This window comes from Aotus nancymaae, unplaced genomic scaffold (genome assembly GCF_030222135.1).
Source record: "Aotus nancymaae isolate 86718 unplaced genomic scaffold, 86718_ANA_hifiasm-v0.15.2.pri h1tg000019l, whole genome shotgun sequence".
Taxonomy (NCBI): domain Eukaryota; kingdom Metazoa; phylum Chordata; class Mammalia; order Primates; family Aotidae; genus Aotus; species Aotus nancymaae.
Window position 1 is genome coordinate 61,249,193 of NW_026988431.1, and position 144,179 is coordinate 61,393,371.

General features: G+C 43.3%; 1 long non-coding RNA gene and 2 pseudogenes across 3 annotated transcripts; 1 reads left to right on the top strand and 2 right to left on the bottom strand.

Annotated features, from left to right (window-relative positions):
* Positions 1-27,891: 27,891 nt before the first annotated feature.
* Positions 27,892-86,674, bottom strand: LOC135275900 (uncharacterized). Of its 3 annotated transcripts, none has more exons than XR_010343499.1 (3): positions 86,484-86,674; positions 85,747-85,848; positions 27,892-33,621 (listed from the first exon to the last, which is right to left on the bottom strand). It is a non-coding gene; the product is annotated as an uncharacterized LOC135275900 (long non-coding RNA). The 3 variants fall into 3 exon arrangements; XR_010343500.1 differs by having other exon boundaries at positions 85,747-85,896; XR_010343498.1 differs by having other exon boundaries at positions 85,747-85,921.
* On the bottom strand, positions 35,335-36,760 carry LOC105733930 (large ribosomal subunit protein eL28-like; annotated as a pseudogene).
* LOC105733929 (SAP domain-containing ribonucleoprotein-like) lies at positions 57,970-76,408 on the top strand (annotated as a pseudogene).
* Positions 86,675-144,179: the final 57,505 nt, after the last annotated feature.

The window sequence follows — 144,179 nt, forward strand, 5'->3', positions numbered from 1 at the left end:
GTCTTTAAAAGATTTTATTTCTCCTTCACTTATTAAACTTAGTTTGGCTGGATAGGAAATTCTGGGTTGAAAAATTCTTTTCTTTAAGAAGATTGCATATCGGCCCCCACTCCCTTCTTGCTCTTAGGGTTTCTGCAGAGAGATCCGCTGTTAGTCTGATGGGCTTCCCTTTGTGGGTAACCCGACCTTTCTCTCTGGCTGCTCTTAGCATTTTTTCCTTCATTTCAACCTTGGTGAATCTGATGATCATGTGTCTTGGGGTTGCTGTTCTTGAGGAGTATCTTTGTGGTGTTCTCTGTGTTTCCTGAATTTGAATGTTGGCCTGTCTTGCTAGGTTGGGGAAGTTCTGCTGGATAATACCCTGAGCTGTGTTTTCCAACTTGGTTCCATTCTCCCTGTCACTTTCAGGTGCACCAGTCAATCATAGGTTTGGTCTTTTCACATAGTCCCATATTTCCTGGAGGCTTTGTTTGTTCCTTTTCCTTCTTTTTTCTCTAATCTCATCAGCATGGCTTATTTCAGCAAGATGGTCTTCAGTCTCTGATATCCTCTCTTCCACTTGATCAACTCAGCTATTGATACTTGTGTGTGCTTCATGAAGTTCTCGTGCTGTGTTTTTCAGCTCCATCAGGTCCTTTATAGTCTTCTCTAAACTGGTTATTCTAGTTAGCAGTTCCTGTAACCTTTTATCAAGGTTCTTAGCTTCCTTGCATTGGGTTAGAACATGCGCCTTTAGCTCGGAGGAGTTTGTTATTACCCACCTTCTGAAGCCTACTTCTGTCAATTCACCAATCTAATTCTCCACTGGGTTTTGTGCCCTTGCTGGAAAGGAGTTGCAATCATTTGGAAAAGAAGGGGCATTCTGGCTTTTGAAATTTTCAGAGTTTTGTACTGGTCTTTCCTCATCTTCCTGGATTTATCTACCTTTGGTCTTTGATGTTGGTGGCCTTCAGATGGGGATTTTGCACGGGGCTACTTTTTGCTGATGTTGATGCTATTGCTTTCTGTTTGTTAGTTTTCCTTCTGACAGGCCCCTGTGCTGCAGGTCTGCTGGAGTTTGCTGGGGGTCCCCTCCATACCCTGTTTGCCTGGGTATCACCAGCAGAGGCTGCAGGACAGCTAAGATTGCTGCCTGTTCCTTCCTCTGGAAGCTTTGTCCCAGAGGGGCACCTGCCAGATGCCAGTCGGAGCTCTCCTGTATGAGGTGTCTTTTGACTCCTGATGGGAGGTGTCTCCCCGTCAGGAGGCACGGGACCAGGGACCCACTGAAGGAGGCAGTCTGTCCCTTAGCAGAGCTCCAGTGCTGTGCTGGAGGATCCACTTCTCTCTTCAGAGTCGGTGGGCAGGAACGTTTAAGTCTGCTGAAGCTGTGCCCACAGCCGCCCCTTCTCCCAGGTGCTCTGTCCCAGGGAGATGGGAGTTTGATGGATAAGCCCCTGATTGAGGCTGCTGCCTCTCTTTGAGAGATGCCCTTCCCAGAGAGAAGGACTCTAGAGAGGCAGCCTGGCTTTAGCAGCTTTGCTGTGCTGTGGTGGGTTCCGCACCCGGTTAGAATTTCCTGTCAGCTTTGTTTATCCTGTGAGGAAAAAGCCGCCTACTCAAGTCTTCGTAGTGGTGGACACCCGTCCCCCACCGAGCTCCAGCGTCCCAGTTTGACTTCAGACTGCCGTGCTGGCAGTGAGAATTTCGAGCCAGTGGATCTTGGCTTGCTGGGCTCCGTGGGGGTGGGATCTGCTGAGCGAGACTACTCAGCTCCCTGGCTTCAGCCCGCTTTCCAGGAGAGTGAATAGTTCCGTCTCACTGGCATTCCAGGCACCACTGAGGTGTGAAAAAAACATCTCCTGCAGCTCGCTTGGTGTCTGCCCAAACAGCTGCCCAGTTTTGTGCTTAAAACCAGGGCCCTGGTGGTGCAGGAACCTGAAGGAATCTCCTGGTCTGTGGGTTGTGCAGACCGTGGGAAAAGTATGATATCTGGGTCGGAGGAATCAGTCCCTCACGGCTTTTCCTGGCTCGGGGAGCGGAATACTCTATTTTAAATCTGTATTTTATTTAATCATTCTATCGTCGTCTCCTTGGGAGTGGGTTAAACATCCCTGCTTTGTTGGGGTCAGGCTTGGCCACGTGATATGTTTGGCCCATAAAATATAAATGGAAGTGATGCAAACAGAAACTTTAAAAGCCAACATATGATTTCATTGTTTCTGCTTTTGTGTTACACAACATCAATTTCCCAGATGCCGGCTGCTCCTTTAGTCTGATTCTCTGGATAATGAGCGTGGAGGACAGATGAAGCTGATGTACAACTGATATGTAGCCTGAGTGAGAAATAAACCTTTGCTATTCCAAGCCACTGAGATTTGGGGTTGTTTGTCACCACATCATGCCCTAGCCTAAGCTGATTAATACGGTGGCAAAGACAGGGTTCTGACGCCAAAGCCCAGGCCTTTCCCCTCATGGCACACTAGCTTCCAGTGGGAAAGACACAGAGGTTTAAACACTGTCCGTGCAGCATGTGGCATCTCCTCCCTCCTGCCACCTTTTACGTATGCCAGTGAGAGCTTGAGAAAGTTTCAGGGAGCAGAGTCAGCCCGCAGGAGTCCTAACTAACCGTGAATGCCGGGTTTATGTAAACCGCACGGCAGATCTGACTCCCCAGGCTTCATGTCAGCCTCTCCCTTCTTAGGAGCACTGAAGCAGGGGAGGGAGAAGCAGTGATGACGGTGATGAGTTCCATGCGTCTCGAGTGCTTTCCAGGTGCGCCCTCTGGCTCAGCTTAGCAGGATCCGGTGCCATCTGGTAGACAAGCATGGAGACTGTGGGTAGTGGGCCGGCCTTCCAGACCTAGTGTCCTCCCCATGTCTGGAGTAACTGGGAGGTCCCTGATCCCAGATTGGAAGCGGGCATTTCCTTGTAGGAAGGGAAAAGGTCTAAGAGCTCCTCATTCAAAACCAGATAGATGGTCTTTGAGTCAAAAGCAAGCTGGACCTTGAGGCCACATAAAATTTTGCTATTTAGAATGACTGGTTAAGTTGGAAAAACAAACAAGCAAACAAAGCTGTGCAAAAAGCTCAATTAATCTGAAAAGTGGCCGATGTGGTTTTTGTTTAGAAAAAAAAGATAGCCAGGCATGGTGGTGAGCACCTGTAATTCCAGCTACTCAGGAGACTGAGGCAGGAAAATCGCTTGAACCTGGAAGGTGGAGGCTGCAGGGAGCCAAGATTGCACCGCTGCCCCTCAGCCTGGGCTACAGCGTGAAACTCTGTCTCCAAAAGAAAAAAAAAAGATCCGTGGTGTTTTTCCTCTGTGGTTTTAAGCTAAGAAAATGGAGCTGACAATCCCTTTCTTTATTTAGATTTTCCCCGAGGATTTTGTGTTGCAGGGGAGTACCAGTCTAGGTCAATGACTTGGGGAATTATGCTGGAGTCAGTCCTGGTATCTGTTGCTGGGCCTTAGGGAATCACGGAGCAGCTACAGCTGTGTCAGGCAGAGAGCAGCTGTAATGTGACTGTCACTCCATTTGGGGAAAGGGGATTTGTTGCAGTCGACCTGCAGGTCACTAGGTCCATATTTCGTTTAGCTTTTAAACTCTCTTTGAACCGTGACTTGAGTAGCTGATTGGCACTTGACTTTCTTGGGTATCTTTCTTGTGTTCTGGAATTCAGTACCATCTTGTTCTGTTTTATGATTAATCTTTTTGAGCGGCCTACAGAACAGATATATCACAAGTAGGAAAATTAAAAGTGAATGCTGATTTATAAACAGTTCACAAAAAAGCAAGAGGATATAGAAATTCCCTTTTTCCATGACATTTATTTGTTTATCTCATGACATGGCTCTGATTTTGCCATCAGAGGGTACAAACTCATCTTCTTAGCTCCAAGATACCTAACAGTTACAGTGGACTTGACCAACTGACCAGCTTCAATGGACCCTGCTTTCCTTTGAATTCTTCACTTTGTTTAGTTCTCCATTGTAGTAACAGCCAACATTTAAAGAGGTCTTTACTGCTCCAAAATGCTTTCACATACATTGACAATGAAGCCCTCACAACTCCCGTGGAGTAGGTCGAATACAATATTCCTAGGTGCCCCTGTAGAGAGTGGGTCATGGAATGGTTTCACCATCATTTTTCGTGGAAGCCGCTTTGGTGTGGTTGTAGATCATGGGTTCTTTTACAAATAAAATGAAGTACAGAAAGGGACAAAAGTGAGGGAAAAAAGAGGAGGAGGAGAAATTGGGAAAGAATAAGACAGGCCATTGTGTTAAAATAATAGGTAACACATTTAACAGCTGGAAGCTCCAATTGGCTGGACTGAGCATTTCAGGGGGCGGACAAGGTGGTTCCTTTTTTTTTTTTTTTAATCTATCTCAAGCCCACAGATGGCCCAAGCACATCATTGGAGCTCTCACTTCAAAATTTGCTGCATTAACTGATTAACAGAGATGACTTACAATGCTTCCTTCTGGATGGAGGAATTTTAGCGTTTTTATATGTATAGGTCCCACTCACCTGTCCTTTTCAAAAAATAATTGGTAACAAATAAAACATTCAAACAATCTAATTTTCTCTCACCTAGACAACTTCAAACAGCATTAGGAATAGGATTTTTCGCCAAATTGATTAATGGATTGCTTTAGTGTCATGTCTATCATATTATAATTTTCTGAACTAATTGTTTTCTCAAACCAAAAGCAGACAGGCCCCTTGCCCTATGGACAGTGACTATGGCAAAAACTAACTAGTGGTTTTGTCCTCATGAGCTCATTTTATTTTTTAATAGGAGATTGTGCCTGGGAAACTGCCACTGCCCTAGAAAGTCTCAGCTCATTACTTTCTGTATTATTATTCACTTTGACATTTGTTTGCTACCTTTAATGTTGCGGGGATTTTTTTTTACTCAAGAATATATGGCTTAACTCACGGACTAAACTGAAAATTCCCCAAGAATAATATGGACTGAATTGTGTCCTCGCCCCGATACCCCTTCCAAAATTTATATGTCGAAGCTTAAAATGGTTTGGATTTGTGTCCCCACCCAAATCTCATGTCAAACTGTAATCCCCAGTGTTGGAGGAGGGGCCTGGTGGGAGGTGATTGGATCGTGGGAGCAGATTTCCCCATTGCTGTTCTCATGATAATGAATGAGTTCTCACGAGATTTGGTTGTTTAAAAGTGTGTAGCACCTCCCCCTTCTCTCTCTTTCTTTGCTTCTGCCATGTAAGATGTGCCTGCTTCCCCTTCACCTTTTGCCATGATTGTAAGTTTCCTAAGAACTCCCCAGCCGTGCTACCTGTACAGTCTGTGGAACTGTGAGACAATTATTAAACCTCTTTTCTTTATAAATTACCCTGTCTCAGGTATTTCTTTATAGCAGTGCTGGAAGGGACTAATACAAAGCGCTAACCTCTGGTTCTTCAGAATGTGACTGTGTCTGGAGATTGGGCCTTTGGAGGCAATTGAGTTAAAATGAGACCACTGGGGTTGGCCATAATCCAATCTGACTGGTGTCTTCATAAGAAGAGGAAATCTTCACACACAGAGAAACACCAGGGATGCACACACACAGAGGAAAGACTAGGTGAGGACACAGCAGAAAGGCAGCCAACGCCAGACACGGTGGCTCACCCCTGCAATCCCAGCACTTCAGGAAGCTGAGGCGGCAGATCATGTGAGTTCAGGAGCTTGAGACCAGCCTGATCAACACAGTGAAACCCCATCTCTACTTAAAATACAAAAAACCTTAGCTGAGTGTGGTGGCACGTGCCTGTAGACCCAGGCAGGAGAATTGCTTGAACCTGGGAGGTGGAGGTTGCAGTGACCTGAGATTGCACCATTGCACTCCAGCCTGGGAGACAGGAAGACTCCATAAAAAAAACAAAAACAAAAAGCAAAAAACAAAACAAAAAAATAAGAAGGCGGCAGCTATCCACAAGCCAAGAAGAAAGCCCTCAGGAGAAACCTGCCAATGTCTTGATCTCAGACTTCTAGCTTTCAGAACTAGGAGGAAATAAAATTTATTGTGTAAGCCACCTGGTCTGTGGTATTTTTGTTATGGCAGCCCTAGCCAATGAATATAGATAATGACGTTTTATACTTCTCCAACATATCCTTGCCCCATCATGCTTTACAAAATGCTCAACACACAACTTAGACCACACTTGATATCAGTTGCATTTATTTATCTTTTATGTATTAAAAAAATCTATTCATGAGACAATAGTTAATGTAATTTACTTCTTTTTTTTTATGACAGAGTTTCTGTCGCCCAGGCTGGAGTGCAGTGGCATGATCTCAGCTCACTGCAACCTCTGCTTCCTGGGTTCAAGCAATTCTTGTGCCTCAGACTCCCGAGTAGCTGCAATTATAGGCACATACCACATGCCCAGCTGATTTTTGTATTTTTAGTCTCACCATGTTGGCCAGGCTGGTCTTGACCTCCTGACCTCAAGTTATCCACCTGCCTTGGCCTTCCACAATGCTGGGATTACAGTCATGAGCCACCCGGCTGACTGTAATTCACTTCATTGTATGTTTATTTTGGTTTGTTGGCAAATAGCTCTCTGTCTTTACTAATGATTTAATCGTTTGTTTGAATAGTAATACATGACCCTGGTAAATATTTTAGAGTTTTAGAGAGTAGGAAAGGTTATATGATGAAAGGCTAAGTGCCAGCCTCCCCCAGTTCCCTCTTTCCTTCCCTAGCGGTAACCGTGATTACCGGCGTATTGTCTATCTTTCCAGATACAGCTTTGCTTAAAAACAGATGTGTGTGTGTACATGTGTATAGTATATGCATCTATATTATAGCTATAGAACATATTTTGGCTGGGCACTGTGGGTCATGTCTGTAATCCCAGTGCTTTGAGAGGCCCTGGCAGGCAGATCACTTGAGGCCAGGAGTTCAAGACCAGCCTGGCCAAAACGGCAAAACCCCGTCTCTCCTAAAAATACAAAACTTAGCCAGGTGTGGTGGCGTGTGCCAGCTACTTGGGAGGCTGAGGCACAAGAATCTCTTGAACCTGGGAGGCAGAGGTTGCAGTGAGCTGAGATCATGCCGCTGTACTCCAGCCTGGGAGACAGAGCGAGACTCTGTCTAAAAAAGACAAAAAAAAAAAAAAAAAAGAATGTATTTCAATGCAAATATATAGTTTATGTAAATCTCTCTATAAATGCACCTATAAATATGCATCTCCTTCTCTGATCTTCTTTTTTTATTTTATTCTGTTTTTAAATTATGACAGCATAGTATGCACGTTTCTACTTTTTAAAGAGAGTTAAGTATGTATCTTGGGAATTATTCCATATGAGACATACAAACACATATCGCTCTTTGTAAATTTGGGGTTGCTTATTTTAAGTGCGTGGTCCTCCCTGCTTCCTCTACCCTAATACACACACTTTCACATAATGAGAATAAACCTCTTTATTGGTATTTGTATTTCCTGCTTGTTCTCCATAGACACCTCCGTGGAGAACAAGCAGGAAATACAAACACCAATAAAGAGGTTTATACTTGTGGCTACTTCTTGATAGAAATATTTGAGTGACAAATTTAACCAGATGATTAAACTGGAAACATTAAACAAGAGGGCACAACTTTTAGTCCAAATCAGCCGGAATATTGCAGTGAGACTTTCTCTGACTGACCCCGTATGTTTCTAGTCACTATACTAACGGCAGGCACACCAGCAATCATATTCACAGCCCAGTTCAGCTCTAAATTTATTGTGCAGTTACTATTGTACCGAGAAAATGGAAGTAACTAAAAAAGAAGCAGACATATAAATGTACCGCACTGGAAAACCAAGGTGTTTTTTCTTGTTCCCTATGAGTTATTGCTTGCTTGTATACATATTTTGATCATTTTAATTACAAATCAGAAGAATTCTGCTTTTGTCTCTTAAAGTGAATCATAAACATTGTTATTTGTTACTCTGTTTACGTAATAATTTTATGTGCTTGCATAATAGTTCATCTAGTCACTGGATTGTTTTCTGTAATTTTTAAAAAGAAAAACTGTATGATCTGAGCTGTAGTTAAAAATAATAACTTAAAAGAGGCTGGGTGCAGTGGCTCATGCTTATAATCCCAGCACTTTGGGAGGCTGAGGCGGGTGGATCACCTGAGGTCAGGAGTTCGAGACCAACCTGGACAACCTTGTGAAACCCCATCTCTACTTAAAATACAAAAATTAGCCAGGCTAATTATAAAGTGGTGGCATGCACTTTATAGTCCTCGCTACTCGGGAGGCTGAGGCAAGAGAATCACTTGAACCTGGGAGGCAGAGACTGCAGTGAGCCAAGACTATGTCACTGCACTCCAGCCTGGGTGACAGAGCAAAACTCCATCTCAAAAAAAAATTACAAGAAAATTAATCTGACATATATTTAATGATACATGATAATTAACTATAAAATGGAGAGCATTGCCTGTAAAAATTATAACTAATATTTTCTATGGTCTGTGAAATCCAAACTTTCTGGGGGAGATGCTATAAACAGGAAACCGTTCAGAAAATAGACTTTTCAATACCTTTAAGGGAATGAGCCTGCAAATTCTTTTTTTCCATTCCTGCAGCTGAGACTCTGCTTGCACAGAGGTAGAAGGAGCACAGCGGCATGCCTTAATCAGATTGGGTCAAGCAGGTCGATTTTTCTAACAACTAGCTGAAGGTATAAATAACTAAGGGCCTTCCTTAATTAATTAACTTAATCAACAAATATATATTGAGCACTTATTATATGCTGGATGTGACATACATTGGGAAAACATAACCAAGACCTCTGCTCCCTTAGAGTTTACAATCTAGGCAAGGTATAGCATAGGAACAAAATAAGCAATAAATAATTACAACTTTTAGTAAGTATTAAGCAAGAATCAGGGCACTATCACAGATAGAAATGAAGACGGGAAATTCTGTTTTTTTTTTTTTTGAGACGGAGTTTCGCTCTTGTTACCCAGGCTGGAGTGCAATGGCGCGATCTCGGCTCACCGCAACCTCCATCTCCTGGGTTCAAGCAATTCTCCTGCCTCGGCCTCCCGAGTAGCTGGGATTACAGGCATGTGCCACCGTGCCCAGCTAATTTTTGTATTTTCAGTAGAGACGGGGTTTCACCATGTTGACCGGGATGGTCTTGATCTCTTGACCTCGTGATCCACCCTCCTTGGCCTCCCAAAGTGCTGGGATTACAGGCGTTAGCCACCGCGCCCGGCCAGGAAATTCTTTACATAGCTAACGAGTGAAGGTTTCTCTGTAGGAGTAAGTCACGTTGACACTGAAACTTGCTGGAGAGGAAAGAGTCACTGTACAAAGAGAAGGGGAAATAGGGGCTAGCAGGAGCAAAGGCTCTGAGGCACGGCATGTGCTTGAGATGACTAAGGCCAGTGGGACTGCGGTGCGGGGGCAGCAGGAAGTGTGGCCTGGGTGAGGTGGAGAGGAGGGCACGGGTCTCATCATGCATGGCCCAGGACACCATGGTGGAAGCCTGAATTTCATTCAAGGTACAACGTAAAGCCAGGTAAAAGTCTTAAGCAGGAGAATGGCGTAATTCAAATCATGTTTTAAAAATAACTTTTGGTCACTGTGTGGATGGCAGATTGGAGGAGGGTGAAGGAATAATGAGAAAGTCACTGGTGTTGCTGCACGAGAAGGGACCATGGCTGGAACCTGAGTGGTGGCAGTGGAAGTAGACACTAATCACGGGTATGGAGGCCAGACCTGCTGGCTGAAAGGACTGTGAAGAAGGAGAGAAAAGCAAGCTGCCAATCATGACTCCGAGGTTTCCAGGCAAGCTCGACATTTAGAAGTGAGGGGCAGGAAAGCAAGAGGTCTCTCCTGGGTATTTAAGTTGGAGATGCCTTGTGGGACATCCGAGTGGAGCTATCCGCATGGCAGTGAGACACAGGAGTCTCAGTTGATATTGTCACCTGGCAATATTCAGAGCTCGAGGACTGGATGAGACTCAAGGAGAGTGAGTAGTTGGGGAAAAGAAGGAGCCCAAGACTGAGTCAGTAAGTTCCCAGAGATACGCAATCATGACCAGAAGTAAATCCCTAACTGCTGGGAAGTTGAGCTCTCTCAAGATTTGCAGTGTGTTTTTACTAATAAATAACTCCTCAGTGGTCAGAGAAACTATCCAGAGAAATTATTTCTTTCAGGTCTTTTAAGTTTCTCTCTGCCTACCTCTCCTGGTTCTGATATCACCTAACCCTTAGGAATCCTCCTACAGAGAAAAGAAGGGGAAATGTGGGTAAGGTTTTTCATGCTCTGTGACCATGTAGGCTGTCACCTTAAGTGGTTCTTTGATAAGAGAATCCCATCAGGTCTCATTCAATCCAAGAGATGACATGTTTGCTTTGGAAAAGAAAGCAAGCCAATGTTTAAAATCTCTCCAATTGGAAAAAGAAATGAATATTTTCGGCTCCCAAGCATGCATATGCCCAGAAATACACTACTAATGCTGCACGTTTTTCCGCTCTGAAGAAATTAGGTAGATTTGTTTCCCAGGATGACCGTTAGTTTGAGACGCTGCGTCTGTAAAGGCTCAGCACATGCTGTATTGTGAATGACCACGGAAAAGGCAGGAGGGCCCGTAAATTAGGGTTACAGGTTTTGTATCGGCACAGGAAACCCAAATTCTACATTTAAGGCACCGCGTCCCCATGGCCAAATAACAATAGTCTGAAGTATGTGTTAAATGATGGATAAAGCTTGCTCTTCTGTTAAGATCGATTTGAAGGACAAGAACTAGAGGATGCTGTGAATTCACTGGAAAAAGACACTTTTAATCTTTTCTGAAAAATGTCCGATGAGACAACTACACATGATTTTCTGATTATGCCTCCTCTCCGTCTGACGTTTTGTACCTGATTTATGTGAAGAAGTGTCTCAATGCACTGTTAGTGATTCCAGTGAATTGAGGCAAAAACTCTTTTTCCTAGAATGTCAAGATTCATAGATTTCAGGGTTAGGAAGAGCTTTTGAGAGAATTCAGGGTCTCTCTCTTATTTTCCGAAAATGAAAAGAGAGAGATAACAGACCTGGCCAAAATTACACCGTGATTAAAGAGATGAACCTGCCATCCAGGACTGAGGCAGGATTGACAATACTGCTTTTCCCACTGCTTGAATTCAAGGCTGTAGAAAACCGCTACTGATATGATGGAGTAGAATTTTAGTTTTTTGGTTAACTGTTCATTTCATACAATGTTGAACTTTATTCTAAAAATCTAATCATATTAAAAATGTTGGGGTCCAGAAACAATAGCTTATGCCTGTAATCCCAGGACTTTGGGAGGCTAAGTTATGAGGGTTGCTTGAGGCCAGGAGTTCAAGACCAGCCTGGGCAACATAAAGAAACCTTGACTCTACAAATAATAATAATAAAATAAATATGTTTGCAGCATAGGAAGAAGAAAAGATAACATGCATACAATCACTGTCAGCATTTTAATGTTTTTCTTTTTAGATTTTCTTTTCTGTGCATATTTAAACATGATGCTTATTTAGTGTATACTTCATTATCATGTTTTCTGTTAATATAAGCATTTCTTTCTCTTTGTTTTGTTCTTTTTTTTAAATTGTACTTTAAGTTCTGGGGTACATGTTCAGATCTTGCAAGATTATTGCCTAGGTATACACATGCCATGGTGGTTTGCTGTCTCCATCCCCCCGTCACCTACATCAGGCATTTCTTCCAATGTTATCCCTCCCCAACCTCCCCACCCCGTACTGTCCCTCCTCTAGGCCTCCACCCCGCAACAGACCCCAGTGTGTGATGTTCCCCTCCCTGTGCCCATGTGTTCTCATTGTTCAACACCCGCCTATGAGTGAGAACATGTGGTGTTTGGTTTTCTGTTCTTGTGTCAGTTTGTTGAGAACGATGGTTTCCAGGTTCATCCATGTCCCTGCAAAGGACGCGAACTCATCCTTTTTTATGACTGCATAATATTCCGTGGTGTACATGTGCCACATTTTCTTTGTCCAGTCTATCATTGATGGGCATTTGTATCGGTTCCAGGTCTTTGCTATTGTAAACAGTGCCACAATGAACATACGTATGCATGTGTCTTTATAATAGAATGATTGATAATCCTTTGGGTATATACCCAGTAATGGTATTGCTGGGTCAAATGGAATTTCTATCTCTAGATCCTTTGATGTTGAAGCTATTTCTTTTTGTTTTTTAGTTTTCCTTCTAACAGTCAGGCCCCTCTGCTGTAGGACTGCTGGAGGTCCATTCCAGACCTTGCTTGCCTGGGAATCACCCAGGGGGGCTGCAGAACAGCAAGGTTTGCTGCCTGATCTTTACTCTGGTAGCTTCGTCCCGGAAGGGTACCTGCCAGGTGTCAGCCAGAGCTCTCCTGTATGTGGCGTCTTTTTGGTTATGCCGGGGCCGGGGAGCCGCTTGAGGAGGCCGTGTGTCCCTTGTCTGCCTGCAGAGGCACTGCCGGGCTGCCCCGGACTCAGTCCAGCTGCCGTGTAGGCTTCCTCTGGCTTTTGTTTACACAGGTGAGATTAGAACACTCTCCGGAAGGGCAGATGCCCTTCCCCCCGTGAAGCTTGATTGTCCCGGGTTGAGCTTGAACCGATGTGCTGGGAGGGTTTCAGTTTGTTGGTCTTTGTAGGGGTGAGACCTGCCAAGCCGCATCACCTATCTCTCTGCTTTCTGCTCCCCCTCTTTCTGGGGAGCGGGTAGCTCCATCCTGCAGGCACTCATGGTGCTTGTCAAAACGTCTGCCCAGATCTGTGCCAAAAACCCGTGGCTCTGGCCGGAGGTGCTGCTCAAATCTGTGCTGGTAACTCGTGGCCCTTTTTAGCCTTGTGGGGATCTCCTGGTCTGTGGGTTGCAAAGGCCATGGGAGAGGCGCAGTGTCTGAACTGAGTGCTGGAGGGGGAAAAGTCCCCAGTCCTCTGGCCAGTTGTACCTGCCGGATGAGGCAGTGCCCCGCCCTGCCTCGGTTTGCCCTCCTTGGGCTACACCCACTGTCCAACCAGTCCCAATATAAGCATTTCTAATGGATGCAGAATATTCTTACAAATTAATATGCTATAATTTATTGAATCTGTGGTTGTTGGGCATTTAAGATGATTCTAATTATTTGCTATTATACATAACAACGTTGTATGATACCTAAACATCTTAGTACATATAGTTTTTTTGATAGATTTTACCCTTAATATGGAACTTCAGAAATAGAATTAGAGAGTCATGGTTTTTACTACTAAAATTGCCACATGGTCAGCTTAGTTCAATATATCTGCTGCCAAACAAGCCCTACAACATTAAACATTAACATTAAAAATGTGCTCCTCTCCTCATCGAAAATGGCACTTGTTTGAGTTCTTGTTTCATTTATGGCCAAGTTCTCTTGTGGCCATGTTCACTCTTCCTACCTTAACTGTTTTAGCTTTTTAAATTGCTTATCGTTCCCTAAGCACAACAGCCTAGTCCATAGATCTTGTTTACAGTTCTCTCTTGCTAAAATGGGAATCCTTTGAGGATGAGGTCTGTGTTGTACTAATCTATATTTCCAGGATCTTGTGTGGTGCTTGGCACGCAGTGGGTACTTAATAAGTCTTTAACAAATGAATGAATTAACGAGGGAGTAAATAAAGGTGAACATTCCCCCCACGTTTGTTTAGTAACTGTTTCTTTCTTTCTCTTTCTTTCTCTCTTTTTTCTTTCTTTCTTTATTCTTTCTTTCTCTCTCTCTCTTTCTCTCTCTCTCTCTTTCTCTTTTTTTTCAAGATGCAGTCTCACTCTGTTGCCCAGGCCAGGCTGGAGTGCAGTGCCAGGATCTTGGCTCACTGCAACCTCTGCCTCCCAGATTCAAGCGATTCTCCTGCTTCAGCTTCCCGAGTAACTGAGATTACAGGTGTGCACCATCACGCCTGGCTAATTTTGTATTTCTAGTAGAGATGGGGTTTCACCACGTTGGCCAGGCTGGTCTCAAACACCCGACCTTAGGTGATCCACCTGCCTTAGCCTCCCAATGCGCTGGGATTACACGCGTGAGCCATCGGGCCGGCCAGTAACTGTGATTTCTGAATGCATCATTTGGTTTATGTCTTCTGTTCATGTACTTGTTGGTATCAGAGTTGTATTGTTTTTTATTGGTGTTTGAATATAAGAGGATGTTTACGCTTCACTTGTCACATTTGGGCTAATAATTCTTTCCAGTCTGTGGTTTGCTTATTATTTTCTGTGGATCTGATATTAAAGGGGAAAAGAAAGGGCAGAAGTTAGGCTAATAAAAGTGTCATCTACTGCATTTTCTCTACCTCAGAAGGTGGGGGACAGTGAAGGTGCTCGTGCAGAGAGAAATGAGTTCTGGGGAAATTAGACAATTTGGTTACTCGATTTTAACAGCATGGGGTTGCTCATGTGAAAAGAAATGTGTTGACCACATTTCAGGCCCTCTAAAGCTGAAAAGGTCAACCAGCCACTGTATGCAGAGAATAACAAATTCCACTTATCCATTCAGAGAGGCAGGTTTCAATTAAAAACCACACCGGGTGTGGCTGAGTAATTTCTTAATGTATTCCATTTGTAAATGAGAAGTCAAAAAAACTCATTAGTAATTCTTGAATCCTTGGTGAATCAGCACTGTCCACAGAAAACAAACATATAGCACTCTGCCACTCTGCTTACATTGAAAGGAGAACAAAGACACACCTGTCTCTTTTTCCCCTTCGATTTTCAGAAATGTTTTTCATGTTTTGAAAAAATATATAAAAAACGGTATCATCACATTGCCCCTCCGGGTCTGTTGTTGTGCCGGCGAACTTTAATATTTTTCTGGTTAATATTTTATAAAGTGGATGCACTCATAAAACACAAGTTGTCGGGAGCCTTCAGGATAATATCAGCCCCCTCTGGCCACCTAGGGTGGAAGCTGAAGCCACGTGGCTGGAAATAAAGAAGTTCCATTCCCCGAGATTTGTGGATTTATTCTTTGGCAGGAGTTCACAGGCAAAAAGCCAAAACTAAAACCCCCAAACAATCATTTTCCCTACTGGAAAAAAGCTTCTTGAGGTTAGGGATTCATGGACACATTCATGTGCCCCCAGAACAGGTCCAGCACCAAGGAGGTGGTTCTCAACACACATTTGAAGGAAGAATAAATGACTGGGGCAGCCCTGTCATGAACTGTGAGCTGGATGTTTCCCGTGTGTGCCCCCAGATCCACTCTCTACCCTCAACCTGCTACTCTCTGCCCTGGGCTGACCCCATAGGCCACATCAATGGGATACCTTGACCTCTGGCTTATCAGGTAACTTTAGCCTATGAGGAGTCCTAGAGGAGTTTGGAGGGAAGGAGCAGAGTGAGGCTGGGGTATTCATTCTTTTGACTTCCTCCCTGTGGAATGGCCTCCTGTGGGGCTTTCTGGAGGTCACAGCTCCAGCCAAGAAAACACTCTCCTAGTGATCCTCTCTTTCCCGGTTTAGAAACACTCTGACCTCCATCCTAGGAGTCCTGCGCTACCCCATGCTCTGCCCACACCTTCATAAATGTCCCTTTATTGTGTTTGCTCTCCTTGAATTTCCCTAATTTCAATGTGCCATCTATTTTTTCCAGAACATGACCGACACAGACATTGATAGAGGCATTCGTGTTGGTTTAATGGCTGCACCCTAAAATTCAACCTGCAATCTGCTCAACAAGCTATGTACCCCAGAGGTTGAGGCGCCTTTTGCTAATGCCGACCCAGGAGAGTTTAGGCTGGTGCCACCTTGGCTGAATGTATGTATATGAGCCTCAACTTTAAGTTGAAAGAACTAAGTGAAAAAATCTGAGAGATTCGTTTTCTCTTCTTCGTTCCCGCTGAGTTGTGGCTTTTGCCTGCAGCCTGAGCGAGTCGTCTCTATCCAAGCTGCAGCCACAGAAGCGGTGACAAAGCGGGTGTCGGTTGCTCTCCAAGGACTGACCACTTCGGCTGATCCTACAGAAGCAGAAAGTCCACAAACCAAAGACAACAGTCCCCCTGGTCATTTGATGATTTGTGGCTGTTTTTACCTGTTCTTCTGGTTGTGTTTTCATGCAGATCTGCCCATCTTCAACTCACTTGGAGTGCTGTGTGATACAGGGCCAGCCGCGTATCTGCAGAACCTCATTTCATTTCTGTCTTTAGCTTAGATGATAGAACCAAATCTAAAGGACAAAGCATAAAACTATCGTCCCCATCTCATTCCTCCTCCCTTCAAGGTTGTGAGACCCAGTCCCGTGCAGTGTGTTTAGAGTCCCAGCTTCTTTATCGTTCATATTTTCTTCTGACCATTGCTGATGATCTTAACTGACTTCACGACTTCTGCCTCAGTACTCCTAACGCTCTCCAGTAAGGATGCTGCGAATTGCACATGGAAAATGCAATGTGTCACTGTTCAATTTTTATGTCTTCAATGACTGAGGGTGTGTTGCTTATGGTGAGTAAAGGAGACATTCATATTTACTCACCCACATGAAAAAATGGACAGTTACCTGGGTTACTAGACCAGGCTGAGGCCTCTAAATCTGACTTGATCGTTCAGTTCACGTATTGCTTCCCATATTTCTCTTCCCTGTGCACTCAGAAGCTCATCCAATCCTTACTGTTTAGCTCTTGGTACAGCATGAGTTTTCCCCTATAATGCTAAAGTCAAGCTGATTTTAAATCAGAATCCAACAGATCCTTTCAGCAGCACTCAATGAGATGAAATCTCCAGACAGTCCTTGCTGCTGAAAGAGACTGGCTAGATTTGAGCAGCAATGATTAATTCCAAATGAATCTCCCATTTCCAGGGGTCTGCATCTCACCAGTTATTTTCAAGGTGAACTGATTTTGCAGTACCTTCCGTCCCCACCCTGCAATAAGCAATTTAACGTGAAATTGCTGACCTATAACTGTTCTACCCAACCATGAATTCCTAATCCTTCTGTAATTTATAGTTACGTAGTCTTTGAGCTGCAACTGAGTTTTCCACCAGTGTAATAATAACTCCCTTTATTTTTACCTGTAACAAGCAGCTGGATTAGTGTAGTACATGGGAGAACTTGAGCTAGTCGGTGAAAATTACAGAATATCAACAGCCAGTGTCTAAACTATTGATGTGGGTGGTAGCATATTACAAAATGGAACTGTAGGTCATTTGGGGAATGTATTTTGATGAAATTCATCCAACTGGATGATGTGCTGAATCTTAAACCAGAAAGAACCAAACAAAAAGCGTCGTTTTTTCCTTTGAATGGACAGACAGCAACATCTTTAAATGCTACATACAGTAGCCCTGAGCTCCTGAGGCGCCCCTCAGGGACTATTGTCTGAATTGCCAATCAAGTCACTTGGATTTCTGCCCTCAGTGCCTCTTTCCTTTCCCAGCTTTCATTCAAATGTTCAGCAGTGGTAAATAGAGAGTTGTTTGTCTTTTATTTCAAACGCCTTCCTTATAATATCAGAGCTATGTTGGCATCATTTGCAAATCAATCTAGCAGGGTGGCTTAATATCATCACAACTGCATGGCAGCCAGTGATATCCAGACTATCTCTAGAGTTTTGACTTATTTCTGTTACACTCTGAATTAAGTCATTTCTCCTTAAAAGGTTATCTAATGCTTTAGAAATTGATGCCCTGATGCCCCTTACTCCCACGTGTGAGAGAAATGCCTCCGGGGTCAGGACGAAGAGTTCATCACCCAGCAGGAGAGAAAGCCAGCAAGTTAACCCGTGCCCAGCCCTTAAGAAGGGTCCCCCACTGTGAGGTTGCAGTTCTGAGGGAGGAGAGGGGAGAGCTCAGTTTGGCTAGACTCTTGAGTTCTCAACCAGGGGCAATTCTGTCCTCCAGGGAACTCTTGCCAATGTCTGGAGACATTTTTGGTTCTCACAACTTTGGGGAGGGAGCGCTAGGCGTGAAATGAGGGAGGCCACAGACTGGGAGTGTTCGGCAGGCGTTTAATTTCCTCCTTTACCAGCTCTCGCTCATGTCCCTGGGTGCAAATGTTCGTCCAAGGTCAGGGCCACACACGTCCTCCCCACACCCTCCTCTTCCATTCCCAGCCTCCTACCCTGTCTGTAACCTGGTGTTTCTCAGCTGGGCACTACTGACATTTTGGACTAAGTCTTAGTTGTAGGGGCTGAAGGGGGATTCTGTGCATCGTAGGATGTTTACAGCTCCCCTGACCTCTCTAAGCCAGTCCTCATCTTGAACCTCAGTTTCCTCATCTGTTAAATATTAAGTGTGCTCTGAATGAAGAGACCCCCTACACAGGCTTTGTGTGAGCAACATGGCTGTTTATTCACCTGGGTGCGGGCAGGCTGAGTCCAAAAGAAGAGTCAGCGGAGGGCGGTGGGATAGGAGTCGGTTTTATAGGTTTGGGGTGGGCAGTGGAAAGTTACAGAAGTTACAGTTCGGGGCGGTTTTTGCAAGCCAGGGGTATTGCCAGGGCTGGGCAAGGGTGGGGTGTGTCACAAGGTCGAGTTGTAGGTTAAGGCAGGAACAGTTGAGGCAGGAACAATGGTATAATGTCGCAAGGTTGGTTAATTGGGCTTTGCGGGAGCTAGCCATTCTTCGTACTTCATACTTCCTGGCTCGGGGAGGTCATCCAGAAATGTACCTGTGGGCCATGGGGGTCGCCATGGCTCGACTTAGGGTATGGCCCATGGTGCAGCCAGTTCAAACCTTGCATTGAGTTCATCATTCAGACAGCAAATATCTACTGAAACTCTAGTACGTCCTAGGTGCTGTCTTAGGCACTGGGGACACCAGAGTGAACAAGAAAATGTCTCCACTTACAGCGAGTTTACACTCAGCTGGGGGTTACAAATAATAAATGCATAAGAAAATGAAAAATTAGTATTTTATCAGGCAGAGAAAAGGTCTATGAGCAACAATAAAGCAAGTTTGAGATGAAGAGTCTCAGAACCTGCTCTTTTAGCCAGGAGCACTAGGGAGGCCCATTCTGAGAAGGTGACCTTTGAGTACTCTGAAATGGAGCAAGCCATGGGACGGCTTTCTTCAGTTCCAAAGTTCCTTTCTGTCTGCCTCTGTTCACATAATTGCTCAGCGTGCACTTACCCCCTTCCTTGTATCTCGTTCTGCCTGACTTCAGTCTCCCAACGGGGGGCCCAGCTTTGATCCTCTGCTCTTTCTTGACCTCTGGTTCCTTGAATTCATTGGTTGGAGAACCTTCCCAATAGGCATTCCCAGTCTTCACTGTGATCCCCATCCAGCTGCTAGCCCTGAGTCCGCAGGCCCTGTTTGAAATTATGGGGCAGCCAATGTATTTTTTGGGTCCCACTGATTAATAGACTGTTAGTGATGAGGAGAGCTCTGTATAGTTTGTGATTATGCGCGCGCACACACACACACACACACACACACACACAATTTCTCTTGATTCTACAATGTATGAATGACCAATACTAGGAACAGTTGCCACCAATCAATCAATTCCCTTTCTCATAACTATGTCAGATCAGACACGCATAATTGATGATCATGACTGTCCTACCATGCAATGGTAATTGCCATGCAAGAAGAAACCCTGGCTTAAAGGTGCCTTGTATTGCCTTAAAGAGTAGCTGGAAATAGACATATGCTGACAGAGCAGTTTACCAGGAATGGAGAAACCTTCCATCTCAGAGGGCCAGGTCTCAGCTTCACTGCCGTAAGATAATCGGAAATTTATCTCCTACTACATATAGTTTTAATTGCCAAGTTAATTACTAAGGAATCTGCACATCATTCTGTAGTAAAAACAAAAGTCATCACAGTTTTTTTGATGGGTAAGTAACGTGATTAGAGCTGTTTTTCAGGAAGATTGATGTTGCGACTACACGTAGGATGGATGGCTGAGGTGTGGCAAAGAGAACTCCTTAGATAAGGTGTGCAGACTTGGAGAGGGCTCCAGGGCAGGACGTCCCAGACTGCCTCTCTCTGGTCTAGGGCCAGGCAAGCTGTGGGACTGAGCAAAAGTGTTTACATTCCAAAGCACTTTCAGTTTGGCCCTCTTTGCACAAGTCCAAGGCCCACAACATTGGAAGAAGAAGCCAGGGCTTCCTTGGAGACCAAATTGATTACCACACGGCATATGCAGCAGTCTAAATGGAAATATGCCTGCTACCAGGAATTAATTACCATCGAATTTGCATGACCTGTTGATTAATTGTGCTCATGACCAAAAGTCCAGGCCAAAGCTCCTCAACTGAGCTGATTATGCTTTTCCACTTGCTTTGGGAAAACCTAAGTCCAAGGTTAGAGGTTCTTTACTAAGCCCAGACTGCCCAAGTCAGTGCAACGAAGGAAGAGGCCGGGATATCTCTCACCCTCCCTCCTCCGCGTCTCACCCAGGCTTTCACTCTGACAAGATGTCCAGAATGTGGCCAACCACTGGAGTGCAAACTGTTATTTATTTATGAGGCTAACAGTACGTTTCAACTAAACACCAATTTATCAAGTATTTTGGTGCAAAAGGAAATATATTTACTGTAGATAATTAAAGATTCTAAAACCCAATAGCACTCCATGGAGTACACTAATTATAATCAAACCCATTTGTAATGAAGGAAAGGGAAATGAATAAGCACAAATCTGTCCCATATCGGAGCCTCAGGAGTAACTTCATTGCTATCAACTGACCGACAACATTGGTTGAAGCCAAATGTAACAGATGTCTACATAGAGAAATAACGGACTTGGAGATGCTGTGTTGATGAGCTGGCATCTTATCCCTCTGCTAAATTAGATTTGGGCCTTCTCCTAAAGACCTAAGGTCCTGGTTTGGCTTCAGATAATATGACTATCAGCAAGCTGGCCCCTGGTATACAGAGGAGTCTAATGGCCACTTGATCTTGGTTTAGTGACTATAATTTCCTCCTGTCCTCACAAGAAGGCCTTCAGTTTTAATGGGGTGAAATGTGGAAATGCCTGGATATTAACTGGACACCAAGCTCTATGGAAAATGAAGCCACTTGGAGTGCCATGAGGCCCAGGCTGGATTCATTGTGGGCCACACCCAAGCAGTGGGTCTGAACTGGAGAGAAATTTAAAGATTTTCCTGGGGAAAGTGGCTGACCCTAGATAACATGAATGGTTGATGGAGGCAGATAAGAGTTTTTCCACGACCAATGTGTCTTCCGAGGTTGGGTCACAGCATGCAGAACCAGTATTGGACCAGATACTAATGATTTAAGTCTCAATGGAGGCTTGAAAATCACGGGGCAAGACTGGGTTTTGTTGTAGGAGAGAGTGAAACCCAGAATATGGGAATGTTGTGGGGTGATAGGATTTGTTTTACAGCCAAGAACATGCGTATGCCATGGCTTGAACATTCTCAGATGTCACCCTCTCCATTCATTTCACAATTAACTCTCCATTGTATTATCAGCCAATGCTTCCTGCTCTTTCTCACTCATCGATGAATAAAATTTCACCACAGGAGATTCAAGGGCAGTATATACTAGAAAAATTTTCATTAACAGACGCTGATATAATAGTCACAGGGATGAGACTTAGACATGGATTCCCTGACCATGGCCCAGTGATGGGGCCTCCATCTCTCTCTCTCGCCTGCTGTGACAGAGACAACTACTTTCCAGGACCTATGTGTTTCTGTTGGCAATGACTACATTAACAGGTGGTTAGTGACGAGGAGAACTCTGTATAGTTTGTGATTATGTGCACACACACACACACACACACACATTTTTCTTGATTCTATAATGTATAAATGGCAAATACTAGGAACAGTTGCCACCAATCAATTCCTTTTCTCATAACTATGTCAGATCAGACACGCATAATTGATGATCATGACTGTCCTACCATGCAATGGTAATTGCCATGCAAGAAGAAACCCTGGCTTAAAGGTGCCATGTATTGCCTTTAAAAGTAGCTTGAAATAGACATATGCTGCCAGAGCAGTTTACCAGGAATGGAGAAACCTTCTATCTCAGAGGGCCAGGTCTCAGCTTCACTGCCGTAAAAAAATTGGAAATGTCTTTTCTACTTCATGTAGTTTTGAGCAAGTTAATTACGAAGGAATTTGCACATCATTCTATAGTAAAAACAGGAAGTCGTCATAGTTTTTTAATAGGTAAGTAACGTGATTAGAGCTGTTTCTCAGGAAGATTGATGTTGCAACTACATGTACAATGAAGGCTGAGGTGTGGCAAAGAGAACACCTTTGATAAGGTGTGCAGACTTGGAGAGGGCTCCAGGACAGGACATCCCAGACTGCTTCTCTCTGGTCTAGGGCCAGGCAAGCTGTGGGACTGAGCAAAAGTTTTTATATTCCAAAGGACTCTGAATTTGGCTGGTTTTGCACAAGTCCAAGGCCCACAACATTGTGAGCTCTCCCTCTCCGACGCACATGGCCCACCTGTAGGGGGCTTACAGCTGTGCTGAGACCACACCCCTGCCTTCCCTCCACAGCTGCAGCACCATCCAACCTGGAGCAGAGGGTCCAGGAGACCACAGCTTCCCCTTTATGCCTGGGTGATTTTAGTGAAAGACGCTTTGTGTGTTCATCGAGGCGTCACCGTGTCATCTCTGCACGAAGTGGTTTCCTACGTCAGATGAACACGTTCTCTGATGCCTTCCCCTGCCCCTTCTGACGATACGTCGACTGAGGCAAGCCGTTTGAAACCTCCTCTGGGGAGACAATGTGCCTGGGAACCTGTGGCCAGTTGTGGCTGGGGGTCGGGCAGCCAGGCCCTTAGAAGCCAGGCCCCAGGGAGGCCTCGGGATGGTCCTGCGGTACTGGTGGGGCTCCCCTCGTACCCATCAGTCTCCTTGCTTAGATATGACTGAGTGCAAAACGAAGCTGGCCTATTGGCAGAGAGAGCTTGAAGCTTCTCATGCTGTTTACACTAGTTTGTCTAACAGATCCAGAAAGAAAATTGCTTCTGTGCTTAACAGATGAGAAAAAGACAACAAAAGAAGCTTGACCCCCAAATCCAGAAGGTAGAGCCCCAGCACTGGGGCCCGTGCTCAGCCGTTAGGAAGCTAGCTCCATTCCTTATCATGCGAGGGTGGAGATGGCCTGGAGCCTGACTCCCCAAGCCCTTTCTCTTCTCCTGTCTCCAAAAAGGTCAGAGCTGATGAGGGAGAGCACTTAAAATGATGTTCTGGCAGACAAGTTCTCTTAACTGTAAGGGGCATACGTAGAAAATGGAAAAGAGACAATGGCTGACCCAGCAGGACCCTCCTCAGAGCCGCACTGGCACCAGCCCAAGGCTGTGTCCAGTCAGTGCCCCCAGAAAGTTCTATCAGACCTCTGGTGGAGAAACAAAGTGCCATGTACGCAAAGGGTGCCACTCTCTCAGGAGGCTGGAGAGAGGAATGGGCAGATTTCTCGGGGAGGCTGTGGTGTGGCTGAACTCATGCACACGGCAGAGCACGACTGTCCGGAGAGGCTTATTCTGTGGGGTTTGAGTTGAGGTGTGCTGGCCCCACAGGTGAGGCTGGGGAGGTGGATGCGCCTGGACAGCTCACGGCCCTCTACGGAGCTTGTGGCCGCACTCAGCCACCTGCTGCCTGGACTGACTCTTGCTATTGCTGCTTAGCAAACAAATCTTGGCTACAAGCGCGTGCTGAACTGGAGCCATCTCGAGTCTGCAAAGGCCCCTGAGATGCAAATCGACATCCCCTCCTACAGGCTCCTGCCTCCACCCACTCTTCTCCCATTCCTGCCTCCCCTTCCCTCTTCTCCTTGTCTTCTGTCTTCACTCTAACGCTATTCTATCCCCCTCCCCCATTTCCCTCTTCTTCTGAATTGACCACTTCCCTCTTTCTGGACCTTAACAAGTATTTTGGAAGATTTTTTTGTATGTGCATGTCAGGAATAAGGAGGACTTGAACCCACGAGCAGTTCTGTCATTTAGCCGCCGAATCACGTTGGACAAACCACCTGGACCCCAGTCTGCCACACGGTCTATGTGTTTACTCAAGCTTTTGAATGAGTAATAATATGGCACCAACAGTTAAAAGTTTTATAGTGCAAATTCTGCCTCTCATCCCCAGCCATACAATTCTCTCTATAGGCAAACAAGGCCATAGTCCTACCTGCTATAAGCAAACACACACAGACACACACACACACACACAGACACACACACAGAGACACACAGGCACACACACACAGAGACACACACAGACACACACAGAGACACACACAGACACACACACAGAGACACACACACAGACACACACACACAGACACACACACAGAGACACACACACAGACACAGACACACACAGACACACACAGAGACACACACAGACACACACACAGAGACACACACACAGAGACACACACAGACACACACAGACACACACAGACACAGACACACACAGACACACAGACACACACAGACACACACAGGCACAGACACACACACACAGACACACACAGACACACACACAGACACACACACAGACACACACACAGGCACAGACACACAGACACACACAGACACACACACAGACACACACACAGACACAGACACACACAGACACACACACACAGACACACACTCTCTCTCTCTCTCAGCCTTCTTCTCCATTTTCACAAATAGTAGCACAGCACAGGCCCAGCTCAGCACTTTGCGCTCTTCATCTAAGGTATCTCAGAGATGTTTTGGTATCAGCACGTGGAGAGCTGCCTCATTCTTCCTTACAGGTGCTTAGTGTTGCATTGAACATCGGTCCTCTCCCGACGCACACTGAAGCTGCTTCCAGTGTTTTCCTACGCTGCGGTGATAGATCACTGTGCCTGTGTGTGAGCAGATCTGTGGCATAAAGTCCACAAAGTAGAATTTCCAGGTCAGACAGAATGAAAGAGATAGCATAGGTGAGCATATACTGATTTGATGTGCAACCTCAGAGAAGGCACTTGACATTTCTGGGCCTCATTTTCTTATTTGTGACAGAGAGGGGTAACCCTGAATGACCTGCAGGTCCTTTCCACCTTGGAAGTCCCTGGGATTCAGAACCTCCCGCCTGTGAGGAGTTTGGCAATGATGACTGCTCTGGCCCTTGTGATCTGCCCACAAACACAGTGTACCTGTGTCCAGGCCGCCACAGCCAGATGGGAGCCAAATTTTATTCTGTGCACAGCCAACAGAGCAGAACTTGAAGAGCCAAGGCCGAGGGCCAGGCCTGACCTCATTTGTCCTCAAGTGGCATCTCTCTTCTCTTTCGACCTCTTTAAAGGTAGCTGCTTTTGCAGGCTCTGTGGAAATCAGAGGGAGCATGGCGGTATTTTGCTTTAATTTACAGAACCGAGGAAAGTGAATGAGCTAAATATGCTTAAGATGGGTGGAGTGAAGCATTAGCCGGATTGCTGGGGGTACGAGGACATTAATAGGAAATTTGCCAGAAGATTATTCAACAATGCAATCGAGCAACCGTGCAGGTTTCGTTCTGCGTTGACTAGAAACAAGTCTGTCTGATGGTTTTGCCCTCTATGAATGTTAAGCTTGTGTGCTACTAGGCTAAGTTTTAAGATAACCACAGCCAACGTAAGGACTTTCTGCATGTACTCTGAGGCTCACTGTTATCATTGATCAGATTTGGGAATCATAGAATGTTTGGCTTGAAAGAGGCCATAGGGATCACTAAAGCAAGCCTTTCACTTGTGTACAGATAAGGAGATGGAAACCAGAGGTGGGGAGTGCGCCAGGGCTGTGGTAAGTGCGAGGGAAGGGGCCCCGGAAACAGACCCAGCTCCCAGGGCAGGTGGGGCAGTGGGACGTGCATTAAGCAGGTGGAAGAAGGCGTCTGGAAGGCGCTGCAAAGGGCCTGCACTCCCTGGTAGCACAGCTGGTATGCATGTGAGGCCCGGAAGTGCATAGAAAGTCAGATTGTAAGCCCAGAAGGAGACAGGATTCAGAAATCAGGCAAAAGCTTAAGGACGCTCTAATAAACAGAGAAGGATTAATGAGGGCTCCAATCTTAGAATGCCCATGTGTCTCTGGGCAGGTTGCTGAGACGCTGATATGGTTTGGCTGTGTCCCCACCCAAATCTCATCTTGAATTATAGTCTCCATAATCCCCACGGGTCCACATGTGGAAGGGAACCAGTGGGAGGTAATTTAATCTTAATCATGGGGGCAGTTACCCTCATGCTGTTCTCGTGATAGTGAATTCTCATGAGATCTGATGGTTTTATAGGCACTTCTCCTTCCTGGTGCCATGTGGAGAAGGACATGTTTGCTTCCCCTTCTGCCAAAATTGTAAGTTTCCTGATGTTTCCCCAGCCATGGTGAACTGTGAGTCAATTAAACCTCTTTCCTCTATAAATCCCCCAGTCTTGGGTATGACTTTATTAGCAGCTTGAGAACAGACGAATACAGACATAACCACAGGCACAGGGCAGGCAGGGTAAGTTTTAGATTCCAGGGCTGAGGCACCCCATGGGGACAGAGCAGAAGTGCTGCTGCCAGAACTGGGAACCAAGCGAGGGTGATATGATTTTGAGCAGTACCTCCTTGTATTAACCAGTCTTGGTTCTAGAGACTTGGAGAGTAAGCCTGTAAATGGAAACAGGCCAGCCAGAGAGGGGGAAAGGGAACCAGGAACCAGGCCAGGCTCCAGTCACCAAGTGGTTCTAATTGCCTCTTTGATAAATTCCCCTCAAGTCCTTCCCTCCTCCCTCTGCAGCTTCACTGCTGTGCTTGTTTAGGCTCCGAGCTTCGGCTTTACCTCCTCCTGAAAGCCGCTTCTCTTTCCCAATACAGGCCCGTACCTACAGTTCCTGTATCCCAGGGGTTCTTAACTTTGGTTATGTGTCCAAATGGAGAATTTTTCTTTTTTCTTTAAGTTCCGGGATACATGTGCAGAATGTGCAGGTTTGTTACATAGTTATACATGTATCATGGTAGTTTGCTGCACCTATCAACCTGTCATTTGGGTTTTAAGTCTCACATACATTAGGTATTTGCACTAATGCTCTCCCTCCCCCTGCCCCCATCCCCCGACACGCCCCACTGTGTGATGTTCCCCTCCCTGTGTCCCTGTGTCTCATTGTTCAACTCCCACTTATGAGTGAGAACATGCAGTGTTTGGTTTTCTGTTCCTGTGTTAGTTTGCTGAGAATGATGGTACCAGCTTCATCCATGTCCCTGCAAAGGACATGATCTCATCCTTTTTATGGCTGCATAGTATTCCATGGTGTACATGTGCCACATTTTCTTTATCCAGTCTATCATTGATGGGCCTTTGGGTTGGTTCCATGTCTTTGTGAATAGTGCTGCCATAAACATACATGTGCATGTATCTTTATGATTTATAATTCTTTGGGTATATACTCAGTAATGGGGTTGCTGGGTCAAATGGTATTTCTGGCTCTAGATCCTTGAGGAATCACCACACTGTCTTCCACAATGGTTGGACTACTTTACACTCCCCCCAGCAGTGTGAAAGTGTTCCCCTTTCTCTACAGCCTCACCAGCATCTGTTGTTTTCTGACTTTTTAATACTTGCCATTCTGACTGGAATGAGTTGGTATCTCATTGTGGTTTTGATTTGCATTTCTCTAATGATCAGTGGTGATGAGATTTTTTTTCATATGTTTGTTGGACAAATAAATGTCTTCTTTTGTGAAGTGGCTGTTCATATCCTTCACCCACTGTTTAAAGGGGCTGTTTATTTTTTCTTATAAATTTGTTTAAGTTTCTTGTAGATTCTGGATAATAGATCTTTGTCAGATGGGTAGATTGTAAAATTTTTCTCCCGTTCTGTAGGTAGCCTGTTCACTCTGATGATAGTTTCTTTTGCTGTGCAGAAGCTCTTTAGTTTAATTAGATCTCGTTTGTCAATATTGGCTTTTGTTGCCACTGCTTTTGGTGTTTTAGTCATGAAATCTTTGCCCGTGCCTATGTCCTGAATGGTATTGTCTAGGTTTTCTTCTAGGATTTTTATGATTTTCGGATTTACATTTAAGTCTTTAATCCATCTTGAGTTAAATTTTGTATAAGGTATAAGGAAGGGGTGTGGTTTCAGTTTTCTGCATATGACCAGCCAGTTTACCCAGCACCATTTATTAAATAGGGAATCCCTTCCCCATTGTTTGCTTTCATCAGGTATGTCAAAGATCAGATGGTTGTAGATGTGTGGTGTTATTTCTGAGGCCTCTGTTCTGTTCCATTGGTCTATATCTCTGCTTTGGTACCAGTACCATGATGTTCTGGTTACTGTAGCCGTGTAGTAGTTTGAAGTCAGGTAATGTGATGCTTCCAGCTTTGTTCTTTTTGTTTAGGATTATCTTGGCTATACGGGCTCTTGTTTGGTTCCATATGAGATTTAAAGTAATTCTTTTTCTAATTCTGCAACAAAAGTCAAGGATAGCTTGATGGGAATAGCATTGAATCTATAAATTACTTTGGGCAATATGGCCATTTTCATTGATTCTTCCTATACACTAGCATGGAATGTTTCTCCATCTGTCTGTGTCCTCTCTTATTTCCTTGAGCAGTGGTTTGTAGTTCTCCTTGAAGAGGCCCTTCACGTCCCTTGTAAGTTGTATTCCTAGGTATTTCATTGTCTCTGTAGCAACTGTGAATGGGAATTCACTCATGATTTGGCTCTCTGCTTGTCTATTGCTGGTGTATAGAAATTCTTGTAATTTCTGCACTGATTTTATATTCTGAGATTTTGCTGAAGTTGCTTATCAGCTTAAGGAGTTTTGGAGCTGAGATGATGAGACTTTCTAAATATAGAATCATGTCATCTGCAACAGAAATAACTTGACTTCATCTCTTTTTATTTGAATATGCTTTGTTTTTTTCTCTTGCCTGATTGCCCTGGCCAAAACTTCCAATACTATGTTGAACAAGCGTGGTGAGAGAAGGCATCCTTTTCTTGTGCTGGTTTTCAAAGGGAATGCTTCCAGTTTTTGCCCATTCAGTATGATATTGGCTGTGAGTTAGTAATAAATAATTCTTATTATTTTGAGATATGTTTCATCAATACCTAGTTTGTTGCAAGTTTTTAGTATGAAGGGATGTTAAATTTTGCAAAGGCCTTTTCTGCATCTATTGAGATAATCATGTGTTTTTTGTAATTGGGTCTGTTTATGTGATGGATTACATTTATTGATTTGCATATGTTAAAGTAACCTTGCATCCCAGGGATGAAGCCGACTTGATCATGGTAAATAAGCTTTTTGATGTGCTGCTGGATTCAGTTTGCCAGTATTTTAGTGAGGATTTTCCCACTGATGTTCATCGGGGATTATTGGCCTGAAATTTTCTTTTTTTTGTTGCGTCTCTGCCAGGTTTTAGTATCAGGATGATGCTGGTCACGTAAAATGAGTTAGGGAGGAGTCCCTCTTTTTCTATTGTTTGGAATAGTTTCAGAAAAAATGGTACCAGCTCCTCTTTGTACCTCGGGTAGAATTCGGCTGTGACTCTATCTGGTCCTGGGCTGTTTTTGGTTGGTAGGTTATTAATTACTGCCTCAATTTCAGAACACATTATTGGTCCATTCAGGAATTCAACTCCTTCCTGGTTTAGTCTTCAGAGGGTCTATGTGTCTAGAAATTTATTCATTTCTTCTAGATTTTCTAGCTTGTTTGCACAGAGGTGTTTATAGTATTCTCTGATGGTAGTTTGTATTTTTGTGTAATCAGTGGTGATATCTCCTAATCATTTTTTATTGTGTCTATTTGATTCTTGTCTCTTTTCTTCTTTATTAGTCTGGCTCGTGGTCTATCTATTTTGCTAATTTTTCAAAAAACCAGCTCCTGGATCCATTGATTTTTTTGAAGGGTTTTTTGTGTCTCTATCTCCTTCAGTTTTGCTCTGATCTTAGTTATTTCTTGTCTTCTGCTGGCTTTTGAATTTGTTTGCTCTTGCTTCTCTAGTTCTTTTAATTGTGATGTTAGGGTGTCAATTTTATATCTTTCCCACTTTTTCTTGTGGGCATTTAGTGCTATAAATTTCCCTCTGAGCACTGCTTTGGCTGTTGGTGTGTTTGCACAGTGGCCAGTACCAGTTGTTCCTTTCCACATTTAGTGCTTCCGTCAGGACGTCTTGTAAGGCCTGGTGGTGACAAAATCCCTCAGTATTTGCTTGTCTGTAAAGGATTTTTATTTCTCCTTCACTTGTGAAGCTTAGTTTGGGTGGATATGAAATTCTAGGTTGAAAATTCTTTTCTTTAAGAATGTTGAATGTCGGCCCCCACTCTCTTCTGGCTTGTAAGGTTTCTGCAGAGAGATTCACTGTTAGTCTGATGGGCTTCCCTTTGGAGGTAACCTGACCTTTCTCTGGCTGCTCTTAGCATTTTTTCCTTCACTTCAACCTTGGAGAATCTGATGATCATGTGTCTTGGGGTTGCTCTTCTAGAGGAGTATCTTTGTGGTGTTCTCTGTGTTTCCTGAATTTGAATGTTGGCCTGTCTTGCTAGGTTGGGGAAGTTCTGCTGGATAATACCCTGAGCTGTGTTTTCCAACTTGGTTCCATTCTCCCTGTCACTTTCAGGTGCACCAGTCAATCATAGGTTTGGTCTTTTCACATAGTCCCATATTTCCTGGAGGCTTTGTTTGTTCCTTTTCATTCTTTTTTCTCTAATCTCATCAGCATGGCTTATTTCAGCAAGATGGTCTTCAGTCTCTGATATCCTCTCTTCCACTTGATCAACTCAGCTATTGATACTTGTGTGTGCTTCTTGAAGTTCTCGTGCTGTGTTTTTCAGCTCCATCAGGTCCTTTATAGTCTTCTCTAAACTGGTTATTCTAGTTAGCAGTTCCTGTAACCTTTTATCAAGGTTCTTAGCTTCCTTGCATTGGGTTAGAACATGCGCCTTTAGCTCAGAGGAGTTTGTTATTACCCACCTTCTGAAGCCTACTTCTGTCAATTCACCAATCTAATTCTCCACTGGGTTTTGTGCCCTTGCTGGAAAGGAGTTGCAATCATTTGGAAAAGAAGGGGCATTCTGGCTTTTGAAATTTTCAGAGTTTTGTACTGGTCTTTCCTCATCTTCCTGGATTTATCTACCTTCGCTCTTTGAGGCTGATGATCTTTGGATGCGGTTTTTGTGTTGATGTGGTGGTTGTTGTTGCTTTCTGTTTGTTACTTTATTTTTTCTAACAGGCCCCTCTGCTGCAGTTTGCTGGAGGTCCGCTCTAGACCCTCTTCACTTGGGTATCAGCAGTAGAGGCTGTGGAACAGCAAAGATTGCTGCCCGCTTCTTTCTCTGGAAGCTTAATTCTAGAGGGGCACCTCCCAGATGCCAGCTGGGGCTTTCCTGTATAAGGTGTCTGTCAACCCCTGTTGGGAGGTCTCTCCCAGTCAGGAGGCACGGGGATCAGGGACCCACTTGAGAAGGCAGTCTGTCCCTTAGCAGAGCTGGTACCCTGTGCTGGGAGAACCTCCCTTGTCAGGATCAGCTGCTCTCTTCAGAACCAGCAGGCAGGAAAGATTAAGTCAGCTGAAGCAGGACCCACAGCTGCCCCTCTCTCCAGGTGCCCTGTCCCAGGGAGATGAGAGTTTTACCTGTAAGCGCCTGACTGGGGCTGCAGCATTTCCTGTAGAGATGCCCTGCCCGGTGACAGGAATCTAGAGAAAGAGTCTGGCTACAGTCACTTTGCTGCACTGTGGTGAATTCCACCCAGTCCAAACCTCCCAGTCTCAGCACTGTCAGGGGAAAACTGCGTACTAACGCCTCATCAAGCTTGATCAGGTCAAGTCCAGACTGCTGTGCTGGCAGTGAGAATTTCAAGCCAGTGGTTCTTAGTTTGCTGGGCTTGGTGGGAGTGGGACCTGCTGAGCGAGACCCCTTGGCTCCCTGATTTCAGGCCGCTTTCCAGGTAAGTGGACAGTTCTCCTGTCTCACTGGGGTTCCAGGTGCCACTGGGGTATTAAAAAAAAAACTCCTGCTGCTAGCCTGGTGCCTGCCCAAACAGCTACCAAGTTTTGTGCTTGAAACTCAGGACTCTGGTGGTGCAGGCTCACAAGGAAATTTTGTATCTGCAGATTGCAGAAATCTGTAGGAAAACCATAGTACCTGGAGCAGGTAGCACGGTCCCTCACGGCTTCCCTTGGCTCAGGGAGGAAGGCCCCCTGGCTCCTCGCATTGATCCAGGCATTGCTTCCCTGGTGAAGCTTCACCAGGGCAGAGATTGCAACCCTGCCCTGCTTCTGCCAGCTCTCTGTGGGTGGCACCCACTGCCTAACCAGTTCCAGTGAGATGAACTGGGCACCTCAGTCGGAAATGCAGAGATCACCCACCTTCTTCATGGGTCTCTCTGGGAGCTGCAGACAGGAGCTGTTCCTATTTGGCCATCTTGCCCTTGCCCAAATGGAGAATTTTTTAAACTACTAATGCCAAGTCCTCACTCCAGACTGATTAAATCAGTAGGTCTGTCCTATGCATGCTGATGTATTTGGCTGAGGTCATGATGTCTGCATCTTATTTTCCAAAGCATTGTGTGTGTATTTATATTTCTACATCTATCTAACTAAATGTTGCTAATGTATGTAAATATGTGTATTGTACTGTTATTCCACCTTTTCTGTATGTTTGACATTTTCAAAATGAAGATTGAGAAAAAATGATGAGTATCCCCAGGATTGGCTGGGTCATCTGTCGTCACAAAGTTTTGTGGGATGCTTCTGTCCAGAGCTGGCAAGAATGAGGGCACTTACCGTTTGACACACTGCTTTGACTCTGACTCTCCTAGGAGACTGTCCTGTCCTGAGGACAGGGGCCTGACGTGCTTCGGAACTTTGCATTCCCGTATCCCCCAGCCTGATAATGTGTCTGGCGTGTGGTGGGCACTGGATACATATTTGTAGAGCATAGCCAAAAGGAAGTTATATCCATGCAGACAGGTGACAGTGTTTTGTCACTTATGGAGTGCCTGCTGCTTCATGCCTGTTTTGGCAGAATGGATCATCTGATGATCTACGAGGTTTCTCACTCTTGGCAGTATGGAGATTTGGGCCCAGATAATGCTTTGTTGTAGGGGGCTGTTCTGTGTGTTGTCGGATGCTTAGCAGCACCCCTGATCTTCACCCACTAGATGCTAGTAGCGCCGTACCTCCAACCTCACAAGTTGTGTTAATCAAAACTTTCTCCAGACATTACCAAATGTCCTCTGGGAGCAAAATCTTAACCTCCAGTTAAAAAGCACTGATCTGTAAGACAGTCTGCCTTTGAAATATCTGAAGAATAATGAAGGAAACAGATACACACACGTGTGTATGTGTGCGCGATGAAAGATAAGATGTGTGAAGGACTGTAATGTATCAGAATGTTATGAAGCATAAGAAGAGAAAGTGTCAATTCCATTTGGGGGCGTTTGGGAAGACATTACTGGAAGCGATGAGCTTGGGTTTTCGTAGCCTTGTGGATGGGAGGCTCCTTCCATGTAATTTCCTTTCCTAAGCTGCTGCCAGCTTACGTCTAGATAGTCTGTGGCCACCCATGTGGTCTTCTGATCCTTGTTTCTTAGACAAAGAAACTGAATCCAAGCGACTTTGGATCACTTGCAGTAAGAGATGGTTTGCACATAGACCTTGGAACCAGACTGCCTGGCCTTGAATCCTAGTTCTACCAATGTCCTTTCCTGAGCTTCTACCAGCTTCCATCTCTACAGTCTGTGGTCGCTCGTGTTGTCTTCCAGTCCTTGTCGTTATACAATCCTGCAAGGTAGACAGACAGATATTATTAACTTTATCTGATAGACAAAGAAACTGAATCCAAGCAAGTATGGATCACTTGAGGTAAGAGGTGGTTCCCAACACGGAACTTGGAACCAGACTGCCTGGCTTTGACTCCTAGCTCTACCAACGTCCAGTCGTGAGCTTAGGGCTTGTGATTTAACCTTTTAACACCTCAGTGTCCACACACGGAAAATGAAGCTAATAATAGCTCCTATCATCTCATAGAGCTTTAGTGAGAAATTTACATGTGTCAAATGTTAGAACAGCACGTGGCCTCTCTATATCCATTTACAAAAACTGTGCAAGTGTGTGCTGCTGTCACTGTTGTTACCAGAGCCATGCAGCAACTTGATGGCTGAGGTGAAGCGAGGTATTGGATCTGCAGTCTCCTGGCTCAGTGCTTTCTCCGCTGCAGTCTGTTTGCTATTTGAGCAAGAAGAAACCAGTGATGGCTCAACTGGCACCACTGGGAAAAGCAGACCCCGTGAATCCCATTCCCTGTTTAAACTCCACCATCCAATAGAAAGTCACATGTGTAGATTTTCTGGTAGCCACATACAAAAGAAAAAGAAAAAGAAAGGGGTGAAATTAATTTTAGTAATACATTTTATTTTAGCCCAATATATAAAAAATTAGCATTTCAATATGTAATTAATAAAAATTATTAATGAGATACTTACATTATTTTTTCCGTACTAAGTCTTGGAATCCAGAGTGTACACATACAGCACATCTCAATGAGCCATTTTCTTTTTTTTTTTTTTTCCACTCTACGAAATTTATTGGGTTTATAACTAGATTCACACATGGACAAAATGAAGCACACACTATCCCAAAGCAGAGTAGGAACTGAGGGCTGGGGATCCATTACTGGCCTTTTGGGGAGCTCTGAGTGAGGGGCAGGCAGAGGTGTGGCCACAGGGGTGGGAAGGAGAAGGAACCCACATGGCTTTGGTCACAGAACTCAGAGCCTGGCTAGGCCAGGACAGACAGGCGGCTGGGAGGGCAGGAGCCTCAGAACCACCCTGCCCAGGGAACCCGGGGAGCCCAGGGAGCCCAGGGAGCCTCAGAACCACCCTGCCCAGGGAGCCCGGGGAGCCCAGGGAGCCCAGGGAGCCTCAGAACCACCCTGCCCAGGGAGCCCGGGGAGCCCAGGGAGCCTCAGAACCGCCCTGCCCAGGGAGCCTCAGAACCACCCTGCCCAGGGAGCCCAGGGAGCCCAGGGAGCCCAGGGAGCCCAGGGAGCCCAGGGAGCCCAGGGAGCCTCAGAACCACCCTGGAGGCAGATCAGTCTCGTGGCCCATCGCTCTGAGAACAGACCTGACGTCCGCGGCCCTCTGCTCTGCCGGCCCGGCCACTCTCTGGATCCTAATATGTCCTCTGCCTGCTGCCTCGGCTCTCAACGAACCATTTTCAAGTGCTCAGTAGGCACGTGTGGCTTGTGGCTGCCATATTGGACAGTACAGATTTCCTCAACACTGCAAAGGGCCTTCATGGTGGCGGGACACTCATACTGTTTCTGACTTATGCCTAGGGGATTGCAAATCAGAGCAAATAGTAAAAGTCTTCTTGAGTTTTATTCAGGACACTGGATCCTCCTCCTCTTCTTCTTCCTCCTCGATCCTCCTCCTCTCCCCGCGTTCTTCTTCTTCTTTTGGGTGAGAAAGCCAGCTATTTCTTAGGGGCAGGGGCTCAGGAGCCCTTGGTGGGGCGGATCTGCTTCCTCGTCACCATCACAGGCTCTGGCTGCGCAGGATGGCGCTGGCCCTGCTGATGGGCAGCCACGCGCAGGTGGGGCGGGTACTTGTTCTTGCGGATCTTGCATCTGATGCTGCTGAGTTGGCACAAGCATTCTTGCTGCTGGTGGTCCACACGTAGGAGGTAGCGGGGGTCCATGGGCCTGATGTCCACGTCGTGACCACCAGGACATCTTTGCCATTAGCCACCGGCTCCACGGCCACGGTCTTGCGGCGAATCAGCCCATTGTAGCGGAAGGAGCTGCGGGCCTTCAGGTGACTGGGCTCGTCGCCGCAGGTCTGCAGGAAACCTGAGCGGTTCCGTGTGACCATCCATTGCAGATGCGCAGAACGGCAGCGGCTCCTCTCGCAGAGGCGGCCAGAGATGGAACGAGCTGGGCCCTCTTCCTGCTTGTTCCTGTCCCAACTTTATCAAAATGAAGTGACTGTGTTTTTCTAAAAAGGTAGGAGTTCATTCATCAGCCTTTCCGATCTTGATTTAACTTGAGCACAGATTTCAGTCAATCATGACACAGCAGCTCCAGACGCCACCCTGCCAGATGTTCAGAGGCTCATACATAATCTCTGTAGCCTGGGCTCCTGCTCACCCTGCCAGATGAAGCCGTGAGTGCCCCTTCTGCCATCAGGCCACCTTGCCACCTCTTTCCATGGCAAGCCTGGAGCCATCTGTCCTGACTCTGCTGCTGGTGACCTCAGATTGCCTCCTGGGACCTCCTGAGCGAGCCAGCATCATCTGCTCCTCTACCACCCCAGGACTGCGGAGGGGCTGGAGGCTGAGAACAATTAGTGACCTGCCTGAGGCCAGGCAGCAATTTGTCACCACTGATGGAACTCAAGCTGGCAGGCCCTGGGTGGCCTCTTTAAAATGCTCTGCAGTGCAAACATTGCACACCCCTGGCATTTTTATAAGGGCAGTGCCCAGGACAACAGTAAAGAAATTCTCAGTGCTTTTCTTAAGTGACATCCTCACAGCAGCCCACCGAGGCTGCTGGTCTTTTTAATCCCACTTTCCAGATGAGGAAACTGAGATCTAGGGAAGCACATGGCTTGTGTAAGTCACTAGATGTAAGAGGCAAAGAGGAATCAAACCCAGACAGAGCACGAGTGCCTCGTTGTGCCACAGTGAGCCCTTCAGACTTGGGTTGGGCCACCAGCCTTTTCTTTTCAGTGAGAAATGTAGGTTCCAGGAGGGGAGGGTTTCTGTGCGTTAGTTCCCTGCTCTGTCCTCACTACCTGGAACCAGTTGGTTGACCGGCTGCTACCTCCTCGCTGCTGGTGGTGTCCAGTCTTGGCTCTAGACCACAACTCAGGCCAACGGTTGTTCCACTGGGCCTCGATTCCTGCGCATGGTCTGACTTCATGCCTTGCCTATTGGCTGCACTTGATTTTTGGCCTCTACAGCCTCTGTGCAAATGATCTGACACCTGCCCAAAGGCCAGAGAGGCATTCGGTTGCTTGAGGCAACTCAGGCTCAAGGCAGGTCTGATCTTCACATAAGCACCACTGAGTCTTATCTCCCCACCCTCTGAATGATGAGGCTGGACCAGGTGAGGATGGAGTATCAATATTCCCACCCCTTCACTCCTGGAAGGCTAGGATTGGGGGATGGAGGAGTTGGGATGGGGTACAGGCTGATGGTACAAGGATTTCTGTGTGCAAGAAAACGAGCTCTGTGCCAGCCTTTATGGGTGGTCACAGGGAAGAGTGCCTGGCACCAGCTACCATCCAAGGGCCTTTACAATCTAGCTTGGATGTAGCATGTTCCCAGTTGCCCTCCCCCTCCCACCCCCGGCTCCAGCCCAGGCCAGCCTGACTCCAGGCTCCACGTTGCTTCCACACTGGCTGCTGGTGCAGGCCCAGCTGAGGAGAAATCACCCCGGCTCCCTTTCCACTCCCCTAACATCTCATTTTCTGCATCTGAAGACCTCCTGATCTTCCTTCATCTCAACACCCACAAAGGGCCCCTTGAATGGTGGAGAGTCTCAAAAGGTGCAGCTTCGGGAGGGCCCTGGAGAGCACAGGGGCCCTTGTTGTCTGGGAATCTGCAGCCTGGCTATTCCACTTCCTCCCCTGTGCAGGCTCAGGCTCCCATCGCAGGATGTGCACAGGCCCCAGGTCTGGGGCCCTCACACTCTGTATCCTACTTTCAGTGGGAATAAGGGATCCCAGGAGAGGAGGCCTGGAACTTTGTGGGGAGAAGCTGGAGAGCTGGGTTGGGTAGGACACTAGGCCAGTTAAACCCAAGTCCATGGGTAGGTTTCTTCCGTGAACCTGTTATCCTTTGATTCTCATATGAGGATGTTCCCATGATACCACAGGGCCCTGACCAATTCTTTCTCTCATGCATACACATGTGTGCACATGCCCAGATACACACACACACACCCCACCAAGCCCCAGATCTGAGGTCTTCCAAAAGAGCATGAGGGCAAACCTCTCAGAGGATTTAATGTCGTGCTTCCAAATGTGCTCAAAGTCATTTATCTGGAAACTCTGTTTCTCCCAGAGGCTGTTATTCTTTAACTCCCTCAGAATTAGGGGTCAGTGACTCTAAATGCAGAATGACAGTTAACCAACTGTGTAACACCGGCCTTGAGGTTCAAAGGCCTTAATAGAAAAGCCAACTTTTACCCCAAACATTGGCAGACCAGATGTGGTTTCTGGAGCTTTAAGTGGTCAGATGCTATCTGACCCTTCCGGGGCCACCCTAGTAAGTCAGGATACAGACTTCAGACAGGGAGCCCCCCTCACTACAGCCTGATGGATCATCTTCCAAAGGGCTTCTGTGCTTTCATTCTTTGAAAAGAATGCAAGCGTTGCCAACGAACACAACTGAAATCAGGAGATTTGGATGCATCCTAGACAAGAGAGACATAACACAAGTCCTTCTAACAGATTGTGGACACGGTGGGCTAGACATGGAGACAGGCCCAGAGCACAGAGAGAGCTGGGATGAAGAACGTCTACCACAGCCCAGGGCAGGCTTGGGTTTCAGGAGCAGGTAACCCCAGGGCTGAACCTTGAGGGGTAAGTAGGCGTTAGCCAGGGGGTCCCTAGCAGAAAAGCCAAGTGTGCAGGTGTGGTCCGCATTGCTGGAGGGTCAGCTGGGACACCCATGCAGAGATGTGTTGCGGCCCCCTGGCAGCCATCATGGAGAGCCTTGTGTACTGTGGTGGGGAGCTTGAGCTTCATCCTGAAGGCAGTGAAGCTCCAGGAGAGCATTGTAATAAACAGTAGTAATAGGTAACATTTGTGAAATGAATACTTGTTAGATGTCAGGCATTGTTCTAAGCACTTTGCATGTATTTGTTAACTGATTTAATCCTTTGTAACAGAACAATATCAGAACAACACTGATGTTATTCCCATGTGACGGCTGAGGAGGCTAAGGCGAGGAGTGCCCACACGGCCGTCTAGCCCCTAAGTTGTGCAGCTGGTATTTGAACCTAGGAAGTTTGATTCTTGAGCTCATTCTTTCAGCCACTCTGCTGTTATTTATAATTTTATAGCCATCTCTGTTCAAAAGGGGATTTTAGGTGATTTATAATATAACCTAATGCACAGTAAGCAAACTAAAAATAAAATTCAGCACGAAAGAACAGAAACAGAAAGGCAAGGGGACATTTATGACAAGAATTCAAGATCAGAAATCAGCGAACTTGAGCCCTAGTTTTCATCCGATTTTTTTGATTAAAAAGTGTAATACTGTCAAGTTACAATCCTGTTGCTCTTTGTGTGTTTATCAGGAGAGCCATGGTGCTTCCATATCCTGAATTCTAGAAGGAAATTTGTTGTTTAGGCCCTGTTATGAACTGTGATGTAATGTATAAGATACGTTAGCTTCTGAGGGCTACTATAGCATTGTAAAGCAAATTTGGTGGTTTAAAACAACAGAAATTTAGTTTTTCTCATTTCTGGAGGCCAGAGGTCCAAAATCGAGGTGTTGTCAGGGTTCGTTCCTTCTGGAGGCTGTAAGGGAGACTGCATTCCATGACCCTCTCTCAGCTCCTGCTGGCTGCAGGCAACCCTGGGCTACATCACTTCCATCTCAGCCTCCGTCTTCCGATAGCTTTCTCTTCTGTGTCTCAAAACTCCCTCTTCTTCCTCTTATAAAGACACCAGTCATTGGATTAAAGCCCCAGCCTAAAGCCAAGATGATCTCATCTTGAGATCTTTAGCTTAATTCCATTTGCAAAGACCTTATTTCCAAGTAAATTTCCAAAAGACTCATTTCCAGGTAAATAAGGACACATTCATAGGCATCAGGGTTAGGACTTGGATGTATCATTTTTGGATGCCAGTATTCAACACACTCTACACGGCACTTAATAGCAATTCTGCAAAAAATAATTGAAAGGTTCTTTTACGGCTGCTTCTCACAGTGACGAAGTCAAGGGTAGAGTCTTGTTCTGATGGTAATTCAGCTCACTCGAGATGGGTAGTTCCGTCCAGTTGGGCCACCAGGGGGTTTTCCTGTCCTCCAAAAAGGCTCCTGAATCGAACGTCTTGTCAGTTACGTATCTTTGGTGGGCAGAACTTCACTTGGAGTCAGGTGATTCACAGAACTCCTGGTATGAAGCAGAGTTTTTGTCTGGGACCCATTGATGGGGGGCTGCCTGTCTAGTACAGAGGTCCCTAACTTGGGCACACGTGAGAATCACCAGGGGAGATTTTGCAGAAACGTGTGCCATGGCTGCACGCAAGGCGAATGAAGCTGAATCTCTGAGCTCTATTGTCCCTTCCCTTGTATTGACTTTCTAGTGGGAATCTCCATTTATGATGGGGTGGTTGGGATCCTTGTTCCAAGCTGTTGCTGGTTTCCTTTCAGTCTAGTGGCATATGGAGGGGGAGGGGGGCACATGATCTGTCCAAGTAGCGGTGGCTTTGAGATTGTATTTGGATTTGCTTTCATGGCTCCTTTCCAAAAAAGAACACATTTGCTCCTCTCTGGACTTTAATATCCTCATCTGTAAAGTGGAGTAAGCTTATTTAATGTTATTGTTTTTTGAGACAGGGTCTCGCTCTGTCTCCCAGACTGGAGTCTTTAGTCACTGCAGTCTTGAACTCCTGGGCTCAAGAGATTCTCCCACCTCAGGAGGCTCAAACTACAGGCACGCACTGACATACCAGGGTAATATTTGTATTTTTTGTAGAGACGGGATTTTGCCATGTTGCCCAGGCTGATCTCGAACTCCTGAGCTCAAGCGATCTGCCTGCCTCAGTCTCTCAAAGTGCTGGAATTACGGGCATGAGCCACTGTGTCCAGCCTGAATAAGGCGATTTAACTCATAGAATCGTTATGAAGATTAAGTGACAGGTCATATGTAAAACACTCCACACAGCATCTGACAGATATGGAGGAAGAGAGAACTGTGCTGGGGCATTATTGTTTGTTCCAGACCATCGGTGTCAGGGATTTCTGGTAGTGATCACTTCATTGGAGGAGAACAAGAAATAAACAACCACTCTGGCTCCTCTCTCCAGAGCTTATGAAAAAAACTCCGATCACCTGGCCTTCTCTTCTCTTATTGACAAAGTTATTGATTTCACCTTTGTTCTTCAGCAATCAGTGTTCTCCAGAAGACAAAGCTGTTTGTTTAATGAGACTCCTATGCCCTGCTGGAACAGTGAATATTGAGAAGGGCCTTAGGAGGCTCTGGTGAAAACCCAAGGCTCCTAATTGAGCCAGGTCCTCTGCTCACCCAGTGACCCAGCCTGGACTTCAGAACAAATCACCTGAAGCCCACATATCTCAAGAGTTTAATAGTACAAATTTCCCAGGGATGTTTTGAGGGCAGCGGCTCATTTTCAAGTAAGAATTTTCCCAGAAGTAACCAGCATGTCTTCACACTGGGCCTTTCTTAGGTGAAGTTCATTATGAAAACAGCAATTCTTCTAAAATATGATCTACCCAAAGACTGGTATGCAAAGTCTTCCAAGATCTAGCCCCAGCCCACCTTCCAGATGAAACCATTATCTACTGAACCTTCTATGCTCTAGCCATGTGTATTAGGCTTCTTGGGCTGCCATAACAAAATCCATAGACTGGGTGGCTTAACCAGCAGAAGTTTATTTTCTCACAGTTCCAGAGGCTGAAAGCCCAAGATGAAAGTGCCAGTTTCTGGCGAGGGCTCTGTTTTCCGCTTGTAGGCAGCCACACGGTGTCCTCACATGGCCTTTATAGCTCTCTGGTGTCTCTTCTTATTAGGACACTAATCCTATTAAATCAGGGCCCCACCTTTATGACCTCATTTACTCTTAATTACTTCCTTTCTTACTCTGATCACAGTCGTGCTGGGGGTTATTTTTTCAACATATGAATACTGGAGAGAGACAACATTCAGTCCATAACACCAAGACTTGGGCTCGCCCACTGCCAGGGCTTGGCTGCACTCATTTTCTTGACCTCGAATGGCTTCTGCCCCATGAGTTCATGTTCCAACCGTCTCTGCTACAGATGCCAGGTCCTCCATGAAACGTTCTCGGTCTCCTTCCCCATGCTAACCCCAGTTGGAAGTTGGAAGTCCTCCAGGCTGTTTCGAGTTTACACAGGATTTCCTGTCTATTTCTCTCCTCATATTCTTGTCCTGGCCACCCTCTAGGCTGTGGCTTTCAGTCCTGGCTGTGCAGAGTTATTCCAGAGATTTTAAAAGTGCCAGTGCTAAGCCCAACGCCAGACCTCCTGAAGAAGCATCTCTGATGATGGGACCCAGGATCACATGTCGTAAGGATGGGACTGTGTTAATATGTGGCAATCGGGGGTAAACGCAACTGCACTAGGAGCAAACTCTGGGACTGTCATCCTTGCAGGAGAAGCGTGGGCCTTTCTGTGCCTAGTGTTTTCTTAGCTCTTTGCTGACATCGTCTTCCGTGGGACATTTCCTAGACCCCCTGGCCACCAGGGTTCCGGGTGCAAACCGGGCTCTGCCAGTGAGGCAGTGAGATGCGCTGCATGCTCTTCTTTGGGATTAGAGCAGGCAAACTTAACAACAGGTCACCAAAGAGAAATAAGAAATGCTATTTATTGAACTCCAGGGAAGTGCTAGAAACTGTGCTAGATGTTGGGGTGGTAAAATATACATAACAAATTCACCATTTTAACAACTTTAAATTGTACAATTAAGTGGCGTTTAGGACACTCACAATGTTGTACATTTATTACCACTATCTAGTTCAAAAGTATTTGCTTCATTTCAAAAGCAAATCCAGTGCCTATTAAGAAGTCACTTCCTCTGCTCCCAGCCCCTGGCAGCCACTAATTTGCTTCCGTCTTGATGGATTTGCCTCTTCTTGTCATTTTATATGGATAGAAATACACTATGTGGTCTTATGTCTGGCCTCTTTAACTTAACATAATGTTTTCCAGGTTCATCCATGTTGTATAATGAGTCAGCACCGAATTCCTTTTTACAATGAAATAATATTCCACTTTATGGATATACCATGTTTTGTTAATTCGTTTATCGGTTGGTAGAGATTTGAGTTGTTTCCACCTATTGGCTGTTGTGAATGGTGCTTCTACGAGTATTTGTGTGTACGCTTTTATTTGAATATATTTTTCTCAATCTTTTTCTTTTTACATACTTTTAAAAGCAGATCTTATCTGACAATAAATTAAATCTGCTGATGAATGGATGAAGAAAATATGTTATATATACACCATGGAATACTACTCAGCTATAAAACGAAATGAAATAATGTCTTTTGCAGCAACCTGGATGGAGCTTGAGGCCATTATTCTAAGTGAAGTAACTCAGGAATGGCAAACCAAATATTGTATGTTCTCACTTTATAAGTGGGAGCTGATCTATGAGAACACAAAGGCATAAGCGTGATATAATGGAATTTGGGGACTCAGGAAGGGAGGTTTGGAGGGGGTTGAGGGATAAGACTACATATTGGGTACAGTGTACACTGCTTGGGTGACAGGTGCACCAAAATCTCAGACACATCACCACCAAAAAACACATCCACATAACCAAACACCACCTGTACCCCAAAAGTGTTGAAATTAAAAAAAGAAATTAGGTCTTGGAGATATTGTTTGTTTAAGTTACATAGCTGCTAAGTGACAGAGTTGGAATATGAGTGAAGGTTTCTGACTGCAGATTCTGGGCTCTCTCCACCACACTATAAGCTGCTTTTGCGAAGTCAGACCTTAGTTGTCTCCTATGGTAACCTTGAAATTATGCTTTATTACTTCCTGTTCTTGACATTGGAAACTTCTTTTAGGCATCTGAGACATTTTATGTCTGACATGAGCTTGTTCTCTCTTTGACTTCCTTTCTGTTCCAGAGGAGTAGCCATCCTAGAATTTATCAGGTAAGGAGATTTGTGTGAATAGCTCCTTGAATACTTTATTATTTAAAAATGCCCAAGGCATGGTTACTTTTAAAAGTGTGCGAATATGCACCCTGAATTGCCATATGATAAATAATACCTCCATCATGATCAATATGCCTTTCCCCCCCCCCGAATCAAATCTTTATTATGCTTACCAGGGTGGATGTAAAATTTATAGGTGTTCCCTCTTAGAATGGGTCAAACATTAATGACAAAAAGAAAATGTTGGAGTTACTGCCACCTTGAGACTTGAGAAAAATGGTGGCAAATGATGGGAAAAGGGAGAAAATATTAAACCTCTCAAGAAAGAGCCATGTGACATGGTTTTTGAAGAGCCTACCAGTTACTGGATGCAAAGAGAAAACACAGGGGCCCAGCTGAAGCATGATGACGGCCAGCAAGCTTGGGCTTCCCTATGGCATGGCGGCCTTGGACTTCTCACATGGCAGCTCAGTGTCTCAAGCTGAGTATTTCAAGACAGAGAGTCTGGCCGAAGCTGTATCACATTTCATGACTTGGCCTTGGAAGGCCATATAATATCACATCTACCATACTGTATTAGCCAAGGCAGTCAAAGGCCTGGCCATATTCAGATAGAGGGAATGTCTAGCTTCCCGACATGTCTTGGTGGGGATTTGGCGAGGTTCTTCTGTAAGAGCATGTGGGTTGATACTGTTAAAATCATTCTTGGAAAATGCAATTTGTCATGACAACTAAGGTGTTTTTTGAAATTTACATGTTTTGTTCTTCTCTCTTACTTCCTGAAGATCCCGCACATTGTAGTAAGAATGATGGTGGGAGAGCTCAATGGAAGGAGAGAGAGGATACAGAAGCACTATCAGTGCAAACTCTAATCGTGAGGGCATAGAGTCAGAATGTTTATTCACGCATTCATTCTCTCAACAAATGTTTACCGAGTGCCTGCTGTGTGCCAGCTACTGTTATCAAACACTTTAACAAGCACATCAGTGATCAAAACAGACATAGGTCCCTGCCGGCATGTGGTCCCCATTCTAGTAGAACGGTTATTACCCGTGCTCTATGTGCCAGACTCTGTTCTAAGCACTTTACACATGTGATGTTATTGAATCCCCTCAGCCACTCTATGAAGTAGGTAACGTTTAAATCCCCATTTTTACTTCAGCACAGATAGGATGAGTCACTTGTTCAAGGTCACACAGCTCTCGGAGGCAGAGCCGTGATGTACACCCAGGTGTTTTTTCTGGCTCCAGAGTCTCTGCTCTCTATGCCGTGCTGCCTCTGGATCTGGAGGTACCAGGTGATGAGAGGACTTGCCTGCAGTTAGACAGCTGGTTAGCATCTGGACTGGAACTAGAATCTCATCTTTCAGAACATGACTCACATCACTGTGCCCTTAGATTGTTTAGGCAGATAATTTCATGAAGGAAGGGTGCTTGGCCACATCCTCATGTTTCCCCGCTTGGAATGATAGTTCCCTGGGGACGAAGGTGGCTTTCGCTACTGTTTCTTGGTAGTCCTTCTTCTGTCTTCCACAGGTGGGATGAAGCTGCCCTGCTGCAGCTTACAAGTGGCGTTTTCCAGCTCAGCACAGCTCCTCCTCATCTGAAGGTGCGTCTCCCTTTCTCCTGATCGTCCGTGGGACAAATGCTCCCTGTACTTTTGGGGACCATTGTCACTCTTGGTAGTTGTGTCCCTCCTCAGCCGTCAGTGAGCTCAGGTGCACAGCAGTAAGGGGAAAGTACATGGCGGTGCCTAAAGCGTTAGTAAGAGAGAGACGGGACCACACAGCATTCCCTCTCTAGCAGCCATCTCTGCATGAGCGGCATTGGAGGGATAGCCCACAGGGACAGTGCTCTGTGCACCTCTCATGTCCCGGTTGGAACCGTCGCAGTCACCAGTGCCGCCAAATTGCAAAGAACCCTCTAGGCAAAGAGAGCAGACTGGGGCTGAAGATTGGGCTGTGTGATGCTCCCCTCCCTGTGTCCATGTGTTCTCATTGTTCAACTCCCACTTATGAGTGAGAACATGTAGTGTTTGGTTTTCTGTTCTTGTGTCAGTTTGCTGAGAATGATGATTTCCAGCAAAGAACATGAACTCATTCTTTTTTATGGCTGCATAGCATTCCATGGTGTACATGTGCCACATTTTCTTTATCCAGTCTGTCATTGATGGGCATTTGTATTGGCTCCAAGTCTTTGCTATTGTGAATAGTGCTGCAATAAACATATATGTGCATGTGTCTTTATAGTAGAATGATGTATAATGCTTTGGGTATATACACAGTAATGGGATTGCTGGGTCAGATGGTATTTCTAGTTCTAGATCCTTGAGGACCCATCACACTGTCTTCCATAATGGTTGAACTAATTTACACTCCCACCAACAGTGTAAAAGCTTTCCTATTCCCCCACATCCTCTCCAACATCTGTTATTTTCTAACTTTTTAATGGTCGTCATTCTAACTGGCGTGAGATGGTATCTCATTGTGGTTTTGGTTTGCATTTCTCTAATGACCAGTGATGATGAGCTTTTATCATATATTTATTGGGTGCATAAATGTCTTATTTTGAGAAGTGTCTGTTCATATCCTTTGCCCACTTTTTGATGAAGTTTTTTTCTTGTTAATTTGTTTAAGTTCCTTGTAGATTCTGGATATTAGCCCTTTGTCAGATGGACAGATTGCAAAAATTTTTCTCCCAATCTGTAGGTTGCCTGTTCACTCTAATGATAGTTTCTTTTGCTGTGCAGAAGCTCTTTAGTTTAATTAGATCCCATTTGTCAATTTTGGCTTTTGTTGCCATTGCTTTTGGTATTTTAGTCATGAAGTTTTTGCCCATGCCTATGTCCTGAATGGCATTGCCTACTTTTTCTTCTAGGGTTTTTATAGTTTTAGGTCTTATGTTTAAATCTTTAATCCATCTTGAGTTAATTTTTGTATAAGGTTTAAGGAAAGGGTCCAGTTTCAGTTTTCTGCATATGACTAGCCAGTTTTCCAATACCATTTATTAAATAGGTTATCCTTTCCCTGTTGCTTGTTTTCGTCAGGTTTGTCAAAGATCAAATGGTTGTAGATGTGTGGTGTTATTTCTGAGGTCTCTGTTCTGTTCCATTGGTCTCTATCTCTGTTTTGGTACCAGTACCAAGCTGTTTTGGTTACTGTAGCTTTGTAGTATAGTTTGATGTCAGACAGCATGATGCCTCCAGCTTTGTTCTTTTTGCTTAGGATTGTCTTGGCTATACAAGCTCTTTTTTGGTTCCATATGAAATTTAAGGTAGTTTTTTTCTAATTATGTGAAGAAAGTCAATGGTAGCTTGATGGGAATAGCATTGAATCTGTAAATTACTTTGGGCAGTAAGGCCATTTTCATGATATTGATTCTTTTTATCGATGAGCATGAAATGTTATCCCATTTGTTTGTGTTCTGTCTTATTTCCTTGAGCAGTGGTTTGTAGTTCTCCTTGAATAGGTCCTTCACATCCCTTGTAAGTTGTATTCCTAGGTATTTTATTCTCTTTGTAGCAACTGTGAATGGGAATTCACTCATGATTTGGCTCTCTGTTTGTCTATTATTGGTGTATAGGAATGCTTGTGATTGTTGCACATAGATTTTGTATCCTGAGAATTTGCTCAAGTTGCTTATCAGCATACAGAGATACTGGGCTGAGATGATGGAATTTTCTAAATATACAATCATTTGGCTTCTTCCTTTCCTATTTGAATACCCTATATTTCTTTCTCTTTCCTGATTGCCCTGGCCAGAACTTCCAATACTATGTTGAATAGGAGTGGTGAGAGAGGGCATCCTTGTTTTGTGCCAGTTTTCATAGGGAATGCTTCCAGCTTTTGCCCATTCAGCATAATATTAGCTATGGTTTTGACATAAATAGCTCTTATTATTTTGAGATACGTTCCATCGATACCTAGTTTGTTGAATTTTTTTTTTTTTTTTTTTTTGCATGAAGGGGTGTTTAATTTTATCAAAGGCCTGTTCCGCATCTCTTGAGATAACCATGTGGTTTTTGTCATTGGTTCTGTTTATGTGATGGATTACATTTATTGATTTGTGTATGTTGAACCAGCTTTTTATCCCAGGGATAAAGCTGACTTGATTTTGGTGGATAAGCTTTTTAATGTGCTGCTGGATTCGGTTTGCCAATATTTTACTGAGGATTTTCACATCGATGTTCATCAGGGATATTGGCCTGAAATTTTCTATTTTTGTTGTGTCTCTGCCAGGTTTTGCTATCGGGATGATGCTGGCCTCATAAAATGAGTTGGGGGGAGTCTCTCTTTTTCTATTGTTTGGAATAGTTTCAGAAGAAATGGCACCAGCTCCTCTTTGTACTCCTGGTAGAATTTGCTTGGGAGGATGTTTGTGTCCAGGAATTTATCCATTTCTTCTAGATTTTATAGTTTATTGCATAAATGACAACAAGGCTAAAATAACAGAGCGATAAGAGCAACTATGTGTTGCTGTGGGATCAGTGGTGACGTCCCCTTTATCATTCATTGAACTGAAGAAGAACTGTGAGCGGAGGAAGAACAACACAGAGTCTTTCTCCTCCTCCTGGGAGGGCGCCGCTCCCTTTTCCCCATAAAGCAAAAGCAGAAGCAACACTGTAGTCACACCAGAATCACACAGTAGTGGAACATCTGTTTTCAGTAAGAAAAAAAACATGTTTTTGAGAAGCTCTTTCTCTCACCTAAGGTTTCAAGGAGGAGCTGTTTATGACAAGCTTGAAGCTTGAAGTACACCTATATTCGTAAACAGCTCTCCCTTAAAACCTTAGGTGGTGTTTCCAGCAACGCCAGTATTTGTAAAACATTATGAAAAAAATTTCATAATTGCCAATTTATAAAACTGTCGGTATCAAAGCATAAAATATTTTAATCTTCATTTCTATTTATGTTTAAATGTTATTTAAGAAATTAATATATTTTTCAGCACTTTTAATCTCTCCATTTTATGCTGAGTTTGGTTTGGTTGGTGAGACTACCTCCTCTTGGCTCTGCCGCGCCAGGCCCACTTCCAGGTTCTGGCCTCCCCTGTCTTCCACGCTGCCACAGGTTCCAGGGCCTTTACTGGGTCTTGTCTTTTTTCTTTCTGGCTTTCTTTTTCTTTTTTTTTGATACGGAGACTTGCTTTCTTGACCAGGCTGAAGTGCAATGGTGCGATCTCTTCTCACAGCAACCTCTACCTCCCGGGTTCAAGCGATTCTTTTGTCTCAGCCTCCGGAGTAGCTGAGATTACAGGTGCCAGCCACCACACTCAGCTAATTTTTTTGGTGTGTATTTTTAGTAGAGACAGGGTTTCACCATGTTGGCCAGGCCGGCCTTGAACTCCTGACCTCAGGTGATCCGCCCACCTCGGCCTCCCAAAGTGCTGAGATTACAGGCGTGAGCCACAGCACCTGGCCTCAGTCTTTTCTTCCAACCCCATTTTTACCCCTAGCGTTACAAAGCTTCTTTAGAAAGAACAGCGGTAGAACCCAAGAGAGGACATGCCACATCTCTAAGTTGTCTGAACTGGAATCAGGTGAGAGAGTCTCCTTAGCCCCTCAGCTCATCCATCCTGATCCGAGAATAAACAGAGGTAGAGGTTTAAAAAAACAGAGGTAGAGGTCTTTTTTAAAAGACACACCTTTAAAAAAGAGAATTAGAAGGTCGGGCAACATGGCAAAACTTCATCTCTACCAAAAATACAAAAATTAGCCAGTCATGGTGGAGTGCTCCTGTGGTCTCAGCTACTCAACAGGCTGAAATCGGGGGACCACCTGAGCCCAGGAGGTTGAAGCTGCAGTGAGCCTTGATGGTGACACTGAACTGCAGCCTGGGTGACAGAGTGAGGGAAATGAAGACGTTCTACTTGATCTAATCCAGCTTGGAGGTGGCAATAAGCAAAAAGGTGGTGATGCACAGCAACTGTTAGTGGGATGCCAGTGGACCAAGAGTGGAAATATGAGGGCTAAGTTTTCGTTCAATGTAGAAAGAAACCAGTTCTAAAGCCAGACTTTATTGGGTGGAGCTCTGACGATGCCACTGACAGTCCTGCTGCCATTTCTTGAGATGGACATCCTGAGATGTCCTCAGGGACGTTGAATACAGAGTCCAGAAGACTGTCAGACTGAGACCAACATCTTAATAGCCTTAACTGCTTTAGGCTTTAAGACATACCACTTTCACTTTCCTGACAGCCAAATTGGAATCAGGAAAAATAACCTTCTTATACTCTGTGCCGAGATCACTGCTCTTACAGTGATGGAGATTAACGTGGCCAGGGACACATTGTGAAGGAACAAATTTTATCAAATTGATTGAAGTGAATCTCCTCCATATTTCCAAAGCTCCCTGTGCATAACTCTGCCACCACCTTCTCTGCCACCCACACTCTCCTCTCATTTCCTATTGACTTGCCTTTTTTCTCTCCTCGGCCATGGGTCTTTGAGGGCAGGCACCATGTTCAACTCATCTTAACCCTACACAATGCCTGGCCCAAGGCAGGCACTCTATACATACTTATTAAATGAAAGGTTTGATGGGTAAAAACGAAAGGAAGTGAGAAAAATTGTTCCTGAAATCCAAATGGTGAGTAGGCAGACGTCTTTGCTACACAAATACCTCTATCTCCCTCTTCAAGAGCAGATTCGCCTTCATTTGGAAAGCCTGTTCAAGGACTCTATAATGTCTAACCACGTAGCCGTTAGTCTTCTGCAGTTTAGCTCCAAGCACTGTGTTTGGCAGGCCTAATTTATAAGGGCTGACTCCATTCATCGGACTGAGTGGTCCAAGGAGGAAGAAAGCCAGTGGAGAGCTAGCCAGGTGTGAAGATCACAGCATAATGTAAGAGAAAACCACGGAATTTGATACAGGCAGGTGAGTGTTGGCTGAGTTTGTTCAAGGTCTGCATGCCCTTCTCCCCCTCTAGGCCGTCAGCTTCTTTGGGCAAGGACTGGACTGAGTCATCTCTGCATTCTCAGCACCTGGTGCAATTTAAGCAGAAATATCTTGAAGATTTTTTCATGTCTTCAGGGAGATTAGGAATGGGAATGAAATGGAACGGGAATGCCAGTGCAGGAAGGATGAGAATGTGGGGTTCTTTCCCAGATGGCCCCTGGCGATGAGATAAATGAGGAGGAAGAAGGGAGGGAAAAACTTTTATTTAGCACTAACTGTATGCCAGCAACTGTATATAATATTTCACACATATTACAGAAAGCGATTGTTTCCAAAATTTCTGAGATTTAGCTTGTGCCAAATTAACAATATTTCTGAAGTTTGGATATCTTAACTCTAAAGAGCAAAATAATAAGATTGGGTGTGGTGGCTTATGCCTGTAATCCCAGCACTTTGGGAGGTGACTTGGGAGGGTGACTTGAGCACAGAAGTTTGAGACTAGCTTGGGCAACTTAGTGAGATTCTGTCTCTACAAAAGGTTTTAAAAATCAGCTGGTATGGTGGTGCATGCCTGCAGACCCAGCTCCTGAGGGGGTTGAGGTGGGAGGATCACTTGAGCCTGTGGGGGTCGAGGCTGTAATGATCTGTGATCACACCACTGCACTACAACCTGGGTGATAGAGTGTGACCCTGTCTCAAATAATAATAATAATAATAATAAAAATAATAATTTTCCAGGCCAAAAGGTACCTTAACAAATATATTTTGAAAAAGTTGTGTTTTAAAAGACTCTTTTATTTTATATAAATACATCTTGAAAATTAGTTGAAGAAGATAGTATGTATCCATCATTGTTTTGAATAGATTAAAAACATCTGAGTGTGTCTGAAAATGGAAAAACATAGCATATAATGAACATGCTATGTTTCAGACATGTAAGCATACATTCAAAAATAATACATTCTATTTAGTCTTTCTCATAATGAAAATTGGAATTTGCCATGCTCACTCATCCCCTTAAAACTGGTGAGATACACACTACACAATTTTTATTCTTTGAAAATGCTTGTTGATCTGTGGCAAGTTCTCTTATCCTTGGGAGTTGATGTAATCACATCTGCAAAGCCAAAGCAGAGTGTGCTGCAATCGCTCTTTTGAGAACATTTCTCAGTGCCATCTGTTTGCTCTGTCAGAGCCTTTCTTTCCAAACTTCCTCCTTAGCCTGTGCATCTGGAGTGTTTCTATGAAGTCTATGAGGTGTTCCTCTGTCCTGGCACCCAGGCTAAGGTGTCACCCTGTGACCCAGCCTGGTGGTCATTTTGGCCCATCCATCTGGGTTCTTTCCCCTCTGTCCTTGAGCTGTGGTGATATTGCAGCCAAGTGGAGCCCAGTAGATGACACACTCGCACCATTCCCCATGGAAGCCTCCTCTGTTCAGTACCCCAGTAAGCATTCCCTAAGCCAAAGTTTGATCCAGAACAAAGCCCTAACTCTCAACTCTCTTCAATTATGTTGAGGATGAGAGAGACGAGGAAGCTACGGAAGAGAAGTTCAAAGCTAGCAGAGGCTGGTTCATAAGGTTTAAGGAAAGGAGCCGTCTCCAAAACATGACAGTGAAAGGTGAAGCAGCGAGTGCTCACGTAGAAGCTGCGGCGAGTTATATAGAAGATCTACCCAAGATGATTGGTCAAGGTGGCCACACAAAACAATAGATTTTCAATGGAGATGAAATAGTCTTCCACTGGAAGAAGACTTTCATAGCTAGAGAAGATAAGTCAATGCCTGGCTTCAAAACTTCAAAGGACAGACTGACTTTCTTGGTAGGGGCTAAAGCAGCCGGTGACCTGAAGTTGAAGCCAATGCTTTTACCATTTCCAACATCCTAAGACTCCTGAGGTTTACGCTAAACCGACTCTGCCTGTGCTTCATAAACGGGAAAGCGAAGCCTGAATGACAGCACATCTGTTTATGGCAGAGTTTATTGAGTATTTTAAGCCTACTGTTGAAATCTACTGCTAAGAGAAAAAAAATTCTTTCAAAATATTACTTTTCATTGACAATGCACCTAATTATTCAAGAGAGCTGATGGAAATGTACAAAGAGATTAGTGTTATTTTCACGCCTGCTAACACAACATTCATTCTGCGGCCCATGGATAAAGAAGTAATTTTCACTTTAAAGTCTTACTTTCTAAAAAATCGTTTTCACAAAGCTGTAGCTGCCATAGGTAGTGATTCATCTGATGAATCTATGCAAAGTAAATTGAAAATCTTCTGGAAAGGGGCCACCATTCTAGATGTGATCCATGGGACAAGGTCAAAATATCCACATTAACAGGAGTTTGGAAGAAGTTAATTCTAACCCAGCTGGATAACCTTGAGGGGCTCAAGTCTTCTGTGGAGGAAGTCACTGAAGATGTGGTATAAATAGCAAGAGGACGAGAATAACAAGTGGATCCTGAAAATGTGGCTAAACTACTGCAATCTCACGAGGAAACCGGAACTCATGAGGATGAGCAAAGAGAGTGCTGTCTGTTGATGGAATCTACTCCTGGTGAAGACACTGTGAACACTGGTGAAATAACAAAGGAGTTAGAACATCACATAAACTTAGATGATAGAGCAGCAGCAGAGACTGAGAAGATTAACTCAAATTTTGAATAAAGTTCTACCGTGGGTAAAATGCTACAAAGACATCTTCCCCGTGTAATCCATAAAACAAGCTTCATTGTCTTATTTTAAGACATTGCCACAGACACACGAACCTTCAGATACCACCGCGCTGATCAGTGAGCAGCCATCAGTCAACATTGAGGCAAAACCCTTTACCAGCAAAAAAACAGAACTCACTGAAGGCTCAGTATCACTACTGTTTTTTAGCAATAAAGTATTTTAAGTTATGCCCACTGTTTTTATAGCCATAATGCTACCACACATTTAATAGACTACAGAATAGTATAAACATCACTTTCATATGCCCTGAGAAGCTTAAAATTCATGTGACTGACTTTATTGTGATACCCACTTTGTTGGGGTGATCTGGAACCAAACCCACAATATTTTTGAAGTATGCCTACATATTCCTTTTCCCCTATCTAGTTTTGAACCAATTGATTCAAAATTAAACCAATCAGGCAGCTGGTGTCCAATGTATCAGCTTTTTTGCTGGTATAGATTAGGCTGGTGAATGTGATTAAGGTGCAGGAGGGATTAACTTCCAATGGTGCAGCCAGAATTAGACAGACGCACACACGTGTCACAAGCCCAGCTGGACAGCCACCAGTCTCCTCATATGGAGCCTCTTACTGCAAAGCTTACGGCACAGAATTAGAACAGAATGTTTGCTTTCTGTGAGCAGTTGACTCCTTAGAGGAGGGAGAGAGAAAAGACCGAAGTACTTTTGCCTCGTCCCTTTCCTAAAGTCACCAATAAGAGGAGAGGAACCACTGAAGGAGCAGACAGTAGGCATCACTCTCATTGGCCGCCCACCACATGGAAGGAAGTCCCAGAGTAGGGAACACCCACTGTCCTCCTAGGAAACCTAAAAACGGCCACATGGAAAAGTGATGAGAAACGTAAATTGGATTTTGTGGGGCTCGAGCTGGATGCGCTTAGATTGTCTTGTATTTGAGGAAAATATGGTATGTGTTTTTATGTGTATACACAAACATTCCTTCTGACCATGACATTATAGATGGTGTCTACAAAAGCAATTTTAGTCTATCAGGTAAATCTGTGGGACCTCAAAGCTTCCCCCAAGCCTGCAGACACCCCGTGTAATCTGGCTTTTCTCATGGAAGCTGCCTGAGAGGAAGCTTTGCTTTTCTCTCGCCCTGGGGCCTCTGCCTGGCACTTACGACTTTGGCTCTCTCCACTGGTTGTGAGCTGATGCAGCTTTTTATAGGCTGGTCAGCAGGTTACGTGGGGTTGGGGTGCGGTGGGTGTGTTCCGTGGTGTGACTCTACAGGGTGTTTCTTTAGTGCATATTCTCCCGGATCTCGTTTAGGAGGAGTGGAAATATTCTGCCTTTTTCAACATGCTCTTCTCCTCTCTGCTACAGTAGTCTAAGCCTGAGAAGCTATGAACTGTGTGGATGGGCTGGTTTCCAGACTTAGCTCTGAGGTCTGTTTCCATTACAGTGAAGCTGCTCAACAACTGGGTGTCCCTTTGAAACAATGAAAGGGACATCACATTTTTCATAGATCTTAGTTTAGCGTGAAAAAAACATACTCTAGTTATTCTTGATACGTACGATAGTTTGAATGTTTGTCCTCTCCAAATCTCACGTTGAAATTTGATCCCCAGTGTTCCAGTGTTGGAGGCGGGCCTAATGGGAGGAGTTTGGGTCACGGGGGCAGATCCCTTATGAATAGATTTAACACCCTCCCTGAGGGTGGGGTGGAGGTTAGGGTGAGGGTCGAGTTCTCTGTTAGTTCCCAAGAGAGCTCGTTGTTAAAAAGAGCCCGAAACCTCTCCTCCATCTCTTGCTTCCTCTCGGCCTGTGACGTCTGCACAAGCTGGCTCCCCTTTACCTTCTACCATGAGTGGAAGCAGCCCGGGGCTCTCGCCAGACGCCTAATCTTGAACGTTTCCAGACCTCAGAATTGTGAGCCAAACATCTCAATGATGAGCCCGTTTTTCTTTATAAATTACCCAGTATCAGGCAGTCCTTTACAGAGTGCAAATGGACTAAGACAACATAGTTCTATACATCAGTGTCTCCTGGTGCATTATTATTTGTGATACTAGATGGCAACAAATCAATTATTATTTTCTGATTTGGACATGAAAAAAGAATTTGAATTGCGTAGAATTTCTCTGGTGCAAGTTGGGTCAAGATCTCAGCTCTTTTTCGGGCCGAGAAAATGTTCGGTATCATTGGTGTGCAAAGGGCAGAGGAAGCAGGGTCTGAGGCTTACGGTGTGCCAGGTGCCACTGTGACTGCTTCACTGGCCTCAAGAACCTCTTTTCATTACAAAATGATCTGTAATCTCATCTGGGTCTAATGGGACTACAGTTTCTAAAGCTTTGGGATTCAATTAAAACCAAAACGGGAATGTACTTTCGATTTCATGGTTAGAGCCTTTTTGACTGATCATATTAGATTGCCACTAATTCCCAAAGATTTTCTCATTTTAATTTATTGAATATGAGTGGATTTCATACTGAAATTCAGTATTTACCGGTTCATCTATTCAACAACTGCTTATTGAGTGCCTGTCATGTGCCAGGCCCTGTACTGGGCACTGAGGATTAATATTTATTCAAAGAGTTGAATGAAGAGGAAGATATTCTGGCAAATCACTGCAGTTTAAATAAGCATTATAAAATGGATTACGAGAAACAGTGGAAGGATAGAAGAGATATAGAAGACTGCCTGAATGAGACATGAGTAACTTCAGCTACGCTTGAAAAATGAAGGGTATTTTTCAAGAGAATATACAGGAGATAGGTCTTCCAGGCAGAGTAGAAAGGCACTGACGCCTTAGAGAACGTGGCATGTTTGGACAACTTCAAAAAGTTTAGACCACTGGCATGCAAAGGGTAAAGGAAGCCAGGGCTGAGGCTTACGGTGTGCCAGACACCATTCTAACTGCTTAATATTTATTATCTCACTTAATTTCTACAACAGTATAAGGGTGGTACCATTTGCCCCATTTGATAAAGAAGCAGACTGAGCCTTAGAGGGGTTATATAACTTTTACTGACCTAGGAGGTGGTAGCAATGAGACTTGACCCTCCTGAAGACATTGCATTATTAATCAGTATACAAAACTGCTTCCTCCATATTTATCTTCTTACTTCAGCTCACAGAAAAACTTTTCTGGTTTTTGCTCTCATCAGGTAGCTGCCAAAGTACTTGTTTTTAATCAAGACATTTTTATCCACAAGGTCAGCAAAGATAGCTGGTGAGTGAAATGCAGCCATTGTACAATTTCTCCAAATACAACAATTGCTGAACAGCAAATAATTTCAAGTTCCAATCGGAGGTTCAATTATTATCCGCTAAGCAAATTGCAGCTCCACCAGAATCTGGGCTTTAGCTGACTTTGAGCTGTAACGGGAGTTTTGAAGAACGCTGTGTATTTGAAATTAGAGAACGAGTATGTTTATGAAAAAGCATTAGAAAAACAGATGCCTTTATCGCTTTCATGACTCTGCTTCTCGTGAGTCTCTTTTCGTTCTCCAAACACGCTCGTCTATGTGTGAAGAGCCAGCCTGGGATGATGAAAATCCCAGTGAACCTGTGGCTTAAGATCTCAAGCTTGGTCACTTAGGACACTGTAGAAGCCTGAGCATGAAGCTTTCTCTTTTTAACACCTTCCCTGTGTAGCTGAGGAGATAAAAGTTCAGGTCTGGGGCCAAAATTCCAGAGCTTAAATCCTAGCTTTCCCAATCCCCAAACGCGTGCCCTGGGACGAGATACTTCTCGTGCATTGGTTTTCACATCTGTAAACCAGGGATCCTCCTGCTGGTGGGGAGGGCAACTGAGATAATTCACAGGAGGAGCTCAGAATAGCATCCGGCACAAAGTGAGGACGCAATAAATGGTAACTTTCATTATCATTATTTTCTTCCAGTTCTTGACTTCCCTGCCCCGTTCAAGGCGAAGTGTTCCCTCAGCCCTACAGAGACCTAGGAGAAAATCATTCCTTTTCTTTAATTCTTTTTCTGCTTAAGGTAAGACTGATGTAAACGTCTGAAGGCTCCAGACCCGCAGCCCCGGTGCCAGACGTTTGGCATTCAGTGTCCTTTCTGGGCTGCTGCTCCTCGCAACTGACAGGAATTCATTGAGCTCCAGATCAGCAATGGCAGCTTCACTTCCTTCTGCTCTCTGGGGGGAGTTTCTATCTTATTGCCATAACCAGGCATCATGATCCGTGTATAATGGGAAAACAAATACTGATGAACTTTTAGTTTCTTTTAATGAGGGTAAGCTCACTGTTTTAAGTTGAAAAACTGTACTGGAAATAAATCATATTGCTATGGAAACCGTGCCCAATCAGCACTGAAGTGTGGTTACTTTGTATGTTTTTTGAACGTACATGTTATCAGCTTTACATTTTGGCATATATTCTACTTTCAATTCTGTTTCCATCGTGTTAAATTAGAGCCCATCAGCCGAGTACTTCTCTGTTCAGTCTTTTTAGGATTCCTTGCTATCTTTGGGATGCTGAATCATGTGGTGGAAATCACAAAAATTCTGTGATTAGTTCTGGCTGTGCTACTTCTGTCCTGGGGCAGGTTTCCAGTCTTTCTGATCCAATAAAATTATCTATAAATTCTCTGAACTATAAAAATAAAAACAACATCTCATAAGGTTTGGGTGAAGATCAAATAAAGTGATAATATGAGGAAGTACTTAATACCTTCTAAAATGCTCTATGAAGGTAAAACAGCTTTGCTTCCAGAAAAGCTACCCGCTGCATGACTTACACATACCAGATAATCTCCGGAGTTTCTATTTTTTCCTTAGAGTTGGGTTATGAGAAGTACGATGATGTGGGAGATGAACGCGGCCCTACCATGGTAAGAATCCCAGCGACGTCAGTCACTCTCTGTGTGATACACACACACACACATGTTCACACACACACACACACACACACACACACACACACACAAAGTTGACCCTAGATTAGGATGCTCTTCATAACTCAGTGAATTATTCTCCTCCCACCAGCAGGGTGAAATGGCCATTTTCTTTTCTTTCTTTCTCTTCTCTTCCCATCCTTTCTCTTCTTTTCCCTTCTTTGTTCTTTTCTCCACCTGTGACTCCCTCCCTTCTTTTAAACTTTTTTTCCCCCTCCCTGATTTTAAGGACAATGGGATGCCAGTGGAAGGGCAAGTCAGTCATTTAGAAATGGCAGCTCTCTCAGACTGTTATACCGGTAGTCTCATTTGGAATTTTCAGTGCAGAGATAACAATGTGTGCCTCCAGATGGATGGTGGGCCTAAATCTTTCCTCAGACTTCCTTTGTGGGAGGCATTTGAGCGTTTATTGAGCCTTTCTAGGGAAAAATGCCTTGAAGAGCGACATGATGCAGTACTGAGTCTCTAGTGCACTCCAGAGAGGATGTGCGGAGGCATATTTAGAATAGTTCTGTTTCCCAAAAGGCAATTGAATGAGAATGAATATTTTCCCTGAGTCAAGTGGATGCAGAATCATAGAACTTGGTGAGTATCTATTGAGTGAATAAATTAGCCAATGAGGAAAAAGGAAAAAGGGTTTATGAAGATAAAACGTGGAGAATGAGGGAGTAAGATCCTACATCTGCTTACATTTCCTCCTTTAATTGTAGCTTCTAGTTTTCCTCCCAGCATAGTCTTCCTGTCCTGTATCTTCTCAGTCAACTCCACATTCTCTCTCTCTCTCTCTCTCTCTCTCTCACACACACACACACACGCACACACACACATGCTCCAACGATTCCTACTGACCTGTACCTAGAATCTCCCTTACTGAACCTTGAACCCAGTCTAGGTAGACCCCATTCCCTATAGACACGTCTGATACCAGTTCTCCAATATCAGAGACCCAACTATCCACCACGGTATTCCAACAACATTGGCCACTTACTTAGGTTAGTCTGTATGAAAGTCCTTTGGGTCCTGATGTTCCCATTCAGAGGGTTTTATGTAAAGATCAAGGTCTTGTGGGAAAATCGAGGAGACTTATCCCAACTCCCACCCGTGTCCCAGAGACCTTCTGTCTGGAGCTGTTGCACTAACTTGTAGGGAAGTGTTGTTCCTTTGTGTGAAGTGTCCCAAAAGAAGAGGTTTTCAAACTGGGGTGAGTCAAAATAGGGAGGATGTAGAGCAGGGGTGTCCAAAAGAGGAGAGTCAGGGCCCTCCTCAAACACTTCCATGCGTGGAGAGCTCTAGCCCCATCTTGGACTGACTTCTCGCCCTCTGGCTTTTCATTTTAGACACACGGCCCCGGGCTGCCTGCCGAGAGGTTGAGGAGCTCAGAGCAACAATGTAATCTGTAATGACGAAATCTTATGTCCAGCCATTCTCTTTTGCCCATAACAGAAATCTTAGCCTCAGGCACAACACTCAGAAACAGCCGTGCTCTTTCAAGTTTATACTAGACACCTTCCCGGTGTATTATTGTCTATATGTTGTATAAAACGAAAGGAAAAATGCTCGCTTAAATTATTTCTTTGTGATCACATTATAAAATGAAATACTTTTAATATTTCAGGACCAAATAAACAAAGCAATGCCTACACCAACAAAAAGCAAACAACAGAAAAAGAAAGTACAAGCTTTATGCCCAGTAGCAGGTCGTAGTCAGATCTGCAGCAAGCTGATGATGTAAGAAACAGAATGGAGAAGAGTATAATTAACCGGTGTAGTGTGACTTCTCCATGTGATGGGTGCTAGAGTTTTGAGAGCTGAAGAGACCCCACTTCCAGCCTAGATATAAAAAGCAGTGAGCCGGTGGGCTGGAAGCTGATTTCATTAACCACCAGACCTCAGACACCAAGGAACTTCATCCACTGTTTCACGTGTATTCTCAACACTGACAGTGCGCCGCTCTGTTACAGAGCACTTTCTCTGAGTCTTAGCTGTCTCTCTTGTCCAGTCTTCGAATCCCACTCCAACCTTCAGGGACGGGTCTAGCCGAGAACAAGACAGATCTGGGTTTAAATTCTGCTCTGCCACTTGATGATCTGTGATATCAGGCAAATCATTTCACCTTCTAATCTTAGCCTTCTCATCTGCAAAGCAACACACACATCAGAGTTTTCCTAAGCATTCAATGATATAACACAAATGAACTTTCTGGGACACTTAAAAAAAGGTAGACATGCAACAACTGCATTCTCTTCCCAGCTCTTTCACAGGAAAGCAGGTGAAAAGTCCCTGAGCTTAATCTGCTGGTGATAATAGCTACGTGGTTGATTCTAAGGTGTGCTTTTGGCATTTAAACCTCCTGCAATTAGCACCATCTTATCGCCTTGGATAGTCACACGGAGCTGTGACATGGCTGCTACTGCTTGCACAGGTGTGCACTTAGTTATTCCTGAAGGCATGACTGAACCTACACCTCTTCTGACCACTTAAGAAGAATTTGAGGAAGAGATGTACATCCTGGTTGTGAGTGTACAATTTCCCACAACTTCTGATAAAAACAACATTCCAGCATCAACACTTGCAAAACAGGCGTAAGCAGCACGAAAGAAAATGTCAGAGACGATAGCGGGGCCCTTCTAGAAGAACAGAAGGATGAGCAACGCACTTGATGGCCCAGAGGACAATGCCAAGTGCAGGAACCTGGGCGTCTCGGGCAGCTCAACAGAAAAGGAACTCAGAGGAGTCAGACTCTGAAGTGGAGGAGTTTTCAGAATACCTTCGCTGATGTATTTTGCTATATTTTTCCCTTCAGTGTACACACAAAATGGTATATAATGAAAAGCTATGTCTATGTAAGTCTAAGAGAGCTTTTTTGAGAGGAACGCAACAAAAACCCCAGTGATACGAGAATACTGTGTCGAAATTTCATTGGGAATATTTTTCAATCTTAATGGCACATAAAATAATGATTCAGCTTATAACTACTGGCATCTCGGAGTTAATAAATATGACAAAAGTGCACTATGGTTTTTTATAAGAAATAAATGAGAATGTATATGTGAGAACACATATTAACTGGATCTCATCCTGAATTGGTAGTCATGGACTCTTAGATTTAGAAGTGACCTCAAAGATGATTTTCCTGGAAAGATCTCTACAATGAAGACTAGAAAACATTGATGAAAGAAATTGAAGAGGACACAAAGAAATGGAAAGATATTCATGCCCATGAATTGGAAGAATCAATATCGTTAAAATGTCCATACTGCCCAAGCCAATCTACAGATTCAGTGAAATCCCTGTCAAAATACCAAAGACATTCTTAACAGAAATAGAAAAAAAAAATCCTAAAATTTATATGGAACCATAAAACATCCAGAGTAGCCAAAGCTTTCCTGAGCACAAAGAACATAACTAGAGGAATCACATTACCTGCTTCACATTATACTACAGAGCTATAGTAACCAAAGTATTAAAACAGCATGACACTGGCATGAAAACAGACACATAGACCAACGAAACAGCATAGAGAACGCAGAAACAAATTCACACACCTACAGCGAACATATTTTCAACAAAGGTTCCAAGAACATACATTGAGGAAAGGATAGTATCTTCTATAAATGGACTGAGAAAACTGGATATTCATACACAAAAGAATGAAACTAGGCTCCAACATCTCTCCATATAAAAAGTCACATCAAAATGGATTATAGAAGACTTAGATCTAAGACCTGAGACTATGGAACTACTGAAAAAATTAGAGAAACTCTCCAAGACAGTGGACTGGGCAAAGATTTCTTGAGCGATACCCCACAAGCACAGGCGATCAAGGCAAACATGGACAAACGGGATTGCGTCAAGTTTAAAAGCTTCCGCACAGCAAAGGACAAAATCAACGAAGCGAAGAGACACCCACAGAAGGGGAAAGACACTTGCAAACCACCCATCTGACAAGGGATCAATAACCAGAATGCATAAGGAATCCAAACAACTCCACAGGAAAAATCTAACAATCTGATTAAAAATAAGCCAAAGTTCTGAACAGATGTTTCTCATAGAAGACATACAAACGGAAATCAGGTATATGAAAAGGTGTCAACATCATTATTAGAGAAATGCTAATCAAAACTGCTATGAGATATTCATCTCAGCTCAGTTAAAATGGCTTTTATCCAAAAGACAAGCAATAATAAATGCTGGTGAGGATCTGGAGAAAAGGGAACGCTCATGCACAATTTGTGGGAACGTAAATAGTACAATCAGTGTGGAGGACAGTTTGAAGGTCCCTCAAAAAACTAGATACCCCTGAACTTAAAAATAAAAGTTGGAAATTAAAAATCAAACAAGAAACAAGGCCGGGCGCGGTGGCTCACGCCTGTAATCCCAGCACTTTGGGAGACCAAGGCAGGAGGATTGCTTGAACGCAGGAGTTTCGGACCAGTCTGGGCAACGTAAGTGAGACCCCATCTCTATTTAAAGTAACTGAAAGAGTATCATTGGATTCTTTGTAACACAAACGATAGAGGCTCGAGGTGATGCCCATTTACCCTGACAGGATTATTATGCACCTGTATCAAAATATCTCTTGTACCCCATAAATACATGCACCTACCATGTACCCACAAAAATTCAAGACTATTTTTTTTTTAAAAAAGGTAGTTTTCCTGGAGTGCTTATATTCTGTAAGTTACACTGGTGGTAACCAAGTCTCTAGGCCACTTTGAGAATTTATCAGACACAGGCATTACATAATATCAAATACGTGGCCACAGAGCAGAGCCTGGAGCAGCGCCTGAACCAGAAGTCAGTCATGTCTATGCTGGTGCTGACCTGGTGCTAGATCTTAGCCCAACACACATGCTCTACTGGATGGCAACTGCCCCCAAATGCAGGGAAGCAGAGCCTAAGAAACAAAGTTGCAGAGGAACAAGAAAAGCAGGAAGAAAAAGCAGAAGAGATGGAGGAAACCTGAAAACCCTAATCCACTCAAATCTAGCCTAGAGTTTGGATTTAGCTGATGCTTTCCTCAATTTCCCATCATTTGTGAGATGTTTACAAGGAAATAAAGATACCTTTTAGCTGGTTATCTGTAATTCTCAATAAATCTTGTCAACCGATTCAATGATCTTTCTTTCTTAAAGCAACTTCATAAGGTCTATAGAGATTGAATTTATAAGTAATTATAATGCCTAGGACAAGTTAATAAAATACTCAGAACACTTCTGTGTCTGCAATTCACAACAAGCACAAACACACTGTACAGATCACAATTTGTTTTCCAGCAAATTGTCTTAGGTGGCAACTCTCTTGCTTATGAATTTTGGGAAATGGTAATTTTCCTTAATGCATGGCATATTTATTATAATTAAAAAAGCATGTAGATTTTGTTCTCAGTTAAGTTTCCAAAAGCACAATCTGTATTATGTTGCTACTACATTTAACATATGCAATATATTTATAATTAAGCCTATGTATAATTTTTATATATAACTTTGCATGTTTAATATAATTACATATGATACATATGCATCTGAAAGAAGGGAGAGGGGAGCGACCCCTAGTGAATGATGCCAGCACCAGGCACTGAGCTAAGTATTTGATATTGATTATTTAATTCTTCGTAAATGTTGTGGGAAGCACCTTTTATGATAACTTTGCTTGCTTCCTTAATTTCTGGAAAATTGTTTTCCATTTCTAAGGGACAGAATGTTTGTTGTCAGATCCTTAAAGTCGGTAGCATTCTATGTAGCTGTCTCCCACCGGCCAGGAGGTAAGTAAACTGAGCAGTGGAGATGTCTTTGAGTTATTATAAGAATTTGCTTAATTCTGAGAAGACTAAATTGGAACCAATTATGTGGATGAGGAAGATGCAGTGAATCGTCATCAGTTCCCACCACCACTCAGTTATCTACTTCTCTCGTAATTGGATGCTTTCAAGTGTGTGTTTGTTAAGGCTTTAAACTGGCCTGGTTTTTTAAACCAATTTAGATGTTTTTTAAAATAGGAACACAAGGTAATAAAAGATGTCCAAGTGTTTTGTTCATTGAAAATTCTTTAAACTTTTTTCAAATTTCATAGCCTAATTGTGCATTCATTCCTTTGGAAATTTGCCTCTCTCATCAATTATTCGAAACACTAGCCTTCATAACTGGTTAGCTATTGACTTGCTAGAAGTAAAAATTACTTACATTTATAAAGCATAGTGTTTTTTTAAATTTTTATTACACTTTACGGTCTGGGGTACAGGTGCAGAATGTGCGGGTTTGTTGTTATGTAGGGTACACGAAGCACAGTGTTTTATAGTTTGCGGGTTTGTTACGTAGGGTACACGAAGCACAGTGTTTTATAGTTTGCGGGTTTGTTACATTGGATACACGAAGCACAGTGTTTTATAGTTTGCAAAGTACTTTTACATGCTTTGCATGATTTAATTCTTCATTCATTCCTGTGAGGTAGAAAGAGCAAGCACCTAATCCCCATTCTACAAATAAAAAGTAAGAAAATTAAGCCTTATTCATTTTTGAAATGAAGAAAATGGTGAAGACTTAAAGGTTTCTCTAGTTTGGTTCCTCCCCACTTGTTAGCGTTATCCTTGAACGTCGACCTGCAACGCTTTAATGCTTATTAATTGCTTAGTACATTGCGCTAAGTATTATTAGGGTAGGAGGTGGTGAGGAAGATATTCAAGCACACATAAAAGTGTAATACACATTCCTTGCCTTCAGGAAACTTTAGTCAGGTTGGGACTATGTGATCACAGAGGAGAATAGCTATTAATTCAAAGCAGACTTCGATATGGTACGTGAAGACTTAAAGCAACAAATAAGGCCTGTGAGCGCACTTGTGTATAGATAAGCGAATAAATTCTGTCCAAGGAAGGGACAGCCTCTTCCTCACTCCAAGAAAAAGCCAGTTTTGCATTCATTTGCACATTCATTTTCATATTCCTTTATTCCATAAAATAATATAAAAATATATACTGCCATAAAAGAAGTCTATATTTTTGCTTCTTTCACTTCAAATCTTTAACACATGTTCATTTTATCTCTATGAGAGTCATAATTTTGTCCCCTTTTTGGGAAAATTATCCTTTAATAAATATCATGTCTTTACTAGCACATAAAAAGAATGCTCTACTGAAGTAAAACTGACCCTCTGCCCAGCATCCCTTCAGCTCCATTCTGCTCCGAATCTTCACATTAAAAAAAAAAAAAAAGTTTGATTAGGTTTTCACAGGGTTTGCTGCATTGAAATCTGGGGGGAAAATAGAAGTGAAAATAGAGACTCTGACAGTAAAAGCAAGCAGGATAGGGAAGAGGGGGAAGGGCATTGAATGTCTTAAACAGTGAAGGATCTGAGAAATTGGAGTAGGAACAGCTCAAAACAATTACCTTTGAGACCCACGCAAATCATTAGTTATTCTCCTAATAAGTTCTTTTACTCTGCCCAACACTCCACATACACTCATGAAATGTGTTGCTAGCAAGTGTTTGGGGCTTGGTGACATCTCCGGAATGTTTGAGTCATGTTTAGCATGGCAGCCTGGGCTCCATTCTGCTTGGAAACAGCCAGGGAGGATCTGTGATAAGTTCTCAAGAAAAGGACAGGAAAGTGGAAGAGGAAAGGACTCAAGCAAATTCCTTCTTCCAGTTCTATTCATCCTCTCTCCCTCTGTAGCCTGGGCCCCTGAACACTCCCTACAGCTGCTGCAGGGAGAGCCAGGCAAGGAGAAGGGCAGCACGCACATCCTGAGCTAAACCCAGGGCCTCCACCTCTGCCTTTCCGAGTCCCAGCAGTTTCCATCTCTGTTACTGATGTCTTCCTGCTGTTTTTGTACCTGCCAAGTCACTCTGTGCCACCTCTTGCTGGCCTTTCTATCAAGTCTGTTGCCATGGCTACTACTTTTCCTGACTGACACCTCCACCATCAGCTGCATAATCTATCTGGCTCCTTGCTTGGAGGGGTTCTGCTGCTCATTCCTTCCAGGCAGTACAACTTTCATTCACCTGCAGTGGATTTCTCTCCATTCCTCTGAGCAATGTGAGGAAAGCTTGTACGGGTCGAACCACAGTTTATCTTTGCATTTTTATCCCCTGTGGCCATGTCCCTGGACCAAACCTCATCATCTCTCTTATGGGCCATGCAACCATCTGCTAAGTGGATTGCATTAACTTGTAGAAACAAATAGACCTCAAAATTTTAATGGCTTAACATAATAAAGATTTTTTTTTTTGCTACAAGGTTGGCAGAGCAGCTCTCCTTGACACAGTCTTTCAGACTCTGACTGATGGAGACTTGTCTGTGTTCAGCATGTGACCCCCAAGGGCTCCATGGGCATTGAGAGTCCAGTCAGTTGGAAAGGGAGCTGAAAATGGGAAGCATGTATGGGAATCTTTTATAGGCGAGGCCTGCAGGTGGCTCACATCCCATCTTCATAAACACAGTCACATGACCACATCTAGCTGCAAGGGAGGCTGAGAAATGTAGACAAAGCTTGTGCCTAAAGAAGGGGCGAATGCATGTGAAGGCCCGTTGGTGGTCTCTGCCACGAGACCTTCCTGCCTCCAGTCTTGTTCCCCTCCAGTCTCTTTACCAGCCCCTGTTCCAGAGGCTGAACATGCAGAGTCTCACAGCTGGTGAGCTGTAGAGCCAGCACCAAGCCTGGGATTGTCTGACAAAATCCAGGTGCTTTCCCTACATTTCTCAACTTTCTGTAGTAGCTTTTCTCATGCCATCTTTCCTTCTTCATTTCTTTCTTTCTCACCTCTCCCCAGCTGCTGCACAGCTGCCATCCTTCCTTCCCCAGGTCTCTTTCTGCCATTTTACCACTGTGGTCTCAGTTTTGCAAATCCCAATTTGTGACCGATTGTGTGAGGCAAGCTCTACCACTGGTGACTGAAAGCAAGGTCCCCGCCTCACCCTGCTCCACTGAGGTCCAGTCCTCTCTCCTATATTACTGCTCGTCTCACTTGTTTTGCGACCTCTAGTCTAGTGGTCAAAGCAAGTGACAAGGCCTGTCCAGAGTTCATGTGGGAGGGGAAGTAGATACCACTTCTTGATGGGAGGAATAGTAAAGAATGCATGGCCATCTCTAATCAGCCACAAGCAACAATAAAAATTAATGATGGTAAACATTCACATGGCAGCTGGCAGTTACGGGGTTTTTACAAACATTGTCTTATTTTAAAATTTAGACTTTATTTTACAAGTGGGAAAACCACAGCGTAACTGAGTTAAGTCACTTGTCCAGGTAGTTACAGAACAGTGGCTCATGTTAGATCTTCTGGCTGTTTAGTTCATGCTTTTTTTGCTACCTCTCACTGCCTAGTGGAATGTGGAAATGATTTATCTCTTTTTTTAATCTACATTTTCATTTAGCAACCTCAAACAAAAATGCTAGATAGCAAGAGAGAGAGAGAGAGAGAGAGAGAGTGAGAGGATGAAGAGCTATGAAAAATAGATTGAAGAAATAAATTGACTAAAACATGCATGTACGGCCCTAATGTGTGATCCTAGGCTTTACCAAAGCTATGCTACATATGAGAAGGTAGAAAGCAAAACCCTAGGAAAACTATTGACATTGGTTGCTATTCCATAGGTGGAATCTGCCAGGGGAGAAGTGGGGAGCCTTGGTGTGGCTTCTCCTGAGCCAGTGATTTGCAAGTCATAAGTCTTAGTATGTTATTCGAAAATAGCATCTTAGGGCCCTAATGGTGCCATACCAGCCATTTTATCAAGTGGTGAAAATAAAAAGAAGAAGAAATAAAAGAAGAGTCAGGAAGGAGGCAGGAAAAGATGGTGAGGCAGCATAAGAAGCCCAGGTCTCCAATAACAGGTAGTGAGATTGAATCAGTAATAAAGTCTCCCAACAAAGAAAAGTCCCAAACTGAACTTTCACCTCTCAGCGGATCCACTCCTTCCCGTAGCACCACACTGGCGTATCTGTGTGCTGGGCAGTTCAGGTCAACAGTTAAGTTCTTTGATATCTATTGAGAAATTTCTCAGTATCAGGCTTTGTGCTGGGTGCTGGAACTCCCCAGGTGAACATCACACACTCCCTTCCCTTGGGCAAACCACTGAATGAAGATACCTGTAATGTGGTCACAGTGATACTTCAAATATTCCAGGATCATCAGCTCCCCCCATTCCCCAACGTGCTTTTACTGACAGAGTAATGGCACCACCATCTCTTTAAACACACCAGATGTGAGGGCCATGTTGAACTTCTCTTTCTCACTCATCTAATATCCAAGGCTGTGTTAAGCCCTGTTTGTTTTAAGTCTACAATTAAACTCCCATATTCCCTTCTTTCCATGCTGCCCCATGGCCCTCACGTTAAGCTCCTTACTGTGCCTCTCATGGAGGACTGAACTGGCCTCCTCAGTGGTATCTCTACAGTCAATCTCCTCCCCCTCACTCAGCAGGCTCCAGTCTCACAGGGCTTTTGCCTTGGACACAAGCTTTCAAGGAACATTATCAGAGTGATTGATTATCTTCTTCCTCCTATTGCCCAGATGTCTCTTTATAGAGAGACTAAACAGAGTCTTAGTCATCTTTGAGGAATACCCACTCGTTCCATCAGTGAGTGTGGGTCTTGAGGCTCTCACTGCCTCCTAAGCCGCCTGACGCAGCAGACATCAAGCTGATGAGGGCAGCTAAGGGCCTAACGTATGGTTTCAGCTCTAAGTGCCACGAAGCTCCTGAGAAATGCCCACTCCGGCCTTTGCAGTAGATTCCAGAAAATCCTCTACTCCTCCAATTTTATCACACCCTTCAAAACCTTGTGATTCTAGATCACATTTCATCAGGATATTTGTTTTTCACTCTTTGAAAATGGGATGTACCAGAATAATTTGTCTATGTTGCTCACTTAATCAAAACTTTTCCATGCACAACTCCTCACAGCCTGCAGCCAAGCACTTCAGGATTTGGTCCAATCTGCCTTCCTGGCTTGCTCTCCTCCTTAGCACACCTACCACCAATCAGATTCCTGGCCACATTCTGTGTGTACTCTGTGCGTCCCGGCCTTTGATCAAGCTGTCGCATCTGTCTACAAAGCCTTCCTGCACCATCTCGGCGTGTCCAGATCTGACATCTCCTTCAAATCTCAGCTCAAATGCAGCCACCTCCTCCGTGAGGGAGGTCTTTTAGCCAGAAGCACATGCTCCCTTTCTGAACCTCCAGCATTTAATTTTTATCTCCGACCACTCCAATCACCCTCCCCTTATGGTAGTTGGCTGGTTACCTATCACTTTTCTTCCCAGGACAGACCCGTGTCCTTCTCATCTTTGTGTTCATTACAAAGCCTTGCAGATTGCTTCTAGCCTGGCAGATACTCAGTAACTATCTGCTGCATGATTAGAATATTTACTGCGGACATGCGACAGGAAAAACTCAGTAGCAGGCACTGTAGAAATATATAAATACAATTCTATTTGTGCTTAAAACATGTATAATCAAATAAGGCATTTACATTCATCCTGTGCAGTAGACATTAGCATGCTATACGCTTCATAAACAAGGTTTGAAACGCTGTAACTCTACTCTTTTAAACCCATCTTTTTCAACTTACAAAACACACAGACCCTGTAGAAGAAACTATTGCAGCATGCACTTGAGTTATTTTTATCACGCTATTATTCAAATAAGAACAAACATAAAGCTTATGGTTATAAAATCAAGACACACTTATAAATTGTAACCAAGCAAAATTACTCTGTATTGTGTTAACCCCATTCAGGCTACAAAATACCTTGAACAAGCTAGGAGGAACTTGACGGAGAGTGATCTGGGGTCAGGGAGACTACTGGTTGGGAGCACCCTTTCCTGGGAGGTAGAGCTTTAGGCTAGGGTATGTATCAGAGTCTGCATCTTTGAGGTGGTGCAATGGGTGAGGAAGAGAAGCGGCAGAGGCAGCCGAGCAGAGGGAAACCCTCAAGAAGAGGGATTCCAGCAGCCACAGAGAGGCATAAAGACCAGGAGGGATCCCAGGAAGCATATAAAAAGAGGATCTCAGAAGAATGCTTTTGGGCAACATTTATTTTGAGCCTGTGCTCTCTCTTAGGCTCTCTGCTGAAGACTTCCCATTAATGCCATTATTTAATCCTCACAGTAAACCACGAGAGAGGCACCATCATTAGTCATGGATCAGGACGTGAGCATTAAGGAAATTCAAACTGGCAAGTGAGAGAGCCTGAATTTGAATCCAGATTTACCTGACCCTAGAGTCTGAGCCTGTAACGCACGTGCAGGACCGACTCTTGGCTGGCTCCTTGCCTCCTGGCCCCATGTTTTTGTTTTCTTTTATTTCTGAATGGCAGCTGGGGAATGTTACCAGGGAAGTAAACTCCCCGAGTAACTCAGGACTGGGCACCTTCCCAAGCATGCCTGTACCCTCCGGGGCAACGTGGGAGGAAGAGAGAGGAAACCAGAGATGGAACGTGTTTTAGAGGGGGCCTCATGCAAGTCGTGCTTACAGGACTGAATTTCAGAAAGACTCACTGAGATTTCTCATAGAACGTTTGGTTTCAACTCCAAATATCTTAGGAGTTTGCACTGTGCACCTATCCCTGTGTTTAGCGTTCAGTTGATTCAGGATTTTTGAATTACCCCAGAAGTGATTACAGCTCCCACACACGTGAGCAGGATATGCTGAGTGTGAGAAAGAGAAGTCTAGGGTTCGATAGGCTGGTGTTCATTAGAGACATTTAGGAAGAAAAGAGACGGCCCCCTTCTGAGTTGTTGCTGCTAACACCAAGCTGTGCATTCACACTGAGGACGAGCTTGACGATGAATCAGCAGTGTACATTTTATGCCTCTCAAGGGCAGGTTTATAGACGCTACTGGGGTATAATACAATATGCAGATTCCAAAAAAATACAAGGCAGAGTTCCTACTCCTCTCTCTAGTTGTTGATGACACAGCTGAGATTTAAGTTCACAGAGCAAAATAAAGAGCTCAGGTTCCAAATGGCACCAGCCGTCCCTAGAAGTCACAGTGCTACAGATAAGGCCCGTGGCCGACTGTGTACAGGAAGCACAGAGCAACGTCAGTTTCGCTCCCACCCCTCTTTGGAGTCGTTCCCTGGAACACAAATTCAAATCGGAAGGAAGAAATTGGAGGAAACACTCATTATCTTCAGATTCTTTAGTTCTATGGGACCCAGACAGGCTTGCTGGGATGTTAGGGGCCTAATGCTCGTGTTCTAGGGGCTCCCAGGGATTAAGAGATGATCAGACTTTGTCCTTGAGTGTAGGGACGGTATGTTTGGGTCTCCATCACCCACAGCAGCGTCTGACACTCAGCAGTTGTCTAATAAATGTTGGTTAATGAATCAACAAATGGTGTTCCAGGGACTTTAAAGCTTGGTGAAAGTGGCACGGTGCTCAAGTGATGAGTGGGAGAATGGGGAAAAGCCTGGCAATTGCCTGGAGCCCTACGAGATACCTGGTGAATACAGATTCAAGTCAGAGAGGCTGGTTTCCACTAGAGACCTGATACGCACCCTCTTTCCTGAACAGACGCCGTCCAACTGTCTGATTTCGTCAGGAACACAGGAGGAAAAGATGATATTTTGCCTGAGGCCATTTTTAGAAGATGAGAGAGAATGGAGTCATTCTCGCCTGTCACTGTGGCTTGTTCAATTTAAGCAGCAAGATTCAGGAATGAGCAAACCATTAATGTAAAAGAAAAAAACAATCAATGTGAAATGTTCTGACGAGAACTCCGCTGCGCTCTTTTCAAAGCATCGTTTGGATGACACTCAAAACTGCTTCACGTCATCACCACTGGTTTGGGGCACTTTGTCATCCATTTTAGTTCACTTATTTCTGACCCCAAGAAAGTACGAGGCTCCTTCTACTAGTCAAAAATTTAGGAAATAATTATCTTACCTTCGCTGAAAAGGAATTTCGAATACAAAATAAGATGTGGCAAGGTATCTTTCCCCCTTTAGATGCGTAAGAAATCTCGCTTTGTTATTTATAGATTTTGTAATCTGTGATTCCCAGTGGGGAATTGCTCGCATGAAAAGTGCACTTATTATATTAACTCAATTAGATGCACATCAGAGTCTGTTCTCTGTGTGGAAGGAGCTGAATAATAGCATAGAAAATCACTGTTATTTCAGTTCCTGAGCAGCATCCTGGGTTTCAAAATGACTCACAGAAAAATTACAAACAGCCCAAAGCTTGCAAATGAGGGTAATAAAAAAAACTCCATTTTTTTAATATGGCAGTATGACATGATTTTAGTAGTAGCCACAGAAATAATCAATAATTTAAGATGTTTGTGACGTGGAGAGCAAATGGGGGAAATGACCTACACTTGAATCAATTAGCAAGAGCTTGAAATACATTGAAAAGTGGGGTTTCAAATCACCATCAAAGCATTTCTCTTAATTACTCATCTCCCTTGGAACTTACTGGAAACGTTTTCTACCTCTGCTTATATTATCAATGACAAATGATAGATTAGTTTTGGGGAGCTATGATAAGGACTCATCCTTTTTATATCTGTGTGTATTTATATGTATAGATACATGTATATATTACAGTTACACACATACACAAGTGTTCATTTTTCTTATTCTACCCTCTTCTGAATACACTGTGAGGACAAATTGTCCTGGAGCGTTCCAGTACTAGAATAATGTATTCATGAAGTGCCACAGTCATAATTTTATTCAAGTTCTATTGTCTTTTCTTCCCCGAGGAAACTTCTGGAGGAATTAGATGTGTAAACCCAGAACACTGAGAAATTGCTAGTCAGAAATAAATGGCTATAATGAAACTGCCCTACTGATGAACCCTGACTTTCTTTATAGCTTCCTTCATAAAAACAAGAGAGCAGCATTAATGTATTGCCTTTGCAATTTCTTCACAAATTTAAATATCTCTTCTCTTTTTTCTATCTAGCAGATCTGAAACTTCTGTAAGCCTGGCATCTAAATCAATTTTTGATTGAAATGAGCACAGGCAAGCTCTGAGGCAGCTCTATCCAGGGCTATGACAGGAAGGAAGTGAACACAGCTTACCCTACACGGAAATGTCCATTCCGACGTGTAATTTGACAATGGTAATGATTACTATGGGTTGAATTGGATGATCTGAGAGAATACGTTAAAGTCCTAACCCCTGGTTCCTGTAAATGTGATTGTCTTTGGAAATAGGGTGGATGCAGATATAATTAGTTAACATACTGGAGTAGGGTGGATCTTTAATTAAATAAAACTGAAGTCTTTGTAAGAAGAGAAGAGATACAGACACAGAGGGAAGATGACCACGTGAAGATGGAGGCAGAGACTGAAATTATGCTGCCAGAAGCCAATGAACTCCTGGGGCTACCAGAAGCTGGAAGAGGGAAAGGAAGGATCTCCTGTAGAGCTTCGAAGGGGGCAGAACTCTGCTGTCAGCTTGATTTCAGACTTCCCGCCTCCAGAGCTGTGAGACAATAAAGCTGTGTTGTTTCAAGCCACCTAGTTTGTGTTACTTTGTTATGGCAGCTCTTGAAAACTAACGATGATTATAATAATAATATGAATAATAGTAACGGCATCCCATTTATTGTTTTCTAGGTGCTAATAGCAATTTCAAGTGCTTTACACACATTAACTCATGGGCTTTATGGTTCATATAAAACAAACCATCTGAGGAGCCTTCGAGAGCAGGCGTCTTTCCATCACAGGCCTCCTGGATAGAGTGTTCAATGGGGCATCAGAAGGTGTGGCCTCTGGCCTTGATTCTGCCACACACTACCCTGTACTGCTTCTTGGAGACTGGATGATCTCAGAGGTGTCTCCCAGCCCTAGAACTCTTAAGATTCCACTGAAAACTTGCGATTCAAGCAATCAAATAGTGAATGGTGACTTGCTAGGGGCTGAGAGATGCCCTGAAGTCAAGGTGAGACACTTCCACTGGTCTGGTTGTGCAAATTCTCATGACACAAAGGTCTTCCTTTTGGGCCCATGAGCAAGTGCCCAGATGTGGCCCCAGGGCCTGAGGGATCAACAGGACCCCATGGTGGTGGTGATCCTGCACTGGCCAGTATAGATGGTTTTCCCTTCTTCACTATGCAGGCAGAGCCCTCAGTAAGCAGCTTCCCAACTTGCTGGAGGCGGGTCTGTGTGAGCTCAGGGGCAGTGATCTTTCCTAGCAAGCACAGGATGCTGAATGGTAGGGCCCATTTGACCTCCTGGTCAAACTGCAGTACCAGATGAATAATTACCAAATGCAGAAAATGTGAGAACGCCTCAGAATCACCACCACTGGCTGTGCTGCAATGCCAGGCCCTTGACGTGGGATGACATACCTGCGAATGCCTCCTTCCGTTCATTCACCAGTGGCTCAACCTGCTGAAGCTTCAGGAGCTCTGACCCCATTTGCTGTGTACCCTGGCTCTGTACAGAGCACACGAAACTAGTCTAGTAAGAAGTATCTTTGGGTATAAACAAGACACATATGGGTAGACTTCTGGGGCAAAACTTATTGAATCCAGCCTTATCTGTTAATAGTTGAAAGGTCATTTATTTTCTATTTTTTAAAATTAAAATTTTTATGGGCACATAGTAGGTGCATATATTTATGGGGTAAATTAGATATTTTGATACAGGCATCTAATGTGTTATAATCATATCAGGATAAATGAGGTTATCCATCATCTTAAACATTTATCATTTGTGTTATGAACATTCCAATTCTATATTTAGTTATTTTTAAATGTAAGACAAATTGTTTTTGACTGTAGTCACACTATTGTGCACCAAACACTAGATCTTACTCATTCTATCTAACTATTAATGTATTTTTGTACCCATTAACCATCCCCATCCCCTATCCCCCGCTGCCCTTCCCTGCCTCCGGAAGCCATTGTTCCACTCTCTGTGTCCATGAGTTCAATTATTTTAATTTTTTAGCTTCTACAAATGAGTGAAAATATGTTGTTTGTCTTTCTGCACCTGGTTTACTTAATTAACATGATCTCCGTTTTCATGCATGTTGTTGCAAACGACAGGGTCTTTCTTATCTTGTTTATGGCTGAAGAGTACTCTATGGTATATACACCGCCTTTTCTTTATCCATTCATCTGCTGATGAACACAGGTTGCTTCCAAATCTTGGTCATTGTGAATAGTGCTGCTATAAACACGGAGTGCGGATGTCTCTTCCAGATGCTGATATCCTTTCTTTTGGATATATACCCAGCAATGGGATCGCTGAATTGAATGGGAGTTTTATTTTTAGGTCTTTGAGGGTAGAAGGTAATTTTTAAGGCTCTCCACACAAGAGTGAAGTCTCAGACACAGCTCTCCCAGCCCACGTCGATCTCTTGACTGGCTATGTATAAAAACAAAAACAAAAACAAAACTGGAATTCCATTATTTCTAAGGTAGTTCTCTTGCTTTCCCGAGAGGCTGTAGAGTATCAGCTTGCAAGACGGGTGACAAGACAGGAACCAAGATGGTGGAGCTCCATAAGCTGAAGGTCGCTGAACTAAAGCAAGAGCGTCTTGCTTGTGGTTTGGAGCCCGAGGGAATAAAGCAAGAACCTCATCAACAGACTCCAGGTGTATCTTGTGAAGAACATGTTGAAGAGGAGGCACGTGAAGAAGATGTACGAGACGAAACAGAAGAAGAAAAACAAAGTTGATAGAGCTCCCTGCCGAAGAGGAAGAACCGCCTGCAAAGACCAGTGATGTGGCAGCAGAGAAGAAAGTGGTAAAAATTACATCGAAATAGCACAGACTGAAAGAATGCAGACAAGGGCCGAACGATTCAATGTGCCTGTGAGCCCGGAGAGTAAGAAAGCTGCTTGGGCAGGCTTGGGGCTTCCTCAGTCCCCACAAAGTGTCTGTCATCTGATTTAAAAAAAACCCTATGTTTAACTTGGATAAGCTGAAGGAAAGAGCTCAAAGATGTGATTTGAACGTCTCTTCAGTATCCAGAAAGTCTGACGATGATGAGACACCGAAAGGCGGAAGGAGCAATTTGGGATTGTCACAAGTTCACCTGGAACTGGACCCACAGAGGATACAGAGGCAAAGGAGAGGAGCTTCGGGACGGCCTGGAGAAAAGTTACGGATACTTTCTGCTCTCCAGTGGTTTCCATTTCTCTGATTCTTCTTGGTCACATAAATACCAAAATACACAGTCCTGTGCCCACATCCTGCCTCACAACAAGGGAGCATGGACCCCAGGTGCATCTGTGAACTGCAACAGCGATTTGACTTACTGCTATTTCAGTTTTAAGGTTGTTGTGTTTTTGTTTTTGATTATTCTCCTCGTTAATAAAAAAAATAGAAAAGAAAAGAATATAAGTATGTGGGCTTAGAGTCAGACTGCCGACATTAGAATCCAAGCTTTGCCACTTATTCGCCCTTGGATCTTAGAAAGTTACTTCTCTGGACCTCACTTTCTACCTCTGTAAAATAAGGAGAGACGATAAAGTTTCCTTATGAGCGTTGTGAGTAAATCGTGTCCCCCAGAATTCACACGCTAGAGCTGCCACCCTCAGTGCCTCAGAACGTGACCTATTTGGAAACAGGGTGGCTGCAGATGTCACTGGTTAAAATGAGGTGATACTGGAGTAAGGTTGGCACCTAGTCCAATATGACTGGTGTCCTTATAAAAAGAGCACCATGTGAAGAGACGAATGATATTTGCACAGAGGGGTGACTACACAGAGAGATGCAGGAGGAGAGGGCTGTCTATGAGCCAAGGAGGGAGCCTGGAACAGAACCTTCCCTCGCAGCCCTCAGAAGGAACCAACCCTGCCAGCACCTTGATTTCAGACTTCCAGCCTCCAAAACTGTGAAACAATGAATTTCTGTTGTCTTAGCCACTGTTTGTGGCACTTGGTGTGGCAGCCCTAGCAAACTGATACAATGGGATCTTGGTGAGGATTCAGTGAATTACTGCATATTGTCAAGAACAAAATTTCAACAAGTTGAATTTATTTATTTATTTTTGAGACAGAGTCTCACTCTGTTGCCCAGGCTGGAGTGCAAAGGTATGATCTCAGCTAATTGCACACCTTCTGGATTCAAGCAGTTGTCATGCCTCACCCTCCTGAGTATCTGGAATTACAGGCACATGCCACCACACCTGGCTAATTTTTGTATTTTTAGTGGAGATGGGGTTTCATCATGTTGGCCTGGCTGGTCTTGAACTCCTGACCTCAAGTGATGTGCCTGCCTCGGCCTCCCAAAGTGCTGGGATTACAGGCATGAGCCACTGCACCTGGCCTCAACAAATTGAATTTAAAGATCTAATTGACTTTTGTGAGATGAGAAATATACCATCTTGAAAATAGCTCTCTGATGATCAGAGCAGAGGAGGCAGGCTTTCCAGGAAGAAAAGGTTGAAGAAAACAAAAATCAGGAACCAATAGCAGATTGGTCATTTCAAAGGTAATTTCCTGGCCAGGCGTGGTAGCTGACACCTGTAATCTCAGCACTTTGGGAGGCCAGGGCAGGCAGATCACCTGAGGTCAGGAGTTTGAGACCAACCTGGCCAACATGGTGAAACCTTATCTCTACTAAAAATACAAAAATTAGCAGGGTGTGGTGGCGCGTGCCTGTAATCCCAGCTACTCATAAGGCTGAGGGAGGAGAATTGCTTGAACCCGGGAGGCGGAGGTTGCGGTGAACCAAAGTTGCACCACTGCACTCCAGCCTGGGTGACAGAGTGAGACTCCCCTTAAAAAAAAAAAGAAAGAAAAAAAAAAAAAAAGAAAAACAAAGGTGACTTTCTTTATGAAGCAGAGGGGACAGACTTCTTCCATGCTGCTTCAGGTTGACTGGATTGATTGCTGCGAATCTCCTGAAGTTTTTTTTTTTTTTTTGGTTTGTTTTTTCTTTTTGAAGACTGACCCATTTCTAAGTATAGTTTGATTACCTAGCAGGAGTGACTATTCCGTTTTGGTCTTTTCTGGTGGAACTTAGTGCAGGGACTTATTTCTCAGTCCAGAACAGTAGCCTCCCGTACATTTTATTTAACAATGTAAATCACTTAAAATAGTTCCTGGATGAAATAGTGGCATTCGAAGCAACCTGGATGGAGTTGGAGACTATTGTTCTAAGTGTAGTAACTCAGGAATGGAGAACCAGGTATCATATGTTCTCACTTATAAGTGGGAGCTGAGCTATGAGGGTGCAAGGGCATAACGGACTTTGGGGACACGAGGGGAAGAATGGGAGGGGGTGAGGGAAAGACTGCACATCGGGTACGGTGTGCGCTGCTTGGGGACAGGTGCACCAAAATCTCAGAAATCACCACTAAAGAACTTACGCATGCAACCAGAACCACCTGTTCCCCCAAAACCATTGAGATAGAGTAAGACTTAAAAATATACACCATGAAAAAGAAATAAAATCAGTGAAAAATAATAAAATTAAATAGTTCCTCATACGACACGAGCAGTGTATAATTGAAAGCTATTGTTTATATGATGAACTGCTCTTGAGTGGGGTAACAAAGCACTTATATTTGATCTTTCAGGTGCAAATCCCACATTCAGGCCTAAAGCAGCTTCAGGATTTTCCTGATACTCTAGTTCATACACCTCTTTGATCTAGCTTTTCTCCTATCTTTTGTTGTTAATTTAGTTTAGCTTAGTTTTAATTAGAAAAGTGATTCATGTTCACTAAAGAAAACGGTAATTTTCAGAAAGAAGAGAAACAGTCTCCTTAATTGCTTGCTACTCAGAGGCAATCACTTTCCCATATTTCCTTCCAATCTCTTTTAATACTTTTCTTGTACAATCGGCTGCGTTTTCTTCCCACATACAATGTTGTCTGTTTTTGGTTAGCACCATGAGTGTTTCGCATGCCATTCAAATACTTCCTAAGCCTAAGTTTTCATACTCACATGGCGTTCCATCTTACACATATATGTGACTTATTTTTAGCTTGTCTATTGCTATTCATTTACCATGTATCTTCTCACTTCCAAACTGCCTTCTTTTATGCCTGAATATCTTGTAAATTGATTTTTTTTCCTCACAGTTCATCCTCCTTTTTTACCCACTGAGGTCTTTCTTTCTCCCTCTGTATCCCAATCTCACCTTTATAAATTTACATTTATAGCATGTTTTCATAACATGACTTTCGCATTTAAAAAGCGTTTTCTCACATTCATCAGCTTATTTGGTGTCCATAGTAACCCTCTAGAATAAGCAGGGGAAGTAGAAACTACAATTCAGAGAAGTGATTTTCCCAAAGGCACTTAACTCAGATGGCTCTGGATTCACTGTCTACACCAGACCACTCAATAGGACGGTTCTTTTGGACACATGTTTTTATTTTTATTTTGGGGACACATGTTCTTAAAAGCTACATAAGATTCACATAGGTTTAAGAAAACAGCTTTTCATTGTTCATGTTTATAATATAGTTGATACCTCTTATATGTAATAATAGCTATGGGTTCTACTGAAAGTTTAAAACACAAGGAAAAATGAAATAATGGGTACCATGAGCTCTAGCGAGGATCTGACAGGGGCGTAAAATAGTTATGTGTGGTCTTTCACATCTCGCCAGTTTGTCTCAACATATCATTCCCCACCATACTTTTGAACTGACTCCACCCTTTTTCAAAGATAAACAAAAAACTAATTTGCTAATGGGTATATTGGAGATTGTCTCCTGTGACCTCAGTTATATTAAATTCTCTCCCTGAAGGGGATTAACAGTCCTCATAACCACCCCATTAGCCCTATCTTCCCATGTTTAAAAATCGGCTTTGTTCAATTATGAGGTCAGATTTCCCCTTTGTGGAGGTCTTCCTGAAACCAGCGTGTTTCCTGAGGAACGTGAAGAGAGCCAGGTCACCTGGGATTTCTTCCTTCCTCAGACAGTCTCCCTAAGTCAACATCGTCTCTGAATTTTCTATTTCCTTTTGGCAAAGAAAGAAAGAGGAAGTAAAACATCTCAGGCTCCGCACGACCAAAGGTTAAAGCTTTACTGCTTCGTTCTGATTGTATCAGCTTTTCAGGACAGCGTTTTCAAGGCCACAGCTTATTTTAATAGCTGTAATAATAGCAGTATTTTCTGATAATAATGGCAAACACTTTTTTTAGGCAAACGCTTTTAGTGTTTGTTGTGGTTGTGTGCCAGGCATGGTTCTCAGCAGTTTTCACTAATTCATTTCATCCTTACAACAATCTTATAAGGTAAATTTTATGATTGCCCTTTCTACAGATTGGCAAATGAGGCCGAGTTGTTTGGCCCCAAACTGCACAGACAGCAACAGACTGGGGGAGAAGACCGTCTTTCTCCAGTTCTGCTCCTCCTCGCTGCACTACGCTGGCCTCTCAGTCACCGTGCTGTTAACTTTACATCCACTGTCTTATTTAATCTCACACAGTGTAAGTTTTATTATTTACCTCTATTTACAGGTGAGGAATGAAGCTCAGTGCTGTTCAGTGGTTTGGCCACACTCCACTCTGGTAAGCTCAGTGAGACAGAACCAATTTCCTTTTCTATTTCTTTTAGTAAAGTCATTGACCCAGTGATGAGGCAACTCAGAAAATGCTCAGAATACCAAGCACAGGATTCCCCTAAAAACCAAGTGATGTGGTCAATAAACAAAGTCTAAATAAAGCTTCTCTGCCACCCTGTTACATGCTGCTGCATTTCTCCATAGAAATGTAACTTTCACCACCACCACGCAAAGCTGGACCGGTCACCAGGGAGCTGCTGGGAAGCAAGACGGATACCAGGGAGAGAGGAAAACACTTTGGGGTTAGGCCACGGTTTTCAGATCAGGTAGAAAAGCAGAGATGGTTAGACACACTCAGATTCTTTGACTCTGACTTTAGGCAGGAGGTAAAATCCAGTCTAGTCAGTTAAGAAAAGGCATTCATCAGAGATTCAACCTCACACTGTGACTTCAACAGGCATCTTGCTCTTGTGGAAAAATAGGCTTAGTTTCCAAATCAGTGTAAGCTTGAATATTAATGCAATGGGGAGCTTAATGTGAGAGGTAATGAGACCACCAAAGGAAATTAGAAGCATTAACTGGGGCACAGTGAAAGCATGGGCTGTTGGTAAAGGAATATCGTATTTGTACAGCTATGTAGTGGGGGGCAAGAGACACGGATGAAGAGAACAAAGAGAGAGAGAGAGACGAGTCCTGAGACTGGTAGCAGGAGAGCACAAGGCTCTTAGGAACAGAGGAAATTTTTTTAAATATACAACTTTGTGAAATGGGATTGCAGAGTATTATTCTGTTAGTATCAGGCAGGATTTCATGTGGCAACAGCCACAGCTGGAAACACTTTCTTTCAGAAGCACAGACCCTCTGGTGATTTTATTGCACTCTAAGAGTGTTGTTGAAAATAACAAGTTAGGTTTCTTTATGGGGTCATCGGCACTGCATACACCAGGACATGTATTGTGGTTCTATCCGTCCTATCTCAGCAAGCAGCAGGCTTGCAATCCAATCCTCTAACTTCCATTCTGTAAGATTTCCTTCTAACGTATCCCAGCAGGAACCATTACTGGCAAGAAGAACCGACCCTTTAATGTTTCAGAGCTGAATCAGGTCCGATTCTTTACACAGGGCTAATTGCCGAGTTCTCACGCTCTGTCCCATGGAACTGAGGCTGCCACATTGTCCATGCCAGGCTACTCACTGGACACAGAGTGAGAGACAGTGCATTACAAAACTTTCAGGTATATATACATCCTTGGAATTTTTTTTTTGTGTGTGAGATGGAGTTTTGCTCTTGTTGCCCTAGCTGGAGTGCAATGGCACCAGCTCAACTCACAGTAACCTCCACCTCCCAGGCTCAAGTGATTCTCCTGCCTCAGCCTCCCGAGTAGCTGGGATTACAAGCGTCCACCACCACGCCCAGTTCATCCTTGGACTTCTATGAAGGAACGACAGAACAACAGGAACAGCACTTTCCAGTGGCATTCAGGTTGTACTCTGAGGACTCTGAAACCTGAAATAAAGTCCATACTGGGGGAAAAAATAGGGCAGTATTGGTAGGAGGGGCCCTTGTTGCTATTACAGCTGGCCCATTTGTTTCTAGTCTGTAGGCTCTTTGGCAAATGTAATTGAACGATGATCACAGAATGAGAGAGCCAGAAATCTGATTTGAGTCCTTTGAAAAGTGCATTAGTCACTCAAGCTCCAAGGTTTAAGATTTCGATTTTTAGAAACATATAGTATTGCTCAGAGTCACAAGCCAGAAAGCCAAGCATCGTGGGCTGCTAGGACTCGAAGAAGTCTTTTTGTGTTCATACTTAAATGTGAATGTGGCTTCCAAGGCAACGAAGGAGATGGCTTCATTCATGTCACAAACTTTTAATTGAGAAACTTTTAATAACACTTATTAAACTTTTAATAGCTTTTAAATTGCGAAATTCTTGTTTATATAGCATCTAAAATGCCGACTCTCTCTTCTCTCATGTCCTTGTTTCTTTCTCCTTTTCCTTCTCCTGTTTTTCATGTTTTCTTTTTCATTTTCTACTTTTCTTCACTACATTTAACTTCCTCATATTCATCAACGTTTAGGATAATTGCCCCTAATGATTTGGTATTGCCCCATGTACACATGTCCCAAAGGATCAGAATATTTACGACTTTATTCATTTTGGCCCTACCCCGTATCCTGCAAATTGCAAAAGCAGCTTTACACTGTTGACCCCTGTTCAAATTGCAGCTGTTTTCTACTTTCCTCTCACTTCGTAGATTGCCTGTTGGAGGGTTACCTTAGCTTTAGTATCAAGCATTAACTCCAGTTTCAAATCAACCTTTTTTTCTAATTGTTTTCTGGTCACCCCTTCCAAATTGTGAGGTACCTGGTTGATTCATACTGACGTTGACACACTCAGGACACACACTTTCCATTCAGTTATGTACATTATTATTATTTTTTAAAGATACTAGAACTCAGTACTTTCTCCAAAGGACACTCAACATGCCCCTTGATGCATAAACAGATCTCAAGATTGTTACATTTGCACAATGTGGTCAGCCGGTGAGGTGTCATAATACAGGTAAAATAAAATTTAAAAAACAGGCTAAGGGGGCATAAAGGAAGGAGGAATTGAATCAAAGACAGGTTCACACATGGGTTGTGCTTTAAGGAAGATGTGGAAAAGGGTAAGAATCCTCTACCTCTGGATTTATTGTGAAATTTGGCTGTCATATCACTGTACTCTAATAGTCAATCTAGGAAAACAATCGCACAGAATGGAAACAGGAAATAAGAAAGTATTCTCCTCTCAACTGCTTTTGTGTTTCAGCAGTAACAGCAACAGCTACTATGTATTAAGAACTTACTATGTGCTGTGTACTGTGCCAGCTGCCTTACAGATATTAACTTACTTATGAATAAGACAAACCACTTGCTCAAGTGGTCAGGCCAGGGTTCAGCCTCAGGTATGCCTGAATCCAAAGCCCATGCTCTTAACCACCAGGCTTTTAACACCCGTGTTTCGTGGCTGGTAATATCTTGTCTCATGATTAGCAAACATAACAATAACTTGCTTCACATAGGTCTTCCCAAAGGACAGTGATCCTGACTCGGGCAGATGTCCTTTGTACTCCAGGAATTCAGCAGGCGCCCTGCTGCGGCCGTCACAAGGCGTCAGCCCAGTACAAGCCCGCCAGGCAGAGTCACATCACGTGGTCATTTCCCACCAGCAGAGCCCTCGCCCCCAGTCATCAAAGGCACAGACCCCACCGCTTTCTTCCCCTCCTGCCCAGAGTCCCACCTGGAAGTGCAAAGCTCATCTGAGGTTTCCTTTGCCTCCTCATTGCCACTGATGGGCCCTGGGAAGTCCCTTCCAACCCTAATGACAAGATCCTTAGAAAAGGGAACACACAGTTGCTGAGTGTTGTCCTGGCACCAGAAACCTTGCGAGACATTTTGTTCAGGTAATGTTATTCACCTCTGCGTCTTTAATCCTCAGTGTTCAAGAGTTATTGAGTCTGTATTATATAAGGCCTCGGTGCTTGCTAAGGGCTTTCGTACACGATCTCATTCAGTCCTCACTCACGCCAGCCTCGTTATCCTCACTTGTCTGGAATCCCTTACACATACACTTGTCTGAAGTTTGTTAGTAAACATATCTAATAGAATCTATATTTGAACATGCCAAAGATACCTTGAAATCATATAGTCAAATCAAACTCATCATTTCAACGTCAGCTTCCCAGACAAAATCACAGCTCCTCCACCTGTGTTTCCAAGTGTAATGAACGGTCTCAGTATCGTCTCATTTGTCCAAACTAAAAACCTAGATTTCTCTCTCTCCTTTACTCCCAATCTCCACAGTCAGTTAATCACCTAGAGCAGCCAGTGCTCCCTTCCAATCTCAGGAATCGATAAACTTCTATCTCCACTCACACTACCCATCCTGGCCACCACTACATCTCCCTGTGACTGCTCGGCCGTAATCTGCTTTCAACACTGAGTAATTTGCTAAAGCACACACCTCGTCTTGCACCTCCTGTTTAACATTATTTGGAGCGTCCTCCCGCAAGCTCCTCAGTAAGAAAGACTCTCCATCCCTGGGCTCCGATCACATTCCCTGGCCCCAGCTCGCTGCCTCAAACTTGACAGAAAATCGGTATCTTTGTCAGTCAGCCAGTTGGGTGAGATCATCTGACCCTCGGTCCCACTGGGTGCCGAATAGCAGGAACTCGGAGTATAATGAAGAGGGAGGTTCTTGGCCAGTGACTGACCCCCTGTTTGCTCTCTGCTTCAGAGGGAAGGATAAGCCTCGGCCCAGAAGGCAGAGGAACTGTGTTCAGCTGTGAGAGGACTTCCAAGGGAGGAGAAAGGCACTCAGAGACCCCGTGCTGAGGTGCAGGCCCGAGTGGACCCACAGGCCCTTCCTCGTCTCTGTTTGTACCATCTGACAGCCCCGTAACCTGAAGGGCCAAAGGCCTCCTGACGAGGACAAGAACATTACTGATCTGGGGCTGGGCCAGTGGCTCATACCTGTAATCTCAGCACTCTGGGAGGCCGAGGTGAGCAGATCACAAGACCAGGAGTTTGAGACCAGCCTGGCCAGCACAGTGAAACCCATTTCTACTAAAATACAAAGAATAGCCGTGAGTAGTGGTGCGCACCTGTAATCCCAGCTACTCCTTCTGAGTTCATTCGGAAGGAGATCACCTTTGCTCAGGAGCACCATTTGCTGCTCTGACTTCCTTCAAGGCCTGTCAGAGGTGGTCTGGCTTTGGAATAGGTACGATAGAGCTGAGGCAGGAAAATCACTTGAACCAGGAGACAGAGGTCGCAGTGAGCCGATGTTGTGCCACTGCACTCCAGCCTGGGCGACAGAGCAAGACTCTGTCTCGGTAAATAAATAAATAAATAATAATAAAATAATATGTATTACTGATCCGATATTTTCTCATCATACTGCACGGAATGTTTTTAATCGGCCAGCTGGGGTTTAGGGTGGGGATGAGAGGGCCCACGAGACAGACACCACTCCCCTCCCAGCTATCTGAATCAAAACAAGGACTTGAGATCTGAACCTGAGCTGGGACCACGGGGTTTGGTTCATCATTGAGTGTTTACCTTCCTGAATTCCTTTCTGCTCCACGCCTCATACCCCAGTTCCTCTTTTCTGAGCAGAGATATCTCCTCTTGGTGGTGGAGGCTCAATTACCAGCAGAATCCCTGCAGAGACAGCAAGATGGTCTTTCCAGTGTTGAGTTAACCAGGAGGCTGAAAAAACACACATTCTTGTCTCCTGCAAATCAGAGGCACCAAAACAGTTGTTTTTAAAGAATTTGGTTGCTATTCCCAAGAAAAGCCTTCAAACCAGTCATTGTAGGAAAAAATGAGAATTTGACTGTACTTTCTAACACTTGCCTTATAAAGCTTCATAGTGCTTTAATTTTAAATTACATATGAGGGGACACAGAGGTATTACAGAGCCTATTCTGCCTTTGGTACCTGTTCCGAGACCAAATTACCTCTGACAGGCCTTGAAGGAAGTCAGAGCAGCAAACGGTGCTCCTGAGCAAAGCTGATTGCCGTCCGAATGATCTCAGAGGGAACTAGGCAGGCCTAGGGTCATCGAGAGGACCTTAGATGTCACCTGACCCATCTCACTTTTCGCATTACGCTTCCTTACTTATGGTTGGTAAGGTTAGGGGACTTGCTTGGGATCATACGGTTGGGCTAATGTCAAAGCCAAGTCTTAAAACCTGGTCTGACACCGGAATAATATTTTTCCAACAATAGCACATGGGGCTCAGCAAGAGTCCAGCGTTCCTTTCCGCACCTCTGCTCCCAGATGGCAAACTTACCTCATGTTGGAATTTGCAAACTGCTTTTGAATAACCAGAATCCAGGATCCCATCGTCCTCAGCTTACACATCAGGGCAGCGCTGTTTCCTCCTTGTTACAAGCTGTCAGGGTGTGGGGGTGACAGATGACTTCACCACAGACCACGCAGTGAGTCAGGGGCTGAGCCAACTCCCCAGCTCCCGGCTCCCGGATTTTTCTTTCTGTTTCTGAGTCAGCTGAGCTGCTCAGCCTCCCACGCTGTAAACACCACACAGAGAAGGAAAACAATGAAGCTGCTTATTTAGAAAAGACCTGCTTCCCTGCCGAGTGTCCCTACACGTCTCCTTTTATGACATGGTTGGCTACCAGGAAGACAGGATGGAAGACGACTGTGAAATGGGCGCTTACAGGGTCTTGGTCCACATCTTTACTGACAAAACAAGCCCAGCAAAGCTTCAGGTAGGAGCACAAGTGAGCAACAGAGCCGAGATGGAGGCCTCGGGCAAAGGTCCAAATCTTTAGGACCATTTAGCCAAATGTGCCTTTATTAGATCATGCCATGTGATACGATCAGGCGATAAACATTATCTCTGCCCCAGAAAAAATAGCTGCCATCTTCTCGGACAAAATCAAATCTCTAGGTTACGAGGTAGACATGAGGGAGGGAAAAATTCACCTCCCTGACTCTTCTCCTCGGGCAGTGCTATTTGTTTATTTATTTATCTGTGACAGAGTCTCGCTCTGTCGCCCAGGCTGGAGTGCAGTGGCGCAATCTCGGCTCACTGCAACTTCTGCCTCCCAGGTTCCAGGGATTCTCCTGCCACAGCCTCCCGAATAGCTGGGATTACAGGTGTGTGCCACTATGCCCAACCAATTTTCGTATTTTTAGTAGAAATGGGGTTTTGCCATGTTGGCCAGGCTGGTCTTGAACTCCTGACCTCAAGCGATCCACCCACCTCGGACTCCCACAGTGCTAGGATTACAGGTGTGAGCCACTGCACCAGACCAGGCAGTGCTTTTGAAACTGCAGTGAGCATGTCTTCAAAATGCAGAGATTTAGGCCTCACTTCCAGAAGGAGGCAGGTCTAGGGGAGGGCGGGAGGCCTGGGCATCTGCATTTCTAACAGGCACTCTAGGACCACACTGCTCCATCTCTGCTGCTGCCACCAGGTCGCATCTAAAGGGTGCTGCTTTTACTGAGGTGTCTCCCCTTCCAAACAAGGCTGAAACATTTACAGAAGACTGTGCTAAAGGCCTTGTAATGAAAATAAAAAGTAATTAAGCACAGAATAGCTTACAACTAAATAATCTGGTTTACAAGAGATCGTTTTCCCACCTTTAGTGTGGAGTGCCCTGCACGGAGTATTCCCAGATGGACTCCAGCCTGTCTATGCAAGAGAACATTTTTTTTTTTTTGAGACAGAGTTTCACCCTGTCGCCTAGGCTGGAGTGCAGGGGTGTGATCGCCGCTCACTGCAATTGCCGCCTCCTGGGTTCAAGCAATTCTCCTGCCTCAGCCCCCAAATAGCTGGGATTACAGGCACGCACCACCACACCCAGCTAATTTTTTTGTATTTTTAGTAGAAATGGGGTTTTACCATGTTAGCCAGGCTGGTCTCAAACCCCTGACCTCAGGTGATCTGCCCGCTTCAGCCTCCCAAAGTGCTGGGATTACAGGCCTGAGCCACCGTGCCCGGCCCCTGTCTGTGAAACTACTCATCTCTTTCCTCAGCAACTGATTCTGGAAAAATCTAAATTGGTAAAAAGATACAGTCCCTTAAATGCTCGTGGTTTTACCTAACCCAGTACCGTATCTGGATGAACCTCAATTCCAGAAAGTAAAAATAGGAGGGAACTTGGGAGGGCTGGTGGTAGCTGGCATCAGTTCCTCTCAATTCATTCCCAACTAGTCTTGGTGATTTGAGAGGCAGCAGCTTGTAAACTAGACCAGGTTTGATATTTCAGTTTAGGATTTGTTCATTCAACCAGTATTTTTTGCAGCACCTGCTATGTGCTGGAGCCCATGCGAGGCATTATAAGTACCATGAAACAATGAACAACACAGACTGCCACCCTTGTCTTCCCGCCTCCCCCACATCTACCTCCCTCTGCGAGTGAAGCCTAAATCTCTGCATTTTGAGGACATGCTCACTATAGTGTGAGAAGCACTTACAGCTCTCAGAGGAGACAACTAAAACAAATCAATATCTCACTGGACGGTCAACAGGCCACATCTGGGCCTTTGTAGCATGTTACTGGCCAACATGATGAAATCCCATCTCTACTAAAAATACAAAAAACGTATCCGGGCATGGTGGGGCGCACCTGTAGTCCCAGCTACTCAGGAGGCTGAGGCAAGAGAATCCCTTGAACCCGGGAGACGGAGGTTGCAGCGAGCCGAGATGGCGCCAGTGCACTCCAGCCTGGGTGACAGAGCGAGATTCTATCTCAGAAAAAGAAAAATAAAGTTGGACTTGACCCACGTTACTCAGAGCGAGACACTGAAAGGGTTCAGCTGGGATAATGACTCTCCTCTGACCGGTATTGGAAGGCTACTCAGGCTGCTGTGCGGAGTGGATTGGAGCAGGCAAGACTGACTTGGGAGCAGATATTTCAGGACATTCATGAGCAGCCCACCCGCTTACAGAGGCCATTCAGGAATGCCGAGGGATTGTGCCGCATGTTTCCTTCCTGCGAGGCCCTACACAAAGTGTACAGCAGAATCCTGGACACAGAGCAGGTGCTCGAGGAAGGGTTCTGCCTCAGACCTCAGGCAGAAAGTCTCAGTCCAGTGCTCATCTGCCTTTGCACAGAGGACGCTCAGGACTTCCATAGAAATGTTACGTTTTCTTCTTGACACTATTGGAGGGGTAAACTTTTAAAATGAAGCCATTCCAAAGCTCTTGACCTTCTTTGCCAGCTTTTGAACTCATCTTTGATTTGGGTGAAAGCCACGTCTGTCTCAGGCATGACATTCCTGAGAGAGCTTCTAAGTCGTCTTCGGACATCCATTAAGTTTAAGGAAAAGGCATAAAAATACCGCAGGCTAATGAGAGGCGAAAGGGGCGTACACACGTGTGCAAATAGAGCAGAAAATGATAGAAACATCTAGAATAAGGCAGATTTTCTATATCTGGTAGTGGAGAGGGGACTATTTCCAAAGAAACGTTTTGTTTTTCAGCCTGCTACAACAGATTGCTCTGGAGGTGTAGATCCATTAAAGTCAGATTGATTTAGAGAGAGAAGATACTGCTCATGTCAAAACTATAGTTACCTCAACCCCCACCTCCACCAAAGTCTCAAATCTCAGCGTGGGAGAAACCCATTATAATTCCACTTTATAGTGCTAGAGTGGTCTGCTTAGATTTCATCTGCTGGAATATTTACTTTGGATAAAATGCAAGTTCTCTGTGGAAGGCTGGGGGAATTACAACAGATGAAACAAGAAGAGAATTTTAAAGATGAGCCCAAACCCCAGGTGGGATGCTTCAGTATTCAATTAATTGAGTCTTCCCACATCCACACTCCCTCTTGTTGAACCTTGGGTCATTGGTTGTTTTATTCTAAGATCTCAAAGCTCTTTTCAAGCAGATGCTTTTCTGCTCAATTGTTGCAGAGATAAAAGAGTTGCAGCTAGTCAAACTAAAACATCCACCTGCCTATTGGGGGTGAGTGGTGAGGGTTGTAGACCATAGAACAAGCTCGCAGATGCTTTGACCTGTATGCAACGGGCTAGTATCCTTCAAGAATTCCTACCCATCCAAAGGCTCACAGTGTCTGAAAAGCCATCTCCCTTGGTCATTCATACCCAGGTAATAATATTTCTTTTTCATTTACCACAAGAGGAAAGAAATTAGTCTTCCCGGAAGCATCTGGTGGTCTACAAGTCAAGGAGTGCCCAGGTTGGTTCTGATGTTTATTCTTTTAGCTGAAGACCACCGATCACAGCCCTAATACCCCAGCACCCAACTTGTTTGCTTGAAACCAATAGAGTGAATCCCGAAAACATCAGTAAAGCTCCCAGAGAAACCCCTACCCTAATGTTCATTCAACACATACTTAGGGAGCTTCTGCTATGTTGCAGAGGATGGCTGTTCTGGGGACCAGCCAGTCCCTATTCACACAGAGCTTGCCTTTTAGCACGGGGAAAACAGACAATAAACAGGAACAATATAAGTAGTACTATCTATCGTGCACTGATAAGGGCTAGAAAAGAAGAATAAAGGGTAAGAATGGAGATAAGGGGTCGGGGCAGTCGGGAAAGGCCTCTCTGGCAAGCCGACCTTGAGCCGAGGAAAAGGGGATCCAGAGATTAAGCCGGAGTCTGCTGGAAGAGCATTCTGGGGACAAGGAATGGCGAGGACGGATGCCCTGAGAGAAGAGAGAATGACTCCTGCCACCCTATGATACGGTCTGAGGGACATAGACTTCCACTGGCAAAACAGAAAATGAAAAAAATACCTTTTCTCTTTCTTTTCTCTTCCTTCATTTTCCTTATTTATTTTCACATCTTCTCTCCCCCATTTCTTCCTTCCTTTCTCCCTGGTCCAAATCTTCGTTTACTGAATCAGCCTCTCCAATTACTTTGCTCTGGGATATGAGCATTAAAGATGATAAACTTCAAATGCTTTTGTGGCGAGAGAAGTTTCCCTTTTCTGGTGACTACTGAGAGTAAGAATTAGGAGGAAAGCTTTAAGGATGAGGGAGAAACAGACATTTGTTGATCACAGTAAGGTTTGTAGCTGTTCTAGTAGGAAACGTGTTTGTGGGGATTCTGTCCTAGGTCAGGATTTGAAGAAGCGTGGCCCACTTCCCAGTCCCTGTGGAGCAGAGGATGGCTGACGCGCTGCGCTAAGCGGAAAGCTCGTCATGAAATGACCGAAAAGGGCCGAGGGACTCTGTGTGTGTGTGTGTGTGTGTGTGTGTGTGCAAGTGTGTGTGTGTATGTGTGTGCAAGTGTATGCAAGTGTGTGAGTGTGTATATGTGTGCGAGTGTGTGTGTATGTGTGTGTGAGTGTGTGCGTGTGTATGCGTGAGTGTGTGCGAGTGTGTGTGAGTGTATGTGTGAGCGTATATGTGTGTGTGAGTGTGTGTATATGTGTGTGCAAGTGCGTGTGTGAGTGTGTATGTGTGTGCAAGTGTGTGAGAGTGTGTGTGCGAGTGTGTGTATGTGTGTGTATGTGTGAGTGTGTGCGAGTGTGTGTGTGCGTGTATGTGTGAGCGTATATGTGTGTGTGCGAGTGTGTGTGTGTGTGAATGTGTGAGTGTGTATGTATGTGTATGTGTGTGAGTGTGCATGAGTGTGTGTATGAGTGCGTGAGTGTGTGTGCAAGTGTGTGAGTGTGTGTGAGTGTGTATATGTGTATGTGAGTGTGTGTATGTGTGTGCAAGTGTGTGTATGTGTGAGTGTGTGAGTGTGTATGTGTGTGAGTGTGTGTGAGTGTGTATGTGTGAGAGTGTGTGTGTGTGTCTGTGTGTGTGTGTGTAGCAGTGGAAAGAGGTTGATGCAAGGAAGATAGAATAGGAAAACTGAGCTCTGCTGACTGAGGGCTTAGCTGCAAGGTGCCCCTTCAGAGTCTAGGGTTAAGAGCACATCTGTGGATGGATCTGAGAACAAAGATAAATGAAATAAAAAAGCCATCTCTGAACCTCAACCGCCCTCCCCAACTTCACACTAAGCCCCACACCAATTCCTTGTTGACTTCAGTATTATATAAGTAGGAATATATCCCTTGAGCCCAAAGAATTGAATTCAGAATTTTAGAATTCTGAGTATTCACTTGACCCGCTATAACCTTTCTTGTGACTTCTAGTACCACCCTTTTATTCAGTGTTGAGGAACATAGTCCATGGGTTGCATCTTTTAAAAATGCTTTAGTTTACATAAGCACGTCAACCCAGAAACTGGTACGTTGTTTTCCCAGAATAGAGTATGGTGAGAGCTTCTTGTCACTTTTCTGCTCTCTCAGCTTTTCCTATCCTTCTGTACCTGCAAAGGATTTTATTTAAACACACTTATAACTCCCTCAGCATTTGTTAGTTAAATATGCAGCATATTGTCCCTCCTTAATGCCAGCCTAAAAAGTAATTCTATTCATTTGAAAGAATGGCATAATTCTGAGTTTAAGGGCATCAACTGAGTTTTATTCTGTGTGTTTACAATCTAACTGCCTATTAGTCTCTCAGCCATCAGCTTGCACAAACACAAAAATCACTGTGGAATTTTGTGGTATTCATTCAAGCATTGACAGATACCACGGATTATTATTAGGAACACTTGTGTGGTACATTCATCTAGGGTCTTTCCTGCGGTGAATAAACTGATTAACACAGAGAATTATCAGGCCAAGCCTTGGGAAATCCTTTGTTAATCCTGGATATATGGTGTCCCTGCGTTGCCAGATGAGACAGAATTATTACCTGTTGAATGGCAGGATGTTCCACTTAACTCTGGCACGTTTGCATCGCTCACAGTTTCCCTTGTTTGCTCTCTTTCAGTGAAAGACCTGCCTCTTACCTGAAATAATCCTGATCTACATGAGCATTGATTATTACTTTTCAGTCTTATCTTTAAAAAAAAAAGACAAAGTCTCGATCTGTCACCCAGGCTGGAGTGTAGTGGCATGATCTCAGCTCACCGCAACCTCTGCCTCCTGGGTTCCAGTGATTCTCCTGCCTCAGCGTCCTGCGTAGCTGGGACTACAAGCATGAGCCACCACACCCAGCTAATTTTTGTATCTTTAGTAGAGACCAAGTTTCACCATGTTGGCCGTGCTAGTCTCGAACTCCTGACCTCAAGTGATATGCCTGCTTCGGGCTTTCAAAGTGCTGGTATCAGAGGCGTGAGCCACCGCACCTGGCCCAGTCTTATTTCTACTAAGTTAAATTACTAGTGTTCTGGCCATCTTATTTTCTAACTAGTTATTCACCTCGAATACCTCCTTCCTGGGCCCTCTACATTGAATTCCGTTGGCAGCGATGCATAGCCTACAATTGCCTTATGATTTTGTGCCCTAGATAACAGGATGCAGGTCAATTGATACCATGTATCGATTACCACGTGCCAAGAACCTCAGAGACAAGTGGACATTTAGTTGGTCAATTTATTGTGCCTAACCCAGAGCTCTAATGGCCAAAGTGTTTGAAAGAATGCTTTTGTATTTGTGTGAGGGGATGTGACTGCTGCCATAGTGGGAACAGCCTCTTCCCTGGGATACGTGTAAGATCCGCAGATGGCTTTCCCTTTCAAATTACGCATCCCTTTACTACTACCCATCTGCCATGGCAGACCCTGGCTACATCCACACCCACTGGGAATTGCTTTGTATAATGACTATAGTATAGACAGGAGCCTGTTACATATTTAAAGCAATGAGGGTTCGACAAGAGGTTGGAGTCTTGAGCTTAAGATACGGGCCCAGAATACAGACTGAGGAAACAGGTTGATTTCATGCTTACTCCCAAGGAATTCCAACGGGTTCTACTGAACTCCTCTTTCTTGAGGCTCCACCAAGTGAATTAAAGCCCATCAAGTTCACACTAGCTAGTTGCCCAGAAGAATCCCCAGATATGAAGTTCATATGAAGATATGAAGTTCAGCTGTGCTCAGATCTTTGAAGAACACTCTAGCCCCAATCTTGCAAGAACACTCCAGATTGCAAATCCAATCTCACCCTTTGTGTACAACAATAAGGTAAGAGATAGAGTATGCAACTGTCCCGGTGTGCCCAGGACTGAGGGGGTTCCTGGGATGCATGACTTTCAGTACCAAACTTGGGAAAGTTCTGGGCAAATCAGGACGAATTAATCACCCTATCCGAGACTGTAATTATATAAATGGTAAACTTCGATGCTACCCTTCCACTCCCAGTGCCATAACAGCTGCAGAGAGACGGCATTACTTGGCTGTAGATAAGGAGAGCCATGGTTCTTGTGTGTAAACCACATATATTCTGATGCTTATTTAATTAAAAAAACAAATTTACCTTCTGAAAATACTTGGAACTCAATCAGTGACATTCCAAAATTAGCTTTAAGTGATAAAATTTTATGTAATTATGACAACCATCTCTAAAATAAGTGATTAAGTGCTTCAATCACAAAAACAAATGGTCTGAAAACAAATCTCTCGGTAATTATAAATATCCTCTAAGATATTTGCCCAATTACAAGCTCTTTGAGTTCTGTTTTTACATTTTTTGCCAACAAAGGTTTCTTAGCGACAAGTCAGCCGTCTCTTCTCTCTCATCAGCTTTCTCTTTTTTCTCCCCCACCTTTGCTATTGATACTAAAGGGAAGGGAAGCCGCTGCTCTGTGCTGCCCTCCTCTTCTCAGTTTATAAACATAAAAACGAGAGTGTCTAAGGGTAACAGTTCCCAACGTTTGTACCAAGGTTTGTACAAGGATGTGTTCCTGAAAGAAGCTGCATCTGATGGTGCCTTAATTCATGAAAACCCACACAAGAGTAATAATTTAATCTTGGGCAAAGTTGCCTTGGGCGTCACTTTTATTCTCCTTATTTTACTGACGTGGAGACTGCACAGTTTGCTTGAGTTCTCATGCAAAGGTATTTTCATTTCACCAGAGAGGGTGAAACTGAGACTTTGTAATGACAACAAAGAGGGTAAGTAAAACTGACTGAACTCACTCAATAAAATGAAAACTAAATATACTTTACTATGATACTATTTAAGCATGTGTGTCTGTGCATAGAAGTTTGATGCACAAAGGTGAGAGATGAAATACACAATGATAGCCCGTCCAGAATGGGTGTGTTTACCTCTGTGCATCTATATGTCTACATCCATATCCATACCCATAACTATGTGCATGTACATTAAAAAAATAATAAACAGCATAGAGTCTGATCATAACTTTCAACCCTTCAGTTCTTAACTAGAAATCGTTGAAACCCTTAGCTAAGGTTGCCAAGGGATGTCTCTTTTTCTGTTATTGCAAATTTATAGATGCTTTCAATTTCTGAAGGCATTTACCACCCTCACCATCTGTATTTGAAATGGCTTCTTTCTTATAGCAGAGATTTCAATACTATTTTAGAGAATTCACAAATCTCTTGGCAACAATGATTTTTAAAGTTCATTCTTTAAGTCTTCATCACATGCTAGAATATAAGAAGATTTATTCTTCTTTAATACATTCTGCAAAATGCCAGCCGAAGTTGCTTATTACCTGGAAGATGTCTTGTCTCTGTTTAAATGGCAGAGCATTTCTCTGCCCTGTCTTTTTGAGCTTTTAATTCTATGTTCTGTGTTGCTGTAGGTGGTGGTAGGGAGAGTTTTATAAACTTACGGCTTTTGAGCTAAGAGACAAATTCCAGGCTAATCTGCGCTTTTAAAATGTCTCTCCAGCGTAATAGTGCCTGGGTTTTATGACATTTCCTGTTTCACCCCACTGAACTTTCCTCCTGCATGCAGAAACACAGGGTTTCCCAGCTTATACATTTCACAGTCATTATTATATAGTTATCACTATGATAAAAATAGCTAAAATAAAATTCCAAAAATGTCAAGATCCAACGTCAAATACAGAAAGTTAGTTAGTCTCTGCTCCTATTGCAGTCTTGCCTTGCTGTTCTGTTCTGTTCTGTTTTCTTTGTTAATAGATGTTAACTAGCTGTCTATCTTCCAGTGCTAAGCTACGGGGAGACTTGTAGATTTTTAAAAATCAACCTAAGTGTATAATGAAGTGGCAGTTACAGCTTTTGAGTGACCAAAGGTCCACAGAGAAGTCCTTTGGAGGCCCTCTCATTTTCCTGGTGGTGATGTAACAATTTCCTAGGCAAGCTTCATAAGGGCCTGCTGTATTCACTTGTATATCCCCAGCGACCAGTGAAGCATCTGACAAACAGTAGGTACCAAATGAAGAGAAGAAAAGCAGAAACAAATAACAAATTCCAAAAAGCTGTCAAATAGCACAAGCATAGGCTATAAACTCAGGAATTCTAGTAAGTTCAACTTCATGGAATTTCCATCATAAGAAAAAAGTATATGTCATATTTAATTGTACATACTATATTATCAAATATATTCCTGATAGAAGAGATCTTCTGGTTTGACCACATGTTGATAAAAATAGATTCCTTCACTTATAATTTTACACATCTGATATTTGAAAAGAATACACTTCTATTTGTTCAGAGGTGAGCATGTTACCCAAAGAGTGCGGGCATGGTGGTGCTGGGGCAGGGGGCATCCCAGGCTTTTTTGGGGGATTAATATATGGAAGGCGGGAGAGCCAATTTGTCCTTCTGCTGGGGTTGCTAAGCTGGAATGATATCGTGAGCCAGCAACGTGAGGGCAGACGAGGCCACAGGGACGGAGACAACTAAGGGGGAGAGAGACAGATCACAGCACCACTGAAGCCCTTGAACTGAGCCGTGCTTAAATGAAGCTGCCTCCCTGCCTTCTCCTGTTCTGTGAGTCAACAAACTTCCCCTTTTCTTCTGTCATTTGAAGCCAAGAGTCCTAACTACTGTACAAGATGATAGCTATTTGCATTGTCTTACTAGTCTGTCTTAGATAAATTCATATTGCTAAGAAAAAAATAATTTAGGCTCATATGGATATCTTCTCTATTGGACGTTTGGAAAATGAACATCCCCTATACCTCTGTTATCTCCTTTCTTTGCTTATTTTAATCAGAGGGCACTGTGCTCTCAGTAATAAGATAGTAATGGCTTGCACTTGCACAGTAATTTAAAGTTTCAAAGTAATTTTACATGTATTGTCTTACACAGAAGACAAGCACTTTCATCAAAGTTTTGATAGCTTGCATGGGACAGAGCCAGGATTAAAGTTTATGCCTGGTGCTTCCTAATCCAGTATCCTTTCTGTGACATACCATACCTCCCTGAACACACCTGCAGATACAGGTCCTTCTATGCCTACTAGAAGGTATAATTCAGGCCAGAAGACATACACCTCTGGGTCAGGTACACTCCTGGCCAATGACCATTTCTTTTCTTTTGCTCACTGAACTTTCTGGATTACTGATCTCTACAACTCTATCTGCTATCTCCTCTTACCCCCTTGCCTAGACTCCAAACTCCCAAAACCTTTCCCATAGCCTAACTTCTAAGAACCACAAACTCAACAATCTCTGCCTCAACAGCTGAATGTCAAACCCCTGTTAAATTTTTAACCACCAGGATTTTCAGACATGATTTCTCCTCCCTTATTTCTGAACGTCCCCTGCCTACCATATGAGTTCTTGAATCTGACGCATGTGACTTCAGTCCCTGTCCTTTTTGCTCTCATACTCTGATTCTATTCTTTTCTTATCTATTCTGCCCTGTATTGTTTATTTCTAGAGTGGAAGGAAAGAATTGGCCAGGCAGCCACCATTATGCCTGTTCACACTCTCGTGTGTCCTGAACAGACCAATAATGAGTTCCAAAATTTAATTCATAATAGGCTGTCAACCAAAAAAACCCCAGGACTGGACGGGTCCATAGCCAAATTCTACCAGATGTATAAAAAAAAGCTGGACAATTTCTACTGAACCTATTCCCAAAAATTGAGGAGGAGGGACTCCTCCCCAACTCATTCTATAAGGCCAGCATCATCCTGACACCAAAACACAGCAGAGACACACACACACACAACTTCAGGCCAATAGCCTTGATGAACACAGATACAAAAATCCTCAACAAAATACTAGTAAACCAAATCCAGGGGCATATCAAAAAATGAATCCCCTTTGATCAAGTAGACTTTTATCCCTGGAATCAAAGTGGGTTCAACATACACAAGTTAATAAATGTGATTCATCACATAAACAGAACTAAACACAAAAGCCATATGATTATCCCAATAGAGGCAAAAAAAGGCTTTCAATAAAATTCAGCATCCCTTCATGTAAAAAACCCTCAACAAACTAGGCAATGAAGGAATATTCTAAGCCGCATATGACAAACTCACAACCAACATCATACTAAATGAGCAAAAGTTGGAAGCCACACCCTTGAAAACTGTCACAAGACAAGGATGCCCTCTCTCACCACTCCTATTCAACATAGCACTTGAAGTTCTGGACAAAGAAATCAGGCAAGAGAAAGAAATAAAAGGCATCTAAATAGGAAGAGAGGACGTCAAACTATTCCTGTTTTCAGACAACATGATTCTATATCTAGAAAACCCCATAATCGCAGCCCAAAATCTCCTTGATCTGATAAATAACTTCAGCAAAGTTTCAATATGTGAAATTGATGTACTAAAATCAGTAGCATTTCTATATATTAACAACATCCAAGCTGAGAGCCAAATCAAGAATGCAATTGCATTCACAATAGCCACCAAAAGAATAAAATACCTAGGAATACAACTAACCAGGAAGATGAAAGGTTACTATAATGAGAATTACCAAACACTTTTCAAAGAAATCGGAGGCAACACAAACAAATGGAAAAACATTCCATGCTCATAGATAGAAAAAATTAATATTTTGGACATAGGGCTCAAAGCAATTTACAGAATCAGTGCTATTACTATCAAGCTACTAATGACATTCTTCAAAGAACTAGTAAAAACTATTTTAAAATTCATTTGGAACCAAAAGAGAGCCCAAATAGCCAAGACAATCCTAAGTCAAAATAACAGAGCTGGAGACATCACATTACTCAATTTCAAACTATACTACAAGGCTACAGTAACCAAAACAGCATGGTGATGGTACAAAAACAAACACATAGACCAATGAATCAGAATACGGAGTCCAGAAATAATGCCACACACCTAGAAGCATGTACTCCTTGTTTTGTGTGTGTTTGGAATGCAAAATCTCTCTGAGCTTGGGCAACCTATTTTGAGGATTTTGAGATGAGGCTTTTTAGGGGTGGATTATCAAGAAATGGCACAAAGTTTCAGAGATACTGTTTTAATGGCAAATAAAAACTCTAGAAAATTCCTAAATGGCAGTCTGAATACAGTAGCCTTTCTCTTTACAGCTATGAGAATAAGGAGAAGCCCGGCATGGACTGGCAGAGGTACCCAAAGTGGCTGCTCTGTGGGGGGACATATCACTGTCATCACTCAAGGGATCCTCCCAATGCTACTTTCCAACTGAGGGATCTCGGCAAGCATTAGCCAAAAATAATGCCTTCATGATAAAGGGTTTAGCATTGCTTGGAATCTAAAGAACAATGTCCTGTGGGTTCAGCCAGGTGACCTTCTGGAATAGACGGAAAGCTGAAAACAATCTAGCAGATATTTAGATATTATTTCAGAAGGAACTTGTGAACTATGGCTCGGAGACCATGAGAGTAAACATTACAAATGTTTTTTTAAAGCTTCACAGCTTCTTCATGGTTCATTTTTAACACCCTTTTTTCCCTACAAGCTCCTAAATACAAGCACGTTATAATAAAACAAGCTGTGCATTTGAAGGACAGACACAAAGCCAAGCATCCTGAGGGGTCTGGGAAACTCAAAGCCAGGAACGCCACAGGGCAGAGTGGAGGGTGGCAGCTTCAAAACTCCTAAAGAGAAGAGGTACAGGCAGCCCGTTCCTGAGGCCTGGCTCTAGGACTTAGTAACAGAAACACCTGAGGCGTTCTCCAGTGCAGGCGGCAATGTTTGTTGTTTCCTGATAACTCATACCCAATATCCTTTCTCCATACTGAGAGAATCATATTCTGTTCCATGACCTCCCAGGGAAAGGTATCGATGAGACTAAGCTAATCAGAATGGCCTCAGTTCCCTTGTCACTGATTAACTTGCTGTTGTGCTTATCCCGGCCAATGAGATGTTTGTGTGTGGAATTTTACTAAAAAGCATCTGGGAAAGTTTATCTTTTAGCTCTTAAAAAGATGCACACAAAAAGAAACACACCTTCTTATTTTATGGAGTGTTGCGTCTTGTGGTCTGGTCCTGTAGTGAACATCTTAGACACATGAAGACAGTTAATGTGAAGAATATGCCAGAACAGCAGAGCAGAAAAGCGTAAGGAAGCTAGGTCCCTGATGACGTGACTGATTTGACGTATGTGCAACTGGAATCCCAAAATTAAAGAAAGGAGCAAAAAAGTATTACTAGAAACAATAGACTGTTTTTTTTTCCCCTAAATTTGTTAAAGGGCATAAATTTACAGATTCAAAAAGCTCAATGAATCCAAGCAGGATTGTTGCAAAATACACTATATTTAAGCACATCAAAGTCAAAATGTAGAACGCGAAGGTAAGGAGAATTATCTTGAAAGTGGCCAGAGAGAGCAACTCATTATGCTCAGAGAAACAATGATATGAATTATCATTGATTTCTCATTGGAAACAATGGAGCCCAGAAGACAGGAGAACGTCTTTAAAAGCATGTCAGAATAGAACTGCAAACCTAGAATTCTATCTATCTATCTATCTATCATCTATCTGTCTATCTAGAACCAAGCATGGTGGCTCATAGCTGTAATCGCAGCACTTTAGGAGGCCAAGGTGGGAGGATTTCTTGAGCCCAGGAGTTCCAGACCAGCCTGGGTAACATAGGAAGACCCTGTCTCTACAAAAAAATTTTAAAAAATAGCCAGAAGTGGTGGTATGCACCTGTAGTCCCAGCTATTCAGGAGGCTGAAGTGGGAAAAACATTTGAGCCTGGGAGGTTGAGGTTGCGGTGAGTCATGATCACGACACTATTCCAGACTGGGCAACAGAGTGAGACCCTGAGTAAGCAAGCAGGAATGAAAGAAAGAAAAAAGGAGGAAGGAAGGAAAGAAGGAAGGAAGGAAGGAAAAAGAAAAAGAAAGAGAGAAAGAAAGATAGATCTTTTAGGAATGAGGAAGGTAGAATTTTTAATGATAAATGAGTACAAAGAGAATTAGTTGCCAGCATATCTGTACCACAAAAAATTCTGAAGGAAATTCTTTTTTTCCCACCGTCAGTAGTTTAAGAAGGAAATTCTATAAACTAAAAGAAAATTATGCAATATAGAAGAAACTCAGATATTTAGGAAGGAGAACACTTCCAAACTGATTTTGTGAGCCCAGCATAATGTTAATTAACACCTGAAAAAGAAGTCACACACACACAAAAACAAGCAAAATAAAATCACTTGTTCATGGCAAAAAATTCTTAACAAAATTTAGCGAATAGATATATAAAAAGGATGATACATTATGACAAAGTTGGCTTCATAGGAAATCAAGTTTGGTTAAACACTCGAAAGTCAAGCAACAAATTCAGTGTATAAACAGGAGAAAGGAGAACACAGTCATCTAAATAGACACAGAGAAAACATTTGACAGAATTTACCACTCATTCACAATTGTCTTAAAACCTAGCAAGTAAGGAGTAGACACCTTTTAATCTAATAAAGAGGATCGAAGAAAAACCTACAACTAATATCACACTTCATGATGAGACAGTGTATCTTTTCCCTTTAAAACCAGGAATAAACATGTGTATTCATACCACTCTGTTCCATACTGTCCTGGAAATTCTGGGCAATGCAATTAAAATAAGTAAAAGAATTAGAAGGCATAGAAATTGTAACAGAATAAAGAGAGTTATCTTTATTCACAGATAACATGACTGCTATGTAGAAAATACTCAGGATCTACAGAACCATTAATAGAAGTAACAAGTTAATTTAGCCATATCACAGGACACAAAATCAACATACAAAAATAAATTGTATTTCTACAAAACAATGACAATTTGAAAACAAAATTTAAAAGAATACTATTTGCAATAATATGGAAACATACATGTAATATTTGGAAACAAATGTAACAAAACATGGACATAAACTTTACACTAAAAACTCAAGCCATTGATGTGAGAAATTAAAGATTTAAACAAATGGGAAAATGCCAGGTTCGTGGATTATAAGACAATATTTTGAGATGTTACTCATCCCTAAATTGATCTATGAATTCATGCATCTTGAATCACAATTCCACCAGGATTTTTGGTAGAAATAAATAAACTGATTAAGTTTGTATGGAAGTACAAAGAAAACCAAAGCCAAATGGAGTGAGAAGAATGACGCTGGAGGACTCACACTACGTGACTTCAGGACTTACTATCTACCACAGTGATCAAGTGTGTCACTGGGATAAGTAAGGAAAGACAGTTAGATAAATGGAACAGAGTAAAGAATCCAAAAGTAAAAGCACAATTATATAGTCATTGGATTTTCAACAAAGCCACCAACGTTATCCAATGAGAAAAGGAAAATCTTTTCAACAAATGATTATTGAATAACTAAATATGCATATGGAAAGGAAGTTCAGCTTCTACCTCACTCTATTCACAGAAAAATAATTCAAGGTGGATCATTCCCCTAAACATCGAAACTAAAACTATAAAACATCTAAAAAGACACAGAAAGCAAAAAATCATAAAATAAAAAGTTGAAAACTTCTGCTTATCAAAAGATATTATTAATAAAATGAACAGACAAATCATAGACTGAAAGAGAATATTAGTAAAATATACCAAAAAGAAGACTATTATCCAGAATATAAAAAGAACTCATATGATTCAGAAATAAAATGACAACACAGTAAAAAAATGAAGGATTAGTACATAGGCATTTTGGGATGGAGTGGGGGTGGGGGGGACACAATGGCATTATGTACTAATCCCTAATTTTTTACTGGGTTGTCAATGGGCAAAAGATTTGAAAAAAAAAATTGCAGAAGAAAAATATGCAAATCAATAGGGCTGAAAGTCACCAATTATCATGGAAATGCAGATTAAAGCCACAGCAAAACATCACTAATATTCACTAGAATGTCTAAAACAGACAGTTGCAAATGTTGGCAAGGATGTGGCGTAACATAACCAGAACTCTCACATTGTTGATGAGAATATAAAATTTTACAACCCCTTTGGGGGAAGTTTGGACAATTTTTTAAAAAGTTGAACATACATCTTCCCTATGATTAGCAATTAATTCCACTCTTGACTGTGTACCTGTGGTAGGCAGAATAATGCCACCATGTGCCCCCTTCACCCCCACTCCATCCCAAGATGCCTACGTACTAATCCCTAAGACAGCTGCTGAACGGCAAAGGGGAGTTAAGGTTGCTCATCAGCTGCCCTTAAATTAGGGAGATTATCCTGGATTATCTGGGTGGGCCCAGTGTAATCACAAGGTCCTGCAAAGTGGTAGAGGGAGGCAAACGTGTAGGGCGTGATGGCAGTCACAGAAGAAACATCAGAGAAATCCAACGTTGCTGGCTTTGCAGATGGAAAAAGGAGGCCACCAGCTCAGGGTGTGGGCAGCCCCTGGAAGCTGGGAGAGCCAAGGGAATGGATTCTCCCCCAGAGCCTCCAGAAAGCTGCACAACACCTTGGTCTTAGCCCAGCGAGAGCCCTGTTGAATTTCTACAGAAATAGAAACTGCAGATCTGTAAGTTAATGCGTTTGTATGATTTAAACTGCTAAGTTTTTGGTGATTTGTTGCACCGGCAATAGAAAGCTAATACAGTAACAAAGAGAAGGCTGAGTGGTGGCTCACACACATAATCCCAGCACTTTGGGAGGCTGAGGCAGGCGGATCACTTGAGGTTGGGAGTTCGAGACCAGCCTGAACAACATGGAGAAACCCGTCTCCACTAAACATACAAAATTAGCCAGGCGTGGTGGTGCGTGCCTGTAATCCCAACTACTCTGGAGGCTGAGGCAGGAGAATCACTTGAACCTGGGAGACAGAGGTTGCGGTGAGCTGAGATTGCACCATTGCACTCCAGCCTGGGCAACAAGAGCGAAATTTTCTCTCAAAATAAATAAATAAAATAAAAACAAAAATTAGCCAGGCATGGTGGCTCATGCCTGTCGTCCCAGTTATTCAGGAAGCTGAGGCAAGAGGATTGATTCAGCCTGGGAGGCAGAGTTTGCAGTGAGCCTAGATCACATGAGTGCACTCCAGCCTGGGCAACAGAGACCCTGTCTCAAAACCAAACAAAAACAACAGACAAACAAGAATCGAAGAGAAATGGAAACACATGTCCACAAAAGAAATTGTCCAAAGTGTTCTTAGCAGTTTTATTCTTACAGCCCAAACCTGGAAGTAGCCTGGATCTCCATTAATAGGATAATGGATAAACTATTGTATGTTCATATAATACAACATTGCTCCCCAGTAAGAAGGAATAAACTACTATACATGCCACAGCACGGATGAACTCAAAACCGTCCTGAATAAAAACGCTGAATACATGTTGTATGATTCTTTTCATGTGGAATTCTAGAACAGGCAAAGCCACTCTAGGGTAAAAAAATTAAAGACAGCGATTGTCTCTGGAAGGAAGTAAATGGGTGATTAACCGGAAAGTAAGCTAGGGAACTTTCTGGGATGAAGGTAATATTCTATATCTTAATTAAAATTTCAGGTACACACGTGCATGTACTTGTGAAATCTCATGGAATGAATTATGCACTTTGTTGTGGACTGAATTATGTTCTCCCAAAATGTATTTAAAGTCCTAACTTCTGGTGCCTGTAACTATGATCTTATTTAGAAATACAGTCTTTGCAGATGTAATCAAATTAAGATAAGGTCATACTGGACTAAGGTAAGCCTTAGCCCCAATGACTGGTGACATTACAGGGAGGCCACGTAAAGCCCCAGGGACACAGAGATACAGAAGGGAACACCATGCGATGACAGAGACGGAGATTGGAGTGATCCAGCTGCAAGCCAAGGAATGCTAAGAATGACGGGCAAGCACCAGAAGCCAGGAGGGAGGCATAGAATAGATTCTCCCTGAAGCCTCCAGGAGAAACCAGTCTTGCCAATACCTTGGTTTCAGACTTCTGGGCTGCACAACTGGGAGAGAATAAATTTCTGCTGTTTTTGTGAGACAGAGTTTCAATCTTGTCACCCAAGATGGAATGCAACGGCACGATCTCGGCTCACCGTAACTTCCATCTCTCAGGTTCCAGCGATTCTCCTGCCTCAGCCTTCCAAGTAGCTTGGATTACAGGCGCCTGCCAACACGCCCAGCTAATTTTTGTATTTTTAGTAAAGACAGGATTTCACCATGTTGGCCAGGCTGGTCTAGAACTCCTGACCTCAGGTGATCCACCTTCCTTGGCCTCCCAAAGTGCTGGGATTACAGGCATGAGCCAGCGCACAAGGCCAAATTTCTGTTGTTTGAAGCCACCTAGTTTGTGGTAATTAGTTATGGCAGCCTTGGGAAATTATTATAATACCCACTTAAATTTGTACATTTTACTACCTAAACGTTTACCTAAAGAAAAAAAGAACCGTAAAAATTGAACTCTAGTTTATACTATACATGTGACGCATTTAGTAGTCAAGTGTCTGAAACTTAGTTTGAATTGCTGAAACTAAATAGTGGGTATATGAGCATTTGATGCGTAATTCTTTTAGCTTTTCTATATACTTGAATATTTTCATAATAAAATATTGGGGAAATAATTGTAATATTTGACAACCTAATGGGAGGTAAAATAAATTTATAGAGTAAATAAGCATTTTTTTTTAAAAAATGGGATAGAATAGACTAAAACAGAACACATAAAATGAACGCAAGTGTTGTTGAATGAATTAAATTTTAATTATACACAATACATATGCATGTATGTATGCATTGGATCATGAGGTAAAATTATTTTCTTACTGAGGATCAAGTCAAAACTATTTGAGAAGATCTATCTAAGTCTCACGGGTTTACCAACATCCCACCAACAGCTTTATACCCACACGCAACCCACGCAGCATCTGCACAGATTCAGAGCTCTTGCTATGAAAATGCTTTTGTATCCATCTCTCTTTGATCTATTATCATAGTTAATGAAGCACACCTTCCTAAAAATGAGTTTCTTCCAGGGAGAGTCACAGGACTCTTTGTAAGCCCTATTTATGGCTTCAAAGTCCCAGGGTAGCATTTAGTAATTTTCTGCATCAGGACACTAAATGGAAACTTAGAAGAATCAGTAAAAAACTCTGAGCAGATGTTCGTCCTTTGTCTTTTTTTTTTTTAAAGGCATAGCCAAAGCAAGCTAGCTCCTCAGTAAACAGCTTATCTGTAAACACTGCAGCTGGAGATTAATTCAGTCCATAAAGTGTGTGAATTCATAGTCACTGCCATCATTCATATTTAATAATAACATAAGTGAGTCTTAAAGATGCTAATTAAGTTAGAAATAACTATTTTGATCCACTATAATGTTATGTGTAAGTCCTCAATAATGTAATGAGTGTTCCATTCAACTGAGTTCAACCAAAACTTACTGAACTTCAACTACATGGCAGGCCCAATACGACAGGTGCAGGAGATACAAGTAATAATGAAGACTGGACCCGTGTTTGAGTTTACAGTGTAGGAGAACAGACACATAGAGAGTTCATTTCAAGGGTGAGGTGTATATTCGCAGGGTTCTAGAGGCACACAGGGGTCAGGCCAAGCTGGAGCATACAACATCTGAATTGAGTCTTGAAGAATGTGCAGAAGTTATTAGGAAAAAAGGACCTGGACAGGCAGGATGTGCTTCTGACTGCCTTTTAAAGGTGGCTCTGTCTAATTGTGGAGATTTTATTTTGCTGAATGGAGTTTGCAAGCTCAGGGCCAGAGCTGAATTGCTGCAGACAATACAGTCTCACCCATGTACTGTCTGTCTCCTTTCTTCCATCAAACACTTGGTTTCTCTTTCAAATATTGGAGGGCAACTTATTAAACAAGTGTTTAAAGACTATCAGTTTGAAGACTTGACAAATCATTACTTGACCTAAGTTGTTCAGCTGTTTTGTTATACTCTGAAAGTAGCACAACATAGAATAAGCAAATAGAAACATTAGCGAGAAGGGGTGGTGGCAAAGGCTGGGCAGAATTAGAATGCAGCACCATTCTGTGGATCAGAGAGCAGTAGGAAGGAAAATTCAAGTCTTGGGAGGGAGGGACAGCTACCTCAAAGAATTGTCCAGAACCCCAAGGTAGACCAGGAAACCCTTGGGTACTGAAAGACAAGAGGGGGACTTGTCTTCTAATAATAATGCTGAGTGAGGGTTCAAGAGTCAAAACTGTTCCTTAAAGCCAACATGGACCAGGGAAACAACGCTCGTATTTTTAACTCTAGGACCAAGAGCTACTTATAACCTTATAAAGACATATATTGAGAACTTTGGACAGTATGTCTTGAGAAGGAGAGGCCAGGGTGGGATAGGGATAAAGAATGTCACATAACTAGAAGTCCTCTGACTCCTGTTAAATCTTAAAGACTTAGTGCAGCCACTTCTCCCTCCCGAAGGATAGATTCAAGAATGTGTGCAGGAGGGTGGGCGCGGTTACAGAAGACCATCAGTTGAGGACGGGGGAGCCTAGAGCAAAGGCACACAGGCGACTGCAAATCTTTTCAGTGTCATAGTGGAGTACTATCTAACAGACCTATTGAGGCTGATTTAATACTCTAGGGCGGAGACTGGGAAATTCTGGCTCACAGGCTAGCCACATATTTTTGTGAATAAAGCTTTATTGGAACACAGCCATACCATTTGTTTGTCTATTATCTACAGCTGCTTTGGGGCTATTACATAAGAATTGAGTAGCTGGAATATAGACTGAATGGCCTGTAGGCCTAAAATATTTACTGTCTAGCTCCTTAAAAAAAAAGTGCCAACCTCTGCTCTAGGGGAACGCACTTGTGTTTGACTTAGTATTTGCTATTGATTAGAGGGCAGTTCTGCAAAGCTATGTGTTAATATGCAGAAGATTAATATGTTGCAGATGAATTCTGCCTAGTAAAAAAGATAACCCTAGAATTTATTTCCTTGTAGAATATTAACTAGCTTTATATTCAATCTAGCAATTTTATCCTAATATTGTTTCTTCAGTACCTATATATACTCAATCTCTGGAGTATTTTAACATAAACTTTTCATTTTAAAACAGTTGTGGAGTTACAGAATTATTGCAAGGATAGTAGAGAGTCTCCACATACAGCAAACGCAAGTTCTCCTATGACAGACAACTTCCATCAGTATAGGGCATGTATCACAATCAATGCCCCAATATTGATATATTACTAAACTCCATGCTTTATTCAGATTTTCCCAGTTTTTCTCTCATATCCTCTTTCTCTTCCAGGATCCTATCCAGGATGCATTGCATTTAGTAGTCATGTCTCCATGGATACCTCAATTATGACATGCAAAGGTGCTCATCATGATGAATCATTAGGTAAATACAATCCAAACCATAATAAAACAGCACTTTACATCCACTAGGACGGCTATACTAAAAAGGACAGACAACACAAGTGCTGGGAAGAATGTGGAAAGATTGAAACCCTCCTACATTGCTGGTGGGAACGTAAAATGGTACAACAGTTCTGGACAATAGTTTGGCCATTCCTCAAACGTTGAGCAGAAAATCACCATATGACTAGAAATTTCACACCTGAGTATATACCCAATATAATTAAAAATAGTATGCACTAATGTTCACAGAAACAGCAACAGGTAAAAACAACTTAAGCGTCCATCAACTGAGGGATGTAAAAACAAAATATGGTATATCCATACAATAAAACATTATTCACCAACAAAAAGAAACAAAATACTGGCACGGTGCTACAATATGGATAAACCTCGAAACCGTTGTGCTGATTGACAGAAGCCGGACACGAAGGCCACATGTTGTTTAATTCCATTGACGTGAAACGCCCGGCATGTGAATATCCAAATAAACAGAAAACAGATTAGCAGCTGTGAGGGGTTAGGTGGAGGGGAGAATAGGGAGTAAGAGCTAATGTGCAGTTTCTTTGAAGGGAGATCAAAGTGTTCTGAAATTAGATAATGTTGGAGGTTGCACAACTCTGTAACATATACTAAAAATCTCTGAATTTTACATTTTAAAAGGGTGAATCTTGTGATATATTAATTTTGTCTCAATAAGACCGTTATAAAAATGGTAACTTTGAGCTCACAAAAATTCAATAGCTAGAGTGTGATGACAGCTTATTAAACTATTCTAGGGGTTCCACAGAATTATAAGCCCACTTTCCATTTCTAGAAATATGTATATTTAAGATAAATAAATCAGATAAATGCTCGATTTGTGTCGAGAGTCAACAGCCCTGCTCCCCAACTACTCCACAAAGATTATTAGGTTTGTTGTGTGGCAAAGCTTACGTACATTTTCCTTACAGAAGAGGTTCTTTAGACAGATACTATAGAGCTAAATGTGCAGAAGAATTAAATTCTGGTTTATTTCCTAAAATCCTATGGGAAATTTAAATGACCAGCTTGCAGAATGGCTAATTCAAAATCTGTACTGAGCACGAAGCCATAAAACAGCCAAATCAAGTAAAAATTTCCTCCCCACTCTGTCTTTCATTCAGGAACACAATTTACTGCCTTCTAAGCCACGTTTATGATCTGGTCACCTTATCAACTGCCTTTATTTTTATTTGTTTTGTTCAATAGGTCTTTGGATAGCAGGCGGCGTTTGGTTGTTACATGGCCAAGTTCTTTAGTGGTGGTTTCTGAGATTTTGCACACCCACTGCGCGAGCAGTGTGCACTGTACCCAACGTGTAGCTGTTACTCGTCAGCCCCTTTCCACCCTTTCCCCTGAGTCCCAAAGTCCATCGTGTCTTATGCTTTTGCATCCTCACCGCTTAGCTCCCATTATGAATGAGAACGTGTGATGTTTGGTTTTCCATTCCTGAGTTACTGTACTTAGAATAAGAGTCTCCAATTCCATCCAGGTTGCTGCAAATGCCATTATTTCATTCCTTTTTATGGCTGAGTAGTATTCCATGGTATGTTTATGCCACAGCTTCTTTATCCACTTGTTGATTGATGGGCATTGGGCTGATTCTGTAATTTTGCAGTTGCGAATTTTGCTGCTATAAACGTGCATGTGCAAGTATCTTTTTTCTATAACGACTTATCTTCCTCTGGGCAGATACCTAGTAATGGGATTGCTGGATCAAATGGTAGTTCTACTTTTAGTTCTTTAAGGAATCTCCACATTGTTTTCTTTTTTTTTTTAATTTTTTAAAAAATTTTAAATATATATTTTATTGCGTTTTAGGTTTTGGGGTACATGTGAAGAACATGCAGGATTGTTGCGTAGGTACACGCATAGCAATGTGGTTTGCTGCCTTCCTCCCCATCACCTATATCTGGCATTTCTCCCCATGCTATCCCTCCCCAACTTCCCACCCCCCGCTGTCCCTCTCCTAGTTCCCCCCAACAGAGCCCAGTGTGTGATGCTCCCCTCCCTGTGTCCATGTGTTCTCATTGTTCAACACCCGCCTGTGAGTGAGAACATGCGATGTTTGATTTTCTGTTCTTGTGTCAGTTTGCTGAGAATGATGGTTTCCAGGTTCATCCATGTCCCTACAAAGGACGCGAACTCATCGTTTTTGATGGCTGCATAATAATCCATGGTGTGTATGTGCCACATTTTCCCGGTCCAGTCTATCATCGATGGGCATTTGGGTTAGTTGCAGTCTTTGCTATTGTAAACGGTGCTGCAATGAACAGGAATCTCCACATTGTTTTCCATAGTGGTTGTACTAGTTTACGTTCCCACCAGCAGTTTTGATTATGGTCATTCTTCATCGACTGCCTTTAAAAACAATTCCAGATGGAATGTCTATCCACAGTTTGTATCTATTCACTCCACTGTCTCACTTCATGTTGCCAGGATAACACCTACTGGAATATTAAAAATTTATTTTTAATCATCAAGTTTCATTCTACATGGCCTTAGGAAAAGAAAAAAAAGCAAGGAAAAAAAGGAAAAAAACCTGTTTTATGTCCCTGCACATATAAAACAGTTTCCAGAATGACTTTGACTCTTTGGTAGTAATTCTAAAATCTTTTTTTTTTAATTTTGGAATTGAAAAACCTGACTTTATCATTAAAATTGCAAGTTTTCACTTTGTGTATTCATTTGTCTAAGTGGAAGGGGAGGTCATATCACAGAAACCTTTCCTTCCTTCTAAAATGGCTGATTCATTTTATCTGTCAAAGACGAAACCTCCAGGGTACAGAAAGGTCTTCCTTCAGAGAGGATTCATTTTCATAGCCCTTACTTCTCAGGGATCTCAAGTTTAAAACTAGAAACTGGAACCATCTATTTTCCTGACTTCTAAAAGTTACAGAGATTAGAGTATAAAAAACGTTGATATTATTCTACTTATTTTTATTCCAGTTAATTTAACTCAGTAATGTGTATTAAACACGCTCTATGTACATTCGCTGTACGAATCAATGTTGAGAGTGTTAAGGTGAATGTGTGACGGGTCACTGTCTCCAAGATGTTCCTAACCCAGTGAGGACGTGGACGATGCTCGGTGCCCAGTCTCCAAGGGAGCAGGGAGCGAAGTTACTCCAGGCCCGGTGGGTAGAGGCCCAGCTCTTACTCTGGGGTCTGCAGAAACACAGGTCTAGAGCCTGCATTGGTTGGTGTGAACTTTATGCAGTGTCCAGGAGGGCACAAGGTTAGCCCCAGAAGTGGTTACCAACACACGGGAAGTCAGTGAGTGAAGGACTCATGGGTCAGTGCTCAGATGGGCATTCCCAGGTCGTGCCTGTGGTCTCTGCCCTGGACACTGAGAAGGCGAGGAAAGCCAGACGTTATCCCAAACCTGACCTGAGGGAGGCTGATCAGTACCACGGTGAGGTCAAGTTTATCTGCTGGGGGAGAGGGTGGAGTTTTAAAACGCCTCGTAAGCTGTATGGCAATCGAGCGGGGTTCTAAGGACTGGTAAGACTTCCTTAATCTGAGGTTACGAGAGGTAACATATAAAGTACAAAGAAGAGGTAACAAAGCATGAAGGTGGGAGGATGCTGCTACATTAAAGAAATGCTGGTAATGGTGGAGAGGAGCGTCAAATGTGCACGACTGTGAGATGAGGAGACAGCGGAGGGGGAGCTAAAGCTGGCAGCTGGGCCAGATTAAGAAGGGCTTTGGAATGCTAGTCAACGAAATTTGAACCTTATTCTGTGTGTGCAATGAGGATCTATCCAGGGTTGCTGAGTAATGCAATGTTATGAAATATTGTCTTTCATTAATAAGCTGACTTATTCACTTGGCTTGGTAATATTTAAAAATGATTTGTTTCCAAACTTGTCCTAGTTATTCTCCATTTCCCCGCTCAGATCCCTTCGTCGCCTTCTCTCCTACTGTGTGCCACAGAAGGCTGGCTTCTCCCAGGCTCCCTTCCCCTCTGCCTTCCGGTCGAGTGGCTAATGGGAGGCACAGCCGGATATCGGAGGTCAGGAGGAGAGAGCGAGGGATGTGTTTGGCCAGTGGCTGTTTCTCCACAGGGCTTCTGTTCTTGTAAACTGTCTGCTTTCTGTAGCTCCAGCTCTCGCAGAGGTCTGGTAACTGCTTCCTTCTCTGGCCCTTCCTGGCTTTCCTCTCTTGCTAGTCACTGGAGGCCTTACCATCCCGTATTATTTCCCTTGATCCTGCTGTTAAGGCATGTGGTGTCCCAAAGACCACCCCAGCTTAGATTATTCACTAAAAGGACTCACAGGACTTGACATATTGTTGTACTCCCGGCTAAGATTAATCACAGTGAAAATACACAGTAAAATCAGCAAAGATACAAGACACATGGGGTGATGTTGGGGGAAGCCAGGCACGAGCTCCAGGAATCTTCTCCCAGTGGAATTGCACAGCACGTCCTCAATTCCGCCAGCAATGAGTTACGACAATATGCACAAAATGTTGTCTTCCAGCAAAGCTCATTGAGACTCAGCACCCGGGGTTTTCACATACCAAGATTTCAGACTCTAAGAAGAAGGGCAGGTTTTCAGTGTAAACCACGTTGTTTGCATAATAGTTTAGACCCTGTGAGCTATTCCTATCAGGAAATATTGGGAACCCTCCCAATATTTCCCAACTGAAAATTCAAGTTTCCAGATGCCATCAAAGGCTAATCTTGCAAGCAGGCCTTTCTAAGGATAGCACTGTATGTTAATTATTCTGCACCCTGCTCACACTTCTGTAAGTAATTTCTAAAGTCTTTTTAGTCGGCCACTCTGAGTAGCATGGTCTGTTTCCTCCTAGCGCCCTGACAAAAAATAATATTCTATCTATCTATCTATCTATCTATCTATCTATCTATCTATCTATCATCTATCTATTCACATATGTGAATTGATAGGCAGTTATCTCTACAAACTTGTTACATTTCTCTTCAGGTTTGCCTCAGAATTTTCCAGTTCTCATGTTCACTGCACACGGGGCATCCAAGGGCCGTGGGCCACCGAGCCGCAGCCTTTGCTTTCACACCACGTGTGATCGAGTCCCTCTCTCCATTTGTCTTCTAGTTCCCCTTTGGAGCTAAATTCTGTTTCTGATTTCCGGGCTGTTCATCTGAGGTTCTGAAACTCTTTCCACCATTTAACATCTCTTCTTTTGGGGCTGTGCCCCCAAGAAATGATCTAGACTGTCAGGACTCCCAGTGCTTCCATCCTGACTCTGCACTTGATGCTTTTTAGAATCTTCTACCCGACCACTCCTGACAGTGTCATTGCCTAGATGGATCACAAGTATTCAAAGTCCTAATAGATGCACAGTTAATTGAACTTTTAAGTATTTTAACCCCACCCTAGGACACGCACTCCTCTAGCCTGTATAGTTCTCTTACGTCTCATCCACTAGAATTGTATTAGACTCTGTACGACCCAGTTTATAAACCCTTCTACATCCTCTCCCTTTGGGGCCTGGTTGAGCAGCTACTCCTGGGCCCCCACGAGGCCTGGCCATGGGGCTGTTTGCCCACTGTGGTTAATTCTGAAGAGTATCCTCACAATACATCTCTTATTATTTGAAGTAAACTTAGTAACTGCCTGTTTCTTGCTAACAAAAATAATAACACAATGATTGTAATGAAAAATCACACGTATATTCTTTACAGATCAAATACAGGATCAAGAATGCCAATGCTTTTAAAAGTTTGCTGTATTTGGACACAAAGATAGAAATAATAGACACCAGGGATTCCAAAAGGGGAGAGAGAGAGAGACGCAAGGATTGCAAAACTCCCTGTTGGGTACAACGTTTGCTACGTGGCAATGAGACCATTAAAAGCCCAAACCTCAGCATCACACAACATATTCATGTAGCAAACCTGCATATGTGTCCCCTAAATCAAAAATAAAATTTAAATTCTTTTAAGCATAGTGATTTGATATACAAAAATCAACTTAAGATGGGTTAAAGACTTCAATATAAAACCCAGAGCTATAAAAACCCTGGAACACAACCTAAGTCATACCATTCTGGGCATAGGAACGGGCTAAGATTTCATGACCAAGATACCAAAAGCAATGGCAACAAAAGCAAAAATTGACAAATGGGATCTAATTAAATGAAAGAGCTTCTGCACAACAAAAGAAACCATCAACAGAGTGAATAGGCAACCTACAGAAAGGGAGAAAATTTTTGCAAACTATGCATCTGACAAAGGTATAATATCCAGCCTCTATACAGAACTTAAACAAATTTACAGAAAAGAAAAAAAATAATTCCATTAAAAAGAAGGCAAAAGACATGAACAGTCACTCTTCAAAAGAAGACATACAAAAAACCAACAAACATGAAAAAAAGCTCAATATCATTGATTATTGGAGACATGCAAATCAAAACCACAATGAGATGCCATCACAAACCAGTCAGAATGGCTACTATTAACAAACAAACAAACAAACAAACACCAGATGTCAGTGAGATTGTGAAGAAAAGAGAATGCTTATACACTGTTGGTGGGAGTGTAAATTAGTTCAACCATTGTGGAAAGCAGTGTGGCGATTCCTCAGGGACCTAGAAATAGAACTGCCATTCAACCCAGCAATCCCATTACTGGGTATATAACCAAAGGATTATAAATCATTCTACCATAAAGACACATGTGTGCAGATGTTCATCGCAGCACTATTCACAATAGCAGAGACATAGAATCAGCTTAAATGCCCATCAATGACAGATTGGATAAAGAAAACACAGTACTTATACTCCCTGGGATGCTGTACAGCCATAAAAGTGAACCACATCATGTCTTTGTGGGAACATGGATGGAGCTGGAGACCATCATCTTCAGCAAACTAACACAGGAACAGAAAATCTAATACTGCATGTTCTTATTTAAAAGTGGAAGCTAAACACTGAGAACTCATGGACACAAAGAAGTCATGGACACTGGTGCCCACCTAAGGCTGGAGGGTGGGAGGAGGGGAAAGATCACAAAAATTACTATTGGGTTCTAGGCTTAGTACCTGGGTGATGAAATAGTGCATACAACAAACCCCCGGGACAGGAGTTTACCTATATAACAAACCTTTACATGTACCCCTGAACCTACATTTTATACGGCACTATGCCATTGTGACAATACAGACTTAAGACAATACGTGTGTAGGAAGTAATGATTTTTACATCTTCTTCTCAGCTATCCCATTGATGTCATTGACATCACACCTTCACACATCACCAGATCCACCCCTTGTTTTCAACCCAGAGCTCAAGACAATGTTCCATATTGAAAGAGTATTCAAAACACGTTAAACATTGCAGCTGATGACAAATACTGAAGATACAATCTACCAGAAGTTTCAATCAGGGACAGTACCACTCCCTCCAGGGAGCATCTAAAAACAAATTGGGACATTTTACTTGTCCCAACATTGGGACATTAAGTCCCAAATGTTGGCACTTAATGGGAAAGGGTCAGAGATGCTAAAATTTCTGCAATGCTCGTGACAGTCCTATACAATGAAGAATTATCTCAACAAAAATGGAAAGGCTGCCATCTTAAGAAATCCTAGCCACTCACACATACGCATGTAATCATCAACTAAAAACTATAACCTGTAGCCTGACATATGGTCAGACCACACAATAACATTTGAAATCAGTATGGTGCCAGAAAATCCCCCCGTGCAGATTTAGCTGTAGATCAGCCCCCATGTTTGTATTCTAGCCTCTGTCATACAGGACAACAAACCCTTTTCCATGAACACCTTTGCCCAGGGCAATAGACAAGGTCTGTTTGTCAAAGTGCGAAGGCAGAGCGTATGTTGTTGAACAATTTGTTAGCTTAATTAATCCTGGCAAACCTCGGGACTCATGGTATGTGGGTCTCTGTTTGTACCATTGCTGACGTACTGCAAAATTAAGTGTGGGACTGCTCACACCCCGGTTTGCCGGTCTGAGTGCAACTTCAAGAAATAAGGCAGATCACAAGACTCAGGGAAATAACCACTGCCCTCACTCTGTATGACCTATCTATCTCTAGTCTAAATTCTGTTTCCTGAAGGGAAACTCTTTTCTACATTACATAGACAAATGTCCTCACATTCATACTGAGGGACCTGTCATTTTATGAAGATTTGTACGTTTTGCAGGGTCTTCTTGGGAATCAGATATGCCTCTGCCCTTTAAATCTCTGCCTCCCATCCCAATTTGAGAAAACTAAAGGCTTTTGTTCACAAACAAACTACATGTTCCCTTATTTTTGATAAAACAGCTGCCTGCCAAACATGATTCGTTTCGTCTCCCGTACATTTAAATCTCCAGTACAGAGATTTAAAGTCTATTCACTGATGTGTTTTAATGGCGCTAAGAAAAATTTCTCAAACGAATAACACAAAGCTTGCTAACATTTCCGTTAAAGGATGGGAATGGGGACAATTTTCTTCCTTCCTTTAAGATCTTGCCCAGTGACCAGAAAAGTCCATTTCAATTCAAATTCAATCTCAAAACAATTTTTTCTTTACATTTAGCTAAAACTAAATGTAAATTAGTTCAGCCTTTGATCATCTTGAAGGTAGGTAAATAAATAAATAAAACACATTTAAATTTTCCTTTTCTGCTTTGAAGGCTTAATGCACAGAATATTTTCCCTACCCTAAAAGTACCTAAAATGACCTGTTTATCAAAAATCTAACTAGCTTCCCCAAAATTCATCATCTTTTTCTTTCTACTTCATTTTTTTTTTACCACGTTGTTACGACAATCACCCACTCTATTTTAAACAAGCATTGCAGGGCCAATGTGATGATTTACTGAGGAGAAAGAAAGCTGTTTGGTCCTTTGAGCTGAAAAAGGGCGCCATGTCCGTGGTGTAGATCAAAACCAGAGCACTAGACTAGGAGTCAGGAGACAGCTCAGACATCAATCAGCAGTGTGACCCTCTGGGTTCCAGCCTCCTCCTCAGCATGAGAGGGAGCGAGACTTGTCTAAGGTCACCTTCAGCCCAGCAGATCTAAAATCCCACATGCTAACCCCTTCATCCTGGAGGAAATCTACAGAAAGTCCCAGGAAGGCTCAGTCTAGTGCTTCAATCGAGGAAGCAGCAATTTTCCTCCCTCTTGCTCTGCAAGCGAGAAGTCAAAGCAGAAAGAGATGCTTGTAGAACAACGTCATTTCACTACATAATCTCTTAAGTAGACAATTAATATCAAATACTGTACTAATATGGTGTGCCCTGTGTGCCAGAAACTGTTCTAAGAGTTTGATACATGTCGACTCATTTAATCCTCATCACGACTCTGTAAGGTGGGCAAGTGTATTATGTCACTCTTTTACAGATGAGGAAACTGATAAACATAGATGGATGTTAAATATGTCTGAGGTCATTTGACCAGTCATGGTGTATTTGAACCAGGTACTTACTGACCACAATAACCACTTTCTATCCATAAATAAGAGACGAGCATCATGGGAAATGTCTAATATTTGGAGTCTAATTGTGTTGCAATTTTGACTCCACTACATCCTGGCTGTGTTACCTCTCATAACTTAATCAACCTCTCACAGCCACAGTTGTCTGTCAGAAAGACACAACTTTAAAGGCTTGTAGTGATGTTTGATCTTGATAAAAAAATTATGAAAAAATTATTTTTGTAAACTTTAGAGCATTAATGAGACAGTAATTACGAATGTATCTTTCGTAAATAATAATTTAAGGTGGCAGTTTCATTCATCAGACTTAAAGTCATGGGCTAAAAAAATATAGTTCTAACTTTAAAAATACAGGCACCAATTTGTTTTTGGGATGTGGCATGAGAGAAAAGAACGGAGAGTCGAAGGCCAGGAACAGAGAGAAATCATGGCATCTCAGGGCAGTGACTCTTCAGGAATCTAAAATCCCACTAGTTTGCCTGAAACAAAATAAGAGAAGAACAAAACGGCTTCCAAGTCACTTATTTCACATACTCTTCAACGTCATTAAACACCAGAAGGATTTCGAAAGACTGGAGATCCCTGAGATGGGACGGAGCCCATTCAACCATCTGAAAGAGGAGCCAGAACGATCTGCACGACGAGGCACATCCACCACATGACCTGAGGCCTGGCTTCCTGGCTGTTAGCTCCTCTCTGAGCCTCAGACCAACCCCGGACGGATCCTATGAGTGGGCTTGTCAAAGGGTGACGCGGATCTTCAGCCAAGGACTCATCCTCCACCTTCTCCTCTGTCCCCCGAGAATTCAGCCTGCTTTGGTTCCCTTTTCAGGATTATTCTATCTCCTACTTTATAATTTGAACCTCATTTTCCATCAAGATATGCTGTGACAGAGGACACAATATCCCTAATCTCCTTTTTCTTATTGACCTCCAAAATAAGCATTTAGGCCTCTTTTATTTTGAGGATTTTATCACTAACTAGTTAGGAGAAGCAATGATAGATAACCAAAGAATATTATGCTCATCTTATATCTTCCTTGATCTCTGTTTTCCAAATAGCCCAGAGAACCTCCCCAGAGAGGAACACTCCTAGAAGATTGTACATGGAGAACTGCATTATGCATCTCAGACCAGCTCGAATAACTCTGACTCTTGTGAGCTACTTCCTAATTTGGCTCTAAGGACCACTATTCCCACCTCCCAAGACAGATTCCTTATCCACTTTCAGGTTAATTGCTTGAGTTTCTTCAGAGGAGAAAAGTTGAAAGCATTCCCACTGAGAACAGGAACAAGACAAGGATGCCTACTTTCACCACTCCTTTTCAACATAGTACTGGAAGTCCCGGCCAGAGCAATCAGACAAGAGAAAGAAACAAAGGACATTCAAATCAGGAAAGAAGTCAAACTGTCATTGTTTGCTGGCGATATGATTGCCGACCTTGAAAATCCTAAGGACTCCTCCAGAAAGCTCCTAGAACTGAAAAAAGAATTCAGCAAAGTTTCTGGATACAAAACTAATGTACAGAAATCAGTAGCTCTTCTATATACCAACAGCAACCAGGAGAAGAATCAAGTCAAGAACTAAATCCCTTTTACAATAGCTGCAAAAACAAAAAAAATCTTAGGTATGTACCTAATGAAGGAGTCAAAAGACCTCTACAAGGAAAATTACAAAACACCGATGGAAGAAATCATAGACTACATAAACAAACAGAAACACATCCCGTGCTCATGGATGGGTAGAATCAATTTTGTGAAAATGACCATACTACCAAAAGCAATCTACAAATTCAATGCAATCCCCATCAAAATACCACCATCGTTCTTCATAGAATTAGAAAAAACTGCTCTAAAATTCATATGGAACCAAAAAAGAGCCCACATAGCCAAAGCAAGACTAAGCAAAAGCAACAAATCTAGAGGCATCACACTATCTGATTTCAAACTATACTGTAAGGCCATAGTCACCAAAACAGTATGGTACTGATATAAAAATAGGCATATAGACCAATGGAACAGAATAGAGAAACCTGCAATAAACCCAAATACAGCCAACTGACCTTTGGCAAAGCAAGCAAAAACATAAATGGTGCTGGGATAATTGGCTAGCCACATGTGGGAGAAGGAAACTGGATCCTCGTCTCTCACCTCATACAAAAATCAACTCAAGATGGATTAAAGACTTAAACCTAAGACCTGAAACTATAAAAATTGTACAAGATAACGCTGGAAAAATCCTTCTAGACATTGGCTTAGGCAAGTATTTCATGACCAAGAACCTAAAAGCAAATGCAATAAAAACAAAGATAAATAGCTGGGACCTCATTAAACTCAAGAGCTTTTACACGGCCAAAGAAACAGTCAGCAGAGCATACAGATAACCCACAGAGTGGGAGAAAACCTTCACAATCTATACGTCTGACAAAGGACTAACATCCAAAATCCACAACAAACTGAAACAAATCAGTAAGAAAAAAACAATCTCATCAAAGAGTGAGCTGAGGACATGAATAGACAATTCTCAAAAGAAGATACACAAATGGCCAACAAACATCTGAAAAAATCTTCAACTTCACTAATGATCCGGGAACTGCAAATCAAAATCACAATGTGCGATGCCACTTACTCCTGCAGGAATGGCCATGATCGAAAAATCAAAAAAACAGTAGATGTTGGCACAGATGCAGTGAACAGCAAACACTTCTACACTGTTGGTAGGAATGTAAACTAGTCAGCCACAGTGGAAAGCAGTGTGGAGATTCCTTGAAGAACTGTAAGTAGAACTACCATTTGATCCAGCAATCCCACTACTGCATATCTACCCAGAGGAAAAGAAGTTATTATACAAAAAAGATACTGCACATGCATGTTTATAGCAGCACTATTCAAAATTGCAAAATCGTGGAACCAACCCAAATGCCCATCAATCAACAAGTGGATAAAGAAACTGTGGTGTGTGTGTATATATATATATATATGTGATGGAATACTACACAGCTATCAAAAGGAATGAATTAACAGCATGTGCAATAAGGTGAATGAGATTAGAAGCTATTCTTCTAAGTGAAGTAACTCAGGAATGGAAAACCAAACATCCTATATTCTCACTGATACGTGGGAGCTAAGCTATGAGGATGCAAAGGTGTAAGAATGATGCGATGGACTTTGGGGACTTGGGGGGAAGAACGGGAGAAGGCAAGGGATAGAAGATTACAAATATGGTGAAGTGTATACTGCTCGAGTGATGGTGCACCAAAATCTCACAAATCACCACTAAAGAACTTACTCATGCAACCAAATACAACCTGTACCCCAATAACTTATGGAAAAATAAACTAAAATAAAAATAAAAAGAGTTTTGTAGTACTGTGAAATACGGGAGACACGTCAGTAGTGTTTCTTATTATTACCCATTTAAATAATACCAGTGAAATGTGCATTTCTGAAAGAAAACAGCCCAATGACTTCAGGATAATGAATGATAAAATAATGATGTTTATTTCCAAGTATTTCAAAACACCCTGTATAAGTCAAGATATCTGATATAGGGCGAAGGTCAAGTGATGTCTCCTAGCTAGGTCAATTCTCCCTAGACCTGAAGAGTTTTCCCTCAAGCATTTAGGTAAGAGTAAATCAACAGGAAACTTGCAATATCTCTCTCCCAAGCAAAGCCTAAGGGTATTGATAAGACATTGGAAGCTGGGCACGTGGCTCACAGCCTGTAATCCCAGCACTTTGGGAGTCTGAGGTGGGCGGATCACCGGAGGTCAGGAGTTCGAGACCAGCCTGACCAACATGGAGAAACCCTGTTTCTACTAAAAATACAAAAATATTGGGCATGATGGCACACGTCTGTAATCCCAGCTACTCGGGAGGCTGAGGCAGGATAATCGCTTGAACCCAGGAGGCGGAGGTTGTGGTGAGCTGAGATCATGCCGTTGCACTCCAGCCTAGGCAAAAAGAGTGAAACTCTCAAAACAAAACAAAACAAAACAAAAAACCCAGATGCTGGGGAAGGCAAGGCCAAACCACAAATGGCACTTATTCCCAATTATGGTCTTTTCTGGCACTTCAGGTGTTCCTGTGATTAATATGCATTTTTTACCAACATCCTTCAAGGAACAACTCTGGGAGAGGCTCTATGGAGGATGCACACAGCATAAGCCTTCAGTCAGAATAAGTGCAAATTAAACAGTTAAATGCTGGAGAAAAACTTTGTTGACTTGCCAAGAATCACCGGGACAGTGTACTCCAAATACTGATATATAAGTAATAAACTCCCACCGAGAAGTTAGTCTTTGCTTCTTTCTTACCTGATGAACAAAGATAGTGATTTAAATTCCTGAGGAAAAAAAGCTTGGACTATTCAGTGAGTTCCCCCTCTGAAGAAACTGAAGCCAAGGGCCAATTTGGCTGAGACTGAATTTGGAACACCTCTAAGATGCATAAATACTGAACAAAATACGCAGAAACCATATTCCCTGCTCACCTTGGCCCCAGACAGACATCACATAAACACTTGAGTCTGCTCTAAACCTCAAGGAAGAAGATAGAACAGTGAGGACAGGAAACCTCCCAGAATCAAAAGCTACTTTTCTGGTTACATCTGGCAGTGGTGAGCTATAGACCGGCAGCTTAATCATTCCAAACCTCATTTTCTCCATTTGAAAAATGGAGACACTAGTTTATGATACTAGTCTAAGTCCACACGGAAATTTTCCAAAGAATATTAAATAAGAGGCATCTATAAAGTAGACCAATTATCCTACAGTCAAGATAAAAACTTTACAAGTACAGCCAGTGATCTCCAGTTAGCCATGAAAAATTCACTGGGGTCCTCAAGTGTGACCTTGGACTCCAGCTGTATTTACCGTTCACTCCACAGTTGACTTTCCTGTCACTCAGAGTCTTCACTCCTTCTCATCTCTGTGTCTCGTTGCAATGGACTCATTCAGGTCGTGGATATCTTTTCTTGTATCCTTTTAACTTCCCCTGGCAGATATCCTGCAACATGGTGTCAAAGGCTCTGCCTCTTTTCCATCACGGTGTTTCTCCATTTCTCAGTGACTATTTCCTTTCTAATCACATGCACACAAACTCACAAAAAATAACTATCTCCAACCTCTACTATAGATACATAAAACAAGCTTTTAAAATAAACATTAGTGGGGAGACATACTGTCTTAGTGAGGTGGTAGGATTTGTTGTTGTGATTACGTTCCCAAACTGTAGATCCCAGGAAGACAACAAAATTGAATCAGAGTGTCTGACCCGGTTTGGCTGTGCCCCCACCCGTTCTCATCTTGAATTGGAATCCCCATAATCCCCACATGTGGTGGGAGCGATGCGGTGGGAGGTAATTGAATCGTGGGGGGTTTCCTCCATGCTGTTCTCATGTAGTGAGTCCTCACGAGAGCTGATGGTTTTACAAGCGTCTGGCATTTCCCCTGCTCCACCCTTTCTCCGCCTGCCGCCCTGTCTAGAGGTGCCTCACGCCATGATTATAAGTCTCCTGAGGCCTCCCAGCCATGTGAAACTGTGAGCCAATTAAACCTCATGTTTTCATAAATTACCCAGTCTCAGGTATTTCTTCATAGCGGTGTGAGAATGAACTAATACAGTGTCTCTGTAGAAAATTAACAAATTGAAAAAGCAAAAAACAAACCAAAAAAACTACATTTAATCTCGTGAGGAAAAAAAGAAGCCATGTACATAAATCGCTAGCTCTCTTTCAAGGGTGTCTTGGAGGATCCTAGAGACAGACTTCCTGGGTTCCAACCCTGGTTCTGCTACGTAGCAGTCTTGTGGCCTTGGGCAAGTTATTTAATTTCTCTAGGCCTCAATTTCCACCTAGAAATAATGTAAAGTACTAGTGTTAATCCATAGATTTATTTAGAGGGTTAAATAGAATAACATATTCAGGGCACACATAATGCCTGGCACATAATAAACACTGTATATATTAGTTATTATTAAGGCATATTGGGTTTAAGAGATTGATTTGTTTAAACAAAGATAATTGAAAGCTACTTGAAGGTAGAATAAAAGAGCTATATGTTTGTGATATGTCTGTGAGATATTATGGGCTTAACAAAGTGCCTGTCACATAGTAAAAAGAACAAAGATATTGTAACTACCATGACATAGTCAAAAACTCAGTTGGCTGGAAGAAAGTGCTAAAAAGCTCTGTCCTTTATGGGCACAGCTGCTGGACCTCAAGGGCATATGGTTTAGAGTTCGCAACAGGTGAGCCAATTGTGTCCACCATATAAAACCCACCTTTGCTAATGGCAGGACAACAATATTGCTCTAGTTTGTAAAGGCCAGCATGTTCTCTGGAGAGAGAACACTGTTAAAAAGACAGAAGCATAATGCATCTCTCTGGAATACACACATAGAACCCTCTCCTCCACATCCCAACCAAGGTGATCAAGTGCTTTCACTGCACAGAGTGCAATGACCATGCCAGGGCATCATCAAAGTGGGAATCACATAATGCCAAAAGGTACTCAGGGATGACCTCACTCAGCCCGTCTGTGAGGTGAGGAAACGGGGCCGAGTGGAGGTTGCCGACAGCACAGTTGGCCCGAGGCCACGCAGCCGGGGATCGGCAGAGCTGGACTAAGACACTTACTGGACGATTCTAACTCCTCACGGTGCTTCACTGCCTCCCATTCCCACACCCATCAGCAGCCACCTCAGAATCTTAAACCAGACGGCAAATCCAGCTTCTCCTGGATCCCGAGAAGGTGCTCCTTCCCTGAGCTGTCACACCTCAGGGACCTCTAACGCCTTGTTCGCTGCTGCCACCTAGGGAATTAAAGTGAGTTTTCCTTCTTAGGCTGTCGCCTTAGGTGCCCGACACTGGTCATGCCCCTCCATCCTGTTCAAGACCTGTCTCCTTAATTCATCATCCAAGTCACAGCACGCTCAGCTCGCCCGTTAGCAGAGCTCGTCCTAATGCAGGCGTCCGGATGATACACATCTGACCTTTGTTGATTAACACATCTCTTTGTTTGTTCTTTGAAATATTGTTAGGGAACTACTCAAACACTTCGGGTTAAAAAGTATTACTCCAATAGTTCTGACTAGTTGCTGAGATCTGGTTTAATATCTGATTCTTTTCAAGGTGCTGGTGAGAAGGAGCCCATCTTCATCCCCAGCACTGCAAGTAGGAGACTATCAGACCTATTCACTCAGGTTCAGTGTGTCAAGACCTAGTAACTGAAGTTCAATGTGAGTGGTACTTCCACTTCCCTGGACCAGGCCCTCTTTCCTCATTTTATAGCCGGATGCCAGCAGTTAGCAACAAAGTAGCCACTCATGCCCTCTGTCTTAATTACTTGATAGTATCCATTGAAACAGAAACACCCATGAGCTAAACCCCCAGTGATAAGTCCATTGCTCGGCCATAAAAACGATAAAATGGACTCCTGACAAACGACAGTCCGGGTTGACTTCCTGTGCAATTAAAACCAGACTCCTGGAATTTCCAATTCAAGAACAGAATACATGGAAATAATCAGAGTTGATTATTTTTCTAAGCAGGGAAGGCTAGAAAGCTTCCTGTTTTAGAATATAAGCACTGTTTTCCAGCTTCATCATTATACCACGCCACATGAAAACATGACTGTACCCCTTTTTGCTATTATTTCAGTTTTTAAAGATCTGATTAGTAGTACTACAGCTCTGAGTATTTCTCCATAGATTCAATTATCTCCTCATGCACAGCATAGCATAGTGGTTTAAATACTTGGGCTTAGGGGTAGTTAGGCCCTAGGTTCAAATCCAGTCGAGCCGGCTGTGCAATCATGTGAAAAATTCTGAACATTCCCAGGCTTCAGGTGCCTCATCTATGAAATGGTGATAAAAAAATGCTAACTTCCTGGCGGATTTCCTGTGAGAATTGAAGATATAAAGGCTTGATGTTGAGTACATTTCTTGGCCTATAGTAAGTAATCAATAAAAGTTAACTGTTACTGTAATTATCATTATCATCATTCATATAACCATTGCCAATGTAAGATCCTCAATTTCAAGGAGAAGCCAGAGAATAGGGTAGAAGATTTCAAGTAGTTCTGGTAAAGTAGACGGCGGCTTTCTAGCTAGGACTAAAATATACAGTCGATTTTCACTTAGAATGCCTGGATTTAAGTCCCAGATCTGTATGAAGTCACTCTCTGGTCCCTGGTTTCCTTCACTGTAAAGTGGAGATGGCAATAGCAACTGGCAGATTGTTGTAAAAATTAAATGAGATGATGACACTGAATGTTTCAAGCCCAACACCTGCCCCAGTGGCAGGCAGACATTCTTGCTTTTGCCCAATGAGTGTTTTAGGGCCCTTGCCCTGGGTCTAACTTCTGCTTCTGACTGACCATCACCTCCTGCAGACGAGGTGAGGGTGGCAAATCTGGATGAGGACACTCTGGGAGAACCTGGCAATTGTACTTTAAATCTGCTTATCCCATAGTCTCAAATACAAAGAAGAAGGCCCTCAGCAGTTCTCTACTATGTATAAAAGGGAAGAAAGTCAGTTACAATGGCTGGAAGACCTTAGAGGACATCAGGCCCCGGGAAATCCTGGTACTGGCCACAAGCCACAAATTTGTGCAGGGGAAGAGGTTATGGGGTGGCTGGAGCCTGAGACCTGGTGTTTCCTATGATCAGTTCACCTGGAACTTGATGGCTCATATTCTTCTAGCTTTCGGCAGCCTAGACTGGTATGTCACTGAAATTTAAAAGCTCCCTGAAATATAGGCAGCATTTTCTCTCCAGCTGTATTTTGAAAAGATGACACAATTTGGATGCAACCTTGTTTTCCAACCTGAAGCAATATCCAGACAGTGTGTTGATGTATTTAAGTCAGTAGGTGTGTCTGTTTAGTGTGTGTATGTGTGTGCATGTGCATAAAACCCTCTCCCTCGTGATGCAAAATACGCCCACAAAAGAAAGTTATTTTAAAGTGAACAATCATTTGTTTGGGATATCACTACAGAGCTGTCCACCAGCTAGCCTATTGGGCCTGCTAGCTTTGCAGAGGTCAAGGCCAGATTAATACATACTACATTATTACCGAAATAACTAGGTCTTTAACACCTCTCCCTCCAAAAAAACAAACACACAAAACGGCTTTAACTTCCATCCCTCTCCAATACCACACCGAATGCCCCACAACCTTCTCCTCCCCTCTCCTCATCTGAGTGGGAAGCCATGAGTGCCCCCTAGTGGTTCAATGGCCATAATTGCACTGCCCAGCTTTTTGGTTGCCTGATGACTAAATTTACCAGCAGGGTTGTAGCCAAGCTCAAGGGTCAAGTTCAAGAACATTTTTGTACTGCAGTGTGGTGATTCTGTTGCAGCTCATAAAGACCTTAAAAGCCTTTGGGTCTGTGTAGCAAAATCTCAGCTTTTTGTTTGTTTGGCAGATCTTTTTCTTCTTCTTCTTCTTTTTTTTTGCTGTTAAATCATTAGTTTATTTTATTGTACTTTAAGTTCCGGGGTGCATGTGCAGATCTTGCAGGATCGTTGCACAGGGACACACATGCCATGGTGGTTTGCTGCCTCCATTCCCCCATCACTTACATCAGGCATTTTGCCCAGTGTTATCCCTCCCCAACCTCCCCGCCTCTGCTGTCCCTCCCTTAGCAGACCTTCTTAGGATTTCCTTGGTTCCACACAGCTGGTAATGTGAGACGGGTTGCTCATCTCCTCCTCTTGCCACAATCCCCACCAGGCCTTCTCACTCCCAAAACCTACCAAGGCGCCTCTTTGAATCTGCTGGTGTGGTAAGGGGAATGGTGCAATGCCTGTGAGAGAGATTGTTCCAGATGGGCAGAACCTTGGGACCCCAGCAAAATCTTGCATTTTGCTTCTGGCCCAATTGCCAAAATTTGTCCCAGTTCTTGTTTCGGACTAGCTCGGGAATTCATCTCATTGATCCCTTTAAGGGCTTTTGTGTGCAACTTTGCCACACCAAGAAAATGCCTCCACTACCACCCACTCAAAATATTTGTAGAATTTGCTTTCTTGAAATACAATCATAGCACAAGCCACACAGGAATCCCCACTTACCATGGAGGTCCGTTTCCAGAGCACACCACATCTCACTGTGCGTCCCTAATGGCTGCAGGGTCAGTCCCTAGAGTAGGAGCTCCTTGAGGCAGGGGTTGAAACATTTTTATAAATTATTATCCCCAGCATGTGGCACAGGGCCCAGCACGTAGTAGGTGATCATAGAATGTTTTATCAGGGAAAGTGTTATGTATTGAACTGCGCTCCCAGTCCCCACGCCTATTCTCTTTCTCTCTCTCTTCGTTTATTTTTTATTTTTTTGAGACGGAGTCTCGCTCTGTTGCCAGGCTGGAGTACAGTGGCACGATCTTGGTTCACTGCAACCTCTGCCTCCCAGGTTCAAGCAATTCTCCTGCCTCAGCCTCCCAAGTAGCTGGGACTACAAGCACATGCCACCAGACCCAGATAATTTTTGTATTTTTTAGTAGAGACAGGGTTTCACCATGTTGGCCAGGATGGTCTCCATTTCTTGACCTCCTGATCCGCCCACTTCAGCCTCCCAAAGGGCTGGGATTACAGGCATGAACCACCACGCCCACGTGTATTCTTATGTTAAACCCCTAATTCTCAATGTGACTGTATTTGGAGTTCAAGCCTTTAAAGAGGTAATTAAGGGTAAGTGAGGTCCTAAGGGTTGGGCTCTAATCTGAAAGGATGGGGTCCTTATAGGAAGGAGAAGAGACGACAGAAATTTCTTTCCTTGTGTGCTCACAGAGAAGGCGTTATGTGAGGACACAGGAATAAAGTGGCTGTCTACAAAGACAGGAAGAGAGGCCTTACCAGAAACCAACCTGATCACACCGTGATGTTGGACTTCCAGCCTCCAGAACTGTGAGAAAACACATTTCTGTTGTTTAATCCATTCAGTCTATGGTAGTTTGTTGATGGCAGCCTTAGCAAACTAATACAGAAAGGGAAGCTCTTCAATGAGATTCCTACAACCAGGCCGTGACACAGTTCTGAATTCCAAAGAAGAGGGAGGACGGACACTAATAGGTACTGAGAGCTGAAGAATGTGGCAGCACTGAACAAGCTGCTCCTGGAAGTTCATCGGTTGTCTTCTGATCTAACAAACACTCCCGGGAAGCTCGTGCATACCCACGGGTGAAGTGTTTCGCCCTGTGCTGTTCCCCGCACTGGTCCTTCCCCAGCGGCTGGCTTTCAGTGATCTCTGGGTATGTGAGCTTGAAACCAGCATTTCAGTAGAGGAGATGGAGTCAGGTCGAAGAAAGTGTTCCTCCTAAATGTCTCCATGAATGGCTACGAGTACTGAGGAGTGAATGTTGTGTTCCTCATCCTGCACTGGATTTTACAGCCTTCATTGCATTTTGACCAACAAAACTGAGTAAGAAAACCAGGCTTCCTGAAAGGAGTGAGCTAAAATCAGTGTTGGGTTCTCACTGTGAACCTTGCATTTCCCTTTAATAACAGACACCAGACCACCTGCAAAAACATTACATCTCACTAAGCCAGGTAAGAGTGAAACTAGAGAAAAGTAGAGGAAATGCCTTAAGTCGAAGAACATCTTAGACCAGGACATGAAGCCCATGGATAAGCAATAGTCTGGAAGGCTACAAAGTGGTGTAAGAGGCCGTCTGCCTGTGCCAGAGGAGCAGAAGCTTCCCTGGGTAGACAGCAGCACTGAGGAAGGGCTTTATGTCCTCTCCATTCCTGCTTTAGCCCCCGCCATTCTTAGGGAAGGGAGAGATGGCAGAAAACTCATGAGAAGGTTTGAGATATCTAAGAACAGAAGCTCTGGGGCGCTTGACTGAAGTTCAGGCGGACAGCGGCCATTATGCAGCTTCCCAAATCCAATTTGAGGAATGTCTACAAGACTATCCAGGCAGACAGGGCTGAGATGATCTCATGGAGTCTCCTGTTCCCTGGGAAGCTCATGGAGCAGCCTGTTATTTCCCAGAAGGGTCTAGAAGTCTTGAGAGAGAACCTAGCCCAGAAAAGCTTAGTCTGGTCAACCAATTCCCTTGGTGACCTGATGGAAATCAGAGCACACCAGCAAGGACGATGTCAGTGATGAAGGCTACAGGGACTTTGCGCCCTCCGTGGCCTTCACTCACTCAGTCCACTCAGTCCAGTGCCACCTGGAATTTCCCTGAAACTCTGGCTAAAGAAGTGCGGTCCTACATTAGCTGACCCTGAGCCACCATACACAGAAATGCAGACTGTTCACTGCACAGGGACCCCCAGCTTAAAAAGCAGGTGTAGGCAGAAATCTAGTTTGTGTTGGCGTGGGGCTGCATCCTCCTGGAGGGGATCTTTTTCGAACTTGCACAAGGACGTTGTAGGTTAATGGCAGCTTGACTGAGCAAAACTTGATTTGACAGAGGTCCCTCTGAATTAACTGAAAAGCCTTCACCACAAGCAGATTTAGGAACTAAGTAGAAATTAAGTTGGGGTTTGAAAGGATAAAGTTAGTGTCTCTTGCACATCTGAGTCTGTGGTCTGAGATTTGTGACCACCATAAAGAAAAATCTAAAGAAACCAACTTCTCTCCCCCAACCCAAATAATTCACCTCTCTCTCACTCTCTCTTTCTCTCTCTGGATGGCCTCACTCTGTTGCCCAGGCTGGAGTGCAGTGTCATGATCACAGCTCACTGCAGCCTCAACCTCCTGGGTTCAAGCAATCCTCCCAGCTCCCAGCCTCCCGAGTAGCTGGGACTACAGGCATGCCACCACATCCAGCTAACTTTTTTTTATAAAGATGGGGTTTTGTCATGTTGCCCAGACTGGTCTTGAATTGCTGAACTCAAGCCATCCATCTGCCTGGCTTTCCAAAGTGCTGGGATTACAGGCCTGAGCCACTGGGCCCAGCTCAATTTTTATAATGGTTAATACTTTGGTCTATTTTCTTCGTCTTTTTCCATAATTAATAACACATAGAGACTACAACTTGGTATCATGGATTTTCTGCTTAAAACTGTATCACAGGGGAAATCATGCAGACTAGGGATCCCTAACCCCCAGACTGGGGACTTTCACCACTCTGTGGCCTGTTAGGAACTGGGCCATACAGCAGGAGGTGAGAAGGAGGCAAGATTCATCTGTATTTACAGCCACTCCCAAGGCTCACATTACCACCTGAGCTCTGCCTCCCGTCGGATCAGCAGCAGCATTAGATTTTCATAGAGCAGGAATTCTGTGTGAACTGTGCACAGGAGGGATCTAGGTTGTGTGCTCCTTATGAAAATCTAATGCCTGATGATCTGATGTGGAACAATTTCATCCTGAAACAATCTCCCATCTGTTTTCTCCATCTGCGGAAAAACTGTCTTCCATGAAACCAGTCCCTGGTGCCAGAAAGTTTGGGGACCACTGACATAGATGGTAGATCTTGATCTGATCTGTATTTTTGAAACATTACACATGTGCCATGCCCCATGGCCACATCCCAGAGCAATGGAATAAGAAATGCAACGTGTCACCAGAATCACCAACTTAAGGCACAGATGTATTCAGAGTGGAGAAGTTGTCTGAGGGCCGAATCTTTGAGACTCCTTACTCAGATCGGTGCTTTTCAACTATTAATGTGATGTGAATCAGCTGGGGATGGTGCTAAAATGCAGAGCTGATTCAGCAGGGCTGGGGCCTGAGATTCTACATTTCTCACAAGCTGGAAGTAGATGTTGCTGGCCGGTGGGAGGCCCACACTGGGAGTACCAGGGGCTCAGAAACATAATTTCTACTAAAGCATTTTTTCCAAGTCATTACAAACTTTTTAAACTATTACTTTTAATATTTAGATATTTCATAGAATAAACTGACCATATTTTTTCTCTTAACCATTTCCTACTGTTTGCCATTTAAATTGTTTTCAATTTTGCTGTTGTAACTAAGGAAGTGAGAAACCTCTTTGTGAATTCTTCTTTGTCCTCAACTTCTCAATGAGAAGCTAATAAAGAAGATGATGAGTAGTGGGGCAGGCCCCGGCGTAACACACCCCCACAGGCCTGACTTCCCCGCCAACACATGCCAGCGTTACACTGTCCTCAGGCAAGTTAAGCAATATTTCCTCACCTCAGTTTTCTTTGCTACAAAGGGGCTTCTTCTTTTCTCATATCCTTGAAATAAAGGGAGTTCATAAAATGATCTGCAACTCAGCACTCCCTCTGTGGAGCTACCATGTTATTTTTGGCCACAGCTCAGGGTCAACGATCAGATGTGCCAGTGGCAATTCCTGGGGCCACCATTCCCCAAAGCCAACCCCGTACGGAACCGCTGATGCCAAAATCATAAACAAACACTAGGATATGGCCCACCCTTGGGTGTTTAGATTTCAGTGCCAGGGGTAAGAAATATGAAAGACATGAAAAGGAACAGCTGCATTCCAAGACACTCCTTCAGATAAAGTTTCCTTTAAAACATTTCACCATTCTTCATCAATATTTATAAAGTGATGAACAGATACAGCCACATTCCTCCTGTGCTGTGCCTCGGACACACCCATAATACCTGATTGAAATACAACTATTATATTTTGATAGTTGTACAACTATCAAAATAGCACTTTTATTGGCAAGCTTCTTTGAAAATGAGGAGCCAAGTCAGCCCCACATAGCAAAAAAAAAAAAAAAAAAAAAAAAAAAAAAAAAAATCAGTTACATGAGTAGAAAAAGATGAATGTAATTTTTTAAAGGGCAACATGATGTGTCAGAAAGAGCATGGAATCTGGAGTCCTGGATGTGATTCCCAAATTGGTCTCTTGCTGCTGGGGATTCAGAGCAAGTTAATTAACCACTTTGAGCTTCAGTTTCTTCCTCTGGGGTTATTATGAAAGTTATTATAAACACAGAGAGAAGCAGAGCTTTTCTAGAAAGAGTTCATTGACACATCTGGCCTCTCAGGAAGGTAGAAGGTTAGTTGATGCTTGCCAGTGTGTTGAGGTATCAAGGACCCTTAAAGGTTTTATCCAGTGTTCCTGGTTTAATCTCTGAGAAACACCATGAAGGACATCAGAGTTTCTAAATAAGTCCCCCACTGGGTCCCACATGGCAACCGGAATTCCCAAATGACTTGCCTTTTGGGTTAAGAGAGTGGCTCTCATCCGTCACTTACATTAGAATTGCCCGGGAAGAATTTTTAAAATGCCAATACCCAGGCCCTCCCTTCAGCTAAGGCCATGCTTTATTTAGTATAGTATACAAATCTCCCAGCTGACCCTATTTTATGGCCTGAGCTCAGAACCACTGAGTTTGGTCTTAAGGTCCTAATTGAAAACCATGGCTGGTGGTCCTGTAAGTCATTTTTCTCACCGTGGCCCTCGTTTCAAGAAATTTATCAGTTTATCTAGTCAGTTCCTTGGCAACGCACGATGAGGACATAAATGTGTGATTCTGGAGATGCAGATGACGTACAACAGAGAAAAACCGAGAGCACCATAGAAGCGCCGTGGCCCCACACCGAGTCAGTGAGAAAAGGGACAGTCAGCAGTGGTAACAAACTCATTCATCGGCGACATCACTGCCAACTACCATTTACGGAGCCTGTAGTAGTGCCAGGTACTGCATGGCAAGAGTTTCACATTTTATTCTAAAGTCTGGAGACAGTGCAACTTTTCTGGAAAACAATCTGACAGTATGAGTCAAGAGCCCACAAAATGTTCATGTTCTTTGGTCAAAGAGTCACACTTCAAGTGATTATCCCACGGAAGGGGCCAGAAATGCAGAAGGTACTTTTGCTCACAAAGACGGCCATCACAGCATGGATTACACAAGAACAGGGACCAACCTAAATATCCAACATATGAGGAGTGATTACATGCTGCTACCTTATTCTGGAGTGTATAATGGGACCAGGAAAGATGTTTTCCTCTATGAATAAATTTTATGACAAGGAGAATTTATACAGCAAAATATTAAGTAAAATAAAGCAAGACGTAAAGTACTATCTACAATGCAATTCAAATTTTCAAGAATGGCATATATCTATAAAACTTGCTACATGACAAAGTTGGTTGCAGCTGGCAAGACTCCATTTGTATCCATAGGGTCTTCAGAAAACGACCTTCAAATGGTTAAAAAGTATATTGCCGGCCAGACGCCGTGGCTCACGCCTGTAATCCCAGCACTTTGGGAAGCTGAGGTGGGTGGATCATCTGAGGTTAGGAGTTTCAGACCAGCCTGGCCAACTTAGCGAAACTCCATCGCTACTAAAAATGCAAAAAATTACCCGGGCGTGGTGGTGGGCGCCTGTAGTCCCAGCTACTTGGGAGGCTGAGGCAGGAGAATCGCTTGAACCCAGGAGGCAGAGGTTGCAGTGAGCCGAGATCGCGCCATAGCACTCCAGCCTGGGTGACAGAGCAAGACTCTGTCTCAAAAAAAAAACGTAAGTTTCTTAATAGCAATCATCTTAATTGATGATGTTATGGTGTCATCCCTGGAGTCATCCCTGTTTCAGGTTCCCCACCTCCGAATAAAGCCAGGCAGGGAGGCAGATGCAAATAGCGGAAATGCAGAACGAATGACAACCGATTTGTGGTACAACCGAAATACTTGTTTCACAAGTTTTCTCGCTACTGGAAATCAGGTTTCTCCGTGTGTGTGAAAAGACGAAGAAATGAGAAAGAAGGAAAGATGAACAGAGGGGAAAGCAAACAGAAGCGGAGTGTGGGAGGAGGTAAAGCAAACAGAAGCACAATTTCGCCTGTGGAAGAAAATCCAAATCTCCCAGTCTGTGGCAGAGCCTGGTTTTTCCTCGCACAGCCAGGTTTGCTTTGAGGTCGCTGCTCGTTTGCTCTTATTTTGCTTCGCTATTCTGGGGAGAACCTAGAACAAAGTAACCCGTCACGTTCGTATTGGGGTGAGTGGAGATGCGGCACTTCCTTCTGTCATGGGTTTCTTTCCCTCATCCCCAATCCCAAAGCCAAGGCTTCCCCGTCTTCTAGCCACCTGCATCCTGCCTGCCTCCTTAGCTCCAGGTCAGACAGCGCAGGCCTATTCCAATCAGGAGTGGATATTTTGTTTAAAAAAATTTAAGAAGAGCGGGGAGGTGGAGAGGGGGGTGCCATCTGTTAGTGTAGTCACACTTTCATCATCCAGTGATCGACATCATACAGAATGACCAAAGCTACCATATACTCAAAATGGATATTTTTAAAATTTCATTTTAGGAACTGTAACAGCATCCACGGACTTTTGAAAAATGAAAGGTGAGGCATTTTGTTCCTGTAGCCTATGGACAATGCTTGGCATTTAGAAGGTTTCAAAGACAGGTCAGTACCCCGCCTGCGTAGCACGCTCATCTCTGTCCAGCCTACCTTCTCACAGTCTGGAAATGAGGTCAGTTCTTGTGTTCCTATCCTGCCCCTCTTTGTGAACTTACGAGCAACCCAAAAAGACACCAAAGCTAGGACACTGACATTTATTGAGCCTACGCTGAGCGCCAGGCACTGTGCTGTGAAATACGCTTACCTCCATTTTACAGATGAGAACACTGAGGCTGGAGATGTTAAGCTAATAAATGGTAAAACTGGGATTCTGTGATGTCAGAGACCTCTTACAGTGCAGCTCACTCAAACTGTCTGATGTATCACCTTCTTGAGTAAAACAGCCTTTGTCCTAAGAAACAAGTTGGGCACCTTAGCTGAACTATTTTCCAATCCACACCACAGACAACGGGTGTCTGTCCTCTGGGCCTGCTCATTGCAGGCTTACTGGGCTGTTGATTCAGGCCACTTTTATGATATATACATGATACACCATATGGTAATAATATAAATGATAGTGATGTAATAGAGAACAATACTATGATAAGTGTCATACATCATAAAAATAGGAGACGTACTTCAATTCTATAGTCTGGAAGGGTGGGATTCAATGAGGGCGGCACTCCTAAATTCTAGAAACTTGAACTGCAAAAAATACAGAAATTATTGATCCTGTGTCAGGTTGCTGTGCATTTGAAGTATTTCAGAGGCAGGCTGGTGATTTTCAGTCTAGAAACCAACTGGTTAAGTTAAATCAGGCTTTGTGGTTCTTGGAAAATATGGACACGGTTTAAATATTTCCTGTAATCCAGATGTTTAACTCCTTGTCCAAATCTCTTTGATCAAGGTGAATCCACTTGGGAACATTACAAAACGCAGCCTTTCTTACGATGTTTTTATTTAATATCTTTCTTCATCATATCCCGAACTACCTTCTGGTGACTTGACTCTTAGCATAACAGCTCTCCTCTTTCAAGATAGATCATATGTACATGTAAATAAGTTATAAGAGTTTATTAAAGTTTAGTAAAGGACCCAACTCCTCTGTAGCATTAAGAGGTACCATGTTCTTCAGCTTTGGGGATCAACTTTGACTTTAATGGTCAAAAAAACTATTCTAGCCTGTAAGGACCCCAGTGCTTTCTGCAATTTTTATATTATTTTCATGCTTACCTGTCACCTCTCACTCCACATCTCCACTCCTGGTCTCATTTCCGTCTCCCCTACTTTTTGCATCACCGCTCTTCTCTTCATTATCACTTGGTTCCCAATTCAGACACATTCTCTGAGACATTGCTGTTTTTATAATTAACTTTAACTGAATGTTTGGAGACAAGAAAGAAGAATCCTAGTACGAATTTTCAAACGACTCAAAATTAAATGCGCACCATTACTGTTCTTGTATTTCCTCAGGTACCCTGATAACGCCTTTCTAGCTGGCTTTCTTGCCATCTGTTAATGTGGAATGGAGAGAATGAGTCTAAATAAAGCTACCACCACGATTCTAAGACCAATTTTGTGTTCCATATTAGTCCCAGAGCCCGTGTGACCCAGACTCATGTGATATCACAATCAAAGAGACAGTTCCGGAGTAAAAATCCCTTCACTCTCTAACTGTATCTGTTGAAGGCTGTGAATAGCGTTTAGGCCGTAGTCCACTGGACTTTCTTCTCTCCTCTCCTCCTCTGTAACCTCCCGCAGTGGTTCCAGAGCCTCTCACTCTACTCACTCTCAGTTCTCCCCCAAGGCTCTTTGCAATGCCTAGCCAAACTGGATTTTTAATATTTCTATTTCCTTTGCTTTCAACATTAATTTACAGCAATTTAGCCTCTCGGGCTTCCTTTATTTCCTGTTTTGCCCAGTTGGAGGCTTCAACATATGAGAGAAGAACCTGGGAGCTGACTGTTAAGGCAAAGTCTTTCCCCAGTGAGAAATAGGGAAGGGGAAGATGAGAAGGAAAGCGGGAGGGAGGAGACACTTGAACACTGACCACTCCCGTCCCTACTACTCATTAACGTACGTCTCTGCTACAGTCCAGTAGACAAGCCATTTTTAGGCGTTAGGAACATGGTAATGGCCTGTGAGGAACTGTCTCTATCTAGTGGGGGGAAGTTTATACAGCAGGAGTTCCCAAAGTGCGGTTCCTGGACCAGCAGCATCAGCATTGCCTGGAAACTTAGAAATGCAAACTCACAGCCCACCCCAGACCTGCTGAGCCATACGCTGGAGCTGTAGCCCAGCACTCTGTTTTAACAAGCCCTTTGGGTGATTTGGAAGCAGCTAAAATTTGAGAAGCACTACCCTGGACTTCTCCAGGCTAAGCAGCCCACTGCGTTGGATTTGGGGTTTGCATCTGCCTTCTTCTTCCGCTGTGACCTCTGTCACATCACGTAACCCCCCTGAGTCTGAGAGGAGATCCCATTGGACCTCCTCCTGAAGAATCCCAGGGCTCCTCACGTCAAAGGCTGACCCCTGACAAGGTCCTCTTTGATCTCTACCCTCAGGGACTCAACCTGCTTTTTCTCTCCCTGTGTCTTTGGGAAGCTGCCATCATTTGCTCTGTTCCCAAGTCAGGACACCATTTAAATAATAATAGCAACAGAAACCACAGTTTCCATCCCTCTTGGAGATAGTTACTGGATACCCCTAACAGCATGGCTAATATTCCTGAAATTAGCGCTCACTAATGCCACCTTCCCTAGTAACCCCCCAAATGTTACTCAGTTTATCCACGAATAAATGTACATTAGATGAACAGCTTACAGAATTGAATTTTAGCTCTTCCCTCAAAATGGTCAGATTGATTATATATAGATACAGCTTGAAAAGAGAACTGAACTTTTGCAGACTTTGGCTTCAAAGACTCATTCCGTTTAGTTAGGCCAGTATTAATTGTGCCTTTTTATATTTCTGATGTGTTGACATTTTCAGGCCTTGCTGACCCTGGAGGGACCGCCCCCCCCCCCAACGTTAGCTAATTACTAGAGAAAGCAATTGCCTGTGAATGCGCCTTTCATACACAAATCAGCCACTCCAGAGGCCAAATCCACAAACACCTCCTTTATTGAACCCTCCCAGGACTCACACTCTGGGACTTGCCCTAATCGCCCCAGGGCCATCTACAAGGCAGCTAGACACAGCTCCCATACCCCAGAGCTCACCGAAAGTGTTCTAATTTGCCGTGAACCTGCTTACTCAGCCTCGCCTGGTTCCTCCTATGAAAACCACAATAAAGGCTCTTGCCCAAGTTTTCCTGCTCCCTCCGCCTCCTGAATGCAACCTGCTGCACTCACTGTTTCTAGGGATCTGTGAGCATAAAAACTGCTTCCTTCAGGACAGTCATCTCCGTGTCTGTGTGTCTTACTATGCCTGATTAACAGCAAATCCTTGCTACCCTGAAAACAGGGACAAATATTGAAATGACGGTCCCAGGATCCACATAGTCAGCCGGCTCTTGGCCAATAGCGGGTTCAAATTCACTACTGGAATGCAAGCGCGCTCTCTGGAAATCATCCCTGTGGAACTGGGTACAGCACTTCCCACACAGAAATCATTAGGTAACTGGCTTACCTATACATAGAACAGTGTCCCAGCAAGGCCCGCAGTGTTTCTATTTTAAATACATCTCTCTCTGCTTGCATCACTTCCTAGCCTCTCCTTTTTTTTTTTTTTTTTTTTTTTTTGCAGCAGGCTCTTATTAGAATCCTGAGCAACAATTTCTTTCATTTTAAGTCATTAAAAACTTGCTCTAGGAATGCTGTTATTGGGAAGTAGAGCCTTTACGCTTTATCTATTAGTGCCCACAACGAAGAATTTTGGTGGAATGGAGAATTGTTTCTGCCTGGTTTCTGATTTTGCTGGCTCTGGGCTTTTCAGGAGAGGGTGGCAATCAATCTTGATCAACATGGGACACATCCTTGGATGCTTCAGTGAGACAGAAGCCACAAAAAGAGAAGAAGGAGGGTGGTTTGCCAGGTGTGGTGGCCCGTGCCTGTAATCCTACTACCCTTTTTTTTTAAAAAAAAAATTATTCATGTATTTTTTTATTTTGGGGATGGAGTCTCGCTCTGTCACTCAGGTTGGAGTGCAGGGGCACGATCTCAGCTCATTGAAACCTCGACCTCCTGGGTTCAAGGAGGCTACTGCCTCAGCCTCCTGAGTAGCTGGGGCTACAGGTGTGCACTACCACATCCTCTAATTTTTTGTATTTTTAGTAGAGACAAGCTTTTGCCTTTTTGGCCAGCCTGGTCTCAAACTCCTGATCTCAACTGATCAGCCCACCTTGGCCTCCAAAAGTGCTGGAATTACAGGCATGAGCTACCGCACCCAGCCTAATCCTGGCACTTTGGGAGGCCAAGGAGGGAGGATCACTTGAGCTGAGGAGTTCAAGACCAGCCTGGGCAACATAGTGAGACTCTGTCTCTAATGAAGAAGAAGGGGGGAAAAGAGAAGAAGATAAAGAAGGAAGAAGGAGGAGGAGGAGAATAAAGATTTTAGAGAGCAGAGAGGTGCTGGTACTGAGCCTCCAATGTACGGAAGGAAGAAAGGCAATAAACAGGAAGCTCTCTCCATGCCCTGGAAATGTGCTCAGCAGAAAGTATTTGGCTACCGAAACCACTGCTTCTTAAATGTTAATATGCATATGAATGACCTGAAGCTGTTATGAAAATTTACATTTTAGACTCAGCAGGTCTGTGGTGGGCCTGAGAGTCCGCATTTCTAACAAGTGACCGGGTTATGCTAATCCTGTTGGTGCAAGACCACATGCTGAGTAGCGAGGACCTAATTACTCCATTCGTGAGGTCCTTGGCTACGAGGAGGATCTGTAAAAACACAGGAGACTAATTAGCTGGGAGTGACAGTGAGCATTTCTGCTGAGTGTTATCATCAACCTCAACAGTGTAAGTTAAGTTAAAATATTATCTTAATTTGGAGTCTGTTTTCACTTTTTCTCAGAAAACAAAATATTTTAAGTGGTATGTGTGTGCTATCGTTTCGTGCATGAGCGTATGTTATATTTTCACTTTCTTAGCCAAGTTTTTGCTTAAGTACAAAACCAATTCCTAGGGAGCATGACACGGGGGGATGAGCATTACCCCTCGCCGTGGCAGGGATTCAGAGGCAGAGCACAGAGCTGAGAACCAGACAAGGCCATGAAAAGACATGGAGGGAACTTTACCCATCGATGCTTCCCAGCCTCTGCCAAGATGTTTTCCAAGGGTTACCCCACATCTATAGCAAACGTTGTTTTCTTCCTTTTTAATAATGTTACACAACTGTCACTTTACCAGCTGAAACCAGTCCTTCTCAGACTTGTTTCAGAGGTTGAGTGCTTGGAAATCACGATACTCCCGGCAAGACACAACGGGTAAAAAAATGCTGGTATGTGTATGTAATGATAGGATTCAACTTCACTGGCAGAAAATATGACTCTAAAAAGTGGATGCAACATAAAATAACACCCACCTCAAGTCCTTTTGGAAATGAACCGGAGTTTCATTACTGGTAAAATAAAGGTAATATCCCCCATCTCACAGAGAGAGACCGCTGATCCTTCAGTTCCAATCAAAGGTATGCCAAAGGTTTCTGCTTCTAGTGCTTGTGTAGCGATCACCATGAGACATCGTAAGACAAACGGCACAGCAAGCAGGACGCCGCTGTTAGTGGCTGCCGTGTAGTCAGCATCCATCGTGTACCAGACGCTACGTAAGGGCCTTGCAAACCTCTCACTGAACGTGAGAAGAACTCGTTTAGGAAAACATTTTTTATTTTCTCTATTCTAACAACGAGAAAGCCTGAGACAGTGGTATCTTGCTAGCTCATCGGTAGCGTTTGTTCCTCTTTCAACGGGACTCTCACCACCCCATGCTCCCACACTAGAAATTTAGTTTCTTTATGGAAAAATTAAGACGTGGGTTTTGATTAAGCACGTCCCCATGGCAGTATCTGTCAATCTTTTTTGTGTCATAATCCCTCTGAAAATCCACTGAAGGCCATAAACTTCTTCCCAGAAAAATGCACATTAAGGAAACACAGCACTTTGTATCCAACCTCAGTGGGATCATGGGCCTCAAGAAAAGACACTGCTTTTAAGTGGAAGATGAGGAGGCCTTTAACAGGCTTCAGGCTGAACTTGCTCTGTCCTTCCAAGCACCGATCTGAAATGTTTTCCTTAGCCATCTTCCTGTTTTATTTTTCAAATATTTATATTGATAAAAGATTAAACAAACTCTAAAATGTCAAAAATATTCTTGGGCAACAGGGAGCCTATAGGGTTTCCAATTTTTTTTAAAAGCATCAGTCATCAAAAAGACTTTCTATTATGAATAGACAATAACAGTTCAGATTAGCAAACAACCCAGAGAATGCTTGTTTCTCTTTTTCTCAGTATCTGAATGAAACAAGATAACACAAAACCACGTCGTTGCTCCCTCCTGGTCTCTTAACGTAAGAAGAGACTTGAGCTGTTGACGGAGGTGAGAAATACAGTGTGGTTTCTATAACCCTCAAATATGAAGATAAAAAGGTGAGAGGTAGGAGGAAGGAAGAAAGGGAGGGAAGAAATACAGAGAAACAAGAAAGAAGCAACCAGACACTTACATTTAGACTAATTTGAAATGGACTCTTGTTGTGGATCTTGTAGACCCATGTGTGTTCTCTGGACCAATAAAGTATGTCTGCTGGAGCAGCAGCATCAGCATCTCCTGGGAACTCACTGAAAATGCAGATTCTCAGGCTCTACCCCAGACCTATTGTATCAAAACTGGGGGTGAGACCTAGGAGCCTGCTTTCTTTTTTCTTTTCCTAAACAAATTTATTTCATAAAGACTTTATGTTTTAGAGCAGTTTTAGGTTCGTAGCAAAACTGAGAGGCAGGTGCAGGATTTCTCATACACCTGTCGCCCCTGCAAATGCATAGCCTCTCCCGTGATCGGCATCCCCACCAGAGTGGCCCACTGGCTACAGCAGATGGACCTACGTGAACATCACTATCACCAAATGTCCATACATTACATTAAGGCTTCACTCTTGGTGCTGTAGATTCTATCGGTTTGGACAAACGTATAGTTAATGACATGTATCCACCACTGTATATTATATGGAACAGTTTCACTGCCCTGAAATTCCTGTGCTGTTTGCTCATCCCTCCCTCCTCTAAAGCTCCAGCAACCACGAATCCTTTTACCGTCTCCGTAGTTTGTCTTTTCCAGAATTTCCTATAATTGTAACTATACAGTCTGTAGCCTCTTCAGATTGGCTTCTGTCACTTAGTGATACGTCCTTAAGTTTTCTCCAAGTCTTTTTTGATTTAATATTAGGTCGATGCAAAAGTAATTGCGGGTTTTGCAATTAACAGTACTAATAATGGCAAAGACTGCAATTACTTTTGCACCAACCTGACAGCTCATTTGAATGAAACGATATTCCACTGTCTGCAGGTGCCACAGTTTGTCCATTCACTTGCTGAAGGGTTTCTTGGTTGCTTCCAAGTTTCAGCAATTACGAATAAAACTGCTATAAACATTCACGTACAGCTTTTTGTCTAGACATAAGTTTTTAACTTTTTAAGGTAAATACCAAACAGCATGATTGCTGGATTGTATAGTAAGAGTGCATTTAATTTTGTAAGAATCTGGCAAATTGTCTTCCCAAGTGGCTGTACCATTCTGCATTCCCACCAGCAGTAAATAAAGTTTCTCTTGCTCCACACCCTCCCCAGCATTTGGCCATTCTCATAGATGTGCTGTGTTCAGCAGTCTGTTTTAACAAGCCCTCGAGGTGATTCTGGTGCAAGGAACATTAAAAACCATGATTGTGGACAGATCTTCTCTCATAGACGTAGCCCTCCCAGCTGGTCCCGATCCAATCTGCTGACCTTGTAACCAAAGAGGAGCATAAAGGAGAGGACGGAGGGGAGGAAGGCAGAGTTTACTGAGCGACCGAAACATGCCAGGAGCTGCAGGATTGTGATCGCATTTCATTCTTCCATAGGGGCTAAGAATGTTTCCTCTTGTCTCCATTTTAAAGATTTTTTGAAATGAGATTCCAGATGATAGTTTGAAGCTTACAGACCTACTAAGCAGTGAGTTCACATTAGGGAATTGGAAAAATACAAAAGTTATAAGAAGAGTGTAGGAATGACCCACAACCCCATTCAAAACAATACTATTATTATTTAATGTAACTCCTCATAGCATTTTTTTTTTTTTCCTGTGTAAAACTCCTTTGGATTTAAGGCTGCTCTGTGGTCTCTCACAGAGTTTTGGCTCCAGAGTGGGTCCCTTGCTCTGAGATCTGAAGATCCAGAAACTAACGCGTGTGCCTCCAGCTTTACTCTGATCTCCCCTAAAAGCAGGTATCTAGATGCTTTGATTCTCTCTACATCCCTACGTTTGATAATACACAGGAGCAAGAACTTAGTAAACCAAACAAGTGAGCTGAAGTAGTTGCTGAAAGTTGACCTAAAACAAACCGGGAGCTAAGACTCTACTCCAAGACAGAACAGAAGTGGACTTGGAGCCAGATATAGAACAAGCTATTTAGGCTCAGTTCTCCAGGAAAAGGATGGAGGCTCGTTCTGAGACGTGTGCATCTTGTGCTGGGGGCTGGAATGAGCTGCTGTTCCTGGAACACTCTACAAGTGTCTGTTCTGGGAGGGGCATCATGGTCTCTGCCTCCCGAGCCAGGCACTTTGCACCAGAATCAACGAATGGAAGTCATCAAAATTCTGGACGACACTGTGATGTTTGGATGGTTCTCTATTTAACCCCCTGTGGAGGCTGGTGTGTATCTGTTT